Source organism: Rhinopithecus roxellana, chromosome 6 (genome assembly GCF_007565055.1).
Source record: "Rhinopithecus roxellana isolate Shanxi Qingling chromosome 6, ASM756505v1, whole genome shotgun sequence".
NCBI lineage: Eukaryota > Metazoa > Chordata > Mammalia > Primates > Cercopithecidae > Rhinopithecus > Rhinopithecus roxellana.
Genome location: NC_044554.1, coordinates 88,614,394 through 88,758,572, shown reverse-complemented (window position 1 = coordinate 88,758,572; position 144,179 = coordinate 88,614,394). Strand labels below are relative to the sequence as shown.

General features: G+C 41.5%; 1 long non-coding RNA gene across 1 annotated transcript; it reads right to left on the bottom strand.

The window, feature by feature from the left end:
* Positions 1-65,048: 65,048 nt before the first annotated feature.
* On the bottom strand, positions 65,049-132,281 carry LOC104660680. Its single transcript, XR_747738.2, has 3 exons — positions 132,196-132,281; positions 91,409-91,509; positions 65,049-68,477 (listed from the first exon to the last, which is right to left on the bottom strand). It is a non-coding gene; the product is annotated as an uncharacterized LOC104660680 (long non-coding RNA).
* Positions 132,282-144,179: the final 11,898 nt, after the last annotated feature.

Below are 144,179 nucleotides of genomic sequence, written 5' to 3'. Positions count from 1 at the left end.
ATGTGAACATATGATTCACACATGTTCCTGAAATAATAAACATAGGAGAATAAATGATAATTTTTAGCAAAATGAGAGCAAAATGAGGAGAGAATTGCCTATCCTGATATCAAAACAATTTTTAAAACAGCATGGTACTGGTGTAGAGAGACAAACCTGATGAAAAAATGGAAAGTTTAGAAAGACATTCAAGTTTAGATAAGGACAAGGCATGTCACTTCAGTGACAATGGTAGTTCGATTTGACTGAGAAAGGGCACGTAATTCAACAAATACTTTTGAGACAAATTGCTTACTCTATGGAAAAATGAAACACTCTATTTTGCACTCTGAAGAGAGCAAAATAAGGCCTACATGATTTAAAAACAAAAAGCAAAATAGAAAAAAATGTGTACACTCACACACACACACACAGAGTCTTGGTATATATAATGTCACTAATCCTGATGCAAGCAGAGAGAAAACATGAAGGAAAACATTAGTTTGATTTTTAAAATATTCTATGTAGCAGAGAACACAATAAGTAAAACTGAAGGGCACATGATAAACTAAAAAAAGTAAAACTCATCTAAATGTTATTTCCTTGGATAAAGAAGTCTTACAAGTGTTGGACATCATCCATCTAGTAACTATTGAGCACTTATTTTTGCCAGGCACAGTTCGAGGTGCCCCAGAGACCTAAATGAACAAACAGACATACATCCTTCCATCATGGGGCTTACCTCATCAGGCAACTTATTTAAACAAATTTAAATAAAAATGAAAAACAAGAAAAAGACCTTCATTAGCAATCAAAGGAATGTGAATGAAAAAGTTTTAGTTTTTCACTATTTTAATCAGTAGAGATTTTAAAAAGTTGATTATACTCCACATCATCAAGGATATGGGAAACATGTTTTCATATATTTCTGGGAGAAATATAAATTGGAAGAACTTTCTGGAAGGCTGTTTGGCAATCTTAAGAAGGTTGACTAGCAATTCCCCTTCTAAGAATTTATACCAAGTAAATAAAAAGATAATTGCAGCAACAATTTAACTACAAGAATATTTATTGTTTATAAGACCAAAATGTTGGAAACAGTCTAAATTTGATATACACACACAATGAGTAACACATAAAAATTGTATCATGGAAGAGTAATGATACAGATATATTGTTAAATGAAAATATAGATTATAGTATATACTGGATTGATTCCATTTTAAATAGAAAATATACTGCTTAAAACTAGAAAGATAGACAATAAAATGTTAATGAAGATTCTGTCTTAATGTGCAATTTTGGATGCTTTTAATTTTCTTTTTTGTATTTTATATGGTACAGGTTTTGTAATTTTAAAATAGTGTTGTTTCTTTAAAGTTAATGTACAGATTAAAGATATCTACGTGCCTTAGAGATTTTATATTTTATTGGGTCTGATATAATTATTGCAGACGCAGTTCCTTCAAAACTGTGTTAATTCTCTCAGGCTAGAGAAAAGGCTGCCAGAAAGAAGGGATAGGAAGGGCCAGGTGAAGGGAATGAGGTGAATTGTGCAAGACAGAGTCAGATACTGCCTTTACTTACAATTATGATAATTTGCTCATCATCGTTATTTTTCCTTTATTTATTTATTTATTTATTTATTTATTTATTTATTTATTTATTTAGAGATGGAGTCTTGCTCTGTCCCGCAGGCCGTAGTGCAGTGGCGCAATCTTTACTCACTGCAAACTCCGCTTCCCGGGTTCACGCCATTCTCCTGCCTCAGCCTCCCGAGTAGCTGGGACTACAGGCGCCCGCCACCACGCCACGCCCAGCTAATTTTTTGTATTTTTAGTAGAGACGGGATTTCACCATGTTAGCAAGGATGGTCTCGATCTCCTGACCTCATGATCCACCTGCCTCAGCCCCCCAAAGTGCTGGGATTACAGACATGAGCCACTGCGCCCAGCCTCATTTTGATTTTCAAAATATTGCATTAATATTTTTTCTTGAATACTGAGTTTTTTGGCATCCCTTGCACTTTGCACCTGAGATGTGTACCTCATTCACCTCACCCTAGCCTCAGCCCTGCTTACCAGCAGCCCTCTGCACCCTCCATGCTCCCCAAACAGCATCTCTTCATGTCCTACATCTGCCTCCTGTCCAGCAGCTGCAGTGCCCTCCTGGCAATACAGAACCAAGCCTGGATGCTCTGGGTAGAAGAGGGATGGCAGCAATCCCAGCCATTCATGGAACATTTCCTTTGGCCTGGGTTCTGTGCAAAGTACTTTACCAACATTATCTTATTCAGTCCTCACAATAGCTGGATATGTTGGGTAGCAGAGACTGATGTGCATCTCCTTATATCATTGTTTCCTCTCCATAGTAGTCTTTCCCAATTGCATCTGGGTATGTGGACATCCAAAATAAAGACGTCATGTCTCTTGCAGCCACATGTGGTCATGTGATTAAGCTCCAGTGAAAGAAGATAAAGAAAAGTTTTGTGCAGTTTGCAGACATGTCTATAAAGGGGAAGACCATTCCCTTCTTCCCCGTTTTCCTAATTCCTCTGTGTGGAATGTGAGTGTGAAGACTGGAGCTGGAGTTCCATCTGCAACCAGAAGATGAGAGCCACAAACTGAAGATGGTGAAGCAAATAGGTGAAAGAAGACAGAGTCCTTCCTGATATGGGGTTGCCATACCCCACCTGGACTGCTATGTTTACATGAGCTAGAAATAAACTTCTATTTTGTTAAAACTACTGTTGTCTTAAATTACCTGCCATTTGCAAACCAACCTAGTCCTAATTCATTCACATATTACAATGATGTCCATTTTGTAGATGAGAAAACTGGGATTCAGAGAAGTTAAGCACCCTTCACAAGATTACACAACTGTTTTTTTTTTTTTTTTTTTTTTTTGAGACGGAGTCTCGCTCTGTCGCCCAGGCTGGAGTGCAGTGGCGTGATCTCAGCTCACTGCAAGTCCGCCTGCCGGATTTACGCCGTTCTCCTGCCTCAGCCTCCCGAGTAGCTGGGACTACAGGCGCCCACCACCTCGCCCGGCTAGTTTTTTGTATTTTTTAGTAGAGACGGGGTTTCACCGTGTTAGCCAGAATGGTCTTGATCTCCTGACTTCGTGATCCGCCTGTCTCGGCCTCCCAAAGTGCTGGGATTACAGGCTTGAGCCACCGCGCCCGGCGATTACACAACTATTAAGTGGCAGATCAGAATCTGAAATCAGGATGTCTGACTCCAATGTCCCACCTCTTAATCCTGTGCTGTTAAACTTCTGTGGCCCAGGAAAATTTCCAAATCTGAGTAAAGGGTTTGCCGGCCTAGAGTTTGGATACTCATCCCTCTATTTTTCTCCAGCCAAATTCCTAAACCCTTTGGTAGCTTCAGGGATTGGATCACGTGCCATTTTCAGAGCCTATTGAAAGACTAGGAATCCCCTGGAAATGTCTTAGTTACTACCCATATGTATTTTTCTCAAGCCAGTGTGTGGTCCCAGCACTGTTGGTTTGCATCAGGACTTGAGGATCATTCATCATTGTTATCCAGGACAAAAGTTACTCTGCTCTTCCTACAATGAGTCGTGGGAGTGGCATACTGGGGAGGTCTGCATCTTTGCAGACAGTTCAATCAGAAATCCCACTGCTTTAAAAGTCTCATGGAAAACCCAGTTTCAGCCTTACAACACCGGGTAGCCCTGTGGCATTTTGACATTGGGTGTCTCTGCATTGTTGAAGTAACTCAGCACATTGCCATGCATTTATCCTCTTAGGTCAATGCTAGGGGAAGTTCCTCACTTCTGCTTCTTCAGTAACTGATGTCTGGTGCATCAGCTGAATACATTTCAGGCTTATAAGCAGTTCCGCCGGATCTACAGGCAAAAAAGCTTTTCACCATCCCCACCTCCCCCATGAATGACCAATGTCTCAGCATTAATGCATCTGATGGCACTGAGCCTTAGTGGCCTGAGGGAGGACAGTCGCCAAGCAGAGATTGAAATCACATTTTTATTTACATTATTACTTTTCCACAGCTTGGTTTCTTGCAGGGTTTTGATCTATTAGGCCACACTATTTAGTCTGGACTGAATCCTTGAATTACTTTACTTGGTCTTCCAAGACTCTCAAAGAACTTGATAAACTTGTTCTAATTAATCAACATATTCATCCATAGTGTCCATATACCAGATCTAAAAATGAAACACTGCTTAATGCACATAGCATGAAAGACAATCTGGACATTTTCAAGTGTAGACTTTGCTTGTGACTCTTTTGTGATGAATAATCATTATTTTAGGAAGACACTGGTTTATCCAACTCTTGTTAGAATTGGGTAAGTGTGAATCTCTACAATAGAATGGAAATGTGAGATCCAAGCTTATAAAATAAACTCATATTATCATTTATACATGTATGGTCATTGTGTTAATAAAATCAGTTTGTCTTGGAAGAAACACATGGTTGGACTTTATAATAGATGTGAAAATGGGATTATAGATCCTTGCTCTTTTTATTCTGAACATTAGGTTGTATTTATTGCCAAACTCTTGACAGCTCCTAAGGAGTAAATTTTTAAGTGCATTTTTGTTGTTCTCTAAGAACAAGCTGCCACTTCAGTTTCACCACATCTCTCTTCCACACACTGATGAAGGGATATGGAGACAGCAGGAACTGAAGTAGAACCACAGGGATTTGTTAGGACAGACATTTGCATTCATTCATTCTGATTCTCACTATGGTCAGACAGTGAGCAAAAGTTCACTGAATTTTTCTTTTGATAAATAAAATGGATAATTTTCTCAGCCTTAGTTTTAGAAGAGCAACCTTAAATGTACTACTGATTAGTAAACTCTAAACTACTTTCTGTGTATTTAAAAAAAATTTCAACTTTTATTTTAGATTGAGGGGTAGATGTGCAGGTTTGTTACAAGGTATATTGTGTGATGCTGAGTTTGGGGGTAGGATTGAACCCATCACTAAGGTAGTGAGCATAGTACCCAACAAATAGCTTTTCCACCTTTTCCTCCCTCCCACCCCCTTCTTGCAGTCCCCAGTGTCTACCGTTCCAGTCTTTATGTCCATGTGTACCCAATGTTTAGCTCCTACTTATAAGTGAGAACATGTGGCATTTGGTTTTCTGTTTCTGCACTCATTTGCTTAGGATAATGGCTTCCAGCTGCATCCATGTTGCTGCAAAGGACATGATTTCATTCTTTTTTATGGCTGCATAGTATTCATATATATATAAAATATGTATATATATTATATATGTATGCCACATTTTCTTTATCCAATCCATCATTGATAGGCACCTAGGTTGATACCACATATGCAATTGTAAATAGTATTGTAATGAACACATGAGTGCATGTGTCTTTTTGTTAGAATGCTTTATTTTCTTTGGGAATATACCAAGTTATGAGATTGCTGGATCAAATGGTAGTTCTATTTTTAGTTCTTTAAGAAATCTCCAAACTGCTCTCCATAGTGACCGAGCTAATTTATTTTCCCACCAACAGTGTATAAACATCCTCCTTTCTCTGCAGCCTTGCCAGCATCTGTTGCTTTTTGACTTTTTAGTAATAGCCATTCCAACTGGTGTGAGATGGTATCTCATCGTGGTTTTGATTTGCATTTCTCTGATGATTAGTGATGAGGAACATTTTTTCATATGTTGGTTGGCTCCTTGTATGTCTTCTTTTGAGAAATGTCTATTCCTGTCCTTTAGCTTCTTTTTAACGGGGTTGTTTTTTCTTGTTGGTTTATTTAAGTTCCTTATAGATTATGGATAGTAAACCTTTGTCAGATGCATAGTTTGTGAAATTTTCTCCCATCCTATAGGTTGTCTGTTTACTCTGTTGATAGTTTCTTTTGCTGTGCAGAAGCTCTTTAATTTAACCAGGTCTCTCACTTGTCAAATTTGGTTTTATTGCAATTGCTTTTGAGGACTTAGCCATAAATTATTTGCCATGAATGATGTCCAGAATGGTATTTCCTAGGTATTTTTCTAGAACTTTTATAGTTTTTGGTCTTATATTTAAGTCTTTTATCTATCTTGAGTTTATTTTTGTATATGGTGTTAGCTAGGGGTCCAGTTTCATACTTCTGCATATGGATATAAGTCAGTTATCCCATGACTATTTATTATATAGGAAGTCCTTTCGCCATTTCTTATTTTTGTTGAGTTTGTTGAAGATCAGTTGGTTGTAGATATTTGACTTTATTTCTGGGTTCTCTATTCTGTTCCATTGGTTTATGTGTCTGGTTTTGTACCAGTACCATGCAGTTTTGGTTACTGTAGCCTTGCAGTATAGTTGGAAGTCAGGTAGCATGGTGGTTCCAACTCTGCTCTTTTTGCTTAGAATTGCTTTAGCTGTTTGGGCTCATTTTTTGTTCCATATAAATTTCATAATATTTTTTAAAAATTCTGTGGAAAATGGCATTGGTAAAGTTTGATAGGAATAGTGTTAAATCTGTAGATTGCTTTGGCAGTATGGATATTTTAAAAATACTGATTCTTCCAATCATATGAGCATGGAATGTTTTTCCATTTGTTTGTGTGATCTATGAATTATTTGACAACGTTTTGAAGTTCTCCCTCTAGAGATCTTTCACCACCTTGGTTAAATGCATTCCTGGGTTGTTTTATTTTATTTTCTTGTGGCTATGGTAAATAGGATTTTGTTATTGACTTGGCTCTCAACTTGAATGTTATTGGCATCTAGAAATGCTACTGATTTTTGTACACTGATTTTGTGTCTTGAAATTATAAACTTTCTTCTTAACACTGCTTTTGCTGCTTCCCAGAGATTTCGGTGTGTTGTGTCTGTTTTCATTTATTTCAAATAATTTTAAAAATTTCTGCCTTAATTTCATTGTTTACCTGAAAGTCATTCAGGAGCAAGTTGTGTAGTCCCCATGTAATTGTGTGGTTTGAGAGATTCTCTTGGTATTCATATTTTTATTTCATTGTGGTCTGAGAATATGTTTGCTATGATTTTGATTTTTTAAAATTTATTGAGATTTGTTTTATGACCGAGCATGTGGCCAATCTTGTTCCATGGTCAAGCAGAACATGGTCAACTGAGCATGGTTGAGCATGTTCCATGTGCAGATGAGAATGTATATTCTGTGGTCGTTGGATGGAGTATTCTGTAGATGTGTTTTAGGTCCAGTTGGTCTTGTTTTAAGTTTAAGATCAGAATTTCTTTGTTCATTTTCTGCCTTGATCTGTTTTAATGCTGTTAGTGGAGTGTTGAATTTCCCCACTGTTGTGTGACTGTCTAAGATGTTTTGTAGGTCTAGAAGTACTTGTTCTATGAATCTGGGTGCTCCAATGTTGGGTGTGCATATATTTAGGATAGTTTTGTCTTCTTTTTGAATTGAGCCCTTTATCATTATGTAATGGCTTTTTTGTTCTTTTTTACTGTTGTTAGTTTAAAGTCTGTTTTACCTCATACAAGAATAGCAACCCCTGCTCTTAATTGTTTTCTGTTTATGTGATAAATCTTTCCCCATTCCTTTACTTTGAGCCTATGGATGTCATTACGAGTAAGGTGGGTCTCTTGCAGACAACAGAAGGTTTGGTTTTGGTTTTATATCCAACTTGCCACTCTATGCCTTTTGAATGGAGCATTTAGACCATTTACATTAAAGATTAATATTGATATGTGAGATTTGGATCCTGTTTTGGTGTTATTTGCTGGTTGCTTTGTAGCCTCAATTGTATACTTGCTTTATGGAGTCTGTGGGCTATGTACTTATGTGTGTTTTTAGGGTGGCAGGTATCGTTCTTTCCTTTCTAGGTTTAGAACTCTCTTAAAGATATCTTGTAAAGCTTGTCTAGTGGTAATGAATTACCTTAGCAATTGCTTGTTTGGAAAGGATTTTATTTTTCCTTTGCTTATGAAGCTTAGGTTGGCAGAAAATGAAATCCTTCATTGGAATTTCTTTTCTTTAAGGATGCTCACTCTCTTCTGGTTTGTATGGTTTCTGTTGAGAAGTCCACTGTTAGCCTGATAGGGTTCCCTTAGTGATACGATCCTTTTCTCTAAATGCCTTTAAGATTTTTTCTTTTACGTTGACCTTGGAAAGTCTGATGATTATGTGTCTTGGGAATGGTCACCTTATATAGTTTCTTGCAGGGATTCTCTGAATATCTTGATATTGCATGGTGACCTCTCTATTGTGGTTGGGAAAATTTTCATGGGTTATTTCCCCAAATATGTTTTCCAAGTTGCTTACTCTCTCTCCTTCTCTCTTAGGAAGGTTACTAAATTGTATGTTTGGTCCTTTACATAATCCCATATTTGTTGGAGGCTTTGTTCTTTTTTTAAACATTTTTTTTTCTTTATTTTTGTTTGACTGGGTTGACTCAAAGGACGAGTCTCTGAGCTTTGAAATTCTTTCTTCAGCTTCATCTAGTCTGTTGTTAAGGCATCCAACTGTATTTTGAAATTCCTGTAGTGGATTTTTCAATTCTAGAGGTTCAATTTGATTCTTTCTTAAAATGGTTAGGTAATCTTTAAAATCTTCGATCATTTTCCTGGCTTCTTTGAATTGGATTTTAACTTTCTCTTGAATGGTTTTGAACTACCTTGCCATTCAGACTCTGAATTCTATGTCTGTCACTTCAGACATTTCAATTTGATTAGGATCCATCGTGGGGGGCTAGTGCAGTCCTTTAGAGGTAAGAAAACACTGACTTTTTGAATTGCTGGAGTCCTGGTGCTGATTCTTTCTCATCTGAGGGCTAGTGTTTATTTTTCTTTTTGAAATTGCTGTCACTTGGATAAAGCTTTTTGTTTTTACATATTTTTCCCTTGAGAGTTTGACTATGGTGTATGTTGTGTATAGCAATTGGCTTCATTTCTTGGTGGTTTCAGAGGACCAAGGCTTTGTAGAGGACCTTTGTGTCAGAGGACCTGAGTTTTTTTTTTTTTTTGAGACGGAGTCTCACTTTGTCGCCGGGGCTGGAGTGCAGTGGCCGGATCTCAGCTCACTGCAAGCTCCGCCTCCCGGGTTCACGCCATTCTCCTGCCTCAGCCTCCCGAGTAGCTGGGACTACAGGTGCCCGCCACCTCGCCCGGCTAGTTTTTTTTGTATTTTTTAGTAGAGACGGGGTTTCACCGTGTTAGCCAGGATGGTCTCGATCTCCTGACCTCGTGATCGGACCTGAGTTTTGAAAGGGTTTCATGGCTGCTGCATGCTGAAGATGTTTTTGTTTGGTGGTGTAATGCAGGCTACGATGCAGTAGATGGCGCTTAAGAGTAAGGGCCAGACGATAGGCCCTTACTGAGCTGCAGGCCTCTTGTATTTTAGTGCATATGCGGCAGTGTTCTGGGGAGAGGTGAAGGAGGTGGCAAGAGATAACTCCATCACCAAGTCTGTTCCTGGACCTTGATGGAACCCTCTTCAATTACTGGATCCGAGTTTGTATTTCCTTAACCTCAAGCGGGCTTTGGCAGGCTGTGTTCCCTCCTCCCACAGGAACAGTCCAAGTCAAAAGTTAGGTCACCAGGAGACCCATAACTCCCTGGGGTCCTGCTGGTCCTCTGGACTTGTCAGAGTCAGAGTTGGTTGTGGGATATGTCTGTGGGTGGACTGGTGATGCAGTGGGTCAGGAGTGGAGGATCCCCAGGCAAGATGGTGGTACCATGGGTGTGTAACTGGTGTGCCACCCATGGCCTGAGGTTTTTAGCCCAGCAGACTGTTGTGGGACCCACCCAACTCACACTCCCCTGATCAGGTCTCTCTCCAGCATCTGCCTCAAGTGCAGACTCAACCAAGTAGACTTGTTCCAGCCTTCTGTGCCCAGATCACTGGACTCTTCCACGGGTTCTAGGCTGTGAGGCTTTTTTGGGACAGAAGCTGTGGTTGGCTAACAGGCTACACCTTTCCTAGACTGGGCTTACAAATGGAGGGATGCCCAGCTTCTACAGTGGCACATGAACCCACGCCACAATCTTCATAGTGTTCTGAGAGAGGGGGGCTCCTCCTCCACTTAAGCTCAGGCCACATATCTCAGCTCAGTACCCCTGGGTGATGTGCTCACATCCTTGGGTGGGTGGAACCAGGCCTGCATTTTTTTTCCCCACTGGCCCCTCAGGGTTAAGGGTCAACCATGCTTGGGGGACTGAACTACTCCCAGGCTGCTGGCAAAACACTCCAGTGGGGGAGTGGAGGCTGTGCTGTGGGAATGGTCAGGGAGGTGGTCTTGGGAAGGGTCGGTGGATGAAGGGGCATGCAGATCAGATGCACTCTGGTCATGCAGGAAAGGTAGCCCTTCTCTTTCCCAGCCTGGAGGTAAGCAGGAGCTACATCACTCAGAGAAAGATAGTGTCTTGGGGGATAAGCACTTATGGTCACATTTTACTGCAGCTGCACTGCAGGCTCTGAAACCTTCTGGGCTTCACTCAGGTTTGAGCTCTGCTTCTACCTGCTCTCTGGGCAGTTTCTTCTGGCAATTCAAATGTCTATGGAGGTCGTGGGATCTCTTGAAGCTAGGATCTCAGAGGTTTGCAGTGGGAGTGTGGTCCCCTGGAGTTCCTTCACCCACCCCTTCCTTAGGACCTCTTCAAGACTTGGAGACAGCCCTGGTGCTCAGTGACTTCATGCAGGCTTCCCAGCTTCCTCCCTCTTCAAACATGGTGTCGATTTTTTCTCAAAAGATTTGTTCAAAGTATGATGGTTTACTTGCTATTTTGGTTTTTCTTGGTTGGAGAGGCATTTCCTGGCTGCATCTAGTTGGTCATCTTTGGTCACATTCCCCGAACACTGGTGCTGAACCCAGCCCAGTATTGTCAGTCACCAGACAGGCTCTGGCTAAATCTGTTTTCTATGTACTTCAAGAGTGAAGGATGAGAGAAGGACAAAGGGTGCAGCCAAGCTGTATCCATTGGAATTGAGGAGGGGCCCAAGGAGAGCAGAAGTAAAAGTTGGCATTGTCCCTTTCTGGGCCTTCTGAGATGGTTGGTATTGTATAGGATTGCCCAGAATTTCCTTCCCTGTGTGCTTTTGAGTTAGGGTGGACCCAGGAAACATTCATGGCAGTGACACAGCAACCACTGTACTCCAAAGACAGCCCATGTACCTTGTCAGTGATCTGTTGCCTTACCTTGTTAAAGTAGGGTGGCAGCCAAGACTGCAGCTCTTGCTGGATCTCCCCATCAGCTTCTCTGAGCCTTGAGCTAGGTGCATGTGCAGTGCTGAGGCAAAGGGCACTGTCTTTTTATGCAGGTTACCCACATCATCAAGGTTGAAGGTGCTGAGAGGCGAACATGGGTCATCATCTCTTCTTGTGGTTTCCAGTTTGTCCTCCCTCTCCTCCACTTCACAGCTTCTCTTTCCTACTGTTGGCCATGAGCAGTCTAGACTTCTTCACCAGCCTTGTGATTGGATAAGACCTAATCTTGTGCTGTCCAGTACAGCAGCCACTAGCCATGTGTGACTATTAAAAATGAATTAGAATGGAATAAAATGCAACGTTTTCTCAATTGTACTAGCCACATTTCACATATGTGTCTAGTGCCTGTGTTATCGCACAGTGCAGATGTATAACACTTCCATAATTGCAGAAAGCTCTATGGAATAGTACTGGTGTAATTCCTTTAATACATTCCTTATTTCATAGCATTTATCGGGATTCTGCTTCCCTAATCACACCCTATCAGATACCCTTGCATTTCATAAAGACTGGTCTAGGCCAGTGATTCTCATTTTTTTGTCCTTCTGAGCCTCTTTTACCAATAACATTGTGAAAGATGTGTGACACATTTCAGTGGTCCTACTCAGATTGTGACAAAATCCCTCAAAAATTTTCCAAGGAGGAAAAGCAAATAGGTGAAATAAATACAGCATTAGTTAACCATTACCTCTGCCCCCCACTTTCTTTTCTTTTTTTAACCACTTTAGAAAATATACCAAAATGTGTATGAGATGACATTTTATTGATTTTAGACGTTTCTTCTTTTTTATTATAGGCATTTATGCGGTAAATTTCCCTGTAAACACTGCTTTCATTGCATCCCATAAGCTTTGGTGTGTAGCATGTTCATTTTGATTAATCTCAAAATATTTTCTAATTTCCCCTGTGATTTCTTTGACTCATTGGTTTTTTAGAAATATGTTATTTAAGTGCCACATATCTGTAAATTTCCTTCTGTTATTAGTATGTTGTCTTTTTGTTGTTATTATTGTTTGTTTGTTTAGTGACTTCTCTGGACTAATTCTGTAAAGTCTGTATTTTTGTCATATGTGGCTGCTGAAGTCCAGCTGATTATTGGGCAATTATTTTCTTAACTCTCTGGAACAAATAAGCCTCCCAATTTTTGCCAATGATTTGCATGTTAGGGCACACATTCAATTCTCAGCAAAGTGGTTGGAAACTCTGCCTTAGCCTTCATTTCCTGCTTGTGTAGAGCCTCCAGGTCAGCCAGAGGTGAGAACTTAGGACCCTCTCTGGTGTTTCCTGAACATGTGTACAGCCTGGCATGTGCGTGTGGTCTTCTAGATTCCCTTTAACATGTTGGAGTTTTTCAAATCCCCTATGACCATCTGATTTCCTGTTTTTCCTTTAAAGTTTTTGGTTTGTCTATTGTTTTTTCCAGCTGCTATTCTCTGCCTCAGGCAGCCATGAAGTTAAACAACTACCTGCAACCAATGCCCCTTGGAGAAAAGGATTTTTGTTTGTGGGGGATAGGAGTCTGGAGGCTTTTTGCAGTGGTTGAGTTCCAAAACAGATTAAATAAAGACAACTTTGTCGTGGAGGTCTTCCAGGGAACTACCAGACAGGTCAAATTATGGTAATTCTTGAGAAAAGATGCTTTGAAAGAGTTCCAGCCTCCATTTGGTGACTGCTAGCCTGCTGATTTTCACAATGATTGTGGGTAGTTATTTTTCAAGGCTACTCCAGGGCAGGGAGAGATGAGACTAGGACAAGATAAAATGCCACAAAGCTTGCTGTTCTTACCAAGATTCAGACATTTTTTTTCTTGAATGTATACTCCACTGCTTGTTGTAAACTTTTAATTTTTAGAGCTCTGAAAAAGTTGATTTTGATCATTTTTGTCAGATTCCTTTGATGCAGGAAAGAATTTTCAGAGGTCCTAACTTCACCATTTTTTTTTAAGACATCACCCAAGGTTGACATTTTATACAGGTAATCACAAATTATACTTTTCCAACAGACAAAACAAGACCAAGATAGAAAAGAAAATCACTCAGTCATCCAACCTAAGTACTCCAGCCTTAGTCCATAGTAAAATAAGAAATATTACATGGATACTACCTGAACATGAAGGAAGGCTATGTGTTTTCTTAATTATTTGAATTTCATGAGGGCTACTTGCCTAGGATCAATGTGAATGGCTATTGAGAAAATATTAAAAGCACTGAGATGAGCAAAGAGGGTGAGTCCTCTCTTTGGAAAGAGATGGGAACCTCACATAATTTGTCAGGCCCTCTCCAGTGTTCACTCTTCCTATCAGGTGCATACTTCCCTGGGATCAATCAAAGCCTCAGGGGGTAGGGGGAGGTAGCGGAACACTGTTCTCTCCTCCTCCAGTTTCTCCCCTGCTCTGTGTCATCCCCTCCTCACTCTGTCACCCAAGGACCTAATACCCCTTCACCCTTCAACTGAACAAACCTAATCTCTAGAAAGGTACTTCTTCTGTATCCCACGTTTCAGCCTTAGAAAACAAGCCCCACCTTGTCCTATTGCGATCAAGTTAGCTTTTATAAACCTCAGCAGTTCCTGAGTAATCTACTGAATGTCTCTTGTCCTGACAAAGGATTTCTCAGACATAGCTGAGAGGTGTGTCTTCTTTTATTGGCAAGAAAACGTACTTATTTTTTTCTCTGATGCTCTTTGATTTATTTCCATTGAACACTTATAAACAATTCACCACCTCAATGCTAAACACATTTATAGACTAATTCAGTATTTCTGAGTTCTTTTGTAGGCATCTTGTATCTGCTCCTTGAGTAACAGAGGCAGCTGGGGCAGATTAAATGCAGTAATTCCTGTGAAATAAATTAGAATTTCTTGGATTCCCTGTGAGTACAAATTATTTTGCTCTATCTTGTTATTTTAAAGGAAATAGTAAATGTCCTATTTGTGTGGCACCTGTGGAATTTTTTCTCAAAGGACAAGATGCAGATACACCTGAGTGCTGCCTTCTCTGCTTTACTACTAAAAGCATAAACATTGAAGACTTTTTAAAGACAGTCAGTAGAGAACAGTAGTTTAGTGTGCTGACATATGTTTTTTGTTTGTTTGTTTTGAGACAGGATCTTGCTCTGTCATCAAGACTGGAGTGCAGTGGTGAGATCTCAGCTCACTGCAACCTCCGTCTCCCAGACTCAAGTAATTCTTGTGCCTCCACCACCTAAGTAGCTGAGACTACAGGTGTGCACCACCATGCCTGGCTAATTTGTTTGATGTTTTTTGTTGAGACAGGGTCTTACTATGGTCCTAGACTGGTCTTGGCTTCCTGGGCTCAAGCGATCCATCTGCCTTGGCCTCCCAAAGGCTGAAATTACAGGTGTGAGCGTGCCCAGCTGTAAACTGATATATGTTATTAGAATCTGCACCATATCCAAATGAACTTTAATTTTCTTCCACTCTTCAAGTTTAGAGGAAGAAACACATCATTTTTATTGCTGGTGTTAATTAAAAAAAAAAAAAAATTCACTTTAACAAAACCAGGCTTTTAAGATGAAAACAAAGTAAAATCAAACAAAAAGAAACAACAATTGCCCCCGCCCCCCACCACCCCCCCAGCTCTCCGCTCAAGGAAAAACACCTGTACCATTGCTCAAAGGATAGGTCCAGGCCTCCTGTGGCCACTAGATGCAGTGGTTGGTTGTGTGCACTGCACTGCCCTCTGCTGGGTGGGCCAGCTCACATCTTATTATTATTTTTTTTAATTGTGGTAAGAGTGCTTCACAAGAGATCCACCCTCTTGACAGATTTTTAATTGCACAATACAGTATTGTTAACTATGGGCACAAAATTGTGCGGCAGATCTCTAGAAGAAATTCATCTCATATAACTGAAACTTTATACCAGTTGAACAGCAACTCCTTGTTTCCCCCTTCTCCCACCCACTGACAACCACCATTCTACTTACTGTCTGTTTCTATTAATCTGACTAATTTAGACACCTAATATGAATGGAGTCATGCAGTTTTTACCCTTCTGTGGCAGGCTTATTTCACTTGGCATAATGTCCTACTGATTCATCCATGTTGTTGCATATGGCAGAGTTTCCTTCTTTTTTAAAGCTGAATAATATTTCATTGTATGGATATACCACATTGTCTTTGTCCATTTATCTGTCAATGAACATTTAGTTTGTTTCCACATCTTGGCTATTGTGAACAGTACTACAATGAGCACAAAGGCTCACATCTTAATTCCATTTCCTCTGAGGCTTTTATCTGGAGTGGCCCATTTGCTCTCTGCATTTTCCACTGTACAGCCTGGGGCTTTGTAGTGGGACTAGGAGCTCCCTCATACCCTATATCCATAAAAATATGCTGCCTTGCCTGTCAGGGCAAGGACCCTCCCTCTACTCTCCACCCAAGGATGAGACAAAAAGGGAGAAGACTTCAGCAATATTCATTATTGCTGATGAAGGTCACTGGGGTTGTAAAAGAAGGAGAAAGACTAAGACCGAGAAAATCTGATAAGGGTTATGCTGGAGGTATTTGGGAGTGAAAAAAAGGGAATCACAGTTTCAGAGGCCTGTCCATAAAGCACTGGAGAAAGGATATTTGGAAAATAACATTGGAAAGGGGCCCTTCACACCAAGCCCCGATAACAGGGCAGTGGATATACCCTGCTACCTCCTTGCTGGGCATGTAGGTACCACAGATGAATCAGACAAGTCCTTAATGAACATCTAATCTACAGGGAAGATGAAACATGTGGACAGAAAACTCTATTCCAAGGTAGAAGTTTGTGTTGCCAGGGAGCCATGATTAATGTGTTCTCAGAGTTCAGAAGAGGAGAAAGCCCATCTGGCTGGGGGAGGATAGGAGAGGCCTCGTGGTGGAAGTAGGATTTTAGTGGAGACTTGATGAGCAAGGAAGACTGGATATGGAGAAGACCAGTCTATAAAAGCTGTTTAGTTCTCATTTTAGTTCCTTAAAAAGCAAACTTTGAAAGGTAGATAGAGGATGTGGGGAGAGTTCTAACCTCACTTTCTGAAATGGAATTTTTATGTAATAACCAATAGATCCTTTCACTATAAAGATTTATGTCAAAATAAACATATGTAGTGGTAACTTTTGAAAATAGCTTCTCCAAAGCAGCCCTAGATTTAAACAATTTAGAGGAACACAGATGTTATGGGCTGATGGGTGTCCCTTACCCCAAATTCCTGTGTTGAAGTCCTAACCTCCACTACCTCAGAAGATGGCTGTATTTCAAGATAGGGTCTTTAAAGAGGTTATTAAAGTAGAATGAGGTTTTATGGATGGGCTCTAATCTGATATGACAAGTGTCCTCATAAGAACAGGAGATTAGGACACAGACTGAGGGGCAACGATGTTAGGACAGCAAACTGGGGAGAGAAGCTGCAGAAGCTATCAACCCTGCCATCACCTTGGTTTTGGACTTCCAGCCTCCAGAACCGTGAGAAAATAGATTTCTGTTATTGAAGCCACCTAGTCAGTGGTACTTTGTTATGGCGGCCCTGGCAAACCAATACAATAGGCATTATGGATTCATAAAATACAAAAACTTACCCCTACGTTAAAGCTGAGCAACAATAGGCTCAGCCCTAGGAACAATCACTTCGATATTCCAAATGAGTATTTTCTTAAATAACAGGGCAGTCTGGATTATCTCCCAAGCTGTTTGATTAAACACAGTACTATGTCCAACCAGAAAACCCCTAGCCATGTTACAACAAACTATTTGCTAGGATTTCTGTGTGATTGAAACTGTTTGACTTTTCAATGGAGAATATGTCTCCATCGTTACTGCACATGGAGACATATTCAGCGATCACCCTAGACTGCCAGATAATGTATGAGTGTCAAGACTATTTTTACTATTGAATGTCACCTTTTGTAACAGTCCATGTTTCTGGTTGCAAAGCAACCAGAATCCACTCTGACCAGTTTAAGCAGGAAACGAATTTGTTAACGAATATGAAGGAACTCACAGAATTGGGGGAAGGGATAGAGAGAGGGACCTGAAGCTCAGCTCCTAGGAGCAACGCCCAAACTCTGCAGAGAAAATGGCCTGGCAAGAAAATCATTGTCTCGGACACTGCCAAATACCTAGCTCCAGAGATTCAGCTTTACTGCACCAGCTTTTCCGTTCATTTTGAGGTCATTTCTGCAATAGGATCTTCCATGTGGAAGTCTTTCCCAGGTACAACTGACTGATGAACACACAGGTCAAATGTTGTGTCCTGGGTATAAGGGAGGCAAGTAACTTCAGTTCCAACTTCTACATTGGGAGACATGGATATTTCAGCTAATAAAGGGAGGTTATTTTAAATATGATGCACACTAGAACTACCATTTGATTCTGCAATCCAACTACTGGGTATCTACCAAAAGTAAAAAATTATTTCTAAAAGATATCTGCACTTTATTGCAGCACTTCTCACAATAGCAAAGATACAGAGTCAACCTAAGTGTGCCTCAACAGATGAATGGAAAAAGAAAATGTGGTATATATACACAATGGAGTACTATCAAGCCATTAAAAAGAATGAAATCATGTATTTTGCAGCAACATGGATGGGACTGGAGGCCATTATCCTAAGTAAAATAACTGAGACACAGAAAACCAAATACTGCATGCTCTCTGTTATAAGTAGGATCTAACTAATGTGTACACATGGACATAGAGTGTGGAATGATAGACAATGGAGAATGGAGGGGGTAGGTACTGGGGGGGTTATGATAAGAAATTACTTAATGAGTACAACATACCTTATTCAGGTGATGATTATCCTAAAAGCCCAGACTTCACCAGTACTCAATTACAAGTGTAATAAAATTACACATGTACCTCATCAATTTACACAAATAAAAATAAATAAAAGTTGATGAGCAGGCAAGACTATCACAACTGCCCACTTGAGGTTTGGGGTTCTTCATTACTACTACGATGCTATGTTTGTTTTGATGTTTAAGCCTTGAAAATAACAAAATTAATGTTGGACAAATTGAATGAGGATCCAGGCTGAAAAGTCAAATATTGTCAATCAAATCCTCATCAAAATTTTATACAGGATTTCCTGCAGTCGATACATGTTCAGTATTCTCTGAAAATTCAAAAAGCGTTTGTCGAGGAGTGAATAAATATTATGTAAAGTGTTCCTTCCCTTAATGAGAACATCAAAAGCTATTAGACCCCAAATGATTGGGCTGCAGTTCAAGCTCCTTATTCGCATGCCCCCTAACAGTGTCTACTTTCTTACCCAAGAATATAGCTTCTCTTTTGCAATGGTGGTCTTGTTTCCCAATAGGACAGTTGGGACACATGATTCTGATAAAGAATCTTAGTAATTGGTTTTGGGCACAAGAAGCTGCTAGCTGGAAGCTCAAATATTAAAATGGCCATCTTGATGGTTGATGGGGACAAGGAAACAGACTGTTTGAAGCTGGGATTATTCCAGAAAAGTATGATACAGTCATAGTGCAGACCCCCAGTATAATGGATATAAGATTTGCTTTCAAGAGATGTTTTACAGGCATTTGTTTATTCATTCATGCCTTCATTTTTTATTTTACCAAATATATGTTGAGCACCTACTGTGTGCCAGACACTGAACTAAGCCCTTGTAGCATGTTCCACAAAGATTTTGCAGTCCAATAGCATCAGGCAGACAGCTAAGCAAAACAATGCAACAAAAGTAGCTCTAGGAAGTGAATCTACAAGTCTGATTACCCACACACTGCATTATAATTTTACAACAAAAAGTGAATTATAATTCTTTCTTAATTTGATACAGAATGTAACTACAAAAAGTCATGTATCAGTATCTCAGTCCCAGTACATACCAGAGCTCCATTAAGAGTGTTTGGAAGTCCACTGCCTCTGCTCTTCTGTTTGAAGACTTTGTTAATTTCACTTTGCAAGCAGTAAAATGTCAGTGCATAGCTAGAGCCCCGGATAGAAGATTCCACATAAATACAAAGGAAAGTAGCATGATTTCATTAGCTTGTATACAGAGCAGACTTTTAATGAGAATTTCTCTTAGCTCAGTCCTTTCCCCCTTCTCTTTCAGGCATCTAATCGTTTTCAAGGACTTTTTCAAAACAAAACAACTTATACCTTAAAACCTCTGTGAAATCTTTAAGAAAGGTCCCTTTCCAATATTCCCACTGCATTTTGTTCATCTCTCTATGGGAGCAGGCACCATCTTACTTGATGGGTATAGTATTTGCTTTATTTTTGCCTGTCTTCCACTGTACACCATGCATTCTTTTTCTATCCTTGGCACATAGGACCTGTACGGTGAGCAATCTTTTCAGTATGAATGAGAAGATAATGGAATAAATGAATGAACCCCTTATCAATCAGCAGAAGAATGAAAAACAGTATTCTAGTTAGGACTACAAATTTAGGAGCAGCCTTGGGTTTATTAATTTGGGGACCTCAGGCAAATCATATAATCTCTCTGGTCTCAGTGGTTTAATCTGCAGTATGGGAACAGTGAGTACAACACATCTCACAGGCTTGCTTGTGAAGATGAAGAAGGCTGATGTGTATAATGTTTGGAAGGCAGCGCTGCTGCACTGTGTCAAACCTGGGGCAGATCTTTGTAAAGAGTGTCAATAGGTATCATGGTTGTTACCCAATGACTGAAGAAGAGCTTGATTGCAGGAAGCACCTAGGATGCAGGGGCACTGATTTTCTGGGTAGAACAGTTGTACATCTGGCCCTTGGCTGCTATGTCCTTTTTTTCACACCCCTTCCCAGTGTGGAAGCAACACGTCTGCTTGTCCCGAATCTCAGTGAGTTTTTGACCCCTTGGGAAGGTAGCGTTTTTTTCTTACTGCTACAGCTCAAATTTTTTTTTCTCTGCATCCCACTTCCCTGGAAAGGTATTTGATAGGCAAATGTCCCCAGCCTCATTGGAAAGCCCTACCTACTAATTCATCATAAAACAGAAACCTAATAGGCTGGCTTCATTATTAAACTGGGAGCCCAACATCACTGCACCACAAAGCTTAGGGAGTGGAGGACACTGGCAGAATATCCCCTTTTCCCTGCCCCAAACAAAAACACACACACTGTCTTAAAAATAGCCAGAATTCTTTTTTTCTGTTTCTCTTCAACAGGAGGCTCATTCTGAAATTGAACCAAGTGGAAAAACACAAAGCCCTTCAGATGTGTCCAGCTTTGTAGCATTAAATTGGGATGGAGCGTGTGACAGGGGTGGGGGTGGTTTCATAATATAGTGAATGGAACCTTTTAGCTTCAGTAAGTGAGTCTGACTCAGGAATGCAGGCGATTGTATCTCCAAAAAAATCAATATTAAGATGCACAATTACTCCCCTGGTATCAAAAGAATTAGTTGATCTACATGCTAAATGACAAGCCTCTTGATAACAGGGATTATGTGACCTGCCTTTCCAGCCAGGGCTGCTAGAGAGGGTCCTTTAGGTCCCTAAGGCAGAGATAATCTAATTAGAACAACAAAGACCAGGTCCATTTGAGGAGAAGGCAACCGTGGGGGTGGGTGGGGGTTGGGAGGTGATAGTGGGTGTGGAGGGAGCCCTGCAAGGCTTGTGATGGCTGGGAGGGGCTTGTGCAGGGCAACAGCAAGTAGGTGGGGAGTTGCTGGGGGGTGAGGCTGGAGGGGAAGGGACGCCTGCAGAAAGGGGTGGACAGAGGTCACCTCTAAAACATGACTTAATCTCCACTTTGGCTCCACAAACACTGCCCAGCTGGCTCCCAGACTGCGGACAGACTTGACAGGATGAGTGAGCGGGGTTCCAGACACTCAGGCACGCAGAGGTCTTCTAGCTGGCCACTGCCACCACCGCCACCACCGCCACCACCACTACCACCACTGCCACTAGAGAGAAACAAGAGGCCTGGGAGACACACGTGGGCCACTCCAACCCTGATCTTCACACTCCTCTGAGAATTTCCCACCATCTAAAGACCAAAAGATCAGAGTCTGATAGAAGTTCCACCTGTCCATAGCAAGAGAAGAAAGATGCAGCCATGGGTGACATTTTCACAAAACTCAATGTCTTTTATTAAAAGATCGGTCCTGACTTCTGATATTATGTCCTTCTCATGTTTTTGGTGGTTAAGATTCCCTTTTAAAAGATGGATAGTGGGGATTTTTCTTCTGATTGTTTTGGTGTTTTTTTTTTTTTTTTTTTTTTTTTTTTTTTTTTGTAATGTTCTTACCTGATACGATAAAAAGCTTCTGTTGATTCCGAAAACATTTGTTTCTTAAACTTCGTATGACTTTAACAAACAAAAATCTATGAAACTATCTTGTTAGACTTCTCAGCAAATGATTTTAAATTTGATACTCACATTTTTCTTCTTCTTAGGGAAAAAAAATCAGACTAAATAAGCTTTGCTTTTAGTTCCTGTATCCTCCACAACTTTTCATTCCCAGGGTATTTTGAGCAAACGCGTTTTGAAAAAGCTGTTTTCGGTACCATGGAATTCTAAGGCAATGGGGCATTTATCAAGTCAGTAGTTTTTCCATTTTTTAAAAGCAAAGAGGCTTTATCATGAAATCATTTCACTAAAACCTCACTGTGTACACAGTGTGATCTAAAGCAGAGAGGCTCTGACTTTGGGAAGGCATTGAGGGGAGCTCAGAGCCCTGCGCTGGTCACCTCAGGAGTACCTGGGGCCTTCAAATATCGTCTGAAAATGATTGCCAGAGATGGTCCTCCATGTTTTCCTGAACTCTAGGTGGTAGGTGTGCTAGAGACAAGTTCTCCATCACCCTGCCCAGCCCTGGCGAGGTGGGAGACCACCCCCTTTCCTCTCTAGCTTTTCATGGTGTTGAGAGACTGGATCCTGAAAAACCAAGTGTGCACGAGGAAAACCTTCCCAAACTCAGGGCAGGGGAGATGACTTGTTTGTCTATGAATGTACAGGTGCTAACCATGGAAAGAACTCAAAAACTCAATTTTTTGTTCAAATTTTTGACAATTCCAAGTGGGAAATGAAGAAACTTTGATGGGATAGGGGGTGAGAGAGAGAACAGGGCTTCGGTTATCCACCAGGCTGGTCCATTAGGCTAGTGGCAAACACACACTAATAATCTTATCTATGAATAAAAAGCAGTTGGAAAAATATGTGAGGAGGCCTTAATGATAGTAAAAGATCCTGAATTTTTATTCTTCCTTCCCTCACCCGCTAATACAAATTCTCAGCTTCCTTAGAGACAGCCTCTGGGTAAATAATTAATTACTTTGGCATTATTTTTACTCATAATAATACCAGTGATAATAATTATATTTTCTTTCTTTATAAGAAAAGACTTGCAGGGTTTTTGCTGAGGGGAAGAAACTGCAAAAATTTTTGCATGATTGTTTTTTCTATTTAAAGAACTAAATGAAATCTTTAAGGATGTTATCTGTATTTGACTTCCTTCCTAAGTTCTGAGGACCAAATCCTAGAAGAAATGACAGTTAACATCTGCTTAGCTTAAGATGACACTTGGAAGGCTTAACAATCTCTCTCAACTTATTGGGGTGCAATAATTTATATTAAATTGATTTGCTTAGGCTTAAACTTGAGTTTGATTCTTAGAAAATGCTGTCTTCATGTCAATCTCACTATGATGGATTTTGAAAGGCAGTCATGGTTCAACAAACGAGAAGGGAGGAGGTAAAAGGGAAGAAATCTCTAAGCCCTCCTTCTCTTCTAACTGTAACAAAATATACATGTGTATTTTAAAAAATTAATTTTAAATTCACTGTTCACATTGACTCTAATGTCAACTATTGAAAACTTATTGTGTCCCTACTATTCTTGAAGATATCAAAAAACCATTCTTCACTGGGGAGAAAAGACTAGCAGAAACGAACTCACCCAGTCCCTGAGCAAGGCTGTGCCATTAGATGGCACATTGTTCAGTTCAGTCACAGCTCAGCGGACATCCATGTGGGCTGAAGGTTGGGTGGAGACACAGGCCTTGAGGCTTGACTTGAGAGATAGAGAGAGTAATGCACAACACCCCAGGCAGGAAGACACACGGAAGAAGAAAGTGCGGAAGCAGAAGAAAGACACCCTTGTGGCTCACTGAGAAGGCTGAGTCAGGTTCAGGCTCCTATACAGGACCCTTGTTCGGGGAGACAGAAAATGAGGCAAGGTGAGTCAGATGAGGCCGAGTATGGTGGCATTAACATCCAGGCCTGGAATGGCTGTTGCACGTCACCATTCCTTTGTCCACAAAGACATCTACAATGGATCATGACACTCCATGTCCTCTGTAGCTCTTCAGGTAGCCACTGCCAGTCAATTGAGCAGATTTGGCCTTCAAGATGAAATCTATTCTCTAATCCCATCCCAGGCCAACGTAATTAGGAAGTGGAGAGATGTCAAGTGAAGAATAGATGAATGAAGAAGACATGGGTCCCTAAACTTCCCATTTACTGTTGACTTCAACCTTACCTAACACAATTATGTTTTAAGCAGGAGCTGGACACGATGGAAGATCACTGGACTGGAGATCCTAGGGCTTACATTAAAGCTCCATTTCTGCCACTAACTTCCCTCATTCTGTGCCTCATTTTCATCATCTGTAAAACGAAAAGATTGAAACAGATGATGGATAAGATCTGTCCTGACATTGCCTTTGGAGAGTCCTACCAGTGCCAACAGGAAACAAGCCAGACTGAGCTTTGCAAGGGTCTCCTCCAGGAAGAGATGGAGGCTGGTACAAGCACAGCCAAGCCATGGAGGGGAAGAGGAAGCCAAGGTTCTGGCTGACCCACACCCTAAGTTAACAGCTCCTGGATAACTGAGAGCGGGCGGCATCAGTCACTGTTTGTGTTGGATGATCCATATGGCACGGAACATGTGGTTTAGGCGCCTCAAGGTCTCTTGGTAGGAAGTCGATGAAAGGCCTCATCTAGAAACAGCTTCTCTAAGGATCAAGGCAAGTGGGAAAAGTTTGTGTATCCTTGTTTTCCTCCCTCTGGATTACCCTGGCCCTGTCCTCAGCTTCACGTGGCCAGTTTGGCAGATGTCTCCACCCAAAGGCACTTCACAACAAAGCAGCCTTTCTCACCAATGACGTCTCCTACCTCCAGCTTGCCTGCTTCATTGGCCTCTAAGGGATGCATTTTGGAGACATGAGATGAGGCAGGATGAGGTCATGGCTCCATGCAAGAGGACAGGAAGACTGTGCCTTCCTTCATGCATGGAGCTGCACACCCTTATCCATGGAGGTTATTACCCCATTTGCCGACAGCAAAAGATCAGCTCTGGCAGCTAGCTTGCCAGCGGCTCTGTTGAAACTTCAAGAATGCAGATAAGGCTGAGCAGCTTGGAGCCATGGTATTTGAGTGTCTAGCTAGGCATTTTGCAGGCCTGGCTTGGCTTAATTTATTAATTTATTTGTATTTCCACCAGGACGTGACAAGACTCTGTGCTTCCCTCTTGAAATGTGCCTTTTCTCAAGCTCCCTGCATGCAAGGTCCCAGATGAAGAGGTCCACATGGCAGGAATAATGTCTGTCTTTCAATTTGTTGCTTTTTAGAAAGCTCTTTGCGTGGAAGCTAAACAAAATACTTGTCTATTGTATTTATGTTAAAGTACTTCTTGGAAACACATGGCTAAAGACAATGAAGGGGAAAACCAAGTATTCTTTACTGATATTTTGCATCTCTTAGTTCTAGGATACACAGAAGTCCATGACTAGAAATGAGGAGTTGGGACTCAAATGAGCTGAACTTGTTTCTGTCCCTCTCTTGAGTTGGGCTTTGTCACATCCATGCACCCATTAATTGATTCTTCCATCCTTCTGTCCATCTGTCTGTCTAGCCATACATCTGTCCATCCATCCACTTTCTCATTCAACTGTCTAATACGTATCACCTCCTCTGTGCCCAGAACTGAGGTTGCCGTGGTGAATGAGATAACCTTCACCTCCACAAGCCCATGGCTGAAGGGGGCAGGTGTTTGTGGGGAGCTCTGTTGGTGGAGATTATCTGGAGTTGTTGAGCTGCAGGCACAGCTGGTTTTCTGCAGGCAGGATGGACTCTGCCTGGGTGTGCACTGCTTGCTGCTCAGAGCTTCTGATCTTTTAACAAATGAGGAAATGTTTCTTGTGGCCATGGAGCTTTCTGTTCTACCTTCTGGATTTTTATATCTGATTTGGGAAAGAGACTAAAAGAGTAGGGAACATAGCTGAAGTCTTACTGACCCCTCTGTCTCTCACTATGGTGGAGAGAGGCATTGGTTTGGAGCTGTCCAGCTGGGCCCTTGCCCTGATATCTGAGCCTTAGTTTCTCTTTCCCTAAATGCCAAGTGATAACATTCATTCTTCTGTGTCTTTGTTGTGAGGACTGCATGAGATGAAGTACACGGAGTCCGTAGCATGAGGCCTGCAATGTTATAAGCCTTCAGCAGATGGGAGTGCATATTCTTATTAAACCTGAGAGTGGGTTAGAACAGAGCTCTCTCACTTTCACAAGGGCTGTTAGTGGCTGTCAGTAACTAAGATTTGGACTTTATTTTACATTTTTTTGACAAAATGGAGGTCCTCACCATGCTGTCACACAATCACAAACAATCAGGCAGGGTTTCAAGCAAAGTAATGATTCTTTTCCCTAATAACTTTCAGATAGGAGCTATTACTCTGTAATGAACATTAGTGTTCTTTGTCCCTGTCTGTGTGTCTCTGTGTAGAGGTGTGTGTGTGTGTGTGTGTGTGTGTGTGTGTGTGTGTGTAGGTGGATATGTATTTGTGGGATGTAGATATGGCTAGGCTTCCTCTAAAATTTTACCTAAAATAGTACTGAATTGTACGTGAATTGTTGAAAGTAGTATCATTCCTGAGTACAAAGAAGGAAAAAAAAGAGGGAAAGAATGGAAAGGTTTTATTTCCTACTAGATACATGGAAGAGAATGGGAGGAAGTCCTGGGACCAGAGGAGACGAGGCAAAGACATAAGCATGGGCTGCCATGGGCACTAGTTTTCCGCTCTGCAGTGGAGAAGCATTTCCCTTTGAGGGGCAGACACTCCACCCCCACAGGGCAGTTGCCAGCATAGGTGGCCCCCTTTCCATCTGCATGATTTTTAGGGAGCTTATGAGATAGTCTTTCATTTTGTGACAAGCCCCCAAGGTACCCCTGAGAGAAAGTGTGTGGAAAGTGAGTGTATGTGGCTTCCTCTGGGCTGGGAGCTGGGCGGCATGTGGAGCCAGACTTCCTCCATTGTGACAGCAGGGGCCACCTTGACCTGCTGCTTTTTTTCTTCCTTTCCTCCTAGTCCTCGAAACCCCTGAGGGTCATTGTGGTTTTCCTCTGCTGTATCTCAGCAGATGATTGTATTCGTTTCCTATTGCTGCTGTAATAAGTTGCCACAAACTTAGTGGCTTAAAACAAAACACATGTATTATCTCATAGTTTCTCAGGAATCTGAGTATGGCTTTGTTAGTCAAGGAGTCCACTAGGTTGCATTCTCTTCTCATGAGGAGGCTCAGTGGGAGAAGAATCCACTTCCAAGCTCATTCAGATTGTTGGTAAAGTTCATTTCCTTGCAGCAGCAGGACTGAGGGTCTGGCTATTGCTGGCTGTCAGCTGGAGGCCACTTTCAGCTCTGCAGTCTGTCTGCAATGTCCCCACACAGGAGCATCCTCATCACAGTGCTTACCTCATCAATCCAGCAAGGAGATTCTCTAGCGTAGGTCCACAGGCAAGATGGAGTCTTTAAAGTATAACATAATTATGGGAGTGACATCCTTTTATCTTTGCTATATTCTATTGGTTGGAAGCAAGTCACAGACCAGGCCTACCCACAGGTGCTCCTCAAGGGGAGGAGGTTACACAGCTATGAACACCAGGGGTGGAGGTCCTGGGGCCACCTCACATCCTGTCCACCACTGTGACCTACATATTTCAAATTTTCCAACAGGAGTTCTAGTGGCAAAGAACAGTCAGAAGCTCCCACCCCAGAGTGTCTGCTGCAAAGCTAGCCCCTTCTACTTGGAGTCCTCACCTGTTCCCAGCCCTTTTCTCCCACACCTGAACCCTGGCCTCACTGCTCATGTCTCATCCTCCGTGGACAGTAGTTGCAGATGCTTTGGCACCCTCTATGTAGTCACCAGGCAGGCACACAAGACTTCTGACATCACCCTCGAGTCTTCCTTTCTCCCTGGCTCATGCAAGCATTTTCCAAATCCCATCAATTTTAGCTTCTAATTGTCCTTCAAATCTGTTCTTGCTTCTCATCAGCACAGACACCAGCTCAGTCTAACATTTCCTTATCTTTTGCTTAGTAGTCCCCAACCAACTTCTCTGCTTCCAAGTTTTACCTCCTCAAATCCATTCCCGTGTCTCATCTCTCCCGGCACCATTCCCTTTCCCACTCTTTCCTCCAGCAAACCAAAACCATTCTTTGTCTTCCTTTGGCACCACGCTATTTCAGATCTCTGTGGATTTGCACATCCTGTGTTATTTCTCTACAGTTGTCTTCTTCGGTGCAATCTCTACCATCTGACTGTCTAGAAAACATCCTTTGGAATCTGACTGAGGTCTTGGGAAGATTTTCTTGACTATAGACAAAATAATTCACTTCCTTAACTCCTTCTTTGAACTTATTTCTGCTTTTTTTTGTTTTTAATTTTGTTTTCGTTTTGCATATTCATAACTAAAATGCACCATCCCTGGTATTTTTTTTGGTTTGTTGGTCATTCTCTGTCCTACTTGCTTAAGAAAAGAACGTGTAACTTACTTGTCTTCGTCTTCCCAGCACCAAGCACAGCACTCCAATTCATAGTAATCAATAAATGTTGCTGAACTCAACTAGCAAATATTAGAAACTATTTGGCCAGTTTCAGGAAATTTGTCAAATCCTATGTGATACCAGGATTATTTTTAAATCTGATTTTACACTCATACTTACCTTCAGCAGTTTAGGGTTCAGTAACCTATTTGATGCAGTTTTTAATACCATGCCCCTAATCTTTCCTCAGTTAGTTTTCAACGATTACCAGCTCTCTTTGGTAGAGCTCAACAGCAATGAAGAAAGGAGCTGTATGTTTTTCAGTAAGGAGCTTTTACTGTTTCTTTTTCCAAGTGTTATCTCGATACTGTGACCACAGAGAGCATTCCACAACAACATCACACTTTTCAAACAAGCAGTCAGCCTGGAGTAAGAATTCAATGATCTCCACATCCTGATATTTTTTTTTCCTTCTCCGAACAACTGAGGCCCAGCAGAAAGAAGAAAGTCTTTGCTTCATTTGCTTTCCTATGATGCCATTGACTCTTGCTTCTTCACAGCAATGTGGCAGCGAAAGCCAGATGCACCATCTTTGCGGGGGGCTGCGTGGCTCAGTGGAACCATGGGCACCCAGGGCAGTGGCAGAGGGCACACCTTGAGTCACTGTATGTGGTAGCCTGGATCCTCACTTCAAATCCTAGCACCACTGTTTACAGCTCATGCGAACTAGAGCAAGTTATTCGGCCTCTCTGTGCCTCAGTTTCCTCATCTGTAAAACAGGGCTCATACAGGACTATCCTCATGGAGTTACTGTGGGAATGAAAGAAGATGAAGCACATACACATACAACACTTAGAGGAGAGTCTTTCACATTCTAACATTATAAGCATTCGCCAGCCACTAGCCAGGCAATTCTCATTACCCCAGAACTTAGTTTCCACTTTTCTGAAAGGACATCAGATGAGGAACTATATTTTCTGGAACTGGTCCTCCTCATTTTCAAGATATAAATTTTCAGGAAAGGCATCAAGATGAAAAAAATGATCAGCTTCTCTAACATCACCTTTTCTAAAGGAACCTTTATCTAATCCACTTCATTTTTCTTATCTAACAGTATGAGTAGTATCTCCTGCTTCTGGTATTTCTTGTTTTTTTTTTTTTTTTTTTTTTTTTTTTTTTTTTTTTTTTAATTCGCTTTCCCAGAATTCTAAAGGTTTATCTGAATTGAAAGATCCTCTCTATCTTTCTTCTGTTAGATTGTTTCTTGGTTTAAATTAATATCTGCAAACATAGACTGAATGCTTCCATCTGTGTGGGAGGCTTGGGGTTTGTTTTTACTTTGTTCTTCTCTGGACAGTGTTAAGAAGGGCTTGAGGGGATGATTTGGGATTCTTCTTCTGCAGAGACCCTTGTAGAGACATCCCTGGGAAGAGGTCAGGGTTGTGGATGTGTGTGTGCGCCTGAGCTAAGGTGTGGGAGTGAAGACACCGTGACAGAGTGCTGTGTCGCAGGAGGATGGATGGAGGAAGATGAAAGGAAACTATCGGGAAAGAGCCCCTCAAGATAGAGCCATTGAACAGCACTGACAGGTTCATGATTGAGCATGCCTGGCCATTGCTCACTCCTTCCCAGGAGAAAGGAGAAGTGTGAAGAGACTCAGTGCTCATGGAGGACCAATCACGTGCCAGGTGAGGGGTAGGACATACTCATGAACCTTATCTCTCTTTTTAAAGCAACCTGTGAGGTTGGTGGTGGTCCCTATTTCACCCATGAGAGAGTTATTTCTTCTCAAAAGTCACACTGTATTAGAGGGCAGAAATAGGTTTAAAAACAGATATCTCAGATAGCTGAGTGTGTTTTCCTTTGTAACGGATTCATTGTAGCTGAAATTTAAAAGTTTAAGGATCCCATGGTGTTCAGTGCAGGAGATGATCAAGCGTGGGAACATACAGACATCACTGTCTTCTTTCTGCGAGTCTTGGACTGTCACTCTCACAGGCCACCAAGATAGCTCCCTAAGTACTTGGTAGTTGTTAGAGGAGTTTAAAAAAAAATCTGTTACACAACTTTTTCAAGGATATGCCTATCAGCTAAAATGATTCAAGATAAGGGTAAGCAGATATGAAAATAGACCACCAAGGAGCTGAGAAGACTGAGGAAATTTAGAAGAATTGTGACAGGTGATAGAGGGGTACAGGGACACATGGACTCAGATTTAGGAAGCCACAAGCAGTACCAACACCTGTCAGAGAGACATCATTGTTAATGCTTCTATTCCATTTATTTAAAGCCTGAGATGCTCAAGATGTTGCATGGAAAACAATTGCTGTGAAACAAAGGAGAGAGGGCATTCTTTCACCATAGATTTGCATTGTGCTTCACTTTCACATAACGGAAAGGAGAAACTGGGGAGGGGCAGATGGGGACAGGCTGACTTCACTTTTCATGGCATGTGCTGCTTGGTCCAGCAGCATGGCCGGTGTGATGACATGGTAGAGGGTGTGTGGACAAGTCCCCTGCTTTACCTGCCAGTGGATCCACACAGCAGCCTCTGGAGTAAGCGACCCTCCAGCTGCCCCTCAGTTGTCGGCATGGAACAGAAAGCCTCAAAGTCCAGAATTTTCTGGCAACTCTCAATCTTTTATTTTAAAAAGCCTGTTATAGCAATTTTAGCAACTAGCTAATAATTTCTATTTTACATGGCAGCTTTGAATCATGTATATTTTTCACTGGAGTCTAATTATTGAATATTCGATGACACTGTGTATCCATTGTGACGAAGAAGTGAATACCTTATAGAAGTGTTGATATTTCTGCTCTCAAACTAACGATTGAGTTACTTCATTGCTTTCTTCAGGGCTCTGAGAAAAATGACAGGGTGTTAAAAAGAATCCATCAATTTGTCTCAGGAAAAAATTATCAACAAACATAATTTTTTTTTTTTTTGAGACAGAGTTTCACTCTTGTTGCCCAGGCTGGAGTGCAATGGCATGATCATGGCTCACTGCAGCCTCCGCCTCTTGGGTTCAAGCAATTCTCCTGCCTTAGGCTCCACAGCTGGGATTACAGACACCTTTCATCATTCCCAGCTAATTTTTTGTATTTTTAGTAGAGATGGGGTTTAACCATGTTGGTCAGGCAGGTCTGAACTCCTGACTCAGGTGATCCACCCGCCTTGGCCTCCCAAAGTGCTAGGATTACAGGCGTCATCCACCACGCCCGGCCAACAAACGTAATTTTGAAAGACTAACTATCCACAAATCAGATGATAATCATAAGCTAAACTTCAGTAGCATTGTTAATAGAGGTGTCTACAGTCTATGCTTTAAACAGCTTTGGTCAACTAATGAACATTAACTGCAACAGACATTCATTCCTTTAACACACATTTATTGAAATATTTAAAATGTTTAACAATTTAAAAATCTTAGAAAATACCTTCTCCTAAATTGCATGAGCATTGCAACCTAGCATGAATTATTGCCTTAGATTTAAAATAGATTTTCAATTTAATTTATTGGAAAACTGGAATAATTTCATGGCTAATATTTTGGCATCTAGCACATCTTGGATATTCAATAAATGTGTTAAATTAAACTGTATTACTAAATAATAGGAGATCTTGAAACAGAAGCATACTTTTTGAGTTCATTCCAATTTAAGCAGTATTCATTATATGTATAAATTTATGTGCACAGGACTGAAAATAGAGCCAATAATCTAAAACCTTCAAACTTTGTGTAAATGTCTGAAAAAGCCACATTTAATTTCCAATTAATATTATGGGAGAGGAGAAACAATTAACCTAATGAAACTCAGAAGGCCACAGCTTGTCTTTGGTTGATTAGTAGATTGTGACTTTTATCAAATTTTCTCTGCTGTATCATCCTGGAAAAGCCTATTATTTTATAACTTACACAGACTAGACTATTACAGGCATGTGTTGGAGATATCATGGGTTTGATTCCAGATCACTGCAATAAAGTGATTATCACAATAAAGGGAGTCACCCAAGCTTTTTGGTTTTTCAGCGCATATAAGTTATGTTTATACTATTCGGTAGTCTAAGTGTGCAATAACATTATTTCTTTTTTAAAAAAAACTAATGTACATACCTTAATTTAAAAATACTTATTTTCTTGCTAAAAAATGCTAATGATCATCTGAGCCTTTAGCACATTATAATCTTATTGCTGGTGGAAGATCTTGCCTAAGTATTGCTAGCTACTGGCTGATCACAGTGGTGGTTGCTAAAGGCTGTGGTCAGTGGGAGACATTGCTTAAATGAGACAACAACGAAGTTGGCCCCAGGGATTGACTTCTCCTTTTAGAAAATATTTTTCATAGTATGGGATACCATTTGATAGCATTTTACCCACAATAGAACTTCTTTCAAAATTGTAGTCAATCTTCTCAAACATTGTTGCTGTTTTATCAACTCAGTTTTGGGAATATTCCAAGTCTTTGTTGTAATTTCAACAGTGTTCACAGCATCTTCACCAGGAATAGATTCCATCTCAAGAAACTACTTTGTTTCTACATATGCTCATCCATATGAAGCAACTCCTTGTCTATTCAAGTTTTATCCTGAGACTGCAGCAATTCCGTCACATCTTCAAGCTCCTTTTTGTCTTTAGTTCTCTTATTATTTCCATTACATCAGCAGTTCCTTCCTCCATTGGTGCCTTAAACCCCTCAAAATCATCCATGAGGGTTGGAAGCAGCTTCCCCCAAACTTCTGTTAATGTTTATATTTCAACCTCCTCCCATAAATCACGAATGTTCTTGATGGCATTAGAATGGTGATTCCTTTCCAGAAGGTTTACGATTTGCTTTGCCCAGACCCATCAAAGGAATCACAATCTAAGGTAGCTATAGCCTTAAAACATGTATGTCTTATATGCTATGAGTTGTAAATCAAAATGAATCTTTGATTCATGGTCTACAGAATGGGTACAATATTAGCAGACATGAAAACAACTTTCATCTCCTTGTACATGTCCATCAGAGTTCTTGGTGACCAGGTGCATTGTCAATGAGCTCTAATGTTTTCAAAGCAATCTTTTTTTGTGAGCAGTAGGTCTCAACAGCAGCTTAAACAGCCTGTTATCCAGGCTACATTGTTCCACTTACAGAGGACAGGCAGAGTAGATTTAGCACACTCTTAAGGTCCCTAGGATTTTCAGAATGATAAATGAATGCTGGCTTTAACTTATAGTCACCAGCCACATTTGACCCTAATAAGAGTCAGCCTGTCCTTTGAAGCTTTGAAGCCAGGCATTGACTTCTATCTAGCTAGGAAAGTCCTAGATAGCATGTTCTTCCAATATAGAAGATATTTTATCTACATTGAAAATCAGCCTGTAATCCCAGCACTTTGGGAGGCCGAGACAGGTGGATCATGAGGTCAGGAGATCGAGACCATCCTGGCTAACACGGCGAAACCCCATCTCTACTAAAAAATACAAAAAAAAAAAAAAAAACCAAAAAACAAAAAACAAAAAACTAGCCGGGCGAGGTGGCGGGCGCCTGTAGTCTTAGCTACTCGGGAGGCTGAGGCAGGAGAATGGCGTAAACCCGGGAGGCGGAGCTTGCAGTGAGCTGAGATTCGGCCACTGCACTCCAGCCTGGGCGACAGAGCGAGACTCCGTCTCAAAAAAAAAAAAAAAAAAAAAAAAAAAGAAAAAGAAAAATCTGTCGTTTAGTGTATCTACCTTCATCAATAGTGTTAGCTAGATTTTCTGGATAACTTATTGCAGCTTCTCTGTCAGCACTTGCTACTTCACCCGGCACTCTTATGTTATGGAGATGGTGTCTTTCCTTAAATCTATGAACCAACATCTGTTAGTTTCCAACTTTTCTTCTGCAGCTTCTTCACTTCTCCCAGCCTTCAGAGAATTGAAGAGAGTTAGAGCCTTGTTCTGGATTAGACTTTGGCTTAAGGGAATGTTGTGGCTGGTTTGATCTTCTATCCAGACCACTGAAACTTTCTCCATATCACCAGTAAGGCTGTTTTGCTTTCTTATCATTCACGCGTTCACTGGAGGAGCACTTTTAATTCTCTTCAATAACTTTTTCTTTGCATTCACAACTTGACTGTCTGGCACAAGAGGCCTAGCTTCGGGCCTATCTTGGTTTTCAATATGCCTTCCTCATTGTCAGCTTTTGATTCAAAGTGAGAGACCATGCGATTCTTCCTTTCATTTGAGTGCTTAGAGGCCTTTGTAGGGTTATGAATTGGCCTAATTTCAATATTGTTGTGTCTCAGGAAATAGGGAGGCCCCAGGAGAGAGAGAGAGAGAAGGGGGAAGCAGTCAGAACACACACAGCATTTATCAGGTTTGCCTTCTGAAATGGGTGTGGTTTGTGGTGCCCCAAAATAATGATAATAGTAACATCAAGGATCACTGGTCACAATCATAACAGATATAATAATGATTAACATTTCAATATTGAAGAATTATCAAAATGTGACAGAGACAGGAAGTGAACAATTCTGTTAGAAAGGAGTGCTGATAGACTTACTCAACACAGGGTTGCCACAGACCTTCAATTTGTAAAAAACTCAGTATCTGTGAAGTGCAATAAAATGAGGTGTGTCTATGCTAGACTAAGGGGTTGGGTGGTGTGGAAAGAGCTGATAGAGACCAAGTAAAATATTTAACCTCGAATACATTTTTTCAATGTGATGACATTGATAGTCCTTTCTGTTAAGTTTTGGCCCCACATCTTTTCTTTATTTATTTTATAAAATGTATTAATTTTGAAGACAGGAATAGCCAAGTGATGATGACTCTTCATCAAAAATGCAGATTCTGCTGGCATCACACTTGTAGATTGCATTGTGAGCACTTCATCTGGTTCCAAATAACATACATTAAGCGGTTTGTTGTAAGGCTTCCAAAGGAAGGGAGATGGGAGGATGTGCGTGTGTTTTAATTTGATTGATTTGTGACCTACATTCTAAATGGCATACCTCTCAAAATGCAGAAAATCATACTTCTCAGGTTAGAGATTACATAAAATAGCTATGTTAGAGGAACGTGAATAATTACAGCTGGTATTAGTTGGGCTCTTACCACACTCAGCCCCTCACCAAACACACCAGGCATGCGTCTCAAGAGGTCCTCCCAGCCATGCTCTGAGGTGGGCATGGTTCTGTTATATTTTCTGGTAACAAGTTACCCTCAACTTAATGGCTTCAGAGAATGCCCCTGTCACTTTTGGTTTGTTTTAAGGCCATTTAAAATGAGTTTTCATTGACCTGTCACTGAAAAAATCATGGGTAGAGACATGAACACACCCTGGGCTCTGTGTAGCCTCCTTTATTCCTCTTGAATGCGTTCACTGAGTGATTTCCAGAGTAGGGGTGGTTTGAAAGGCCCCAGTGCCACAGGATCCACATGGAGGATGATCACGCAGCTCAGGACTCAAGCCAGAGCGTGCAGTCAGCTCCTGGTAGAAACCATGTCCTCTCCTCCCTTGGGAAGCTTTGCCCCAAGGAGTGAACCAGAACTGTGGGCTGCAACTGTTCTCAGGAGACCTGGTTTGTGCCTCATCATCCAAGGCCTCCAGCTGCCCTTGACCTCTTCATGTGAGGCACAGTCATGGATAGGAGGCGTAGCATGGTAAAGGTTAGGGTTGGTGGCCTATGGGGATCAATAGGGCTTCCCATTACAAATATAGATTTGTTATCCCCAGAACTAAAGGAATACAATCCCTTCTCTTAAATACTAAAATACACATTGTCCAGTTCATGTTAATGTTCATGTCTTCCTTTGTGGCATGGGAAAATAAAATTCTTTTTCTTTCTTGCTTCTTTCTCCCTCCCCCAATCCCTCATCTTTCTCTCTCTTCCCCTCTTCTTCTCTCTTCCTCCTCCTCTACCTCTTTCTCTGTCTCTTTCATTCTCTTCTATCGAGGAGACTGGATTTTGTTATCTGATTTCTCCCCTCTAAAAAAAAAAGTAAATAACCATAATGGAAGGGAAAAGAATGTGACCCTTTTCGCTGTGTCTTCTGCTCCCCACTCCCACCTCCTGGATCTGCAGCTGCAGATCATCCTCACATGCTTCACCGTGACCCACCTGTGTCACTGGCCGCCACTTGCAAAGAGGCCTGAAAGATTTGACAAACAGATAGAGCCTCCACTGGGCTACAAGTCTGCACAAGTAATCCAAGCTCTGTCTCTGAGTGACTTCTCCCTGAAAGTGAAGTGACTTGGAAAATGGAAGCAAATCCTGTCACCTTCCGATTCTTTTAAAACACTTATTCCGGATATTTACCATCATTCTTAGCAAACTATCACAAGAACAGAAAACCAAACACCGCATGTTCTCACTCATAGGTGGGAACTGAACAATGAGATCACTTGGACTCGGGAAGGGGAACATCACGCACTGGGGCCTATCATGGGGAGGGGGGAGGGGGGAGGAGGGAGGGATTGCATTGGGGAGTTATACATGATACAAATGATGAATTGATGGGTGCTGACGAGTTGATGGGTGCAGCACACCAACATGGCATAAGTATACATATGTAACAAACCTGCACGTTATGCACATGTACCCTAGAACTTAAAGTATAAAAAAAAAAAAAAAAAAAAAACACTTATTCCAAGTCTCAACAGGCAAGTGAAATGGGGTGGTTTCAGTTCAAAGTCATTCACTACCACCCTGTGCTTCATTGCTGCTTCAGCGTGGAATTGATGCTTTTCTCACTCAGGGAAGGTCCCTGGGTGTCTCAATGCATTTGGGCTGTTCTAACCAAGCACCATAGACTGGGTGGCTTAGAAACAGCAGAAACCTGTTTCTTACAGTTCTGGGCACTGGAAGTTAGACATTAGGGTGCCAGCCGGATTGAGTTCTGGCGAGGGCCCTCTTTGGGTTGCAGACCACCTACTTCTCTATGTAACCTCATATGGGGGGGAAAAATGAGCAAGAGAGCTCTCCGGGATCCCTTTTTTAAAATACGTAAGTTTTGGGGTACATGTGCAGCACATGCAGTTTTGTTACATAGGTATACACGTGTTATGGTGATTTGCTGAACCCATCAACCTGTCACCTACATTAGGTATTTTTCCTAATGCTGTCCCTCCCCTAGCCCCTTACCCCCCAACAGGCCTTGGTGTGTGATATTCCCCTCCCTGTGTCCGTGTGTTCTCATTCAGTTCCCACTTATGAGTGAGAATATGTGGTGTTGGGTTTTCTGTTCTTGTGTTAGTTTGCTGAGAATGATGATTTCCATCTTCATCCATGTCCCTGCAAAAGACATGAACCCATCCTTTTTTATGACTGCATAGTATTCCATGGTGTATATGTGCCACATTTTCTTTATCCAGTCTATCGTTGATGAACATTTGGGTTCATTCCAAGTCTTTACTATTGTGAATAGTGCCACATAAACATACGTGTGCATGTGTCTTTATAGTAGAATGATTTGTAATCCTTTGGGTATATACCCAGTAATGAGATTGCTGGGTCAAATTATATTTCTAGTTCTAGATCCTTAAGGAATCACCACACTGTCTTCCATAATGGTTGAACTAATTTACACTCCCATCAACAGTGTAAAAGTGTTCCTATTTCTCCACATCCTCTCCAGCATCTGTTGTTAACTGACTTTTTAATGATTGCCATTCTAACTGGTGTGAGATGGTATCTCCTTGTGGTTTTGGTTTGCATTTCTCTAATGACCAGTGATGACGAGTTTTTTTTTTTTTTATATGTCTGTTGGCTGCATAAATGTCTTCTTTTGAGAAGTGTCTGTTCATATCCTTCACCCAATTTTTGATGGAATTGTTTGTTTTCTTCTCATAAATTTCTTTAAGTTCTTTGTAGGTTCTGGATATTAGCCTTTTGTCAGATAGATAGATTGCAAAAATTTTCTCCCATTCTGTAGGTTACCTATTCACTCTGATGATAATTTCTTTTGCTGTGCAGAAGTTCTTTAGTTTAATTAGATTCTGGGATCCCTTTTATTCATGAGGGCTCCACACTCCCAAAGGCCCCACCTCCTAATACCATCACATTCGGGGTTAGGGTTTCAATGTGTGAATATGGAATAGGGGCACTAACGTTCATCCCATGGCCCTGGTGTTGTTTGAATCCTCTTGGAGATTTTGTTCTGACACATACTCTGTTCTCCACATTCATGTGGCAGCTGTGCCATGAATCCAGTGAGGTGCAGAGAGGGGAAAGCCCTGCGCTCAAATCCCAGGCACAGCTTAGAGCAAGCCTTTCCTTTCTCCGCTACCTGGTTCTCCAGCTTTGTAAACGTCTTCCTGGCTTTAGACAGAGAGGCAAACCTGAGTGCCTCTGGCTCACAAAGTGGCCCTGTCACTTCCTACTGTGTGATCACTGGTAGGGCACTTTAACCTCTCCGGGCCTCAGCTTTCTCATCTGGACAATGGGGATATTGGACTGAATCAGTGGTTTTCAAATTCTTTTCTGTGACCATAGGAATCTCTACCTTGAGGAGGGAGAGGAGAAAGAGCTGGAGGTGGGGATGAGGGTGTAGCCCGTTCCTGCTTTACCTGGTGCAGCCTCGCGTTCTGCAAATGTTTCCTTCTTGGAAAAGTTCCACGGCTAAAAAGAATTCTGAAAGTCACTGTCCTTGGTCAGGATCTCCCAAGCTTCCCTGGTCATAAAAGGCTTCCTTGGTTGATGTAGGGTGGCATCCCCTCCCAGATTCTAAGAAGTTGTCGTTCTGCCCAAAAGCCTACCATAGCCTCAGGCATCTACACACTCAGGCCCAGGAAACAAAGGCCAGAGGACACTGCAGCTACCTGAGGACATGCTGCATGGTGACGTGGTTGCCCGGCCCTGACCTCTCTGCCTGGCTGCCAGGGCTGGCATTGGTCCCCACCTCCCTTGCCTGGACTGTGACTCAGCTCATGACACAGGCCCCTGCCTGGGTAACCTCAATCAGTGTCTGCAGGGTTCTCTCCTGCTCACATCTGTTCAGGGTCTCAGGACAGGTTCTCATTCCCTGCCCTCGAGTGCTCCTCTCTCATTGTCGGGGAGTCTCCAGGTCCAATATTCAATGCTATGGAACCAAAGTACACGCGACCAGCTCAGGTCAAGCTGGAGTCAGCACAACCATGCACAATTGGCCAGGCTGTGTCACCCTGCCACAAGGTTTCCATCCAAATGAGGCACCTTTTTCCAATTAGGGCACAGAGGATAATCTACTGAAGCGAAATCGCCAACTTCCATATTATGTGGAGATTTTCTCTTATTTTTCAAGTTTATAACTAGTTCTTTTAGGCAGAAAGCGAGGCTGGATTGCAAAAACAGCCCACAGACCTGATCAAAAGCAGGGACACTCTTCAGAAAACCAATGAGGGCGTATAAGCCGGGAAAGAAAGTTGTGTGTCTCAGAGAGATAGACTGTGAGCCAACGGTCCTTCCTTATATTATTTGGAAGAGATTTCATGACAATATTAGTTCTGGTAAAATATGAAAAACATTTTCAAAAATAGATGCTTCCTATTTTCAAATGATCTTTCAAAATTGTATCCCATGACTGTACAGATGTGATTGGAAGTGAGGGGTGGAAGGTGGGGAATGTCCTTATTTTAAAACATGAGTGAGGGCAAGTACTTTGGCCACAGCCTGCTGGATGGAACAGTCAGTTCTGCAATAGCACATGTTTTAAAAATGCAAATGTGTTCCAATGCAATTGATATATTAAAGAATAATTTGAGTATCATATGCATGATGTTGTCCAGGAGAAACACTAGGCAAATGCAGAAAAGTGCACCTAGCTGAAGTGAGCTGTGTGGGACTATGCAACTGCACATACATCTCAAATATCTACCAACTACTTTGGTTCACCATGTAAATTATGAGCTAACACATCAACATCTCATATTACAGCTCTGCCTGTTTCCAGAATGGTGAATGGGAACTACGGATGCCATGACTCCATTTCCTCCTCTGGAGCACCCTCTTGGATGTTCTCTGGTGTAGGCTGACTGGCTTTTTCATCATTTGAGGTGTCCTGGCCCCCTCCCTGCTGCCACACCAGCCTTCTGTGACATTCTGTACCATCACAGTAAGGAAGAAAGAAAGGAAGGGAAGAAAGAAAAAGATTTTAATCCCTCCTTTCCCCAGGGTTTTCCCTTGGAGAAAAGGAAGACAAAGCATCCTGATCATGCTCATTCTTCTCCACTAACATCTTTTCTCTCCTTTGACAGGGACTTCTTGTCCCTGGGTCAAGTGGTTTGCGTGTATCTCTGTAGTTTCCTTGTCATGCAAAGGGTCCCATTGGGTCTCTCCATCAGCCCTTGACAACTGCCTGAACTTTTCCAAGCTGCAGGGTGAGCACATTCAGGCCTCTATGTGGGACTCCACCGCAATGAGCAGAGTGCGAGTTGTCCTTATTGCAAACTCCAGCATCTGCTTTCAGACTAGCAGCCCAATCTTTCCCTAAAAGGAGAGTGGCTGCATGCTGATACTATTTGCACCACTTCACAGTAACCTCACAAACTGTAACCCTTCCCATTCCCTCGAGCAGATTTTTAAGTTCTTTTCAAGGTAAAACACCCTATTTATTATGATATTTCTATATACTTTTTACCCTTCATGATGTGTAATCATTTATCATAATTTTTACCCAGTTCCTGTTCTTTTTTTTTTTTTCTAAATGTGTCACTAGTGAAGTTTTGGATTGCTGTGCCCTAACTTTGTTTTTCCCATGAGCCCTGTTTTTCTTGTGTGATTCTGCATAGCCTGGTGAATTTTAAAAACACTTATGTCATGTTGCAGCAGAATTGACTACATCAAAATGTTAAATCCCATGATGATAGTTTAAATGTTCACAAACAGCATTAGATACACATTCATAAATAAGATCCCACCACAGCTATAAAAACCATGTACGATTTCATCCCAGCTCTGCCTCCAGTGTGGGTCCACTCTTTCCTTTTGGGGAAGATTGGGCTGCTGGTCTGAAAGCAGATGCTGGAGCTTGCAGTAAGGAAAACCCATACTGTGCTCATTGTGGTGGGGATCCCACATAGAGGCCTGGATGTGCTCAGCCTGCAGCTTGGACACGTCCAGGTAGTTGTCAAGGGCTCGTGGAGAGACCTGATGGAACTGTTTGAGAAGTTGAGAGCCTCATGAGAAAGAAACTATTGGAGGTATACACAAACTTGGCCCAGGGAAAAGAAGTTCCTGTCAGAGGGGTGAAAAGATGTTAGTAGAGAAGAATGGATGTATTCAGAATATATTGTCTTCCTTTGTCTCCAAGGGAACATCCTGGTGAGAGGAAGGATGAAAACGTTTCTTCATTCCCTCCCTTTTTTTTCTTCCTTACTGTGGTCCCTGGTGCAGAATGTCACAGAAGGCTGGTATGGCAGCGGGGGGGGGGGGGGGGGGGGGGGGGGGGCGGCAGGACATCTCATACGGCCAGAAAACCAGATCAGCCTACACCAGAGAACATCCGAGAGGGTGCTCCAGAGGAAGAAGCAGAGTTATGGTATCCATAGTTTCCATTTGCAAGTCAATTCTCCCTTAGACAGTGAGACAGATGTCCAAGCAAAATCTGTAAGAGGCATGCCCCCAGTCCCATGGAAGGGCAGAAGAGAATGGGACTAACTCCTCCCAGGTGAGTCAAGAAGGGGACAATATTAAACTGTGCTTCAAAGTGTAAATAACAGTTCACCAAATTCCAGGAAGAAGGACTCAAATATGCAAAGGCACAGAGGGCAGAAAGAAAATCTGGGGCTACTGAGGTAAACGGTGGGAAGAAGGGCTGCAAAGTACACCAGGGTTACCCATGCCAGAACTGTCATGCCAGACATCAGTGATGTCTGGAAAAAATGGAGGAGCTCCGGCAATGGTTTGATGGAGAGGGAAGGTGGAAAGGAGGCTTTGAGGAAAGGGATTTTTCTTGTGCCCAAGGTAGGAAGTCTGATAAGAAGCAGTGCTTAAAGTCCAGGAGATGGCAGGGGTATGTGAGGGGAAGGGTCTTGAATAAGGGGATGTAGGGTCCAGGTGGGAGGGACAGTGCTTTAAGAATGAAAGCTGAGCCCTGGGTGGAAGGGGCCACCTGCAGAGGTGGGAGGCATCTGGACTGTGATGATGGACTAGGTGTGACAAGAATAACCAGCTGGCTCAGTACTAAGCTTGGACTTGAAGACAAATAAGGCAGGGACCCTGCAGAGGAAGCTCACAGGTAGATTTTTCTCTAAGTTTCAGAATCTAAGAAAACTGTAACTAGCATATTTAAAATAATCCTTATCTAGAAAGTCAGCCGACCAGATTTTACCTTGCCTTTGGTAAGTTAGTTAGCAATAGATTCTGGAAGTGTGACTTTTTTACTGCTCACCAAGCCAGGTATTGTGCTAGGCCCTCTGTGTGTGTAATTTCTGATCCTCACAGCAAGTTCTGAAAGAGACATTACCATTTCTGTTTACAGGTCAGTAGACTGAGGCTCCTAGGGACAAAATGACAAGCCCAGGGGCATATAGCAATTAAGATGTGGAGGTGGGAGTCAGACTACCCTGGCCTGTCTCCAGTGTCCACACGTTTTCTCCCTTAGAGTGCACTAAGAAAAAGCTGGTTTGGGTCAGTTTCCTTTTGGTCTTCCCTGATTGGCTACTGGCTTATAAATACAACTTCCTTATAGTAGGGTTTCCTCCAGTGTCTGATGCACTAAGTTTCTGGGCTCCTTTTCTTCTATTTACTAACCTCAAAACATTTGGCATGTCGTCTCATTTATCTTCATCTGTAAAATACACAAAGCCAGCCCATCTACAAGAGGAAACCATTGCAAAGCTCCAGTGAGAACACAGAATTTCTTTGTACATTGTGAACTACTGTGTATGTGTTAAAGAAAACAAACAAAAACATCTTCCTGAGTATTCTCCCATAAAGCAGCACTAACACCAAGTTAGTGGGGAAGGACAGAGCTTGTTCCTAACCCACACACATGTGCACACACACAGGCACACATGCATACCCCAAGATGAGTGTTTCCCTTTTGAGTTGCATTTTGTTCCTTTCAAAGTCATTCCTGATGCTTGTTAAAGTCTGACCTTGCCCATAGGGAATGCTAGCGAGAAAACCGTATGTAAAATAAGAGCCATGAAAATGAATAAAACAGGGTGAGGGGACAGAGGATGGTGGGGACAGTGCTAGTTCATGTAGGATGGTCCCAGAAGCCTTTCTGATGAGTTGCTGTTTGAGCCCAAACTGTCAGGAAGTGAAGGAGTCTCCTGTGTGATTTTCTGGGGAAAGTGTTAGGCAGGGGGAAGAGCAAGCTCTGGGTGTCAAGAGGATTAAACAGGGTTGTGCATACACAGCTTGACACATAGCAAACTCTCACTAAGAAGAGATTTACGCAACTAGAAGTCTATACCAACATAGGCCAGTGATATAGTTTTGAATAAGAATTTATGTATGGAGGCCGGGCGCGGTGGCTCATGTCTGTAATCCCAGCACTTTGGGAGGCCAAGTCGGGCAGATCACGAGGTCAGGAGATCGAGACCATCCTGGCTAACATGGTGAAACCCCGTCTGTACTAAAAATACAAAAAAAATTAGCCAGACGTGGTGGCGGATGCCTGTGGTCCCAGCTACTTGGGAGGCTGAGGCAGGAGAGTGGCATGAACCTGGGAGGTGGAGCTTGCAGTGAGCCGAGATCGTGCCACTGCACTCCAACCTGGGTGACAGAGTGAGACTCCGTCTCAAAAAAAAAAAAAAAAAAAAAAAAAACGATTTATCTATGGGGTTCATTAATGTGGAATAAGAGACAGGTTAGATTTTGTCATTGTGATTTCCTCCTCAGATACCATGTCTCATTATCTATATAGCTGGTCCAGTGTCACAATTTTATTCATGTCTCTGGACTGCTAATGAGTTTACCTAGTTCTTCCAGAATGTACCAACCATTTTTAGGTATGATCAGAACATCTTTGAAACATCTGGGGCCACGTTTTTTTCCTGGCCTTCAACCCTTGGCTATGAGAGTAATGCTGTCAACTAAAGTTCCCTGCCTGACCATGATCTATATATTTATTTTTTTAACCCCGCCTATCCCTTGGTTCTATGTTGCCATTCTATTGAGAATCCCAAATTGAATTTGTATGGATCGTTCATACAAAAAGCCTTTTAGAGAGAGTGGTGGGCAGACTTGTGGGGGTGGAAGGGAGGTTTGGCCCACGACAGGTCTGACTTTGAACACTCTCTCTCTCTCTCATTCTCCCACTCTCTCTCCCTTCTCTTCACCCCATTCCGTGAATGCTAGAGGTGAAATGAAAGTAGATTCTTTCTGAAGAAGCAGGATAGATAATCAAGGACTTAAAGTCAAAGACTCTAAAGGACACAACCCTTTGCTTCTAGTTGGCAAAGACAACAGATAGCGGAAAAGTACCGGGAAACTCTACACCTCTTACTTCTGTGCCCACTGACACACACTTGAGATCATCTCAGTTTGCTCCCTTACAGAGCTCTCTCACCAAGCATCCATGGTTTAGGCACATTTGTCCTCATTTTCTTGTGACTGCTGGTGGCTCTGGAGCAGAAGGGCAGTGGAGTAGAAGAGTGAGGCCTCGAGTTGAGTGCCCCACAGGATGGACTCCTGGGAAGTGAGGGAGGATGAAACTCCATGGGGAGATGTTAACAGCTTCAACCCAGCCCAGGAAGGTGGAAGTTTCATTTAATTAGATTGGTCCCCAAAGGGAAACTCTAGTGCCTGGGACAAGATCACATTTGTCATCTTGACACCTTTCCATTGCTTGTCACATCTTAACAGCCCTCCTGGGCCTCTTCACATGTCCTCCGACTTCAGGGTCTCTTTGTCTCTGGTGCAAGTCTCATTGCTGGAAGTTGTTAAGAAATACTGTAAAAGCAGCTAAGGTCCAATTTCTGGAAAATGCACATTTACTCATTTTGGAGCTTAATGGCAAAGAGCGCAGTGTGATCTGCATGAGTTTAATCCCCAGCACTCACACTTGATCTGTTTGGGCCTCAGTTTCACGGGCTGTATGATGGAGAAGGTCACAGCTGACCCTCAGGCACTGTTATGAGGGTTAAGGAGGATGGATGTATCTGTAAAGCTCAAGTCAGCATTTGCGCATGGCAGCTGACAGTCTCATTGACATTTGTTCCTCTGCTTTTTGGGTTGCCTGCCTGCTTTATCAGATTGGAACACTCCTTTAAAGAAGGCAGCAAACTTCAGATTACATGAATCAACGCAGCTCCCAAAACCACTTTCTTGGGAGAAATTGACACTTTGGCTCCAAAAAAGTGCATGACAAGGGCCCTAGGCACATAATTTATTTTTTATTTTATTTTATTTTATTTTATTTTATTTTATTTTACTTATTTTTTTGAGACAGAGTCTCGCTCTGTCGCCCAGGCTGGAGTGCAGTGATGCAATCTCGGCTCACTGCAAGTTCCGCCTCCTGGGTTCACGCCATTCTCCTGCCTCAGCCTCCCCAGCAGCTGGGACTACAGGTGCATGACGCCACATCCGGCTAATTTTTGTATTTTTAGTAGAGACGGGGTTTCACCGTGTTAGCCAGGATGGTCTCGATCTCCTGACCTTGTGATCCGCCCACCTCAGCCTCCCAAAGTGCTGGGATTACAGGCATGAGCCATCGTGCCTGGCATAAGGGCCCTAGGCACACAATTTATACCAGTGGATCCCAGAAAGCTTTGCCAAATTGCCAAATTTAACCACAACAATAACAACCACTCAAACCAGAAAATAAAGCAAAAGCTAAAGAAATAAAGAAAAGGGCAATATTATTTGGGACATATCTGGAATTCAAATGTAACTAGACTTCCTGTGACCTGGTGTTTTATTTGGTGGCCTTAACAGGTGCTGTTCTATCCTCACATTTGGCCTTTTACGGTCTGTACATTAGTACATTTGTCTTCTGCTCCATCATATGCAACACTAAGAAAAATCTATTCCTGAAAATCCTCACTACATGGTATGACTTGGTGCCAAGTCTGGCTGTGTCACTCACCAGCTTTGGGTTTGCAGGCACAGTACCTAACCTCTCTGAATGTCAGTTTCCTCATCTGCAGAGCATCTGCTCCATCTGTTTAACAGAGTTAGACAATCAGATGAGATGTAAGTATTGACGCTTTTCATGGTGTGTGTTGACGCATTCATTAAGCACAGATGTTCTCTGTGCACAAGCACACGTAGTATGTCTTCACTTATTGAGGACTATAACATGTGAGACACACTAGAATACTTTCAAAGTAAAGAGAGATTGTGGCGATGAATTCGAACCCAACTTTCCAGGCTGTCATATGAAGGTTAATTCGACTGATCTGATAGAAAGCTTATTTGTTTGACCCTATGTTGGTTGTCATCGCATTTTGGACAGTGTCTTGCACACAGCAGGTTCTCAACAAATGTTCGTTGAATGAATAAATATATGAATAAATAAATGTTACTCCATTCCCTGGTTCTTTCTAAATGTTGCCAAAGTGGTTTAGCATTATATCTTTCCTTGGCAGGAGTTTTCTGGCATAGGGACTGAGTTTAAAGAGGTTTATCTCAAATTACTCCACTAACTCATCAGGGTTAGCTCTGCTTCCCACCTGGCTAGTCCCTGAGCAATTCCCTTGGTAGCCTGGATCACACGTCCTCAGATTGTGCAAGTCAAACTCTGCCTCATGACTCAAACAGATGTAAGCATCCAATCTGCTGGTCCTTTCTATTTCCTTTGCTTTCCCCTCCTTCCAGATCTTTCCATTGACTTTCAAGATGACACAAGCGTGCTCCAAAAAGTGTAAAACATGGTATATTTTTAAGGAAAGCTCACTCTTATTTTTCATTTTCAGTTTACATTCACAGGCTAAATAAGCCTTCCTTACCCCTCTAGAGATAGGGTAGTGTTATCTGTGATTCCTTCTCTCCTCCACATACTAAAGGGACAGCATTTCCCTTTACTCTCCTCTTGTGCCCTTGAAAAATTATATCTTGTCTCCTGCTTCAGATTTCCTGAATTCCTTTGAACACTTTTTTTCTTATTTTTCTCTCATCTTCCTTGGGAATGAGTCAGTCTCACAATTTTATGGCCACTTTGATGTGTGTCCCTGTTCCTGTGGAGCCGTGGTTTGCTCACTGGATGGCCTTTCAGCGCCTGCATCCTTTTTGGGGGAATGGTAACAATACAAGAGTTTTGTGAAGTTTTTCTACAAGAGCACCTGGCTGTCTTGGGACCGCTATTTGACCCTTGATCTCCTTTCTCTGCAGGCTTTTCAATGAATCCCTTAAGACTGTTGAAATTTCCTTTCTTAAAAGCCATTTACTTAAATTGACCACTTTTCTCTCTTCTCTGATAGTTCTAACCCTGGTACCAAGACACCTTTTCAATTTTATATTTCTTGTTGCCCAAGCCCCAGTGCCCCGCATGAAAGTCTCAGAATAAGAGAAACAGAGCTTTAAATGTTGTGTTTAGACTTGAAAATGTCATCACCTTTACTGCCTGTTAAGGGACTAGGAATGGAAAGTCCGCATGCTTTCTGGTCAGATCGCACCTCTCACGTGTTGGGGCCAGACATTTGGGTTCAAGGAAACCCATAGCATCATTTCCTAAATGACTTAATTTTATTCCTAAAAGTCACAAGTAGCCCAAGAGATGTTGCTCCTGTGTTTTAGACTTTTGGATTTCCGTAAAGAGGACATGCTTGAAACAGATTGCCTTCTTCCTTGAAGAAAAGAAGACATGAGTAACAACCCAAGCAGCCCCAGTTTGGTGCAAAATAGCAAATTCATCCTTCATCATCAGTTCCTGCCCTGCCAGTGAGCTCCCTTTCTCTCCCTGTTACCTTTTCCACACACTCACCGCCATAGGTTCCCATGAGATGCCCATAGAGTGAAGCTGACACTGGGGAGCAGAAGCTCACACACTGAGCTGCTCTTCCTGCACCCAACACTTGACTTTCTTGGGACATGTCACCTGGCTTAAAACTCGTGCCTCTGGGACGCCAGGAGACTATTCAAATAAAAGTCTCATTCTGAAAGCTGTGCAGATGTCATATACAGCAATACCTAGGAAGTTTATCGGAGACTTGTCCTCACCAGAAGCAACCAATGTCTATAGTGTGCAGCAAAGTCCCATCTTGAGAAGCAAGTCCCACCTACAATCGCACAATGCTCTATCACTTTTGACCCCCAGTGGCTGATTGCCAGGATGGCAAGTGGAAGGCACGTTAGTTAAGCTGGGGCATTCATCCAATGCTTCATTAATACCTACAGGAATTCAGGAACTTTTGCTTATTGAGTTTTTCCCATTTGGATAAAACAATCGCACTGGAATTTGAGGGAAGGGATAGTAAGAACATGTTAAAATTTTCTGCAAGTGGTTAGAAATGAAGCATGCTGTCGGTGTCTTCATTATTTTCTACTCTTCAGTTAGGGACATCGTGGCTACAGCGACTAAGTCTTCTCCCTGCTCCCCATCTGCCCCTCCTCCAGTCTCTCCTCATGCCCTTCCCTGCAATAAATTACTATTGCTTCATGAGGTAAGTTAGGTATTGTGGCTCACTTTATCACCTTCAGGACTCAGGAGTACTATTTAGTTCTTGGTCCACTAGTACATTGTGGATAGTTTCATAGTGCGATAGCACCCACCACTCTACATGTGCATGTACAACTCCTCTCTGCCTGAGGGCTCAGTGTGCTTCTTTATTTATATTTTTATCTTATTCTTCCCAACTATACCCAGAGGTGGTAGGACAGTTATTTCTCTTGATTTTCCAGGTCAGGAAACAGAATGCAAAGAAATGAGGTATTTTATCTAAAATCACCTGGGAAGTCAATGCACAAATGCTTGTTTTATGCTTGGTAAGAGCTTGTAATTGTGTCTTTTTCTTTACCACATTTGCCTTAAGTGAGTATCCTGGACTACGCACACAGAGGAATAAATGACAAGAGCCCGTGAGCCCTGGGTGGGAATGAACTGTCCTGGCTTCTAGCCTGACTTTGGTACCACCAAGCTGCATGGTTTTGGGCAAAGCCTTTTAAGCTATCTGACCTAAGTATCTTCAGTAAAGTAAGAGAGTTAAAGAAAATGACTTTAAAGTTGTTTCCACGTGAGCCATTTACTTTCCTACGATTAATGTGTGACAGCCTCAGATTACATGGGTTCTGAGGCAGATGGCTAAATATCCCACCTCTCAGGGACAATGCCTATTTACCTGTCACCTCAGTGTCATTATTAATAGAATCCCCTTTCACTCTCAAAGGTGTCTTAGTTTGAATGATAGTTATAAGTAAACCAAAATACAGCAGGTGGACCCAAGCTTTCTGTTAGTCTAATATCAGCAGAACTGCTGATCCCATCATCCAGGGCAGTAGACTTTCCACAGCAGTATGTTTCGGGACCCACCTTTCTGAGAAGTTAAAAGCCCTGTGATTACTCCTCCTCCAAAGGGCTGAAATCTGTTGTGTCAGTCAGTACTATAGCTGAGAGAGAAATCTATGTCATTCCCTCCATGGTGTTTATTGAGCATCTATTACATGAATATCTATATTGAAATACACATCAGTAGAATATTGGTACCATGAATCAGGAATTTATTTTGTTAAAAAAAAACAAAACTGGAGAGAAGGTTCTGTCATCTCCAAAAAGTCAATGAGGGGGCAGCCCAGCGCTGTAGCTGATTGTTCTCCTGTCACTGCTCTCCTGTCACAGCTTTGCACAGACCCTTTCCTTTCCGACTGCAGCTTCCTACCTGCAGAACCAGATTGTTTTGATTTTTCATAAATGAGAAGGTGGGCATTATATGAGTGAGGCAGTGATCTTGCTGCAGCGTTACGCAAGGACTGCAGCATATGGGAATGACATCTAGTCCAATCCTACATGGAGGGGTTTATTATGTCTTTGTTTTTAACCTGAGGCATTAGAACAAACCCAGCAAATGACTGCATAGGTGGCCTGCAGCAACCACATTACCTTCCCATTCCCTACAGTGGCTCCTTGGCAAATGTGTGTGAAACTGGGTTGCTCACCTCGTGCAGAAACTCCCTCTTTACAATCTCTGCTGTCTCTGCCACACCCTTCCAGTGACAGGAAGCTCAGTCCCTCAAAAGGCAACCCAGTCCCCTTTTGAACGTCTCTAATTGTTGGGCTAGATAACGCTAGGGCCTAGGCCCCAAGGCCTGAGAAAGTCACCTTGCAAACACCGAAGACTGTGTGGCTCTCCAGAATGGCATGAGGAGTCAGGACTCCCCCCCGGCTTCTTCGGTCCCCACAGCGCAACAGGGTGTGGGGGTCTCTGTTCTGTGAAGACACAGTCATCCATGTTCTCAAAAGGAAAAAAATAAAAATGCCCTGTTCATAAATCCAAAGCTAGAACAGATGAGTTTCCAAACAAGCTGATATTTCTCAAACTGATATTTGAGGCTTTAAGTTTAAGAGTGGGGACTCAACCAGGACTCCTGAGGGAAGTTCTGGCAGTAGCAATTTCTTTTATTTTAAACCTGTTTTCTTCCAGATGAATGTGTCCTCTTCAGGCGCTCTAGGTCCTGAGCGGCCTTGCCTTGCAGGGTGTCATCCTCAGATGTTGCCATGGATTGGCTCACAAGGTGGTTTGTGTCCTGAAAGCACCTGTCACTGTCCCCGGTTCTAACCCACACTCCCAGGTTGTTTGGAAAGTTCTTCAGGAAACATTTAACTGTGACTAATGTGCTGATTTACAAGTTGTAAGCAACCCCTAACCAAGGAGAAAGGCTGGCGGGAGTCTCTGTGGAGTGGCAGTGCGCTGTGCTGTGCCTCAGGATGCCCGAAAGCCATTAACAAGCCGAGGTGACAGACACATGGTTAAAAGGTGAAAAGAGAACCTTGGGGGAGATGAGCCATTAACATCAGAGAGGAGAGAAAGCAAAAGTGTGAAGTGTCATAGTCAGCAGGGTTCAGTGGCTCAGCCTCTTTCTGAGTTATCTTGTTGAGCCTCCAGGTCTAGGCAAGTGGGGTCCACTGTGATGGCCCACTCAACTTCTTGGCACATTAAGTTTCTTGGGTATGATGGCCAATGAGATTGAGAAGCCTAGAAATTCTTAATTAAGTCATAACTTGGCCAATGGGTTTAGAACTTTATAGATTTTAAAATATTAACTTCTAGAAAGTATCATCAAAATCCACAGTTGCCATCCACCACAGACAAGCGGGATGGGTCACCTGAGATCCGCCTAAAGTCACCCCACAAGGCCCCTCCTTATTTTCCAATGTGCAACATCACTGGCTCTTGGGGAATTCCTTCTTATGTGAACCCTAAATCACCCCAATGCAGTCTCAGTCTGATTCATTTTATTAGAGAAACTGTGAGGGGTGTGGAGAAAGAGCAGTCAACCTGGATAGACTTCTATTCCTAGGATTTCCAGTTGTGCAGTTTGGGGCAAAATAATTAACTTTCCTGGGCCCCAGTTTCCTCATCTAAAAAATGTGGGTAACAATGACCATCCCTCTGGGACATGGTAGAATTAAATAAGATAAAGTCCTGGGGAATCGCCAGTGCCATGACTGACACAGAGAAGGCACTCAATAAGTAGCAGAATCTCCTTTTCATTATCCTTCTTCTTCTTCTCCTCCTTCTTCTCCTCCTCCTCCTCCTCCTCCTCCTCCTCCTTCTTCTTCTTTTGGAGACAGAGTTTCACTGTTGTCACCTAGGCTGGATGGAGTGTAGTGGTGTGATCTTGGCTCACTGCAACCTCTACCTCCCTGGTTGAAGCTATTCTCCTGCCTCAGCCTCCCGAATAGTTTGGATTAAAGCTTCCTGCTGCCACGCCCAGCTAACTTTTGTATTTTTAATAGAGACGGAGTTTCACCATGTTGGCCTGGGTGGTCTCGAACCCCTGACCTCAAGTGATCTGCCTGCCTCAGCCTCCCAAAGTGCTCGGATTACAGGTTGAGCCACCTTGCCCGGCCATCGTTTTGACTCCTCAATATGAATATGTACTATTTAGGCATGAGATGTGCTGGATGGTGGGAGGAGGAGGTGATGTTCTTGGAGTGTGTGGCTGAGACAAGGTAAGGGGACTCAGGGCATACTGCCCCCAGTGCTTGCTAGACGGACCTCTCATTCGCCCACTCACTTCCCTATGACTCTCAGAGATGGGAGTGCCCAGGGCTCCCAGCTCCACCTTTCTGTGGTGACCCTGTTATCCTTGGTGTCGCCACCCTGTCGGTCAAAGGGGAGGTATCTGTGTGTCTTTGAGTGTCATCATGTTTCATACCTCCATTTTCTTCAGGCTGATCCTGAGCCGAAAAAAGATACTTGGTGTCAATATTAGGCCACCACATCTGTGGAAACAGAGCACATAACTCGGGTTTGGGGCAAGTGTCAGTTATGAGCCATAACAGAATTTTTACATTTCACCCCAGGAAATGAAATGGGCAAACTACTTATCTCCCTGCCTTTTCTTAGGCCTCCTATACTCTAGCACATAGAAAATATATGCATATTATTTTCTCTGAAACTTCCTGCTGCATTGAAATGAATAATCCCACAGTGTTCTCATTAGAATTTTTTTTAATAAAAAGAAGTTCTAAGAATTCTCCCCTGATGTTACTTCAATGGTATGTAAGAAGTTGAATTTGAAAGTAACCTTCCTGAGCAATATTACTGTGTGAAGGTAGAAGTCAATAAATAAATAAATAAATAAATAAGCATGAAAAACTCAGTCCTTATGAGTTTTTGTCAATAAAAGAGCAAAGGAGGTGAGCAACTGGTCACAGAGGCTCTAACATAAAATTTGGGGTTCATGGTAAAGAGGAGTCCTCAATGCTGAACATTCCTACCACAAACATCAGTTTCATAAATTATGATTTTATTTTTACAGCCGTATCTTTCCTCCTGAAGCAACCAGGTCTCTGAAAACGCAATTTCTATTTGCACAGGACATTATATCACGTCTTGTCATGATATCGTGTATCTTCAAGGACATGATGTCATACTTCAGAATCAATTTTTCTTAATGGGCATTTCAACAGCTCTTCCATGGGGCTGGGATATCTTCTGATGGGCAGTGCACAGCAGAGGAATTAGAAGGGATCTGCACCTCATGTGCATAAATGTCTGCTTCTCTTTGGGTTCAGTCACGTTGAGAACATTCTTTAAATCCCATTCCCTCTCAGATTTCCAGTTCATCCATCTGTGGAAGCATATGAAAAAATAGATTTGTAAAAAAAAAAAAAAAAGACTTATGAATATGACCCAGCCATCCCATTACTGGGTATATACCCAAAGGATGATAAATCATGCTGCTAAAAAGACACATGCACACGTATGTTTATTGCGGCATTATTCACTATAGCAAAGACTTGGAATCAACCCAAACGTCCATCTGTGACAGACTGGATTAAGAAAATGTGGCACATATACACCATGGAATACTATGCAGCCATAAAAAAGGATGAGTTTGCATCCTTTGTAGGGACACGGATGCAGCTGGAAACCATCATTCTTAGCAAACTATCACAAGAACAGAAAACCAAACACCGCATGTTCTCACTCATAGGTGGGAACTGAACAATGAGATCACTTGGACTCGGGAAGGGGAACATCACACACCGGGCCTATCATGGGGAGGCGGGAGGGGGGAGGGATTGCATTGGGAGTTATACCTGATATAAATGATGAATTGATGGGTGCTGACGAGATGATGGGTGCAGCACACCAACATGGCACAAGTATACATATGTAACAAACCTGCACGTTATGCACATGTACCCTAGAACTTAAAGTATAATTTAAAAAAAAATTAAAAAAAAAAAAAAAAAGAAAATCAGCAGACATTTCCTGTAAAGGTCCAGGTAGTAGATATTTTTTGCTTACAGGCTCAACCCCACCTTTGTAGCATGAAAAACAGTCACCGATGATGAATAAATCAATGAGGAAGGCTGTGTTCCAATAAAACTTTATTTATGAACACTGAAATTTGAATCCCATATAATTTTCCTGTGTCGGGAAGTATTCTACCTTTGATTTTTGCAACCATTTAAAAATGGGAATGTAAATTTGTAGCTAACACAGGTCATACAAAAACAGGCTATGGGCCAGATTTGGCCGGTAGTCTGTAGTTTGCTGACGGCTGCTCTAAGAAAAGAAATCTTTGTGTATTGAAAAATGCATAAGCTATTTTTACTTCAGCTTAATTCTTGTGCAGTATGAATCATTGAAACTTTGATTTCTCTTTCATGATGTCACTAACAACCCAGTGAGGGAATCATAAAATGAGAGTGGAATTAGAGGCACAGACACTCTCCCAAAGAAGTCCAATTTGCACGTATGCACACACGTTGGTAGACACATGAGCTCAACATATGTATAAACCACAGTGCAACATGAGAAGAAGTTAGATTCAGGTAAGAGAGAGGGTTTTTAAAAAAAATGACCAGAAGCAGCAGGATTACCCTCCCTATTTAATAATCACAAAATGGGACTTACAACGCTTATCAAGCCATTTCAGCGGGGTCTGCATCATTTCACCAATTTCAGCAAACTGTCCCAGCCAGGAGAAAGATTAGACTGTGTATGTTTATCCTCTGTAGAGTTATGGCTGTGTTCTCTTCAAGAGAATGAGATATGGAAATAAAAGTTTACTTAGTTCGGTCTCCGATGGATTCTCATGACAAGGAAAAGTCATGTCATTTGTGCCCATGTGCTCAGGTGATTGGAGGTGGAGCTCTGCACAGCGTCCTTCTCTCTGGAGATGCAGATTCTTAAGTGGGGCGGGAGTGAGGATGCGAGGAAGGGCCCCATGCTCTCTGGTCCAGTTATAACTGGGGCTGGAGAGAGGCCTAGGGCAGTGTCCTGCAAAACAAGGAGAGACCGGGAGATTAGCACCACAAGAATCCCATGAGGTTGGAACTGGAAGAGATCCTTACAATAATTCCTTCCTACCTAGAAGGAAACAGTCAGTACCCCTGAGGGAGAAGGGTGAATGCCAAAGGCCTCCCAGGATTGGGAGACCCTGCAAGATCAGATGGAAAAGCTGAAACAAGGCAGACCAGCCCAGGGCCCCTCTGCACTTTACAAGGGGTGGGGGATGGTGGGGGATCAGAAACCAGCATGGTCTCCCTTGGCCACCAACGGTGATGGAGGTGGCCCCTGACCCCACCCAGTGACCGGGCACCGTGGTGGTGAAGGTATGGGATATGGCTGTTGAATCCATTCATCAGCCAGGACCCAAAGCCAGCCAGTGTGCAGCCACCCAGACACAAGTCAAAGGGCATGAGGGCTTCTTTCAGACCCACAGCATCTTTCCACAGAGGGCTATTTTAGCAAAAATCTTAGGGTTAGCACTCCAGTGGAGGCTAAACCTTGATGAGAACAGGAAACTAGGGAAATATGGAGAAATTATTTTGAGTCATCAAGAGGCCACATCTGACTGCTCTAGAGCCTAGGCTGGATAGGGACTGGTTTGACACTGTGGCGTCCCCCTCATGGAGGAGAACTGAGAGCAGGCCCGTGCCCAGTTACCCAACTCCACCAACATGGGGTGCAGCCAGGGATACATAGCAAATGATGAGGTTTGGGGCCAAGACTCTGAGGATCCAGTTGTACCCTCACTGTCCCTCTATAGGCCTCAAGCTCCTCACCTATGAGAGACCTATTGCTGGGTGAGATGACACTGGGCACCATTTGCATTGCTTTGGATTTCAGACAGCTCTGCTAATAACCACACACTTTTCTGTGGAATGGGAAGATAATGCCAACGAAGGGGGAAAACTGGCCATCTAGACATATATATCTATACATCTTCATGCACATTGGTTTTTTTTTTAGAAAGCTTGCACTTACTGAGAACTTACTGCAGACCGGGGATTTATGTAGGTTTTCTTATTGGATCCTTCCAAGGGCCACATGAGAAAATAGAAGCTGACAGAAACAAATTTGCCCTAAGTTATAAAGCCAGCAGCGGCAGAACCAGTGTTTGAAGCTGGGTCTATTTGTCCAAATTCCCCATTATGCTGTAAGACAAAGATAAGATAAATCAACCTTTCATTTATTAAGAAAAAGGCCCACAGACAGCAAACTCCTGTGTTCTCTCGCCTACTGATTATGTGTCTTTCCTCTAATCTCAGGGGCTAGGGACCAATTTGGTAGCAAAAATTTCCTTTGCAATCGTATTGCAGGGCATGCCAAGGACACTCAACACCCGTTGGGTGGGTCAGTGAGCACTGGACGAGGCAGGAGCTGGGCTTGCTTAGAGCTTCATTTTAGGCTCTTTCCTGCCATCTGGGCTCTTCCTGTGCATCTGTCTGCACCTTGGCCTGAGCTGGCCATCGGTGGCCAGGGTCCTTGTTTTCCTGGGTTCACAGGCCATCTCCAAGCACTGTTATTGAAATATCACAAGGAGCCTATTGCCAGGAAAGACCAGATGGCCAATTTCAATGTTGATGTACAGTTTTGTAGGGGGAGTCACAGGAAAAGAGAGAGGGAGGGATGATCCCAGCCTCAGCGGTTCATGTGTGCGCATCCATTGACACCAAATGCCTGGTTCTTCCAATCTGTTTCCCGCTGTCACAGGGAGCTGGTGAAGAGCTACAGCTGCACTGCTGTCAACCTCAGCAAGGCCTGAGGAGCAGCCACATGGCTGAAATCAAGCACTCTGGGGACTGAGGAGGTGGGAGTTGGTGGGAGAATGCGGCTGTGGGGACCCTAGGGGAATGCTTCTAGCCCCAGATTCCAGTTTATCTTGGGTGGAAAAGGAGTTCCCCTCCAATGGCTCAGCCAGAAATGTTGATGTCACAGGGAAAGGGAATGATTGTGTGTCACACAGAACTGGGAACAGGCTGCTTAGAAGGACACCCTTATCAATTAGGTAATGTCTGCTAATGATTGAGAAACTGTTATATGCTGTGCTCCAGCTGTTGATGTGTTAGCAAATATCTGTGAAGGGCAAGATACCTTGTGGGAAAATGTTTTCTTAGACAGGATCTTACTGGCTGGAGCCCTAAAACACTGTTGTATCCAACAGCATTACCAGGCATTCAAAACAGAGCAACATGGCAGACATGTGGACTGGGCATAAGACACTGCTGTGGTTGGGATTTTGGTTTCAATTCCAGGAAATAAAAATGTATTTGTGCAGAAATGATGCCTATAACCAAATTTTCTTCCCCCCTCACCTTTCTTCCTTTTCCCTTTATTTACGCTTCTTTTCTCTCTCCCTTCCTCTTTTCCTCTTTCTTCTCTCTTTCTCCATCCCTCCATCTTTCTCTATTCCTCTCTTCCTCCTTTTCTTCCTCCCTCCTTTCCTTCCTTTCCTCTTCCTCCCTTCCACTCTTTCTCCCCTTCATTTTTGTCTCCCCTTTCCTCCCTCCCTGCCTTCTTTTTTTTTCCTCTTAAAATACCAACATTTAATGATGCTTACAATGTATAAAACACTAGATGAAGTGCTAAGCATACAAAGACGGTAACAGCGCTTGTCCTCAAGGGAATTATGGCTAGAGAGACAAAAGGAACATGTTAATTGATACCGGTAAAACATGCGTAATAGAATACAATCACAGAAGTATGTAGCTGTACCATAGCCCAATGCCTATATTTTAAAAAATGTTGTAATAGGTTTTATTTAATGTTTTCTCTCTTCTCTCTTATAAAAAATAATACATCATATTTCAGCATGGAAAACTTAAAAGACCAAGTAGCTTCCAATCTCACCAATCAGTAAGGGAAATGTCTGAAAGAAAAGACATATGTACATGTCTACACATGTATAGATATATACATATTTTTCAAAAATGACTTACTGCTGTTTAGAGTATAGTGTGCTCTTTTAACTGAACATATTGTTGGCATCTTTCAAGGTTAACAAATATAGATGTACCACATAAGTTTTATTGATTATATAGTAGTCCATCAAATAGAGGATTCACAATTAAGTCTACCAATCTCCTGTTGCCAAAAATTGGTATTCTGTTCCCAATTTGGGGATATCATTTTTACAAAACCATAGCAAGCATCTTTGTAACTAAATATTTACATGTTTCTCAGATTATTTCCTTAGGATAATTCCTAGAAGTGTAATTCTAGTAGAATTATGTATATGTATTATGACTTTTTGATACATAATCCCACTACAATCCAGACAGTTTATATTAAAAAGTGATGTTACTCTTTTAATGTTTTCCAGTTCAACAGTTGAAATAGTTATATTTGAATGGATATATCTGTCACGACTAAAAAGCCCCAAATATTTCAAATTTTTGCATTTGAATTTTGAGATGCCAATTTTATTAATTGTATTTCTATTTATTGTTTTAGTCATGCATTTTATATATTAGTCATTAATATTTTATCACATATATTAGAAATATTTTCTTAATTTGTCATTTACCTTTTAGGGTTTTTCCCCCTATATAGAAGTTTTAATGTGAGGCAGTTGATCAATTATTTTCTTTATGGCTGCTGCCTTTGATACCAGATTTGTAGACTATCTTCTACCATAAGGTAATATACATATTTACTTATGCTTTATTCTTATATTTTATCTGGAATGAATTTGGAATTTGTTATGACTAAAGAGGTAGCATTGGTCTTTCCAAATCATTAACCAGTTGTGAGGTATTATGATCAAGTCAATACTTAAAATTTGAAAAAAATTATATTATGTTTCCCATGTTTAATGTTATTTATTTAATTTTTTAAAAAATTAGCTTGTTAGATACCTGTTGGTCTTTTCAAATAATCAGCTCAGAATTATTTCTTAACTTTATCACTTTAAAATGATTAATTTCTGCTTTGATCTTTATTAAATTTTCCTTTCTTTTATCCTATTTTTAAATTTTTATAGCTTAATTATTTGAATTCACTATTGTTTTATTTCAATTGTTTGTTTAATAATTTAAACATTTCAGCTAAGAATATTCCTCTCATGTAGCTTTGGCCAAATTCCACATATTTCATATGGCATATTTTTATAGACATTACTTTCTGAATAATTTGTATTACCCGTTTTTTTGCTCTTTGAAGAATTTTAGAAAAAAAGGTTTATCCTTTATAAGTAGTTTGAGATTTAATTTAAATAGTTGTTTTTAATTTCTGGTTTACTACATTGTGGCCAAGTGTGTCGCTATAGATTTTTTTTTAATTTTTGGAAAACCATGAGGTTCTTTGAGAAAGTCTAGTTCCTAATTGGTGCTTCATTTAAAAAAAGAAAGTTTGCAATTCTAATTTTTGCTTGTTTCTCTCTCAAATATTTAAAGGAGACATTGGAATCTATTTTTTAGAATTCCCAGATAGTCATTCTCCTATTTTAAAAGAACTCTCTTAGCAACACTGTCCTGTTTCTTTTATCTTTTTAATTAAAAATGTTAATTAAAAAATTAACATATATCCTAGAGTACTTTGAGGAAGCATATATTTAATAAAGATGTAAGAAGATATTGTGACATCACAAAGTGTCAAATGGTTAACAACAGCAAAATCTTTAGATTCTAGGGAGATTCCAATTCCAAGTTCTAGAACAAAGATTCTGGTTATGCCCCAGAGGATTACTGCAACTTACACTATGAGGTGAACTGGGAGGCTCTGAGCCATTCTAAAGTGGTGATATGTGCACCAACAGACAATTTTATTTCCATGTGTTTCTGTAGTTTTCAAACACAAGTACCCTCTTGTCATTGATTTCTTTTTCTTTTTTTTTTCTTTTCTTTTTTTTTGGAGACAGAGTCTCATTCTGTCGCCCGGGTTGGAGTGCAGTGGCACGATCTAGGCTCACTGCAACCTCTGCCTTCTAGGTTCAAGCAATTCTTCCTTGGCCTGCCGAGTAGCTGGGATTACAGGCACCTGCCACCACATCTGGCCAATTTTTGTATTTTTAGTAGAGACAGGGTTTTGCCATGTTAGCCAGGCTGGTCTCAAACCCCTGACCTCAGGTGATCCGCCTGCCTTGGCCTCCCAAGGTGCAGGAATAACTGGCATGATTTCTAATTTTATTCCATTGTGGTCAGAAAAGATATTTGATCTGATTCCTACTTTTTTTGAATTTATCGAGACTTATTTTGTGCCCTAAGCTATGCTAAGCTATGGTCTATTCTGGAGAATGTTCGTTCTGTGTACCGAAGAAAAAAGTGTGTATTCTGCCGCAGTTGGGTGAAACGTTCTGTAAATGCCAGTTAGGCCTATTCCTTTTATCTTGTTGCCTTCTCCTTCTTCTTTCTTTTTTTATGGTGGTAAAAAATAACATAAAATTTACCTTCTTAAACATTTTTTTTTGAGATGGAGTTTCGCTCTTGTCGCCCAGGCTGGAGTGCCATGGAAAGATCTAGGCTCACCGCAACCTCCGCCTTCCGGGTTCAAGCCTTCCGGGTTCAAGCGATTCTCCTGCCTCAGCCTCCCGAGTAGCTGGGATTACAGGCATGCACCACCACACCCAGCTAATTTGGTATTTTTAGTAGAGACAGGGGTTTCTCCATGTTGGTCAGGTTGGTCTGGAACTCCCGACCTCAGGTGATCTGCCCGCTTCGGCCTCCCAAAGTGTTGGGATTACAGGTATGAGCCACCGCACCCGGCCTCTGAAACATTTTTAAGTGTTCAGTTGAGTAGTGTTAAGTACATTCACATTGTTGTGCAACAAATCTCTAGAATAGATCTTTTTATCTTGCAACACTGAAACTCCAGACCTACTAAATACTAAATCCCCCCACCCCTTGGTAACCACCTTTCTACTTTCTGTTTCTATAATTCTCACTGATTTCGATACTTTATATGAATAGAATCATAGGGTGTTCGTACTTTTGTGACTAGCTTGTTTCTCAGCATAATGTCCTCGAGGTTCAACCATGTTGTTGCAAGAATTTCCTTCTTTTTTTTAAGGTTGCATAATATTGTCTGTACTTCCCACAGTTTCTTCCAACCTTTATTCTTCTTGTCTCATATAATGTGGTGACATGTCATGTCTTACCATGTTCCAACCCTACGACCCCACATTCCCACTATGTAGAATATAGTGCTTTTTCGTCCTCAACTCTGTCCTTGAAGCTGATCTCCATCTTCAGAAGGTGAAGGGAAAAGAAACAAAGTGGATAAAAGAGGAAGAGAAAGACTTCCTACCTCATCCACTGGTAATTTTTGACACCTCACATTAAAATCAGGACTGCCATTTTCTGTTTGTTGGTAATTGTATGATATACTTTTGATTAAATTTTTACTTTAATGTATTTATGTGTCTGTGTCTGAGGTTGAAATTGTTTTTTCCATGCTGTATGAAACTCTTATCAGATAAATTTAATCTACTTATATTTGTTGTTACAATTTATATATTTTAATCTGAAATCTGCTTTATTCTTTTGCGGTTTCTAATTGTCATACTTCCTTGATTTTCCTTTTTTAAATTTTTAAATGAAGAATATACTTTTTCTTTTATTGTTCTTGGTATATATTCCATTTTAAATTCCAATTATCTAGTACCATTAAATTGTTCAGAAGCATTGCTCATTTTCAAAAAGGTGAATGCAGTTTAAGCCTAGTGTTATCAACACATAGCTTATGTGGATTGCCCCTGGCTATATGCTTTATTTACCAGTGATAGTCGATTCCTGTTCTCAGTTCTATGGCTGAAATGTACATTAATATTCACAGCTTTAAATCCAGTTTCCAGTAATTTCCACGTTTTCACCAATGTATTATTGCCTGGTTGAGGGAGCATTCTTTCCTATTTGGTTCTATAATACTCTGAAACAGTGGAATATGAAAAAGTCACAACCTCATGAATGCACTGTCTTCAAGATTCTTGCCACCATCACCCCAGCTCTCCCTGTTTCTGGAGATTGTCACCTTCCAGAATATCATAAGTACTCTTTTTTTGCTTTCTGCTATCTTCTTTCTAAGAGTTGGTGGAGGAAGGGACATTGGTTGAGAACACAACTCTGGCTGCTTTCCAGGTCAACAGTCAAATGGAAAGAGGAAGGTGCAGCCAAGGTGGGTTTGCGAATGTGGGAACTCAGAAGCTAGGATGGTCCTTCAGAGTCATCCAGAGTGGGGCACAGGGTGAAATGACATTGGATGTGGACTGCCCTGGGAAGGGGCCATGACCCTGGATGAGGCAGCCGTCTTCAGCTGAGGCAGTCCCCAAGAGGGTCCAGCAGAGTCTGTGTTCTGGTGGAACTCTCAGCAGCTGCAGAATAAGTTCTCCTGTGCTGAGTGGGGATCTAGGTGGCACACCACAGCATCACCTCTTAATTACATTCTCATTCATGTAAGTTGACATATTTTCTGTCTCCTCACTAGACTGTGAGCTTCTTAAGAGCTAAAACCATGTCTGTCTTGTTCAGTGTACATCCCCAGTTACTAGCATGAGTTGTAATAGGCTCTTACTGAACATTCATTGAATAAAGAAATGAATGAACGACACACATCTTTAGGTGTGGGAAGGGGCTGAGGCTGAGAGTAGAGAAAGAGCTGTAAAGAGAGAATCCCCTGTCTCACATAATAAAGATGTTATAAGATTCAGGAAAACTATTAAGTGATCTTCAAAACCACAGAAAAAGACAGGTTAAAGAGCATAGAGTAATTCTCTACATCACATTTGCGAAATACAGGTGGAAATTGTGGGAAGAATATTTATGGCCTTCAAGTCCAAAGAGGGACATAAAATAGTTGTCTGGTGTAATGATTTCCACCTCTCTGGGGTTGCAGCACACTCTCATGATTTTCTGACAGACCCTGCATCCAAATAAACCCTACAGCTTAGCATGTGTGAGTGTGTTTATTATTATGAATCAAAGTAAATTTTGTATGTATTGAACTCTGTCTCAGTATATCCCAATGTTTTGTGCTATTGAAATATTTGGAAACACCTTGGGGCATCTAGAAAATCAGCCTTTGGGAGACTGTCCTAGAATTTTAATCAGACGAGCCTGTTTGATTAAGGTCCAAAGGGACTGTGTTCGGCTTTACTGTCTTTTATTCCATAAGCAGGGCTGCTCTCTCTGCTGCGAGGTTCTGTGGTATGCTCAGTTGCTGTTGGAACCTTGGTCCAAACACATTTGCTTCTTGCTTTCTCTGCTCCCAAACCTAGTCCTTTCTCCTCAAAGACAAATTCAATAAGCAAAACAAAAAGAGGCCATAAAACTGATAAAGATGGCAAAAGCCCAAGGAGATTCCCACCTCTCAGGGTGAGCTCTGGGCAGATTGCCCCTGTCTCACCAGCTGGGGACCTGAGCTGTGAAATGCAGCACACACTCCATCTGAGCCTCCCACAGAGGGAGGATTGCACTGTGCCCTCCCCACAGCGGGCCAAGGGTGGAATGGTTTTTCCTCACTAGAAGTGTCCTCATCACAGACTTTTGCTCAGGCACCATTCTTCCTGGCTCCATGGCAAAGTGCAAAGTCCACAGATGCTCATCCTAAAGAGAAAGTCCCTTGCTTGCACTTCCCTGGGTTCCCTGCCACTTCTGAGAGGAAAGCTACCATTGTGCATTGAGTCTCTGGCCTGGTTTAACATCTAGTCCCCTTGCAGACCTGTGGTAGTTATGATTATCTCCATTTTATGCAGCAGGGAGTTAAGGTAAAGGAAGGGTATGGACTTACCCAGGGTTATTAGCCAGTAAGTCGCTGAGCTGGGATTTATTGTTATATTTTGGTCATTTGTTCAGCAACTCTTTATTGGGCAGGCACTCTGTAGCAGGCCAGGGAACTTTAGCATTGCTACATAGTCTCTCTGGAGGAGCAGCCATCAGGGACTCCATCACTACCTGCATCCATGTGTTGAAATAATAGCAGCAGCTGGGACCGTCCAGCCTGAGGCCTTTAATGTGAGCCTGTAGAATCCCCTGAAACCTCTTCTGGGGGAGGGAGAGAGGGTAAAAGCTGGCATTCTCAGTGGTCTTCGCAGTATCCTAAGCTAGGACTCTGAAGAAAATCCCATTCACCCACAGGGCACCTCTGTGAGCTGGCCTTCTGCAGACCCAGGAGAGACCCGGCACTGGCACATCTCACAGTTTGTACCGTGGCATCTTGGTATCTAGGCCAGGCATCCGTTGGATGATAGCTAAGCCAAGTAAAGTCTGTCATCTCCCATGGAACCTTGATTGGAGATTCTACCCTAGACTGTTCCTGAAGTTATGCACGTATGTACATGTGTATGCATATGGCGGCATGGTTCAGTTTGTGTGTGCACGTGTGTGTATTCCTGTGTGTGTTTGGTACTTTTATGTGTGTGTTATGTGTGCCTACCATGCCTACTCTGCCTTAGGAGTTCCCTAACATGGCAACTGAGCATCAGATTTGGAAGGCCATTTGGAAAGCAGTAAAGGTTTCTGGGGTTCTACCACCCATTGACTGTCAAGCCATTTGGAAATAATAATCATAAGAATAGTTAACCGAATAATAGCTAAGCTAATCAACCACTTAGTCCTTTAAGTACTACTCTAAGCAACTTCACAAGTGTTAATCCTTAATTTTCAGGACAACCCTATGAGGCTTGAACTATTGTTACTACCCTCTCTTTAAAAATGAGGAAACTGAGGCCAGCAGATCCCATGCTCAGGGGCCCGCTGTGTGTAAGCTGCAGAGCTGCGTTGGAATTCAAGCCATCTGGACTCGGAACTTGCCCTCCTCATCAAGACTGCAGCCCCAAGCTTTACTGAGTTACCAAAGCCGTCTTCCTTTATTTGTCATGACTCCAAGATGTAAGTTGAATGTTTGAGCTCAGGGATATTTTCCAGGTAAAGGAAAGGTGCCAGAGTAACCGTGGAAGACAATGCATGACAACGGGTCTACCCAGAGCCTCCAAGGCCACTGCTGTCTGCTTTGCTGCTGTCACCGGAGGAAGCAGGCAGCATTGGCTGCAGTGGTGGAGCTGAAGCATCTGCAGGAGGTAGGAAACCACAGAGGTGAGATGCAACCTGATCAAGAATGGTGGCATGGGAAGGCTGGAGAAGTGAAGACTCCATGGAGGCCTGGACACCTGCTGGTGCAAACCAAGTCAGGTGTCAGGCAGGCTAGGAGGCAGCACCGAGGTCTCTGCAGAGTCAGGGCCTCTGGAGCCGCCATCTTCCCTCATGGCCACACCTTCCTTCCTCTTGTAGTGGATAGTTGCTTCTGGAAGCTTCCCTTGGTCAGTTTGCAAGGAAAATCAGATCCCAAGAGAGGACCTCGGCTGCTGAGGGAAATGAAAAGGGGAAACTGCATAAACATTTTTGTACTTTAGTTTTAGAGAAAATCATACTGAGACTGAAAAAAATTCTGGAATTTTTATTTCAATAAACAGGAACACTTTTTCCGTGAGCTCTGCTCAGTTCCCCTCACACTAGTAAAATGTAAATCGCTAAAAAGCACACACACATAGCCGCTAGCTCTAATGAAATATGCAAAAGGGCTTTTTGCTCAGAATGAACAGTGACTCCTTCTTCTGTCCCTCTCTGAGCCAGGGGGATGGGACATCTTTTCCAGGCCCCTCCACCAGGCACTTTTGTACAGGCCACAGCCTGTGCAGCTGTTCACAGCAGCTCCTCCTGATGCTCACTCTCTCAGGCAGTCTGCAAGTGGAAAACACACGTCCTGTCCGTGTGGATTTATTCATGTTTCCCGTATCAGTAAGGAGATGGAGCTATAACACATTAAATATTTACAATTATCAGAGAAAAGACAGTACACAGCACTGAACTGAGATAAGAATACAGTTTCAAAATATTTACAATGAGCACGTCTTGCTTTTTCTGGTTCTTCTCTTTGGTCTGGCACTTTAGGTCTCTGATCTCTTTATTGTATTTTCTTTCCAGGTTCCCTGTAGTTTTGAAAATGTCTGACAAAACCTCCTAAGTCTGAAGAGGATTGCTGTATAAGTGAGAGACATTTGGGGAGTCTGGTTCCTGTGTCTCCAAGCAAGAGGGCCTTTTTTGGAGCCTCATTTATGCTGATGTGTGTCTCCTGCTTATGCCTGAATCAAGTTTGTAGCTGGTTCTATCTATGGCTCTACCAAAGAGAGCACCAACGAGAGGAAAGTGGCAGGCCCCTGAGCCTGTGCTAAGCAAAAGAACTGATTTACACTGGTCTCCTGAATATCTCAAGGTCTTTTAGACAGCCGGAGTCTAAAAAGCTGGAGTCTTAACATGGAGCCAGGAATGGATTGGTTTATGTTTCCTTTAATTAATTCGACTTCAAAGTGTTCCACATTATTACATTCAGAAGTAGCTCCTTCATTGTGTTCGATTTTAATCTCCACTCTTCGAAAGATCTCACTCTTTTCTTTTAGGTTTTGAAACAGTCAATGACCAAAAACAACAGAGATTCGAACTGAATGTGTTACATTAGCAACACCAGGGAGAGAAAGACAAACACAGGAAAGGTATTAAAAATTTGGCACTTTGTTTAATTATAAAGAATGCAAAAGAAGCATCAACTGTGAAATATTTGGCTATTCAGAGAGATTAAAGACCTCCAGCTTTTGGAATGGGGTGCCAGAGAATTAACAGGATCACAGGCGTTTTATTTGATGGGTGCCACATTCGACCTTGAAGCGTTTGAGGCTGGCACTCCTTTGTGTCCTGGGGATCTCCTGATGTCCTTGGTCCCTGGCGGTATCTGCCCTGGGGCCTCTGGAGGCCTCGCCGTGGAGTATGAGGTTGCGCACGTTTCTGGTGTATATTTATATCGAGGTGGCTGCGTTGCCAAGGAGCTCTGAGAGAAAGCAGAGCGGAGATAACTTCTAATCCACCTTTCTGTGATAATGTGGCGCAAAGTGAAGAGACCCAGGGCTCCATCCTCTGGTCTGGCATCGCCCTGGGAGGGGCGGGCCCTCGGGGTGTTTTTAGCAGCCCCAGTGCACTGGCGAAACTCTGTGCATTGCTGAACTCTGCAACAAGTAGGGAAGACTGGGACGGAAGAGGAGAATGAAAGCAAACTGTAATTTGTAGGTAACAAGAAATGTGTTTGAGTGTCCATTCACAAGATTTGGACAGCTGGAGAATTAGAATCTGGGAGCATTGGAACTGGCAAAGAGCCAACAGGGAATCGGGAGTAGAAAGAGAAAGTCCCTTGCCCAAGATCACAGGGGGAGCTGGAAACAGGGGGGCTGTGGAGACTAACTGTATTAGTTCGTTTTCATGCGGCTGATAAAGATATACTGAGACTGGGTAATTTATAAAGGAGAGAGGTTTAATGGACTCACAGTTCCACGTGGTTGGGGAGATCTCACAATCATGGCAGGAGGCAAAAGGCACTTCTTACATGGCAGCAAGCAAAGAGAGAATGAGAACCAAGTGAAAGGGGTTTCCCCTTATAAAACCATCAGATATCATGAGACTTATTCATCACCATGAGACAAATATGGGGGAAGTCGCCCCCATGATTGAATTATCTCCCACAGGGTCTCTCCCACAACATGTGGGAATCACGGGAGCCACAATTTAAGATGAGATTCGGGTGGAGACACAACCAAATAGTATCACCAGCCTGGGGTTCTTTGTACCACATTCCACATTTTTAGGGGGCTCCTAAACAGGAGTGAGGTTCGTTCTCTGACACTTTGAAGCTGACTCACAAGGAACCACTCCCTGAGGATCCTTTCCTGATGGGCCATGAGTTCTACCATTTTAGATGGGTAGAAGGGTCTGGAACTCTGCATGGGGTGAAGTCAGAGGAGAAGGAAGAGGGCTTCAGTCCATCCTATGCACATAGGTTATGTACTAAGATGAAATGTAGCAGAGTGCATAAAGCCGTGTTTCTGGTGTCAGACAGACTTGGCCTTGCATGCTAGGCTCACCCATGCTTGAACTTGGGTGACTCATTTAAGTTTGCAGTACCTCTGCTTCCTCATGTTTAACATGCGAATTAGGATACTGTTGTGATTTGAATGTTGTGTGCCCCTGAAATTCACACGTTGAAGCCTAATCAACAATGTGGTGATATTAGGAGGTGGGGCCTTTGGGAGGTGATTAGGTCATGAGGGTGGACTAGTGGCTTTATAAAAAGAGGTCCCAGAAAGCTGCCTTGTCTCTTCTGCCATGTGAAGGCACAGAAAGAAGATGCCTTATTTGAACCAGAAGTGGGTCTTCACCAGACACCAAATCTGGTAGTGCCCTGACCTTGAACTTCCCAACCTCCAGAACTGTGAAAAATAAATGTCCGCTGTTTATAAGCTGCCAGTTTCTGGTATTTTATTATAGCACAGTTCTATGTTACAACAAAGCTAAGACAGTCACCTTCTTCACATACTTGTGTAAACTCATGTAAGAAAATAGACATGAATATCCCTTGTGATAAAAATGTGCTTTATAACTGATTCCTGAGGAATTGGTCTTCCATTAATAAGCATCGTGCAGTGATCCCTGGTCATTTTGTATCCTTGCCATTCTTATTATTTTTGGCTTCTTCCAGATCATTTCTCCACTCCAGAATTTGCTTGAGATGTGAACAATGGACATGGGCTGGGGTTTATTAACGTAGAATCAACTGGTGAGACTGGATGATCCTGTGTGGTTTTCCACAATGGATGCTGCCTCATGCATTCATACGAAGTGCCCTGAGACAGCACATTCCAGGGACAGGCCTTCCTTTTTGGGACCTAAACAGTTGCCCTTCGAGGTAGAGTGGAGAAGAGCCAATGAGGCCCCAGGCCTTTGGCTTGAATTTCTGGTGTCTCCATCTCTCCATGGCACAAAAATCCCCTGAAACAGAATATCTTTTCACAAGGAATTTTAATCAAAGTTGGTGGAATAAGAAAAAAGGATACAGGAATTATTCACAACATAAAAGTAGCCACACCACCAAATCAGTCCTGACTGGCACTGTCTCTTTCTACAGCATTGGGCCTATAAGGACCTGTGGGAATTGGATTGATAACCCAGTTTAGTCCAGGCCCAACAATTCAACAGGATCTTCACAGTTCCTGAAGGGGTTTTGTGTTTTGTATGGAGAATATACTCTGAGAGTTCCAGCCATGACATGCCCCTATACTTAATCTGACTGATGGCCAAGGTCAGACTGTGGTGCCAGCAGAATAACCCTCTTGATATGTGGACATCAGCAGTATCTTCCCGTGAGCAGGCAAACTACAGGGTCTATCACCAGGCCCTTCTGAGTGATCAAGGGCCTCCTGGGGGACCAAGGGCCCTGATGAGCTGATCTGTAGACTGTTGGGCAATGGGGGTCTAAACTTGGCCATCAAGAGTGAAAGGAGAGAAACTGTTGTTCTTAGAACATAAGCAACAAGACCCTGACTCTGAGCTTTCCCCTTTAGGGATAATTCCTTCCCACTCCTAGTCACTTGTCTAAAAGCTCCCACACTCAAGCCCCAATCAAGTATTTCCTCCTCCATGGACCCAATTCAGCCAATACATATTTAATGAGTGCCTATTAGGTGCCCAGAAGGGTTTTAACTTAAGTTGACCTGCTCTGAAGCTGAGTAAAAGCCCTGGTTTGGGTGGATTCCCATATGACAGGGAAGTACTGGAAGGGCAGCAATGTCGTGATCCCTGGTTATTGGTCCATTCTGAACAAGGCTTCAGACAGTGACTGGGGGAAAAACAGACAAAGTATGTGAGCCCCAACTCCTGCTATCTAGAGAAGAACTTGGGTATCTAGGCAACTCAATATGTCAGGGCCACAGCCAAGCTCTAGTGCAGGATTTTCACACCAATGGAGGATGCAATGGTGGGACCAGAAGCTGGGCAGGAGTTCTGCTGTGCATATGGACCATCTCTGAGGAGCTCTAAGAAGGCACAGTGAACAAATCAGTACTCAGAGGACAAGATTCAGGCCTGGGGTCCAGGACCATTGTAGTCTCCACCAGGAATGACCCTGGATCAAGGTAGAGCTGGGCTTATAAGTAGAAGCACTGAGACTTTCAGCTACAAAGCCAATGTCTGGGTCTCTTCTCTTGGCCTTCCTAGATACCACCCTGGTCCAAGATACAGTTCAAGGCCACCTCCTAAAAACAAAGTTTTCTTGGTGTCTCCCAATCACAGAGACCTCTTCCCCTCTTGATTCCCTAAGGAGATTTCCCTCTATCACACTCACATTGACACAGAAGAATATTCGACTCAATTTCCTCTATCTCTGCATCTGAGCTGAAGCTACTCAGGGAGGAGTCAGTATTTACTCCCAGCTATGGTGCCAAACACAGGCAGGTGCTAACTAGAACACCCATGAAAAATGCCTGCACATCACACCTCACCCTAAAGTTACTCCACATCAAGTGAAATACTTTCCAGCTCCTCATCATCACCTGCAACACAGTACATGCATCGGAGGTCCTGGCTGGTCCAGATTCCAGCTCATGGGAGCTACCCTGGTGGGAGATCCACAGGCCTGCTTGGCCAAGAGATGTGCTGGACTGAGCTGCTCCAGGCTAAAGAGCAATGGAAATCTTGCTCTTTTATTAGAGAAATTCTTGTGAGTTGGCCTACTTTAAGAAATGTAGTTTGTTTAATGACTTTTCAAAAGTCAGTTAAAAGGGATGGAAAAGAATTCAGAAGCATTAAAAAAAAGAGAGATTCTACTGGGAATATTGCTTATGATTGGCACTTGCCTTTCTTGCAGATTCGTCTTGACTTTGCATCCTGTCCTCAGAGTGATACTCTGCCAACCAGACATTGTCACCTACTAGGCGACTTACTCAGGGCTCCTTGGCTCTGTCTGGAAAATCTCTCCTTCTTTTGCCCATCCTTGCTTCCCATCCCCCTCTCCCAGCTCAGAGCCTTTGTTGACGTTGACAGCTCATCCCTGGGCCATCATTCATCCTGCCCATGGCAAACTTTGGAGAAAATAAAAAACCCTGCTCCCCTAATCTCATTAGAAGGGCTGCAAATTGAATTTAGCCCCTCTCAGTGTCCCCTCAGCTGGCTGTCATTAGGAGCAGAGGCTGGGCCTTGGCTGATACCCAAAGACCAGCTAACTGAATTTGAGATGCTGTGGTCTTGACAGGCCAAGAGATGTAATTGAAGAGCCGTGGGGCTCCTGGTAACATTTCAGGCTGGGATTACACTGGGGATCCAAAACCCCCATCTGCATTGGTGTCGGGGGCACTAAAAAGTCACCCATTGGGCTTCCAGGGTCGGATTATTGATAAAGAGATCATTCCCAGTGGAAGGTAGGGGGGTGGGGTGGGGGAGACTGCATTGGTTACCATGCAAAATGGGTGTCAGAGGTGGAGGGAAAGGGACAATGTATCTAGCGAGAGTCAGCAAATCACTCAAAGTTAGGAAAAATTTGCAGGAAGTTTTGTCTAATGAAAAGAAAAAGCAGTTATGGGAGAGTAGGTGATGAACCTACAAAATACAAGGAAAAGAAATACTGGGTTTTAATCTGTGGGCATTACTGGTCTGTTTGTATAAATCTTAACTTTTAAATTCTTGAATCATCATAGCTTTATTTTTCATGTCAACACTAAACCCCAAGCAGAGAGGGGCTTTTTGTGATCAAAAATTGTATTTTTATTTTTGAAAAATGTACCAAAAAACTGCATCTAACATATGTACAAATAAGAAAGTATTCATATCCATATAACGAAAGTATATCCGTATAACAAAATATTTGACAGAGGTTCATGTGGAAGACATGTCTCCACTGATTTGGATTTCTGAGGTTTCTTTAGTTCCCAGACCTATCGTAAGTATCTCAGTGAGGCTGAAAATTCCATGAAATCATGTTTTAAAGAGGAGGAAATGAGCAATAATTAACCACCTACTATGTGCAAGGCACAGTTCTAAGCCTATTATGCACATCGTGTAACTCAGCGTTCACGGCAACGGAACAAGACAGGCATTACTCCAGTAGGGATCCCCACGTTACTGACGAGGAGAGTGATTCTCACAAAGGTTAGTCAGTCTCTTGCTTAGCGTCATAAGGATAGGAAGGGCTGGGGCTGGGATTGGAACCTAGGACTGCCTGGTTCCATCACTCCCTAGGCCTTCCTGGCTTATGAGGGTGGTAGGTTTCCTACGCCATGTTGTTTCCCTAAAAAAGCCAAAATGACAGAGTCTGTCACTCAGATATAGTATAGTTGGGAACACAGGCTGTGGGGCCAGACAAGCTCAATTCCACCGCCTACTAGTTGTGTGATGTTGGACAGTTCCAAATCAGTCTATGCCCTCCTGGAAAATGGTGATCCTAGTAGGACTTGCTCCATCAGTTCACTGTGAGGATTAAAGAAATCAATGCACATCCAGAGTGCATGCATTGCACAGTGCCTGGCACATTGTAAGCACTCACTATGTAATACTGGATTATAATCAGTGTCGTAGTGGTGCAATGAAGAATGTCCATCCATTTGCATATTTGATGGTCTAAACTTGAGAGGTCACCATCCAAATATGAGGCCACAACATCGTCAGACTCTGGTATTTTGCCTGACACTGCCAGATTTATGGTTAGAACGCCTCACATTTACATTCATAGAACTTACTCATAGATACAATTTCTGCTGAAGAGTAAAAGATGGACTTAAGGTTTTTCCTATGTTGATTCTATTCATGGATTTTTTTCTCCAGCTTATATTCTTTGATCTAAGGTGAGGGAAGGGTGATGTGACTGCAGCTGCCCGCCACAAAGGCCCTTAATGACCAAGTCCTCACTATATGCTAGGTGTTTTACAAATTTCACCTCATTGAATGTCCACTTTTACGCCTCTTCTTGTGGGCAGGTATTATTCTCATCTTTTCAGATGAGAAAAGTGTATTTATTTTATGTTTTCCATATGCTATCATGCCAACAGCGTTCACTACAACCTTAAAGTTTCTCTAAAATGGCACAGACTATTAAAACATGGACTCTGCTACCTTCAGCAGGAATTAGTTACATACCTAAAGGCCTTTCTGCCTGGCATTATGTATCCCAGTGGAATGTAGGTTTCAGATTTAATGAACATTGTTGATCTTTACTGAGTGCCTGGCTCTGGGTTGACAGGCTTGTTCATGTCATCTCATTTATCACCTATCAATTCTATGAAGAAAAGCCTTATGATTTTTACTTTGCAGATAAAAAGGTTATAAGTGGAGTTTCAAAGATCACAAAATTACTGAGTAGAGTTTGAACCCAGGTGCTTCTCCCTAACTCCATCTCCGGGGAGCTTCCTATCACATTGCATAGTTTCAGCACAGTCTGAAGACCCTGTGCACAGGCCTCTGGGAAGCCACTTGCAATCAGTTAAAGTTGGCACCAATGATGAAGTCCAGTTTTCCTCCCATAGTTAGTCAAATTCTTTTACTTGAGGGTGAAGAAATTAGGCCTCAGGGAGGTTAAATGGCTTGCCTGAGGTCACATAGGCACTTTGTGCTGTGTGAGTCAGACTGTGTTTCAATTTCTTGTCCTAGTCCCATCCATACGACTACCAGCCCCCACAACCTCATTCCCCAGGAGCCTGATCCACTTGGGATTTTTGGCAGCCTAAAGCTGTCAAGACAGTTTCTCCTTCGCAGAAAGGTTCCCTTTTGTGCTGGTTCCTTCTCTTAATCAGATGCTGAAAAAGTCCATGGGTAGAGTCCCACTTTGGAGAAGTTTCAAGGTTGTAACTAAAGGCCTGACAGAGGCTGGGGAGCAGCCCCTGGCAGTGCGTTCACTGCCCCTGAATTTATTCCAAAGGTTCTGACGTCCCCTTACCATTGACTGCGGTTCTTACAAACTGCCTTCCTCTAGATTTGACTTTTCTGAGGAATCTCTGGACACTTAAAAGGGACTTTTGAGAGAATATGGCCCAACCCCTTCACTTTATAGGAGCCAAAGCCTAAGGAGAGGAGTCTGTGGCAATTAAGGGCTCAAGAGACAGACTGCCGGGAACCAAATCCTGGTACCACTTAGCTGGGTGACCTTGGACAAGTTAGTTACTCTCTCCCTGGGCCTTGGTTTCCTAGTCTGTATTTGGAAATGCTGATAGTATTTATGGAGAATTAGAAATGGCCTCAAATTCTTTAATATCTCTCCATTCAAGAGGTGTCATCTTTTCCCACTCTCCTTAAATCTGAGCTGGCTGGTGATTGTGCTGATTCCAGGCCTAGTCTTTAAAAGAATTGTCAGCTTCACCTTGGTCTCATGGAGTCCTGAATTGTCACAGAAGAGATACAACTACCCTGAGGCCAGCATGTGTGAGGAAGTCCAAGCTAGCCATTTGAAGAAGCTGTGTGTTTAGGGAGAGAGAGAGACAGGCCCAGGCAGCCTCCAACTATACCAACCTCCAGTCCTTCAAGTCATCCTGAGGCCTCAGACATAATGGAGCAGAGATAAGCCTCATCCAAATTCCTAGCCCATGGAATAATGAGACAAAATAACAATAAGTTGTTTTCAGACAGTAAGAGTAGTTAGTTGTACACAGTAGATAACCAGAACAATACCTCTCAGAAGTTGTGAGAATTAAATGAGTTGATACAGTTGTGATATGGAGCAGTGTCTGGCACAGTGTTCAATAAAAAAAAGTGAGTTATTACTCATTCAACAAATATTTATTAACACCAAGTTGTTCTATACCTTGAACTAGCTGGGAGGGTCACAGTGGAAAGAGTTACTCAAAGAATCTGGCCCTTGTGGAAATTAGGAGAACTGTAACCTAGTCGTACACTTCCTATTGAGTGAAGAACGTATTTTCCCCCACTTGGGCCCCCCACATCATATCTGTCCCTGGCAGAGGTAGAAGTTATAGCCTCTCCTTCTAATGGGATGCCCAAGACTGGGTGGGTCTGGAGGGGTTAAGCCCAGGGACGTTGTCCCAGGGCTGCTAATGAAAACTCAGCTGGTATTGATTCCAGCAAGCACTCCCTTTCCCGGGTCAGAGAAACGCAAACCATTGTTGAGTAAATACGGTATTCTGCTCACTACGTCAATTAGCCTGACCCCAGGGGCTCTAGGAGCCCCCTGGCTCCCCTATTTGCAATGACAGCTGCCATGCTAATGAATTCACATTGACATGATAATTAAACCATTACGCAAAGTGGGGCTTTCCTAGACACAGCAAATTCAGCAGAGGAGCCCGGGTGTCCGTGGCCTGGACGAGGCAATGGGGACTGTTCCAGGCCCAGGAGCTAACATGCAGTGCCTGGGTCATTCCCAGTCTTGTCCACAGGGGCAGCTGGACTGGAGCACTGCAGCTGCTGCCTCTGGCGTTGAAGGCAGGGATGAGGCAGGCAGGCCAGGAGAAGGATGTCACCTGAATGCTGCTCCTGCTCTCTCTTCAGAAATCCTTAACTGGGTGAAGCCTGAAAGGAAGGAATCCCTTGCCCCTTTATGGAAGAGGCAGGGCACCCTGTCAACTCTGGCCTAGCCCTTCCCCTCTGGAAGGCTTAGCCACATCCAAGGGAGAGTTGGACAATGGGGACTGCGAAGGCCAAGGAACCTTGCATTCCTGGCATCATCAGGAAGAGCCACGTGACCATCTTTCTCACTATCTTTGGAGAAAATGACTCTTTCTGCAAGCAGATGATTACAAACTGCAGAAACATCTGACTACTTGGTACAACCTTACCAATAACTCATTTTTGAGACTCCAACCAACGACAGTCCTCTTTGCAAGAGCACAGACTCGGGAGTCAAGGGGACTGGGCTTATATCTCAGCTCTGCAACTTATTAATTGCGTGATCTCAGGAAATCACATGGTATGCTGAGCCTCTATTTCTTCAACTGTAAAATGGACTTAGAAAAACTGCTTGGCCTCCCTGTGCTTGGGATTAAACAAGACAGTTTATGTAAAAGGTTTAAGACAGAATTTTACTTAAATAGATGACAGAACCTTACTGGCCACGATAACACTCTCCATAAAGATGAGTTCCATTGACAGAAATAATCGTTGTGATTGACTGGGTGGGAGGATAGAAGGAACAGATTAAGACACTCCTAGAAGAACCTCCAGACAAAGTGAATGTGTTTTCCTCTGGACAACTCCATGCAGGTAAAGCTGCATATACAGTGTGCTCAGTATAAATACGGGGAAAAAGAGGGACAGAAAATGACATGCTTGTGGCAGAGAAAGAGGCTAAAGGGGAGGGCTGTCCTGGTTCAGGACTATTAGGCATCACCCCATAAGAGGTGACTAATGAATTATTTTGCCACCCATCCATCCATCTCCATTATTCATACAAGCACAAACACATATATTAGGGGCTTATGATATAGAATTAAACAAAGGCCAAACCAGTGCCTGTTTCATATAAAAATCTGGTCAATAAATGAATGAATGAATAAGATGCAATCCCTGCTCTCATAATACCCTGTAAAATGGAGTGTACTGTTCATCTTACACTTGTGTGTGCTGCCTCTTTTTCCCTTAACATAAGGTAATTCTAGCTGAGCTATGATTTATGGGCAGCAAAGAAAACACAGGTATGCAGTTTTACAAGACAACTACAAGCAGTTGATAACCTGGCAAGCATATACTCAGACAAATTATGCTCAGAAATATAGGAGTTCAGCAGTGGGCAGGTGAAGAAATAACCAATGTTGGATTCAAAACTGAGGATTTTGAGATTATATCCATATTTAGCTGGGAAAGTACCGTGATTGATTAGTAATGTCTGCCATAGGCATGGGAATGGAGAGAGATGGGTCTTTCTTCATGCCAGGTGTTTGTCATCTCAGGTCTAGGCAAGATCTAAGATACCTACCATTATGTGTGTGTGTGTGTGTATCATATGGGATAAGCCAATTCTCTTCTCCTCATACTATGAGCAATTAGTATTACAGTTTGCTACACGAACCAGTTTTAGTTCTTTTCTTCTTCCTGCCTCCCTGCCAGTTGCCTTAAGTAAATCCATTCAAGCTCTCAAAACCTGTGCTGTCATACAAAAGATATTTGGCTGCCTTAAAAGAATCTAATTCAATTTGTCGAAGGTGCCAAAAATGGTCAAACTTTTTGTTAACTAATTCAACAAACATTTACCAAACATCTACGTCAAAAGCCTTGGGAATAAATAAATAAAGAACCCACAGTTTTCTCAGGTGCTCAATGTCTAGTGTTCATGTGCTGGGGGCTGGGGTGGGAAGAAAGAGGCAGAAATACCTGCAGACACACTCTTGCATCCCTTGTTTAGAAGGCATAATAGCCAGTGAAATTTAATTTGATGTGGCTTAAGCGTTCTTTGGAGGGAAGCCACCCCCATTTATGCTGTGGGAGCTGATGCAGCTCTGGGGAGCAAGTGAGGTTTGAAATTGAGGTCTTTGGATTTCCAACCCCCTTCAGTTTGGGCTTCCTGGAGGAGGCTGCCCTGTGCCTGGGAGAGTCCAGGCAGAGGGTGGAAGGTGAGAGGAGGGCATGTGGGACCAGAGGACCCCTCTGAACCCTGGGATGTTCAGAGTCCTTACATTATTGTCAGGATGACCCGTTCACATCTTTTAAAAGATGAGATAGAACATGAGCAGAAGCTTTTTTGGTGCTTTCTCCACTAAACCTTTGCTACCCAAAGTGGGTTTCCCAACCAGAAGCATCAGCATCCCCTGGGAACTTATTAGAAAATACAACATCTTAGGCCCTTTCCCAGACCCACCAAAACAGAATGCAAATTGAAACAAGAACCCCAGGTGATTCCTGTGCACATTGCAGTTTGAGAAGCCCTGGTTTATGTTATAGAAATGCCATTCACGCCCCCTTCCTCATTGGGTAGTCACAGTGGACTCTACAATAATATCCTTTTTCTGTATGACTTATTTTTTTTTTTTTTAATTTTAACTTTCCTAAACGCTCTTGTGAGTAGGCTCTACCCTTCACCTCCAGGCTCACATCAGACGTGCGCCCTCCTATGCCACTCAGCTTCTCTGTTCCTTTGGCATTAAGGAGGGTCTTCCATTGCCGCGACCCAGGCTCGGCGATGTGAGGGCACTACATTTACCCGGTGTAGTTACCCATGACCAGTGGGCTCCATTCCCTTTCCCTTCTCTTTGTAGACTTTCTAAGAGAAAAGAGATAAAGAAAAATCCATGCTATCATGGAAGGGTGGGAGATGGAGTGGGGGATAGCAAAGGGATGTGATGGGCAAAGTGTGAGTGTGGAAGGAGGACTGGTTGGGGAGCCAGGAAAGCTACAAAAAGGAGAGAAGGTGTTGTGAATGGAGATCCTGAAGAGTAAGCAGCAGTTACAGTTGACTGTGGGGTTATAATTTTTTTTCCCTCCACTGGTTCTTTGTTTTCTGCCATTCATTCTTTCGATCAATCACTCATTCAGCAGATTTTAATTGAGATGCAGGTTTGTGCCCCACTCTGTTCTGGGTGCTGAGGATACTGACAGAAGACAAACCCAAGGCATGAAGTGGGCGGGGAAGACATCAACTGAGAAGCCAGGCTGAGCAGAGGCCTTGGCCCTACACCGGCATGGCTGCCAGGCACCATAACTGGACTGGGCCTTCCTCTCCTCATGACTATGGCATCAAAGGATTCTACAGCTACCTGAGGCATGAGAACACATTAAGTAAAGCAGATAAAATGACTCCAGGGTCTTCTGCCTTGCCAGATCTTTTCCTTAGGATGAGTTTAATGAGGCACACACAGTCCTGGATGTTTTATATGCACCATCTGATTGATCCATCACAATCAGAATCCTGTGAAACTGGTAGCAGAATGAGGGGAAGACTGGGGTGACACAGTGTGTGAGTGACCTGAACCCAGATCTTTCCTGGCAAAGCTTGTGATCCTGACCACTTAAAGAACAGAAGACAAAAGAGCAGCAGGTGGTCAGAGGGGAACCAGTTTGAATTTATTTGAAACAGAAATACTTTGCTGGCCACTGAAGAGGAAATCTGCCCTGATGCCATCCCTTCCACAAGGCATATTCAACAAACACTGGCTGGAATGAATGGAGAGAGCCTGGAGACAGGCAGGATATTGAGAGGCTCAACCAAGTCCTGGGGCCCCAACAACAGCAAACTCCACACTTGAGGCTACTGGGAACACTCTGCTGGAGTTTGGCTTTATTTGTCCCTCCCACTCTGTGAAATCCTGGGGACTGTCAAATAAATGACAAGACTCATTTTACAAGTAGACCAGAAGTCTGCAGTGGCGAGTCGGAGCTGATTGCCTATCTTATCTTGAGTCATCAGTCTCTCATTCCGCCTTCCACAAACAACTCTCAGTTGTGAGATCTGTGCATGGACCTGATGCAGTGGGCATTTCCCAGGGCCTTGGTCCCTTGTGAGCCTTAGGGAATGAGAAACACACTTAGCCCCCTGCTGAGGGGACCTTGACCAGCTGGACCAGAGCAGCAGGAAGACTGAAGCCTTGAGGTGCTGGGGGTGGTGTCTAGGCGCTACAGTATGATGGTGACAGTGACCATGACACACAGCACTTTGGGAGGCTGAGGTGGGTGGACTCAAAAGGGATTCAAAACCAGCCTGGCCAACATGGTGAAAACCCATCTCTGCTAAAAGTACAAAATTAGCTGTGCGTGGTGGCACATGCCTGTAATCTCAGCTACTTGGGAGGCTAAGGCAGGAGAATTGCTTGAACCCCAGGAGGGGGAGGTTATGGTGAACCAAGTTTGTGCCACTGCACTCCAGCCTGGGCAACAGAGCAAGACCCCATCTTAAAAAAAAATCAATGACCATGACAATGATGACGATAGGTAACTTATAACTCAGGCTTATCACCTGCTAAATTCTTTTATGCACTATTTATGCATTGCCTCATGTAACCTTGACAACCTTTTTTTGGATAAAAAAACTGAGGTCCAGGGGGGCTGAATAACTTTCCTAAGTTCATACACCTACTAAGTGGGAGAGCTGAGATTTGAACCTCGGTGTGTTGGAGTCTAGAGTTTCTTACCCCCCTTGTTTGGGGCAGAATATCACCTGTCTACCAAAACCAAATCACAGGCCAGGCACAATGGTTCATGCCTGTAATCCTAGCACTGAGAAAGGCTCAGGCGGGAGGATCACTTGAGCCCAGGAGGTTGAAACCAGCCTGGACAACATAGTGAGACCCTGTCTGGATAATAAATTTGAAAATTAGCTGGGCATAGTGGTGTGAGCCTGTGGTCCCAGCTACTCAGGAGTCTGAAGCAGGAGGATCTCTTGAGCCTAGGAAGCGAAGGTTGCAGTGAGCCATGATGGCCCCACTGCACTCCAGCATGGGCAGCAGAGCAAGATCCTGTCCTTCCCCACGAAAAAAATCCCACAAAACCCCAAAATCAAACTAACAAATTACAGAGCCTTCAAGGATTTTCTCCAGTAGCAGATTTTCCCGGTCAAGCATGGAGCACCCTCACTTTTTTTGCCCCACACATATCTTCCCTCTTGGGGTCGTCTCACCTTGTTGCTGCCACCCCTGTGTTGCTTAACTCCAAAGACACAGAATGGATCTTTAAAATTAGGTGAAAGCAGAACAGTAGGTAGAACAGAATGTAAGAAACATTGAACTAGTGAAGTTTATATTCGGCCGTATCTCCAGGACCTCATCTCACTGGTTTTGTAGCACAGCAAAGATCCTTGGTTCTGGGGCCAGGCATTCCTGTGTTAAAATCTGACTCCATGGCTTCCTAATTCTCTGCTTCTGAACAGAGTTCTCAGCCTTCCATGGTGTTCTCATATGCAAAGCAGGAATGATGGTAATCCCTGCTTTGCTGGGTTATTGGAAGATTAAATGAGACAATGTGCGTGAAGTACTTTGCTGGATGTCTGGCATAAGTAAGTGCTTGATAAATGGAGTCTGTTATCCGTCAGCACAGCAAATATTAGCATCTATTCTATATATTGGGCTTTAGCATAAGATTTCATTTTAACTATCCTCTTTTAAGCTCTTCAGTAAGTGTTCTGGTTTTCTTCATAGAGTTCTTACACATTTCTTATAAAGGTTATCTCTTGGTCTTTGAAGTCTCTGCTTGCTATTTCAAATTTAAGTTTTTCTGTTATAACTTCTTTAAAAGTTTAGCAATTGTAAAATATTTCAAATGTATTGAAAAAACTAAAAATCAGCATTTTAGCCCCAACTAAATTGGTTAAGTCTACCTCTTTCTCCATGCAAAGCACGTCTACTAGGTAAGTGAGCTCCTCTGTGCCAAACCAAGGGAATCATTCTCCCTGCACAGTTGATTGAGGTGTAGCCCACCCATTTCATTGACTTGGAGAGGTAGGTAACCCCTTCCCAGTGGAGGAAAGGTTGTTGTGGTTGATAGGAGCTGAGTCATCATGGTTGACACCCTAAAATTCCTCATCCTGCAATCCTATACCCACACAAACAAAGGCGCCACCATAAATACACAAATTTGCAATAGATTGATTATTGCCTTGTATGCTTTCTTTTAAAAAATACAAATAAACTTATTGATGTCAACAAATATCAGTACTGAATAGTTTCCCATTTTAGGATGCACCGGTACCTCTTTGGATAAAAATATACTGACACCTTTGTTTCTGATGTGTTTGCCATTAAAAATTGCACAGTGGGCTGGGCGTGGTGGCTCATGCCTGTAATTCCAGCACTTTGGGAGGCAGAAGTGGATGGATCACCAGATCAGGAGTTCAGGAGCAGCCTGGCCAAGATGGTGAAACCCCGTCTCTACTAAAAATACAAAAATTAGCCAGGCCTGATGGCGGGTGACTGTAATTCCAGCAACTCGGGAGGCTGAGGCAGAGAATTGCTTGAACCTGGGAGGCAGAGGTTGCAGTGAGCCGATACTGTACCACTGCACTCTAGCCTGGGGGACAGAAGAAGACTTCGTCTCAAAACAAAACAAAACAAAAAAAATCCACAGTGATTATGAACATGCTTGGTGTGCATCTTTATTTTCTAATTATTTTAAAGATATATTCATATTGCAGGACCTAAACATTTGCACATTGTAAAGGTTTTCAATACAGACAAATTGTCCTTAAAATAAGCCGAGTGAATTTATACTTCTACATCTCCACCAGTACTGATTAATGTCTAATCTTTGCGAAATCAAGATTTAAAAAAATGGTTTTGGATGTGCACAATCTCAGTTCACTTTTCTTTCCTAGTGACAATGAATATTCTTCCCCATGTTTATCAGTTATTCGCATTTCTTCTTCAAAAGTGTATTTTGTCTTGTTCCTTTTGTAGTTATCTTTTTCTTTCCTTTTTTTTTTTTTAGATAGAGTCTTGCTCTTCTTGCCCAGGCTGGAGTGCAATGGCACAATCTCAGCTCACCACAACCTCTGCCTCCCTGCCTCATCTTCCCGAGTAGCTGGGATTACAGGCATGTGCCACCACAACAGGTTCATTTTGTATTTTTAGTAGAGACAGGGTTTCTCCATGTTGGTCAGGTTGGTCTCAAATTCCCGACCTCAGGTGATCTGCCCACCTCGGCTTCCCAAAGTGCTGAGATTACAGGTGTGAGCCACCATGCCCAGCCATCTTTTTCTTATTGTTTTATAAGGGCTTTTTATATTAATAGAAAAACTAATAAAAACCCCTTTCCTATCATATTTTGCAAATATTTTTTCTCAGCCACATGTGTCTTAATTTTGTTTTTAAATGTTTTTAAATTTTGTTTAAAAATACTTTTGCCACCCTGGGCAACATAATGAAACCCTGTCTTCACCAAAAATACAAAAAAAGTTAGCGGGGTGTGGTAGTACAAGCCTGTGGTCCCAGCTACTCGGGAGGCACGGGTGGCAGGATCGCCTGACCCTGGGAGGTAGAGGTTACAGTGAGCTGGGATCATGCCACTGCACTTCAGCCTGGGTGACAGAGTGAGACCCCATCTCTATATACATGGGCAGAAAATCACCTAATACAATTAAATCACAGGCCAGGTGCAATGGTTCATGCCTGTAATCTCAACACTTAGGAAGGCTGAGGTGCGAGGATCACTTGAGCCTAGGAGTTCAAAATCAACCTGGACAGTATAGGACCCTGTCTCTACAAAAAATTTAAAAATTAGCTGGGCATGGTGGTGCATGCCTGTGGTCCCAGTTACTTGGGAGGCTGAGATATACATATACAATGTGAAAGATTTTTTAATTTTACTTTTTAAAATCCTTACTGATTTGAGATGCTAGCAGTTCATCATTTTTCTGCCATGTTCATTATTTTCCATTGTGTTAATATACTTTATTTGTTCATCTTCTTATTGAAAAATATGGATGAATGCCCACTATTTCATTATGACAACATTTCACTGAACATACATAACTTCTGGTGCTGTCCTGCAAGAGTTTCTCCAGGTATAGACCTACAAGGAGCATTGCTGAGTCAAGGTGAATTTGTTTTCTAGGGTTGCCATAACAAAGTACAAAAAACTGGGTGGTTTAAACAACAGGTATTTGTTTTCTCATTGTTCTGGAGGCTGGAAGTACAAAATCAAAGTGTTAGCAGCGTTGGTTTATTCTGACATTGGTCAGGGAAGCATCTGTTCCAGGCCTTTCTCCTTGCATTATAGGGGGCTGTCTTCTCCCTGTGTCTTCTCATATCGTCTTCCCATTATGCAAGTCTGTCTCTGTGTCCAAGTTTTTATTTTATTGGATTGGAGCCCAATCTAACCACCTCATTTTGACTTACGACATCTGCCATGAGCGTCTTTCCAAGTGAGGTCACATTCTGAGGTATTAGGGGTTAGAACTTCAACATAAGAATTTTGGGGAGAAGCACAATTCAACCCGTATTATTCATCTATCTATCTATCTATCTATCTATCTATCTATCTATCTATCTATCTATCTATCTATCAATCATCTATCTATGGAGATATTGCCAAATTGCTGTAGGTACAACAACCTACAGCCCACCTGCAGTACCTGTAACCGTAGCTTTCTTTATTTAAATAATAATATACAAGCAGACCTTTACGTGGTTTCTGATTTTTTTGTTTTGTTTCGTTATTGATTCTATTAAAAACTGCAGCATTTCTATGAACAAGCCCATAATATTAATATAAACTCAGTATTGTGGGACTTTTTTTTTTTTTGCCAAGCTGATGAGAACAAAATATCATCTCATTTCCATTTCCCTTTGCATTTTCCTTATTACTCTTGAAGTTGAGCATTTTATTTGCCATTCAAGTTTCATTTCTGTGAATTTCTTTGTCCTGCCTGTGTTAGTAGGGCTATAAGTAAAATTGGTATAACAAAGACCTTCAATTCCAGGGACTCGAACAGCACAGAAGTTTCTTGTTCACTTGCATAACAGTGCAGAGGTGAGTGGGACAACTGGGGAAGGTAGGCAGCTCTGCTGCAGCAAGTAACCCAGGATCCAAATTCCTTCCACCTTGTTACCATCCCATTCCTAGGGTACGTTCTCAGTTCACCAGATGACTCCTAGCCTTCAATAAAGTCTGAATGACACAATGGACTTTGGGGACTTAGGGGAAAAGGTGGGAAGGGAGTGAAGGATAAGAGACTACAAATTGGGTACAGTGTATACTGCTCAGGTGATGGGTGCACCAAAATCTCACAGATAACCACTGAAGAACTTACTCATATAACCAAACACCACCTGTTTCCCCAAAAACCTATGGAAATAAAAATAAAATAATAAAATAAACAAAAAGAAATTATGCATGCTTCTAACCTTCTAACATTATTATACAACTCAAAATGTATGTTATACAAATTCAATAAGCTTGTTTTAATGCCAAAAAAAAAAAAAAAGGTCTCCACTGCAGCCTACAAGAAGAGGGTGGGAAGAGTCCAAGTGCTATGCAAATAATGCCTTTTTCAAAATACCTGACTAGGAAATGCCCACATTACTTCCGCTAACATCTGATTGGCCCAGGTGTAGTCCCGTGGACACATCTAGCTACAAGGAAGCTGGAAAACGCAGTATTTGGCAGGGCAGCCATTTGTAAGCAAAAACTCCAGGTGTTCTATAATCACATGGAATAACAGGAGAAGGATGCTAGAAGAAAGTTCACCATCTCTGCCACAATATTTTTTTGCCTACTTTTCTATAGAGTTTTTGTCTTGCATTTGTTAATAAATTCTTTATATGATTTACATACTAATGTTTTGAAGGTTGTATGCATACAAATATCACATTTCTATTTCCCGATATAAATAAAATATTCATTATATTCATGGTATCATCCTCCATAACAACATTTTACTTTAACATATCTTAAAGATTTATCAAACTTTTTATAGTTTCTGCTAACTGTATTTTATTTAAGAAATTCTTTTCTGTACCTGTGTTAAATTTTTTTTCTTCATTTTCTCCTCAATGTTTTACTTTTCATGTTTAGATCTCTAATTCACTTGGAATTATTTTCGTGTATTTTTTAAGGTCGAAATCCAAGTTCTACTGGTACAGATAACCAACTGGCCTGGCACATTCAATAAACAGAATACCCTTTCCCCAGTGACTGGTGATGCCGTATCTCCCACAGACAATGCTTCCATGCGTTCGTGGGGGTCTGTCTACAGCTCTGTAGTGTCATCCCTACCAATGCCACATTGTCTTTATTATGAGAGTTTTATAATAAGCCTTGATCACTCTTTAGGGAACATTTCCACACTTTCTTCTTCAAAAATGCCTGGCTATTCTAGGCTGTTCTTTTTTCCATGTTACTTTTAGGATCAACTGTCATGTCATGGGAAAAATGTGTGGGTTCTTTACTTGGGATTTCATTGAATTCATAGATGAACTTGAGGGGAATTTACATCTGCATGAGATTTATTAATATTCTCTCTGTCCATGAAAATGGTATACCTCTTTATTTATCTTCCACATCATCCAGTGCCATTTTATATTTTCTTCATAGATGATTTTCATATCTTTTGTTAGATTTACTTCTAGTCAACTTATAGTTTTGTGGGTATAAAGCCTACTTCTAGTCTATTTTCTAATTTGTTGTTTCATGTAAACATGGATACTGCTGATCGTTGTATATTGATCTTGCATCAATTGATCTTGTTAAAATCTTAAAAGTTCTAATAGTTTATAATCCTCTTGGATTTTCTATTTAATCTATGAATAGTAGTAATTTACCTCTTCCTACTCTTTTTTATATCTTAAGTTTTTCCTTTGTTCTATTGCATTGGTGAGAAAATCAGTATAATGTGGAACAGAAGAGGTAATAACAGGCCTCCTTGTTTTTGCTGACTTGTTTTTGCTGTCTACAGTTTCACCATCAAGTATAATACTTGCCCTGGATTTTTGTGACAGGTTAAGGAAGTTCTCTTGAATTTATGATTCTTAAGGATTTCATATCATAAATAGCTGTGAAATTTTATTACATACTTTTTCTGTATTTATAGGGGAAATTATATGGTTTTCTTCCATTACTCCATGACTTTTTTGTTAAACCATATTTACATTCCTGAGATATTTTAAATTCATTACTCAGTTTAATTTACTAATATTTTATGTAAAATTTTTTTCATATATGTTCATTGTGATATTAATCTAAAATTATTTCTTGGTATTTTCTTTGTTCAGTGTTGTTAAGAAGACTACAAAATTAGTTGTCTATTTCTCCCTTTGCTTTCAATTATCAGTTTGTATACCAGTCCCACCATCTGATGTTCTTTTTGCCAAGGGGACTTTTATCTATTAATTATTCATGATGCATCCATTATGAATATTTCTTTGTCAATTTCATTTCTATTTTTCTAGAAAACTGAGTACTTCATTTCATTTTCTCTTAAGATTTTTAAAGTCTCTACTCTCTGTAGTTATGGCCTCTTTTTCATTTTTATATCTACATAGTTGTCCACTTATTGTTTAAGCCTATTCGTGTTGGGTATTCTACTACTCAACATTAAAGGCATTCTAATTGACAGAGACAAAGACATAGGGAAACGTGGTGTACGTTCATACCATAGCAGTGGTACTCAGGACCTCAGGAACTCAGGACCTGTCTTCCACACCACCATGACGTCTTCATGCTCTCCTCTGCTTCTCATCTCTTGTCCTTCAGGACTCGACCAAGCTGATGCCTCCTCCAAGAAGTCTTGCCCAACCATCCCCAACCCAGTGAGCCTGGATGTTTTTATTTTGCTTCCCTCCATAACACCACTTATCAGTCTGAATGGAAATGATCTCCTATTAATTTGGGCACTCATCCAGAGCAAGGAAACCATATTCATCGTTCATCCCCAGAGGCAGGCAAGTGCCTTGCACATAACAAGTGCTCAACAAATACTTTCTCAACAGAACTGTAAATGCAGCAGTGTGGTGCATGTCAGGAAGAGTAGACCAAGGCCAGGTCTGGAGAGAGCAATTTGCCCAGAACATATCATTCTCAAGCTATAAAAAGATAGCAGCCATAAAAATACATGCACAGGGGGCTGCATGTGTAAAACCAAAGAGCTCACCCCCTTGGGTAGGCAGCTTGCCCTCTGCCTGTCTGTTGCCTCTTCCTCTGTGTCAGCCTTATTTATACTGGGGACATGGCAGAGTGCCTCCTGGCCAGGAGCCCCTGACTGGCAAGCTGGGGCAGCCCCTGCTTACTCCAGTTTCTGTCTTCATCCACTCCCCTCCACTTCTCCACCCACCCTCACCCCTGCCATGAAGCAGAGAAATCAAGGCAACCATGGAGGATGCTGGGCTTTGGAGCCAAATAGTCTTGAGTGAAGTCTTGCTTCTCCCCCTCCAGGCCACGCCCTCCTGGGCAATTCGCTTCTCCTCTCTGCACCTCAGCTTCTCTCTTCTCCATCCTCCGTCCCAAGATTCCAACTTTTGAACACACAGGAAGCTGCATGAACTCATTTCTGAGTCCCACTGCAGTCAGCAACTGTATATTCGGTGGTGGGATATGGGCCTCTGCCATTCAGGGCCAATTATCCTTTCTGCTCCTCACATCTCCCTCCACAATCTTATCTGCTGTTCGATCTCCCCCTCTCCCCATTTTTTCTTAAATTCTCTTTTTACTAGGTGGAGGAGGCCCCTGGTTAGGAAAAGCCTAGAAGCAATTTAATGGTACACTTAATCCTTTTGTTGTTGTCTAGCCCTTGGAGGGCAGAAAGCCAGGTGCTCCCATTGCTCCTCCTGGGTAACTCAATTAAAGGAATTAAAAGGCTTCGGTTACATTATTAATTTTGAAGCTGTGTGCTTCTCACTCAGTAAGGACCCAGGACAGCTTCCAATGCAGATGGTCTGCAGACACTCTACCCCAGACAGTCACATGGTAGATCATCCCTAGAAACCCTTGCCTGTTTGCTTAGCATGGAGCAAGACTCTCACACAACTGTCCCTCTCATGTGGCATTCACAACAACCCTGTGACTTGGGAAGGACAGATTTCTTTATGTTTCAGGTGCTTTCCCAAGGCACTGAGGACACAGAAGCTCAGTCACTTAAGAGACTTGCCCAAGGCCACTGCCAGGTAGTTTTGTGGTATAACAGAAACTAGAACACAGCTCCGTAGACATTTAGGCTGGGTCTTTTTTTCTCTCTTAGATTTTGCAGCACTTAAGGTGATTATTTGTATAGATCAGAGTATCTTTATTTTTGCAATGAGCACAGACTTGGGTTGATACTATACTCTAGGGGCATGCTTTCCAAAGACGGCCACAACAACATTCTAACCCATGTGCTCTTCTCCAGTATAGCCTTGCCACTCCCCCCTAGCAAGAGACTAAGTCTAATTTTCCTACCCTTGAATCTGAGCTGCCCTTAGTGGTTGGCTTACAATCAATAGAATTTGGCAAAGTCATACTTTGTGACTTTTGAGGCTAGTGATACAAGGTCATGCAATTCCTCTCTGGTTTCTTTGGTTCAAATGTTCCCCACATGAGTGCTCTTGGAATGTTGCTCTTATATGCAGCTGCTGTGATGTGAGAATCCCAACCACAGAAAGTATTTTTCCACACTCTGTTCAGTGGACAGTCCCAGCTGAGCACAGCTTCAAGTTGGCCCAGCATTAGATGTGTGCACCTGCTCTTAAATGCCTCCACCAGGAAGAAGCACATAACCTCTCATTTCACTGGCCAAAGCAAGTCAAACAGCCATGTGTTATATCAAAGGGTGGAGGCCAGAGTGTAATCCTCTCATATGCCTGAAAGGAAGGGCAGGCTGGATATATTGTTCTTAACTGCTACCATAGTACTACTTGGATGAGCTTGGGCCACCTTGCTGGAAGATCCCTTTTGAATGGGACAAAGATGGTACACTCATTGCAAGCCCTCTTTATAAGTTTGACATGCAGCCCACCTGATGGGGCCTGGCCACAGCTACAGGTACCTCTGCCCACACAGAACTCTTTAAGCTTTTGGGGGCCAGCCCTCTGCCATGCTGTTTTAGTCTTGTGTGGGAGAAAGAGGTGAGAAACAAGCCATGCGACATTTCCCCCAACCTGTGATCCCGCGCAAGGCATTTCCTGTTCTGTTCTCTTTCAATACTTCTGATTATTTCCAGGAGGAAAATTGTAGACTGGGGCCACGAGGTCTCCTGTGTCTTTCTAACACTTGTTAGTTAGTAGTACTTGTTAACCTCTCTTGGTAACAAGGAAGAAACAGATCTGTATCTTAGATCCAGGTAATTGTATTTTTTTTTTTTGTAATATTCATTTTCATAAACACCATCTATTTGAAACAAGAGATACTAGTTTTCAATCTATTTTTTGATGGGTTTCTTTTGAAATATAGTTATTTAAATTTTCAAAAACAGAGTTAGCTCACAAAAAGCTTTAAGAAAATCATAGTACTTATTGAACGAGGGTTGGCCCAAGAATGTGAAGGTGTTAAGAAATGACTGAGGTTTGGCAGAGAGGCATCTAATAACACCTCGTTTTTCCAGTGAGAAAACCACAGCAGAGCAGGATTTGAACTCAGGCAGTCTGGGTCCCGAGTCTGTCTTCTGGATGTTCAACCAGTACCTGCCAGCAGTGTAACCTTAAGCACAAATGATGTGAAGTATATAGGCCTCAGTTTTATCGTCTGGAAAATGGGGATGATAACAGTGCTTATCTCAGAAGGTTTATGTGAAGATTAAATGGGTTCAAATATGCACAACTGTTAGAATAGCACTGATAACTTGATACTGGTTATTTCTGTTATCACTGTTTACACTATCAGTGTCCATCTCGAGTGCGCTTCTCTCCAGCTGCTTTCCTTTTGCAGATCAGGCCTGGGACTGAAGCTCACTAAAAGGAGACATTTAAGTCTTGTGGTTTATTCTGTTTTTATTTATTGGAGCAAATGTTTTCCTTGAAAATTAAGTAATTGAGTTAGTGATCACCAAACTAGGCCAAACTGGGCCTGGCCTTCTCTGCAATCAGTGACTTCAAAAGCAGTTGTTGGTTAAAAACAGGTGATGTAGCTGTTGGCCCCCTCCTTCCTCCCCAATTCTCTCTATTCATTTCTTTGTTCTGTGATCTATTTCACGTTCAGGTGGGAGTGGCTGACTGCCTGGCTGCAGCAGCTCCTCTCTATTAATCTGGGCTGGGGGGAAGCGGGGGCTGGAGGCAAGCGGGAGGATGAAGTACAGCAAGCTAATTGCTGTGTCAGACATGTGATGACCCAGACCCTAGAGCAGCCCACGCAGGAGGAGAGACAGATACCAGCGCTGGTGCCGAGGAGCGTGTCAATCACAGGGGGATTGACAATCCGCAAGAACAGCTCACAGAGTGCCTGGCCTCCGACATCCTCTCCTAGGACTCCAGGCTGAGATCAGACACAGTCTTTCAGGGGCTCAAGCTTCCACTGTTTTCTGCAGAAAATCATGTAATGGCTAAAGCGCCTGGACTCCTGAGTCACCAAGTGTGGGGTTGAGTTCTGGCTCATTAGCTGCACAATTCTTAATAAATGACTGAATCTTCCTGAATCCCTGTTTCTTCATCTGTAAAATGAGGATACTAATATCTACCTTAAAGGTTTGCTGTAGAAATAAAATGAGATCACTAATATAAACTAGTCAGTAGAAAATAGCCTCTGACCCCATTTTATGCTGCTTTGTGTTCATGAGTGGAAGGCTATAAGAAATTGCAATAGGTTAATGAAACAACTACTCTTTCATCCACTTTTCTCTTGGTCAAATGCTCCTGCCCAAACCAAATTATGACCTTCTTTTTTCCCTCACAGATTGCTTTTGTTTTCCCTTTCTGAGTGCTTTTTTTTTTTCATTTTATAATATTGGTGCCCTTAAAGTGGCAGTGCTGCTATCTCCTTAAGGGAACGATAAAGAATTGACTACTAGATCAATCCTTGGTGCATTTTCTTTCCATTATTTTTAGTGCACACATAAGCAGGGGTTCATCTGGTTAGTCTGTGGCCACATGTGAAACTTTTTTTGTGAAACAGTAAATCCGTGGGATATGAATAAATGCTATTCATACAGAATCCAGAATCTATGTACAAGCAAATTTAGAAAACACCCAGTCGAGCAAAGTTTTAAAAATTTACTTTAGGGCCCTTCCAAGACTTTACTTTGCTGATGTGTAAAAGAACAGGATAGGATTCAGTGTTTCCTAAACTTGTTTGCCTATAGAACCCTTTCTGCTAGGTTGGACCACTTGGAAGGGCTGGTGCCTTGTCAAGCTTCTCAAACTTGGATCCTAGGGGGTCTTGTTTAATTGCAGATGCAGTTTGGGAGCTCTGGGATTGAGCTGGACACTGCATTTGTGCCAAGCACTCATGGGATGCTGATGCTACTAATCTGAAGACCACACTTGGAGAGTCAAGACCCTAAAGGACTATCACATGGCACAGATGTTTGGGGAAATTCTCTTTACTGGGAAACAGCAGAAGAATCTAGTCTCAAATCAAACTATGTTTGGGGCAGTGGAAAGAACACTCACCAGGAGTTGGAACATCCAATTCTAGGTGAAACAGGAGAACTGACTGCAGCTGGTTGAACTTGGATAGGACATTTCTCTTCTTCAGATCTCGGTTCCCTCATCTGTAAACATGAGTAGGAGACGCTGCATTAGTAATAATAGCTAGCCCTATAGAGTTGCTGTGAAGATGAAATGAAATTTTGTGAACCAGCACTTAGCAAAATCTCCAGCACTAAGCCAACACTGGTTAGAACGTTAAGTCACCTTCACATTGAAGCTAAAATTTTGTGTTGGAATCACACTTATGGTTGTCACAACCCTCTTAGTTTTCCACAAAATATATGGCTCAGCCGTGTTGGCCCAGACTCACCTGCCTCCTCTGCCAGCCATTGCCTAGATGGGGTTGAGCAGATGCATGTTGTCCCATGTACTGACCGACTGTCAGAGGCTGCCCAGAGCCCTGTGCTGAGAAGGATGCTCTCAGGGCTCTATGGGAAATAGCTCCTTGGCCAATTAACCATGTCTGCTATGGGTGTTGAGAGGAACAGCATATGCCATCCACTCTTGCTCCCCTGGGTCCCGCTCCCCACTTTGCTTATAATCACACAACTTTTATAAAATGATGGCAGCTTCCCTCCTCATGCTCAGCCCACACTTAAAATCTCCTCTTTCTTCAGGACACAAAGCCAACAGGTAGCCATGCAAGTAGCTATTGACCCCACTCTGCCCTGCCTTCCCCACATTTGAGTCTGGTCTGGGGGCTCAGGCCTATGTTCTAGGACCAAAAGAGGTGACTCTCCTGTAGGGAGGCTTTAAGAGGTCCCCTGAGCCTTAGGTTTTTCCTAATCTCACAGATATCTGATTGTTCCCCAACTGGCCGTATCACCATTCTCTATTTTACTGGGGTTGAAAGGATCCTCAGGCCACTTCAAACATGAGTAAAGCCATCGATGCTGTGCTCAGTGACCTCAGTCTTCAACTGCTTCTGTCCTAGCCCATATTGCTCTAGCTCCAAAGGCTCCCACTTCAGTCCAGGCATCTTACCCCTGCATCCAGAGAAGTGATGCTACATCCTGTTCCTCAGACCAGAAGCCTCTGCATCATCATGGATGCTTTCCTCTCCCTTGCTAACTCATGCCTGGCCAATCCACATCCCGTTTGCACCAATGTGGGAAATGACAGGCGCCCGCGAGGCTAACGTACCTTACATCACCATTCTCAGATTCATAGAGGTGAGCCTGGTGCCTGCAAACTGCCCCCATCCCTCCTCCTGGGACCTGATTGATTGGCTCAGGGGGTCAGCCTGAACCCCAGTTGGACCATGCAGTGTCCCTTCCATGGAAGGGAGAGAGAAGGCTACACAAACTCAAGAGCTGTCATGGCCTTGCTTCCACCCCCCACCTCTCCACTCCCCACACCCCACCTTCCCCGCCCCCTAGGCACCTGGGGAGGCAGAGGAAGCCAATCTGTAGATACAAAGGAGAATGCAGAAGGTGAAGGAAAGAAAGGAAAGAGGAGAGACAGACAGCCCTGGCAGTAATGCTCCTCTGCCCAGGGTTCTGTCAAACACCACTCTGCCTTAGTAATAAAGCCCCATTCTGCTTAAATCAGCATTTGGGTATCTCTGATTTAAGCAACTACAAAAATTCTAACCACAAGGTCCCCCAATTCTACAAGAGCGATATGGCTCAATCTGAGAGTTTGTTTCCTTCTGAACTGGCCCCATCCAGGATACCACCCTTCACACTTAAATGGTTGCAGTAGTCATCAGTTATCTGGTTTGTCACTTTTATAAGATTATTGTTTTTCTAAAATTAATACCCAGGAAATAAACATGAAACATGAATGTAATTTTTCTACTCAAAGACAGTCCCAATTCCCCATACTTACATTCTTAACTCATTTGCTCACTATTCGAAGTTCTTGTGGATTTAAAAACATGACCAATAGTCACTACTCTTAAAGTAACAAAGAAGGTGATACGATACAGCAGATGCTGCAAACTGGCTCATTCAATGTTCATTCCAGCCCCTTCTAGTACCTTCCAATCCTGAAGAGGCTGGAAAGTCAAAGACTGCATTTCCCAGATTCCCTGCTTCTGGGGTTCTGGGTGCATTTAGTTTCCACCAATCAGTACATATATGAGGATGATATGGAACTGAGTCAGATAGAGAGAGAGAGGTAAGGAATATGTTTCCTCTCCTGCATTCAGAGAAAAAAAGAATGATAGTTCTGGAAGTTCTCTCAGAGAAGTAAGGAAACCCTTTGTCCATATAGTCTCCCTTCTCATTGGCCCAAATTAGACCATGTAACCATAACTACATCCATTGCTGTGGTGAGTGGATGACATATCGATTAGTGTAAGCCTGAGGCAGAGGTGTCCCCACTCCTAGAGCCAAGAGTGGGGACATTTCCCTCACCACACATGTAAGCCGTATGGAAGAGGTGAACACTGAGATATAATCCCAGATGATGACAAATAAAAGAAAGATGTTGGAATGGGAAATACCATGACTGCTTCTTCTCAGCTATAGTCTAGGCCCCTCCAGGGCAAGAATCTAGTCCAGTAGTTCTTCCAAAATGCCTTCAGTAATCATTAATTTCTGTTTCCACTGGGCTTAAAGTGACATTGACTAGCAAGTATCTGTCACTTTGTTTTCCTCTTTAGTTCAAATTGCCTCTCATCTGTGAGGGCTATGAAAAGTGGACAGGAGCGATCTATGAAAGTGTCAGTTAGAACCCAAGTTTGTGAATTCCCTTTGGTGAATAAAGCATCATCCGTATTTTCTAAGTTAGTGACAGTCTAGGAGTTGCTGTCTTCAGTGGAGTTAATGTTCCCAGCATATCTCATCATGATGCCAGCTGTGTGCCCTCACTAGAAAATAGAAGTGAATAGGCTCCAGTAGCCCCTACCCTGGGTAAGCTTATACTTTGATGAGGAAGAGAGTCATTTACCAAATAAACACATGTCATTACTTATATGCTAATTACAAGTGCTCTGAGTGCCAGGAAGGAAAAGCGTGGTCACTAGAAACACCTTATGCCTCAGTCCTTCCATGTGAATATCGTACTTCACTTCCTTGGCCCAGCCGCCCCCAACACATATCTATCTTGGGCATCATTTCTGAGGCTGCATGGCCAAGGCCATAAATCTGTACCCTTGTTTAGCGTGGCATGTCCTCTCCCTCTAATCCAATCTTCCCTCTGTGTGTTCTTGGTGCTCGCTCATTCGGTTTGACAGCTATTTAATAAACCGATCTGCTTGCCTTTGACATGAGGCAGAAGTGGTGGGTGTTGAAGAGCTGCGAGGCCCTCGTGGACAAGGAAGCCCTTTCCCACTCAACACTCTTCCAGCTCAGTACAGATAAATTGTGGAGAACTGGAAATTAACCCAAGCTATCTTCTTTTCTTAAGAAAAAAAAAATCACTGGAGACCCAAGAAGCAGAGCAAGTACCATAAGTGAAAGAGATGGCAGAAGAAATCACATTTCCTGGCTCCCAGGGCAGGGGTGAACCCAGATCAGGAGCCTGGGAGCCTTCCTTCAATCTAGCTTTTATCACTTCAAAGCAGAAAGTCTTAAAGGAATGCCCTTTATGATGGATTCTGTCTTCAAAAACATGAAAGAAAGGGCATATTTTCTTAAGCCCAGTTGCTGGAAGCCAAGCAATTTCTCCGAGGTGCTTGGGTTGCAAATCTCCGTAATCAGAACGCAGCTTAGTGTGGCAGAAAAAGCACTAGTTCCACAGTCAGCAAACCATGCCGGGATTCTGGCTGCCTCTCACAAGCTTTATGACTTTGGGCCATTTTTCTCAGCTCTCTGACCCTCAGTTTCCTTCTTTATAAAATGGGCATGCCATTCACCTCACAGGGTAGTCATTAGGATTAGATAAGAAGGCATACGGGAACACTCATGGTACATAATAGTTGCTCAAAGAATGGTAGCTAATTTTATTGTTTACTGATAGTACTGAGAAAAAAAAAAAAGCAAATCTGCTACCCATTCCATCTCCAAGTAACTATGTATTCCTGTTTGTTATTGGTGTATCATATAGAATATGTTTACTTGCATTGCACTTGCATTGGTGGAGCCCATGATCTATTTCCTCTATGTTTTCAACCTTGATCTTAGGGTGCAATATCATTTCTCACATTCTAATATCTCTTTAAACAAAAAATGGAAGATGTACAAGCCAGGTCTGGGTTATTTTTGAACAGGAAGTTTAGACCATTGGCTTAAGAGTATGCAATCTCCCCCGAGAGTGGATGTGTCTCTCTGGCTGGGCCAGTCAGAGCAGATGTGGTTTCAAGACTAAATCTAGGTGGGTTCAACAGCTAAAACTGAGAAGAGCCAAGGGTTTTGAGTCCAAGCTGTTCTTCATGGACCAACAGTGGTTCAAGATAGAAAGTGAAGTTTGGGTGGCAAAATCCAGGAGCAATGGTTATGCCAACTTCCAAGTATGACAATTCAGGATTGGGAAAATGATACTGGGTGGTTCCAGGAGCCCAGAGAGTCTGCAGCAAGCTGGACTAGGTTCAGGGCTCCAATTATTGTCTGTTGCTTATACACTCTAATTCTAACAGGTAGGCCATGGTTGCTTTGGAGGCTCCTGGACATCAATGTCAACTCCGTAAGTCAAGACCTTATGTTATCCGACAATTTCTGAAATATCTATATATTATTCTTTCCTCATTGCATGGTTATCTGAATAAGTAGCCAAAAGGAAGGACTGGAAAAACTGAGTGACTGGGAGAATTAATACCGAGTGACTGGGAAAATTGCTGCTGAATATGAATGCTGTGGCTTTGCAGAATTGTTCTTTCAAGGGACTTGACCTATATTTCAGTCAATTGTTTCCATGTCTTAGAACAGTCAGGAATCTTGAATTTTCACTGGGGCTGCTGTCCACAGGCATCTGACCATTCATCCTTGACTTCTTTTTGTTGCACATATTAAGTAATGCTTTTGTTTGTTGTCCAACTCTGTCAGCCCTAGGAGCACAATATTCTGTCAGCCACCTCCATCTCTCCGTTGGTCTGTCCTCAAGGCCACCACTCTGCTTTTGCTGCTTATTGCAATAGTTGTGCCCAGCTTACTTCTGAGGGTTAAGAGCTGCCACCTGCCCTCTATGATTCTGGGACCTGGCCATCCCCGTTGCTCTCAGGAGCTCAGTTTCATATTCACATCTCCTGTTGGAAGCCCTGGTCCATGAAGACAGTCACCATTGAGCTGCATGACAATTCTAGCACATTCTCTGGGCCCTCCTCCAAACTTGGTCAGTTGGTAAGGTTCCTGGCCTTATGAAATATACCTGTTCCAGCATACCCAATTCTTCCAGGCTTTTGGTTCTTTCCTCCCTATCTGTCCCGGCAGTTCTGCAGGTGCTCCTTCACTTAATGGAGGCCATCACTTTTCTCAAGCTTCCAATAGCCATTCTAGCAACCCATTAGCCCTGACTTCAGGATCCGTGCCCAGGTGTTAAATCCTAGATACTGAAGAGTTCCCCATACCAATACACTCTTCTGTATCCAACTTTATTTCCTCCTCTTTTGATCCTGCACACACAGGGCCCATGCACACTTCCCAGGACCCACCAGTACATACTAGCTAGATCCAAGCTTTGACACTTGTTATTGGTCTTATTGCCAGTAAGGGGGACGGTGTGAGAGGCAGTGGGATCCTGAGTGAAGACAAACATTGTTTTGTAATTATTTTACTTGTGCTTTTTGCATGATCTTCAAGCGAGGGGAGGGGTGCTATTTTCTAACAAGTAACAGTGAGCCACTTACACCAAGTGGGTTCGAGGTTATTTAGGCACTCAAGATTTTCATAGCAGATATTTCACACCCAATTATCAGGGTCTCTTTCCTTCTGAACCAGAGTTCTGGCCTTTGGGAGGGAGACTTGCTAGGCTGAGAAGTCAAACTTCTCTTAAACCCACTTCTTATGAACTGGTGGTTAATCATCCTGAGCTGGTTATAATCTTCAAAGAATCCATGCATGCAGCAACAGCCACTGGGTGCCACAGTCTTTGTGGTTACAACTTTTCTCATTCCACTCAAGTTCACCAACTAATGAGTCCCCATCCACTGATGTCCTAACCACATTCACCACCAGTACAAGTTGTAATCATCACACCATGCAGCCTGCTAAGGACCGTTCATGCTCCACATCCCACTAAAAACAGGATCTCATTGACAGCCCTGGCTGTTTATCCAGCTTTAAAATCCCATTTTAAATTCCATGTTCTAGGACCAATTGTAGTTCCATCTTCCAGAAACAAATGCTGAAGTGAAAAATTATGTGCAGAAAGTTTACTGGTATATACTCTCAACAATAAACCTGTAAATAAATGAAGAAGGCTGGATTGGAAAGAGGGAGAAGCTAATCCACAATGATGCTGCAGCTGAGGCTTTAGCTAATTCTATAAGGAGCTTTGAAGAAGGAATGGCTCTTCATAGTGTCTTAAAGTGAGGCAAGCAGGGCAGGTCTTGGAATCTGCACTGGACAGTTATTTGTTATGGCCCAGCCCTTGCGAGGGAAATATTTGGGCAAGGCAGTTCCCTGTGGCCAAGGGCAATGCTCAGTCAGAAATGCAGGTGTGGGTTATCCTAGCAGCTAGGGAATGGGCATGTCAGCCTTGAAGAGGGCAGCCGAGCAGAGCACCACAGTATCCACTTCATCATGTAACCAATATCTCACTTAAGATATAACACATTTCTGTCACCCTAGAAAATTTCTCAGACCATTTGTCATCAACCTCCAGCCACCCAACCTCCCACCTCCCTACCACCAAGAGAAAACCACTGTTCTGATTCTATCACCATAGGTGAGTTTTGCAAGTTCTTCAACTTTATATAAATGAAATCACAAAGAAAGTAATCTTTTGTATTTGGGATATATCTTTTTTAGATTTAATCAGACTTCTGTGAATGTCAGTTTTTGAAATTGTTAGTCATATTCCATTATATGATTGCACCACAAATTGTTTATCTGTTTACCTGTTGATTGACATGTTAGTTATTTTCAGTTTCTTGCTAGTAAGAATAAAACTGTCATAAACCTTCTTGAACAAATCTTTGTATGAACAAATGTCTTCATTTCTTTCAGATAAATATCTAGGAATGAATTGGTGGCTCATAGAGAACATGTGTTCTCATTTTTGTTGTTGTTTTATTTCAAGTCACTTTAAACAAAGTGACTTTTTAAAAAAAATATTGAATGTGGCCGGGCACGGTGGCTCACGCCTGTAATCCCAGCACTTTGGGATGCCCAAGTGGGCGGATCACAAGGTCAGGAGATCAAGACCATCCTGGCTAACATGATGAAACCCTATCTCTACCAAAAATACCAAAAAATTAGCAAGGCGCGGTGGTGGGCGCCTGTAGTCCCAGCTACTCAGGAGGCTGAGGCAGGAGAATGGTGTGAACCCAGGAGATGGAGCTTGCAGTGAGCCGAGATCATGCCACTGCACTCCAGCCTGGGCAACAGAGCGAGACTGTCTCAAAAAAAAAAAAAAAAATTGAATGCATTACATACACTCTATATAATACACCAATAAACCATTTTATTGAGGTATAGTTGACATGCAAAAAATGGCTCATATTTAAAATGAGCATTTTTGTCATCCTCTCCAAGTTCCCTGTATTCTTTGTAATCATTCCCTTCTATATCCCCATCCCCATCCCCCAAGCAACCACTGATCTGTTTTCCCTTACTATAGTTTGTATTTTCTAGAGTCTTAAATAAATGGAATCATATAATATGTACTCTTTTGGGAGGATGTTTTTCTTTTTCACTCAACATAATTGTTCTGAGCTTCATCGATGTTGTATGTATCAATAGTTCATTCCTTGGGAATGTGGTGTTTTTTGTTTGTTTTTTGATGGAGTTTTGCTCTTTTGCCCAGGCTGCAGTGCAGTGGCGTGATCTGGGCTCACTGTGATCTCCACCTCCCAGGTTCAAGCAATTCTCCTGCTTCAGCCTCCCAAGTAGCTGGGATTATAGGCACCCACCACCATGCTCAGCTAATTTTTGTATTTTTAGTAGAGACAGGGTTTCGCCATGCTGGGCAGGCTGGTCTCGAACTCCTGACCTCAGGGGATCCACCCATCTCAGCCTCCCAGGGAATGTGTATTCTTAACAGTTAAAGAACTGATCAACAGTCATCCAAAGTAATTGTCCCCTTTTGCACTCCCACCAGCAATATATGAGAGCTCAATTTTTCTACATCCAGTTGACACACTTTTGGTATTGTCAGTCTTTGTAATTACAGCCATCTTAGTGATTGTAAAGTGATAACACACTGTAGTTTCTCATTTGTATTTTCCTGATGAATAATGAATAGTTTGCATGTGTTCCTAGACCATTTGTGTGTTTGGAAAATGTCTACTCAAGTCTTTAGCATTCTTATTGTATTGTTTGTCTTTTTATTATGATTTGTAGGTAGTTCTTAATACACAAGCATACCTCAGAGATAGTGGTTTTAGTTCCAGATCACCACAATAACACAAATATCATAATAAAGCAAGTCACACATATTTCTTGGTTTTCCAGTGCATATAAAAGTTATGTTTACATTGTAGTCTACTAAGTGTGCAACAGCATTCTCTAACAAAACAATTTACATACCTTAATTTAAAAATACTTTATTGCTAAGAAATGCTAACAATTATCTGAGGCTTCAGTTAGTTGTAATCTCTTTTATTTTTGCTTTTATTATTTTAAATTGACATGAAACAATCGTACAATTTATAGGGTATAGTGTAATATTTTAATACATATATACAATGTATTATGATCAACCAGAGTAATTAGTTTACCAACCACCTCAAACATTTGAGTCATAATCTTTCTGTTGGTGGAGGGTCTTGCCTCAATATTGATAGCTCCTGACTGATCAAGTGATGTGGCAACTTCTAAAAATAAGACGGTAAAGTTTGCTGCATTGATTGACTGATTTCCCATTCATGAAAAATTTCTCTGTAACATGAGATGCTGTTTGGTAGCACTTCACCCACAGTAGAACTTCCATCTAAACTGCAGTTAATCCTTTCAAAGTCTACCACTGCCTTACCAACTTAGTTTTGCATTTTAAATTCTTTGTTGTCATTTTAACAGTGTTCACAGAATCCTCATCAGGAGTGGATTCCACATCAAGAAACTACTTTCTTTGCTCATCCATAAGAAGCAACTCTCCTCATCTGTTCAAGTTTTATCCTGAGACTGCAGCAATTCAGTCACATCTTCAGGCGCCATTTCTTGCTCTAGTTCTCTTGCTAGTTCCACCACATCTGCAGTTCCTTCCTCCATTTAAGTCTTGATACCCTCAAAATCATCCATGAGGGCTGGAATCAACTTCTTCTAAACTCCTGTTAATATTTGTTATGGTTAATATTAGGTGTCAACTTGATTGGATTGAAGGATGCCTAGATAGCTGGTAAGGTATTGTTTCCGGGCATGTCTATCAGGGTGTTGACAGAGGAGACTGACATTTGAGTCAGTGGACTGTGAATGGAAGACCCATCCTCAATGTGAGTGGGCCCCATCCAATCAGCTGCCATTGCAGCTAGAACAAAACAGGCAGAAGAAGGTGGGATGAGCTGGCTTGTTGAGTTCTGGCTTTCATCTTTCTCCCATGCCGGATGCCTCCTCTCGTTACTCCTATCTTTGGACATCAGACTCCAGGTTTTTTGGCCTTTGGACTCTTGGATTTAAACTAGTGGTTTGCTGGGGGCTCTCAAACCTTCAGCCACAGACTGAAGGCTGCACTGTTGACTTCCCTGCTTTTGAGGCTTTTGGACTCAGACTGAGACACTATTGGCTTCTCTCTTCCCCAGCTTGCGGATGACCTATCGTGGGACTTCAGCTTGTGATCGTGTGACCCAACTCTCCTTAATAAGCTCATATATATATATATATATATATATATATATATATATATATACACACACACACATATCCTATCAGTTCTATCCCTCTGGAGAACTCTAATACAATGTTGATATTTTGACCTCTTCCCCATAAATCACAAATATTCATGAATCACAAATATTCTTAATGGTATCTAGAATGGTCAATCTTTTCCAGAAGGTTTTCAATTTACTTTGCCAGATCCATCAGAAGAAATCATTCTCTATGGCAACTAGAGCCTTACAAAATGTATTTCTTAAATAATAAAACTTGAAAGTCAAAATATCTCCTTGGTCCATGGGTTCATTAGTTGCAGATGGATGTTGTGTTAGCAGGCGTGAAAACAACCTTAAAGTCCTTGTACATCATCATCAGAACTCTTGGGTGGCCAAGTACATTGTCAATGAGCAGTAAGATTTTGAAAGGAATCTTTTTTTCTGAACCATGGATCTCAACAGTGGGCCTAAAATTCAATTATCTATGAACAAATGTGCTATGAACAGATGTGCTGTCATCCAGACTTTGCTATGCCATTTCTGGAGCCCAGGCACAACAGATTTAGCATCATTCTTAAGGGCTCTAGGATTTTCAGCGTGATAAACGAGCATTGGCTTGAACTTAAAATCAACAGCTGCATTAGCTTCTAACAAGAGAGTCAGCCTGTCCTTTGCAGCTTTGAAGCCAGGTATTGACTTATCTTCTCTAGCTGTGAAAGTCCTAGCTGGCATCTTCTTCTAATATAAAGCTGCTTTGTCTATATCAAGAACCTGTTGTTTAGTGTATTTACCTTCATCAATGATCTTAGCTAGATCTTCTGGATAACTTGTTACAAATTCTACATTAGTACTTGCTACTTCACCTTGCACTTTTATGTTACAGAGATGGCTTCTTTCCTTAAACCTCATAAACTGATCAACTTCTGTTAGCTTCCAACTTCTGCAGGTTCCTCACCTCTCTCAGCCTTCATAGAAATGATGAGAGTTAGGGCCTTGCTCTGGGTCAGGCTTTGGCTAAATGGAATGTTGTGGCTGGTTTGATCTGCTATCCAAATCACTCAAACGTTCTCTATGTCAACAATAAGGCTGTTTCACTTCCTTTTCATGTGATCACTAGAGTAGCCCTTTTAATTTACTTCAATAGCTTTTCCTTTGTATTCAGAACTTGGCTAACTGTTTGGCACAAGAGGTCTATACTTTTGAGCCTATCTTGGCTTTTGAGATGCCTTCCTCCCTAAGTTTAACCATTTCTAGCTTTTGATTGAAAGTGAGAGATGTGCAACTCTTGACTTGAACACTTAGAGGCCATTGTAGAGTTATTAACTGACCTAATTTCAAAATTTTGTGTCTCAGGGAATAGAGAGGCCAGAAGAGAGAGGGGGGAGGGAGAGAGAGAGAGAGAAAGAGAGAGAGAGAGAGATGGGGAAACATCTGGTTGGTGGAGAAGTCAGAACATACACAACATTTATCAATTAAGTTTGCCATCTTATTTGGGCACAGTTTGTGGCATCCCAAAGCAATTAGAATGGTAACATCAAACATCATTGATCACATAGCACCAGACAGGTATAATAACAATGAAGAAGTGTGAGATACTGCAGGAATTACCAAAATATGACAGAGACACAAAATGAGCTCATACTATTGGAAGCATGGTGCCAATAGACTTGCTCGATTCAGGGTTGCCACCAACTTTCAATATGTAAAAATCACAATATGTATGAAATGCAATAGAGCAAAGTGCACTGAAACAAGGGATGCCTGTATTCTGGATGCAAGTCCTTTATTATGCATACACATTGGGATATTCCTCTCAGTCTTTAGCTTTCATTTCATGTTTTCAATGGTGTCTTTTAATGAGCAAAATCTTTTAATTTTGATGAAGTCCAATTTATTATTTTTATTCTTTTATGGTTAGTGTTTTAGTGTCCTGTCTGTGGAATCTCTGCTCATCCCCAGGTCGTGCAAGTATTCTTTATTTTCTTCCAGAAGTTTTATTGAATTAGCTTTTAAGTCAAGTCACTCTTAATGCCACATACGGCTATTCAAACGTAAGAAGTCTTTGGTAAAAGTGACCAAGCAGTGGAGTACAGAAAATGCGAAGGAGGTGGCATTGGGAAGGGGCCTTGAGGACCACAATAGCAATGTGGTACCCAGCCCGGACAATCAAAGTCTCCCAAGTGCCAGGGAAACGTCCTCCTCTGCAGCTGTAAACTTGAAGCTTCTCTTCTCCATTAGAGCCAGGAAGGCCAGCTTTGCCTTTTAAAAAGGGGACCTGTAAATGGAATTCACACAGTGCCATGACCCTTGATGTGCAGTGTGGCAGGCTGTGGCTCGATTCGCTTCCACAAGCACAACGCACATTCACAGCTGAGAGCTTTCCTCTCCTGCCCTTTCACACCTGCCGCTTCCAGCAACGCCTCAGCCTCCTCTTCCTGACAATGTTTTCATGTGTTGGGCTGAGCCTCTACAAGGGCTCCAGCTCATTTTTGGCTTCTGAACACACTTCTTCGGTCTTGTTTTCAAGGAGGTCAGCTTTAATTCTCTGTGACTCTGGCTTCACTCATTCTCACTTTTCAAGACTGAATCCAGGAGGCTGGCTGTACTTACTCTGTAGCTCCGTGTCCTGTGGCCTCCAACCCCCTGAAGCTCCTCACTTGACTTTTATATCTAGATCCCTTTCAGGGTAAGATGAGGAAAGCCTGTACCCTGGAAATTGCCAGCCCCGTCTAAATTCTCTTCACAAAAAATAGGCCCAGCCCTCAGTCCTTTCCTGCCTGGGCCATGATTTGTACCTGTGATTCCTGAGTCACAGATGATTGGGTCCATGAAAGTCACGTGACCAAAGATCACATGATCTGGGAGCACCAATAAGAGGCTAGACAGCAATCATCCATTGGCCCAATGAAAAGGTAAGGTCCTCATATGATCAAATTCTTTCCCTTGAGAATTTGAACTAAAATACCTGGAAAGAATTTGCCAAAATGCAGTTGGAGGGGAGGCAACATATAGCAAGAAACAGGTTAGGTGGCTGGAAAGTGCCACGTGTAAGTCTAAGCAACAGAGGAGCAGAGACACTGAGCAAACAGAGGAAACTGCAAGGTAGAAAGAACAGAGCAGGGAGCAGATAGAGTCAGAGGTATGAAGAGAAGATGCTGGTCTTACGTATGACTCTGACCCCAGATCCCACAAGCAGCCTCCTGCCCTGTTGTGTTCCTACTATCAGCCTTCACAGCTATTAGGTATCTTGTGAGGATCTCTGTTTTCATCACCAAACAAGTCTGACAGAAACAGGAAGAGAAGAGGGGTGAGGCAGTGAAGAAAAACAAAATGAATCTAACTAAAGTGAAGATAGTGGTTACTGATCACTCCCCAGCATAAACATTTGGGGACATGTTTAACATGACCTCACTCCATTTCCAGCAACACCCTTCCATTCCAACTTGCCTGTGAAGGTCAGTGAGGAGATGCCCGCTAGACCTGTGAGGAAGGTAAATGCATTTTCGATGAGCTGGAAAATCTGTGTCATTGATGAGTGGCTCCTGCCTTATCCGTTTTTTGGATATTTTAAAACCAAATCTTTTAAGTGCTTACTTCAAGGAGTGGAGTCTGGCTGGGCAATAAGAATTCAGAGGAACTGAATTGTGGCTTTTGAAAATGGCTGTCCGGCTGCGATTATTGGACACTCTGTAGCATCTTTGCAAAATTCTACAGTGTCAATCCTGAGAGTAAAGTGCTTTTTGTAAAAACCACGTATTAAGGGAGTGACATTCTGATAAAGGCAGTGGTCACTTTATGCCCCCAGAGCAACACCCACAGAAGATGGGTATTTTCTGGATTGTGCTAAAGGAACACAGATCACAGCTACATGGTTTGGATGTAGTCAGCATTCTCACTCAGTTATGTGCACAAGCCAACCACAGGGATGAAGTCAGTGAAGTTTATCACACACACACACACACACACACACACACATACACACACACACACCCTCTCCTTGAAAATAGAGGACAGATCAGAAAGGCTCAGCAACAACTAGTTCATGGGAATTAGTTATTCAGCAAAAAGCTTACCACTCACTATGGCTACCTCAGCTGACAGTAAGAAAAATCACAGCAGCAATGAGCAAGGAATATTCTATCCCGTTTAGGATACTTTATTTCCTTAGTATAGGAGTAAATGAGGAGAAAGGCTTCAAGGTTAAAGTAAAGGATGGCGTTTGAAAGCACAGGTAGATAACTGAGACTCACAGAATCTTCTTCCTGGGCGTGAGAAGTATCCCATACTCAAAGAAAGTTTGAGCTGGAAGAAACTTAAGCAAACCTAGTCCAAGTCCCTTGTTTAACAGGTAAGGAAGATGAGACACAGAGACCTTTGTGCAAAAGTAATCATTGGTTCTAAGTTTTGGGGCAGAGATTATAGATAATGGCATTCTATATAGCACTGAACACATCAAGACAACTACTGTGATAAAAATCACAAAACATAGGTAAAGAGCACAGAGGCCCAAGTCAAGATTGAATGTTAGCCAGTGGCTCCCAGCTGAACATAATTAAAATGTTTATTTATTGTGCTTCTGTTTGAAAGTCGATATCCCAAACTAGTTTTTGTGTGTTCAAAGTGTGTGGAACAGTCAGCAACATTTGTATCATGGGAAATGTCTCAGCAATGTAGAATCTTGGACCCCAGCCTTGACCTACTGTCTCACAGGCAGGTCCCCAGGTGATGTATGCCCAGGAGAATTTGAGCATTCCTGTGTATCCAGTTTTTAGAGCTGCTCTAACAAATTACCACAAACTTCAGTGGCTTAAAACAACAGAAATTTATTCCTTTAGTCTGAAATCAGGGTGTCAGCTTTGTCACACTCACTCTGAAGGCTCTAGGGTAAGGATCCCCAACCCCCAAGCCACAGACTAGTCTGTGGCCTGTTAGAAACTGGGCCACACAGTAGGAGTTGAGCAGCGGGTGAGGGAGCATTACTGCCCAAGGTCCGCTTCCTGTCAGATCAGCAGGGGCATTAGATTCTCACAGGAGCACCAACCCTATTGTGAACTGCACATGCAAAGGATCTAGGCTGCGTGCTCCTTATGAGAATCTAATGCCTGATGATCTGTCACTGTCTCCCATCCCCCACAGAGATGAGACTGTCTAGTTGCAGAAAAACAAGCTCAGGACTCCCACTGATTCTACATTATGGTGAGTTGTATAATTGTATCATTATTTCATTATATATCACAATTTAATAGTAGAAATAAAGTTCACAATAAATGTATTACATTTGAATCATCCCAAAACCATCCTCCCACAACTCCCAGGTCTGTGGAAAAATTATCTTCCCTGAAAGCAGTCAATGGTGCCAAAATGTTTGGGGACCACTGCTCTAAGCAACTATTCTTCCTTACCTCTTCCAGCTTCTGGTGGCTCCAGCAGTTCCTCAGTTTGGGCTGCATTTTTCCAGTCTCTGTATCCATTCTCACTTGGCCTTCTCTGTGTCTCAAATCTCCCTCTGCCTTTCTTTTATATGGACTCTTGTCATTGGATTTAAGGCCTGCCTGGATTATCCAGGATGATCTTCTTTTGGTATCCTTAATCACATCTGCAAAGACCCTTTTCGCAAATTAGGGGACATGCATAGGTTCTAGGTGGACATATGTTTTGGGGGGCCACCATTGAATTTACTGTGGCATTATAGGGGTCAGTGAGGTACAGAGTCTCTAAGATTCAAGGGCCTGTCACAGGGAAAGAGAAAGGGCTAGATGTCACATTGTGGGAGATGAAGTTCTGCTCTTAAGCTTGCCCTGCTTGTTTGAACTCATTCAGCAAAGTCTTCATGGGCTTTAATTGTGGGAGAGAAAGAGTGGAGACGGAAAAGGCCAGAGAAATTCTTTTGCAGAAGCCTCCCTGGGTCCTCATTGGAAGAAGAGCACAGAAGACAGTAAATTAATTCAGCTTATCCTGAAAAGCACTGTTCTCTGGCCACGAGATTAAAACCACACAAGCATTAGAAGTTGGTCTAAAACATATCTCTTTTCTGTCAGCAAAACATTCTCCTCTTGCCCTCTCTATCTAGGGTCCCCCTCTTCCTTCCAGCCCTTGCCTCCCCACTGCTGGGTGCTCAGCCACTCCTAGCTGGGGTCAGCTTCAGCCTGGGAGCATATCCTGCAGAAGAGCCTCCTCTGGCTTCCTCCCCATCCCCACATCTAAGGACCAGGCCTGTCAGGCTGTCTGGACGCAGGTCTCTGTGCTAATTAGGAGCGTTATCACTTTGCCAAGAACACAGACCTAGGAAAAAGCCTCTGTGAAATGTCCTGGACATCAGTGATCCCGACTGCAGGTGGCTGAACTCTGGCATCTGCCTGACAGCACGCCGCCTTGGTGCTAGCAAGACCTGAAAGCTACGGAGTTGTCCCAGTGCTGGGGAAAGGACTGCATCTCCCTTCAGAATTGCATGAACCAGTCAAAGGATGATAAAACCCATATAGCATAGGTATACATATTTTTAATTGTGGTAACATATACATAAAATAAAATTCACCATCTTAACTATTTTTTCTTTCTTTCTTTCTTTCTGTTTTGAGATGGAGTTTCATTCTTCTTGCCCAGGCTGGAGTGCAATGGTGCAATCTCGGCTCACTGCAACAATCATCTCCCAGGTACAAGTGATTCTCCTGCCTCAGCCTCCCAAGTAGCTGGGATATAGGCTCCTGCCACCATGCCCAGCTGATTTTTTTGTATTTTTAGTAGAGCTGGGGTTTCGCCATGTTGGCCAGGCTGGCCTCAAACTCCTGACCTCAGGTGATCCGCTTGCCTCTGCTTCCCAAAGTGCTGGGATTACAGGCATGAGCCACTGTGCCCGGTCCCATCTTAACCATTTTTAAGTGTGCAGTGGCATGAAGTATATACCTACATTCTGTTGTGCAACCACCACCAGCATCCATTGCCAGAACTTTGTCACCTTCCCTAATGGACACGCCATACCTACTAAACATAACTTCCCATTCCCTTCTCCCCCCAGCCCCTGGCAACCACCGTTCAATGTTCCATCTCTACGGGTTTGACTAAGTAACTCATGTAAGTGCAATCATGTAGTATTTGTCTCTTTTGTGTCTGGCTTGTTTTACTTAGCATGATGTCCTCGAGGTTTACGTTCTAGCATGTGTCAGAATTACTCTCTATTTTTAAGGCTGAATAATACTCAGTTATATGTATGGGCCATATTTTGTTTATCCGTTCATCCATTGATGGACACTTAGATTGCTTAGGGCAAGGATTCTGTAAAATAAATATTCACTTTAAATTCTGAAGTCCCTTTAGCAGGAGGAAGGAAAAGTCTAAAAGGCCTAAAACTGAGCATTGAACAAAAATAAGCCCATCTTTGACATCCACTGAGAACAACTTGCCAAATTTGGAAAAGGAAAAAAGAAATCACCTTCCTTTTTAACCCTTGCAGAAAACCCCTGGCTTTTCTAGAATGAAAGGAAATCTGGGCACTCTGGGAAACTCAGTAGTTTGGTTGGCTGAGTTATGCCATTTGTCCAAAGAGTTAAATGATTCTCAGAGTTAAAAGGCAATAAACTGCATTTGCCATTCAAATGAGACTGGATTATTTGGATGGAGTTTTGAGAATTTTGAAGTGTGCCTCAAAGTCTTGGTACAGTTCTGTAGAGATGACGGGGCAGGGTAGGGCAGGGGTTTTCTTGAGTTACTGATTCCCTGAAGTTGGGTCCTCCGCGAAGGGACCTCTGATGCCTGGTCGTCCCAGGCACATAATTTTGCAAACACTGATTTGAGTATGAAGTGGAAAGTATACTGCCCCTACTATTGGATACCTTGAAAGTGGCTCTAAAATTATTTTCTTAATAAAGTCTTATTTACTTCATTATTTTTCTTGCTTTTGTTAAAACTATCAATATGTTTTGAAAATATTGGGCTACTGAAATAAGGAAAAAGAAAATTATACATTGTATTTATTTTTCCAATAGATACTTTCTATTGCTCAATTTTATTATTAAAAAAAATGTGAAAAGGAAGGCTCATAAATGCTAGGACAAATAGTAACTCAAGTAATGGGGATTCCCCAGGGGGCGATTGGCTGCATTCCATCTTGGTGAGAGAGAGACCTGTGGGATAATGTACCATAAGCAAGGGAGGCGTGACTTCCGAGTGGCCAGTGTGAGTGGTCAGGAGGGTATTGAGTCTCAGACTGATGGGCCCTGGGAATGCTAAACCAGTGCCTTAGCATGCCCATGAGCCTAACTACCCACAGTGGAGCACAAAGCTGGGAAATACAGCCTCCCCACCCCGTCGATCATGCTGTGCTAAATGCACAACCAGACAAACTTAGGCAGTGTAGTTTGCAGGATCCAGAACCTTCTAGGATTTAGATTCCTACAGCTCCATGTAACCTCCCTTCTTCTATTTCCTCACCTATAAAATAGATATACATATGCTTACCACCCACCCTGGTAAATGAACCCAGATTTGCCAAGGGCTTGGCACTTTCTACAAACACCAAAGTACCTAATGACTCCGCCAGCTCTGCACTGAAAAGAAAAATCATTGATGTTATGAAATGATTACTGAGGCACTTTTAGTGGCAGTCTGTCTGCAAAGATCAAAGGGCACATGGGGCCTCCAAACAACATTATGACCATTTCAGCTGGGCCCCAATTGTCTCTTTTAAAGTGAGCTGCCTGGGACCCAGTAGTATCCAGTGGCTAACAGCACTGACGCCAGGAGCTGAGGCTGTTAGCACCTATTTTCCGCCTTCAAAATAAACCAGAAAACTCACGTTCCAGCATGGAATTTTACATAGAGGGTGAATAGTTGGTGGTCTTGCTGGTGGTCGCCTTGAGTTATCAAGTTCCAAAATAAAGGAAGCAGGACAGGAAGGTAAATATTAATCTTGGGAACCTAATCTGAGGACTGCTGATTCTTTCTTCCAAGGGGAATGGAAAGGCATTTCTACCTATGTCTGTCTCCCCAGGGTTCGGGTTTCTCAAGAAAAATAAAAACCAGAAAGAAGAGTGTCCAAGCTTCAGCAATGGAGGAATGGAACTGCTGTCCTGCAATTGTATTTATACCGTGGGCTCACTGGCTACCAGTGTTTTTCTCTCTGTGACGGTAGAGAGGCTTAAATAAGGTCCTATCGTTTGTATTTGTAATTTTTGCTTTGCTTATGTATTCCTTTCATAATAACGGCCCCAGTCCATTCTCACATCATTGCTACTTGCTAGAAATAATAATGATAATAATGACATTTATGGCTACCACTTATAGCCCTATTCCTGTCACCTTCCTACAGGCAGTACAAGCATCATCTTGCCAAAGTACATAAGCTAGACCCAGACTACCTGCTCCACACTGTGGAATCTGAACCACCTTAGCAAGATTATCATGTGAGTCAACATTGGAAAAAACATGCCAGCGTGTTTAACAGCATTGATAATAGTCTGAGTGTTAACTCTTGGAAAACTTCAATCCACAAAGGGAGTGGCCTTTTGGATGGCATATTACAAAAGAACTCCACACTAGAGTAGCCAATCTGACACTGCTGCCAGCCTCTGTCACCCACCACCAACACACACACCATTGTATTCTCGCCAAATCTCATGCTTTACTCTCAAATTTCCCCTAGCAGGCTACATTCTGTATCTGCTCTTAGGGGTAATGACCAAAACGAAACTAAAAGTTAAAAAACTGAAAGCAAAATGGGCCAGGTGCATTGGCTCACACCTGTAATCCCAACATTTTGGGAGGCCAAGGTGGGCGGATTGCTTGAGTCCAGGAGTTTGAGACCAGGCTGGGCAAATAGCAAAACCCTGTCTCTACAAAATATACAAAAATGTGCCAGGCATGGTGGTGCACGCCTGTAGTCCCAGCTACTTGGGAGGCTGAGGTGGGAGGATGGCATAAGCCCAGGAGTTTGAGGCTGCAGTGAGCTATAATTTGCACCACTGCACTCCAGCCTGGGAGACAGAGCAAGACCTTATTTCAAAAAAACAAAAAAAAAGATGTCCAAAAAAAAAGAGAGTCCTAGAAATAGGACGCTGTCTCGTGTTTTCCAGTCAAGCACCTGACCCATCTCTCTGTGTTACTCTCTGCTCTTGCCCCACATAGCTGGCAGGAAGGCTCCGTCAAAGGGTCAGTCTATGGTAGATTCTATAAACCATAGCCTGATGGGTCTGAGTGACTGGGCTTTACACTGGAATTTTCTGTGGCAGCCCCTTTGCCCCTATCACCACAGCCTTCCTGCCTGGCAGCTGCAGACAGAATATTCCCAATAGTCAAAGCCCAATAAGACTCAGTTCTCTGAGGCTCTGGGCCTGTCCTGTCTGATTGCTTTAGAGCCAACAAGGAAGGGTTTACTTGGCCGGCTAGGGAGGAATTTTTACAATTAAAAAAAAAAAAAAAAAGTTGTCAGTGACAAAGCCTTTAGAATTCTGGAGGATTCCTAAGGGTAGCTAATTGGAAAAACCATTTGCCCCCTTTAATGACTCCCTCCCTCCCCTTTCCCAGCCCCCAGCCTTATCCGAGAGCAGCCACCCTATCTGTAAATGGCGACCATGGAAAATGTGCCCTGGCGACTTGGTGTGAAAGATAGGCAAGGCTCCTAAAAAATCTTCTAGGAGGCTTATCACCTTCTTCTGGCTCCACAGCGGGCTCGGGCTCCGGGGCTGGAGGAAACTGCCTGTCTGTGAGCCTAGACAGGGTCTCATCAACAACTGATAAGGCCCACTGTGAACAAGCAGGCTCTGTGGGGCTTACTCTCCTCTCGAATGCCAGAGACATTTGTAGGAAAATCTACAGGGTCCAGCGACCTCCGAGAAGGAGGCCAGGCAAGCCTGCAGTGTCAGACGTGATGCAGGGCCGCCCTGCCCCCACCTGGAAAGGGAAGAATACCTGGAGGTCATGCCACAGGCCAGGGCACAAATGTCTGATGGCCAGCTGGACCATCCAGGCACTGACAATGCTGGTTTGCCAGATGAATTAATCCCAAAATAAACTCCAATCTACTCAGACAGAAAATAATCAAAAGCTCCTATCATCAGAATTTCTACAATGACAATGGATATTAAAATGATGCCCCGCATACTACAAGATCTTGAGGCTCCTTCTAAATCAAACCAGTTACTTCAACAAAAGGCACAGCACTGGGAAGGAAGAAATCAGATTTCATACTTCAGTTCTGCCCTCTGAATATCCATGTAGCATTAGATAAATCAGTTTACCAGGAAACTGCAAATAAAAATATTTGCCCAGTCTGGCTCTCATTATGTAAGAGATCTATAAATAAGTGGTAGAATGCTATATAAATAAAATATTCTTCTGTTAAAAAAATACAATTATTTAGACCATTTTGTGGCCAGTGCACATATACACTCTCATTCTTTGAAAATTGCTAATTCCATACTATGCAGCCATAAAATGAGTTCATGTCCTTTGTAGGGACATTGATGAAGCTGGAAACCATCATTCTGAGCAAACTATCACAAGGACAGAAAACCAAACACTGCATGTTCTCACTCATAAGTGGGAACTGAACAATGAGATCACTTGGACACAGAGTGGGGAACATCACACACCGGGGCCTGTCGTGGGGTGTGGGGAGGGGAATAACATTAGGAGATATACCTAATGTAAATGACAAGTTAATGGGTTTAGCACACCAACATGGCACTTGTATACATATGTAACAAACCTGCACGTTGTGCACATGTGCCCTAGAACTTAAAGTAAAATAATAATAATAAAAATAAATAAGTAAATGCAAAGAAAACTGCTAATTCCAATTTAGCATGGTGAATTCAGTGGGGAAAATGTGCACTGAGTTCCTGTGCACTGTGAGGACACAAAAAAAAGATATAGCTCTCATACAAAGAACTGTGATGTCAGGCAGAGACATGTGCCATAATACAGGTTCAAACATATGCTAATGGGGAAACCTGGCAGGAAGACTGCTGAAAAAGTCTTGTGGAAAAAGTATGGTCTGAGCAGATGTGAATGAAGGGATGGCTTTGACCAGGCATGAGCAAAACCACAGCACAGGGAAGGCCAGTGAGGCAGGCCGTGGTTGGGTTGGGCTGCGCTGAAAGATGTAGGGAAGATAATGAAGGGTGGTAGGCAGGGACCAGGCGGATGGGCTCTGAATGCCAGGCTGAAGATCTTGGATTGTATTAGGTAGCGTGGAGAGCATGAGACATAGGACAGACTGGAGGTGGGAAAACCAGCCTCAGGGAACCAGGTGGAAAGTGGCAGTGCGAGTAGACAGAGGGGATGCTCAGAAGCAGCTTGGACTGTGAGTTAAATCTCTGATAACCCAAATAGGCACCATTCTCCTTCCTTTCTAATAAATAGGAGGTTACTCTACCCAGCATGCATTTCTTTGCCTGGAAACTTCCTCAGCCTCATTGTCTGCCTTGGGCCACTTTACTATTTCAGGTGAAGCTGATTTCCTATTCTGGTTCTACATCAAGATATCACACTGGGAGAGAGGGGGAAATGGTTAAACAATGTAAAAAGAAAAGCAGAGTAAAACAGGCAAATGATTTTTTAAAAATAAGATTTGTATTCCTACAGAAGGAAATAAGTTTACTGTACAAAATTTAGAAACCATAATTAAAGTGCAAGAAATGAAAATCACATGTATCCAGAGATATCTACTATTAATACTTTAGTGGATAGCCTTCCAGTATTTTTTCTGTGTGTATGTGTCATAATATATATTTCTGTGTGCATATAGTTAAAAAAAATAGGTCAGGGACTGTTATAGTACTACTTATGTGATCACTGCCTGGTGCACGGTACATACTGAAACTTAACAAATATTTATTAAAGTAATTGATTACATGAATAACTGAAGACATTGTTTTATAAACTCATTTTTCACTTAATTAAATTGTATATTGTGGACACCTTTCCCTTTTTAAAATGGTCTTTTAATGGCTACATGATACTCCATGTCTGCATTTACCATGTTTTAATTACCCATCCATATGGTTGGGCACTTATTTTAAACAACACTGTGTTAAAAATTCTTATAGTTAAAGATGAACATTTATAATAATTTTCTTTGAAAAAAATAATAGGGGGAGATTTGCTATAGCAACGGGTGTGCACATTTTCAAGACTTTTGATATTTGGTGCTGGCTTTTGGTATTTTACCCTTGCTGATTTGCCCATTAAACACATGTGTCATGTTGCTTCCCATGTGCAGTAGATGTAGACTTCTTTCTCTGACATAACAGACTGACAGACGGCAGATGTTATTTTTCCCTTCATCTTTGCCCATTTGATGGGTTACAAAATGTGTATCATTTTAATTTTCACTTATTTGGTTACTATGATCTTGAATTTATTTTATTTCTTTTTTTTTCCTGGTCTTTAGTTATACTTTGGAGAGGGGTAGATTTGTTTGCTGTCTTATTCAGTTCAAGCTGCTATAACAAATATACCATAGACTAGGTGGTTTGAACAACAGACATTTATTTCTCACAGTTCTGGGAACTGGGAAGTCCAAGATCAAGGTGCCAGCAGACCTGAAGTCTCGTAAGGACCATTTCCTGTCTGCAGGTGGCTATTTCCTTGCTGTGTCTTCACGTGGTAGAGGGCAGAGAGAGAAGGGCAAGCTCTTTCATGTCCCTTCTTACAAGAGCACTAATCCCAGATGAGGGCTCCACCCTCAGGACCTAATTACCTCCAAAAGGCCTCATCTCCAAATGCCATTACATTGGGGATTAGGATGTCAACATACGAATTTTGGGGACACAAATATTCAGTCCATAGCATTTGCTTGTATCTTTTAATTATCTTTCTATGTTCTTATTTATTTGTAAAGAATTATGTACATTAAGAATATTAACTCTTCTTCAAAAATACCGTAAATGCTTTTTTTCCAGTTTGTCATTTTGTTTGTAGGTTGTTGTTTCTTTGCTATAGAGTTTTAAATTTTTACATTCGTGCATTGAATTCATCGATCTTTCCTTTATGATTTCTGCCTGTGACATCATGCTTTAAAAGGCCTTCCCCACCCTAAGATTCTGTGTGTGCAGGAACTTCACAGGGTATAACCGTGGCAAATAAAGAGAATTGACAATACAATGCAAAAAACTTAAGACTAGATATCAAACAATTCAGATATTAAAAGTATCTCCATCGTACCCACCATGGGGAACTTCTGGGAGACTGCTTTCTCTTCTGCTTTCAACCTCCAGCCACTCTTCTGGGCTGTCTCCCTCCACTCTGCCATCCTAGTCCTCTCTTTTCTATTCCAGGACCAGCTCTCTTCCTTCTAGGGATTGCCCTGGGAACCCAAGCTTCAGCTTGTGAGGCAGAGCAGTTCATGACTCTCTGCTTTACTCGGCCTTTGGACCACGCTCTTTGGGACCTTTCTTCACTAAGGTGATCTGATAAGTCACTGCACAAGACAATGAGAGATATCCCCCCACAAATTCTTCTGCCAATTTTGAAATTAACCTTTGTTTCCCAAACGCACAGCCAGATGTATTTTCTGGTGCTTATTTGATGAGCCAACAGATGGTCCTGTGGGCACAACTGTGCCTTGGGTTTAACTTGGAAATAAACTTTTCAGAAACACATTTGGCCAACGTTGTACTTTTTCCAGTGAGGGTAGTAAGAACTAAAGAGTATTGATTTGTACATCAACACCTATTTCCAAAGGAGGCAGAGGAAGGCTATGGAGGTGATTCAGATATTTCTGCAAGTGGAGGAGGTGGGGAGTAGAGAGCTGATTGTATCATTTTTTGTTTGTTTGTTTGTTTTTCTCAACTGGTCTTGTCACCTCAGCAAAAGTTGACAGTTTCCTCTCAGGGGCCCTTTATGTCATCACCAACCCACCCCTGCCTCCATTAGAAAAACGTTAGCGGGACTCCAAAATGCTGTGCAGACATGACCTCACAGGCTCTCAGATATAGGGCCTCATTTTTCGTTCGATGATTTTTTTTTCTTTCCTTTCTTGTCTTGCCACATGAGAAAGCTGCTTTTAGAATGCATGGGACAGAACTGTCTGCTACTTCTTATTAGTGTAGCTTCTAAGAGACCTGAGAAAACATGATTACAGCCCATTGTTCAAACAAAGAAAAACAGGGATCTAAAAACAATAAAAACAGTGGTTTGGACCATGTTAACTGCCTTTTAAAAAACACATGCCAATAGAGAGTGAAGAAAATCAATCAGTAGGATGGCTGCTAAAAATGTTTTAAATGAAAAATGCCTAACTATATACAGCCCGTGTCTTCCTAGCTTTCTAAATTGAGCATTTTCCTGCCTTTGGTTCCATAGTTAATGCCATTCCCCAGCTATGCGTTTGCAATTAAGAAGGAAAGAAGTGTGGGATTAGTTGAGGCCGATGTGGAAAGCAGGATTATTGTAGATGATAAATCAGAGGTCTATGAGTTTTTCCTACATTTTGCAGTAATCTTTCTTGGGAGAAAAACACACATTTTTCTGCAATTTGTTTATCGTTTTTCTTTTGAAAATAAATGATTTGACATTTAAGAATTGCAAAAGAATTCCTATGGGAAGAACCACAGACTAGAAATAGATAATGTTGGATGTGGAACTTTGTAAGACGCTATAAAAAATAGTGTGATGGGATACATAAGGATTTGCTAATTGGACTGGGAATTTGTGAGAGAGAAGAGTTGATAACTCTGAAGTGATTTGGAAAAGAATATCATGTCAGCATTATAATAGAATGAAAAAAATGGGCCAACATAAAATGATTTTGAAGACCTTCAGTTTTGCATATACTCTAGTGGATGCTATTTTTGACAACAATTGCTATTATTTTACTTTAATAAATATTTATAAATTACCTCAAAAGTCCTTTATCAAGTGTCTGGAGTGAGTGTACAATGTGAGTATTTGATTTTGGCATATTTACATATAAGAGTGTGTAGGAGGAGGTGTATATGATAAGGCAAATAGCAGTGTGTCTTCATTCAAAATAAATGCCTTAGATTTTGGCTGGATTTTACAACAAAACCTAATACTTTAAAGATATACTAGAAGTGGACTTCTGGCACAAAATGATGTTGGCTCATAGCACTGCATTTTGTATCTTCTAACTTCACAATAAATGGGCATACAAAAAAAGAGATAAAACATAGGATGATACTGTATTTACTTTATTTTGTACCACCACTGACTCAGAGATTCCAGTTTCACCACCCAGAACACTGGGCATAAGTCTTTCCTTCAATGACCAAACACAACTGAACTACTGTTCCCATCTGCCTATAAACTTCTCTGATCTAATGACATCTTCTTAAGTCAAAGAGCAAATGCCAGGTAGAAAACTTTCATTTTAGCATTGTACATGGGATTAGTAACTACCAAGAGAAACTTACTTTAGCTATGTGCAGACATAGGTTGATAGCCATGGGAATTATGCTTGTTCATGGATTCCATCACTATCAGACAGGTGGACATCAGATGTAGGAATAGATGCCATCTTAATAGAAAGACACATTAGTTGAAAGCCTGGGTATTAGATTGGAAACTGTGCAAATCAGTTAGCCTGCAGCTACAGATCTGAAAAGTGAGTTCGACCATTACATAAGTGGAGTCAAAGAAGGGTCAAAGGTAATTCATATACCCAATATCTGGAAAGATTTCACCTTTCTTACCCCTCTCATTCATTAAACAAATGTCCACTGAACGTCTACTGCCTGCAAGACCTTGATCTAAACAATGACTGAGTAAAGAGAAGAAAATGAAATTAAGTTAATTTTAGGTAATTAGAAAAAAGGAAAAATAACAATGTAACAAAGACTCAGAAGAAAAGTATAAGGTTAGGAAATATTTACTGCAAGATTTAGAAAACAATTTCAGAAAACTAACTGGTATATTAAGAAGAGTGTAAATAGAAATAACCTCAATGAATAGGGGCAAATTATTCTGGAAATAAGAGAAGATGAGATTAAAAGGTAACAAAATGAGAACTGACTACAGAGAAAAAACATACAATGAAAATTGAAAATTATTCTGAAAATAAGAGAATAAGGTGAGATTAAAAGTTAACAAAATAAGAACTGACTACCGAGAAAAAACATACAATGAAAATTGAAAGTCAGTAGACATGCAGAATAGGAATTGGCAAATCATTATGATTTACAAAGGAGACACCTGAATTGTACATAACCAGAAATGCTACACAAAGCAATAATCAAATATATCATCTAATACAACTTTTCTGAGCAGAAGAAAGACCTGGAGATTTGATGAACTCACTACATTCCAGATAAAAATTATTGAAAATTGGCCCACACTTGTAAACCTCTTGGCAAAACACTTGAATTGCAAAAATAAAGAAAATATTCTCGTTTGCAGGAGGGAAAATCAGTTTCCTATGATGGAACAAGAACCAGGGTAGCCTCAGACATCTCTGTATGTTGAATTTGCATCTCTATATGCTAGATGTCAGTGAAGCTACATCTACATTTTTAAAAAGGTGTTGTCTTTGACACCGTGGTTCAAAGTTGTTTTTTTCAGAAAACAGAGGCATGTATTCAAACTGTCATGAGAATAAGATGTGGCCAAAATTAAATGTGGTTCTATCTCTCATAACAAGTCTTAGAATGATGCATCACATCAACTGTCTGTGAACAAATGTATTTTGTTGGCATGGGAACAAAAGAATTAGTCTGAATTTTGTAAATAAACTTTGGTTATTAAAATTACTCAAAACAAACCAGAATCATAACCGTTAAACATGAAAAGTCAATAGAAGTTTTTGAATTAGAAAAAAATGTGTTATAACCTAAGAATTTTATACCTAGCTAAGTTGGCTTTCATGTATGACCAACAAAGATAAATTTTCAGAGTCAAGTGTTCAAAATATTATATGACATATATTTTTAAAGAATAATTGGTTGAAGACATACTACAACCATTTAAGAGTTGAAAGAAAATTAGGTGATTAAGCATTTAAATGTGATAGCATAACAATTAATATAGAGATGCCCAAGCAGAGGAAATAAAACAATAAAGACAAGAGCTGAAATCAATGAAATTGAAAAGAAGAAAACAATAGAGAATATTAATAAAGCCAAAAGTTGGTTCTTTGAAATATTGATTATATTGGAAAATCTATAGACAAACTGACAAAGAAAAAAATAGAAATGATGTTAATTACCACCATCAGAAATGAAAGAGGGAGTAACAATACAAACATCATAGACGTTAAAGAAATAATATGGGAATACTGCAACAACCCTATGAATAAAAATTCAGCAACTTAGATAAAATGGCCTAATTCCTTGAAAGCCACAAACTGCCAAAACTCACCCACAAAGAGATAGATAATATGACTAGTACTATATGTAGCAATGAAATTGGGTAGTTTAAACCCTTCCTCAAATGAAAGCTCCAGGCTTACATAATTTCACTGGTAAATTCTAACATGTAAAGAAGTAATAGTAGCAATTCTACACATTTTTTTCCACAAAATAGAAGAGAATAAAAACCTTCCCAAGTCACTTCATGCAGCCAGCAGTAACCTGATACCAAACCAGACAAAGATAATATAAAAACATAAAAAAAGAAAACTAAGAACAAGTATCCCTAATGAATATAGGCAAAAAAAGCCTTCAACAAAGCACTCTCGAATCAATTCCAGCAACTTATTAAGGGACTGATACATTACCAGTAGGATTTTTTTCTTGTATGTTCCTCCAATGAAACAAGTGAGTTTTAGTTTTATTTTAGAAATACAAAGCTAGTTTAACATTCAAAAATCAATCAATGTACTCTACCATACAAACCTACTAAAGAATGAAAATTATATGATCATACATAAACTGCTGTGGAAAAGGCATTTGATAAAATTAAACACAAAAAAAATCCTAAGACTAATAAAGTTTAGTAAGATCACAGGATAAAAGGTTAACATACACAAATCAGTTGTATTTCCATATATTAGCAATCAACAATTGGGAACTGAAAAAAAAATTAAATGTCATTTAAATAGCTCAAATAAAAGAGAAATACTTAGGTATAAAACTAACAAAACATGTGCAGGATCTGTATATTGAAAACTACCAAATCCTTCTGAAATATCGAGGAAGACCTATATAAATGGAGACACCATATTCATGAATTGGAACACTCAACACAGTCAAGATGCCCATTCTCTCCAAATTGATCTGTAAGTTTAGCTCCATTGCAATCAAAACCTCTGGGAGATTTTTGTAGGTATAGATGGGCTGACTCTAAAACTCATACAGAAATGCAAATAAACTAGAAAAACCCAAACAATTTTGAAAAAGAAGAAGAAAGTTGGAGGACTCACACAGAAAATAGACCCATATAAATATGATCAATGTATTTATTTTTCTTTTTTGAGATGGGGTCTCACTCTGTCACCCAGACTGGAGTGCAGCGGCACAATCTTGACTCACTGCAACCTCCACCTCCTGGGTTCAAGCAATTCTCCCACAATTTACACAGATTTGTACATATGTTAAAATTTATAGATTGCCTCCAAAAAAAGTTAATTTTACAGTACTATTAATTTTATTAAATGTTAAAAATTAAAACACTAGCAGGTACTATACAAATGAATTAATAAAATTTATACATAGTGTTCTAAGTTTAGAATGCAGGCATGTTTCAATGTTAGGATATCTCTAAGTGTGATCTATTTACATTAATTAAAAAATAAAACATGCTTAAAATATATGATAAAATGTAAAACCCATTCTTCATAAAATTCTTAATAAATATTATCAGTCTTAAAAATAGTAATAAACTTATTTAAAGAGACAAGGAATATCCACTTAAAATCAACAACAAACATTTTATATAGCAATGAACAAGAGTCATGTCTCTCCAAGTTAGAAATAAGATGATAGAGCCTGCATGACAGAGTGAGACCCTGTCTCAAAAAAGAAAAAAAGAAAGAGAAAGAAAGAAAGAAAGAAAGAAAGAAAGAAAGAAAGAAAGAAAGAAAGAAAGAAAGAAGGAAAGAAAGAAAGAAAGAAGAAAGAAAGAAAGAAAGAAAGAAAGAAAGAAAGAAAGAAAGAAAGAAAGAAAGAAAGAAAGAAAGAAAGAAAGAAAGAAAGAAAGAAGAGAAGGAAGGAAGGAAGGAAGGAAGGAAAGAAAGAAAGAAAGAAAGAAAGAAAGAAAGAAAGAAAGAAAGAAAGAAAGAAAGAAAGAAAGAAAGAAAGAAAGAAAGAAAGAAAGAGAAAGAAAGACCGGGAGGGAGGGAGGGAGGGAGATAGGTTTGTTGTTATCAGGATTATTAATATTGTACTCAAAAGCACAGTCTGCCAAAGGTTGGGTTTTCTGAAAGCAGGTGTCACGGCAGGGCTTGGGGTAGAAGATGTTCATTATGGATCAAAATCTGTGAAGGGCAGGAGTGGGAAGCAGGACTTCTTAAAGAAAGAGAATAGACTGTGATTCAGCCCAGCAAAGCCTTGGCCAAGCTAGTGGTAGCTCTGGAACAAGTGTTCCTCACCTGGCCTTTCTACCCCATCTTACTTAGAGAGCCATACAAGCTGCCTAGGAAGGTTTGCTCTGAGTGAGCTGGCCTACCTGGAGGAGTCCTCACCAGCTGGAGACACTTTACTGACCGCACTCTCTGCAACTGCACAGCATGGGGGTTCTGGGTGGTACCTTTCTTAGTCTGCAACAGGAACCATCCAACTTTTTTTAGTATGGAGCCATGTAGCAATTATTTTAGGCTTTGCTGGCCAAGAGACAACATGAAAGATATAAAGAAAGTTCTTCATAAAAACCATTTTGAAATGTGAAAATGATTCATGGGTCATACAAAAAGAGTAGACAGATGGATTTGGACTGTGGCTCATAGTTTACCAATCCCTGATCTACTTATTACACAGCCATTGCAATAAGAAGAAATAACAATCATAGAAACTGAAAAGAGGAGGAAAAATGATTACTTCTGATGATATATCTGTCTTTCAGAAAAATCCAAGGAATTTATTCAACTATTAAAATTCAGAAATATGGATAACTATAGAATACTGCAATACCACTAAACCTGAACCTTAATTCATTTAAAGCTAGTGGTTCTCAAATTTTTAATTTTAAATCAAATTTTAAAGTACATCTTCTGGGAAGATTTTCAAATGCAGATTCTGGGATCCCACCTCAGATTTTCTTTTTCTTTTCTTTTCTTTTTTTTTTTTTAAATTATACTTTAGGTTCTAGGGTACACGTGCACAACGTGCAGGTTTGTTACACATGTATACATGTGCCATGTTGGTGTGCTGCACCCATTAACTCGTCATTTACATTAGGTGTATCTCCTAATGCTATCCCTCCCCCATCCCTCCACCCCACGACAGGCCCCAGTGTGTGATGTTCCTCACTCTGTGTCCAAGTGTTCTCATTGTTAAATTCCCACCTATGAGTGAGAACATGCGGTGCTTGGTTTTCTGTCCTTGTGATAGTTTGCTCAGAATGATGGTTTCCAGCTTCGTCCATGTCCATACAAAGGACATGACCTCATCCTTTTTTATGGCTGCATAGTATTCCATGGTGTATATGTGCCACATTTTCTTAATCCACTCTGTCATTGATGGACATTTGGGTTGGTTCCAAGTCTTTGCTATTGTGAATAGTGCCGCAATAAACATACATGTGCGTGTGTCTTTATAGCAGCATGAATTATAATCCTTTGGGTATATACCCAGTAATGGGATGGCTGGGTCAAACGGTATTTCTAGTTCTAGATCCTTGAGGAATCGCCACACTGTCTTCCACAATGGTTGAACTAGTTTACAGTCCCACCAACAGTGTAAAAGTGTTCCTATTTCTCCACATCCTCTCCAGCACCTGTTGTTTCCTGACTTTTTAATGATCACCATTCTAACTGGTGTGAGTTGGTATCTCATTGTGGTTTTGATTTGCATTTCTCTGATAGCCAGTGATGATGAGTGTTTTTTCATGTGTCTGTTGGCTGCATAAATGTCTTCTTTTGAGAAGCGTCTGTTCATATCCTTTGCCTACTTTTCATTGGGGTTGTTTGATTTTTTCTTGTAAATTTGTTTAAGTTATTTGTAGATTCTGGATATTAGCACTTTTTCAGATGGGTAGATTGTAAAAATTTTCTCCTATTCTGTAGGTTGCCTGTTCACTCTGATGGTAGTTTCTTTTGCTGTGCAGAAGCTCTTTAGTTTAATTAGATCCCATTTGTGAATTTTGGCTTTTGTTGCCGTTGCTTTTGGTGTTTTAGTCATTAAGTCCTTGTCCATGCCTATGTCCTGAATGGTATTACCTAAATTTTCTTCTAGGGTTTTTATGGTTTTAGGTCTAACATTTAAGTCTTTAATCCATCTTGAATTAATTTTTGCATAAGGTGTAAGGAAGGGATCCAGTTTCAGCTTTCTACATATGGCTAGCCAGTTTAAATAGGGAATCCTTTCCCCATTTCTTGTTTTAGTCAGGTTTGTCAAAGATCATATGGTTAAACAAATGGAAGAGCATTCCATGCTTATGGGTAGGAAGAATCCAGATCGTGAAAATGGCCATACTGCCCAAGGTAATTTATGGATTCAGTGCCATCCCCATCAAGCTACCAATGACTTTCTTCACGGAATTGGAAAAAATGACTTTAAAGTTCATATGGAACCAAAAAGAGTCCACATTGCCAAGACAATCCTACGCCAAAAGAACAAAGCTGGAGGCATAATGCTACCTGACTTCAAACTATACTAAAGGCTACAGTAACCAAAACAGCATGGTACTGGTACCAAAACAGAGATATAGACCAATGGAACAGAAGAGAGCCCTCAGAAATAATACCACACATCCACCCCAGATTTTCTAATTCAAGAGTTGTGTGCTAGAGGTCCCAAGAATCTGCATTTCAAAACAAGCCCCAGTTGATCCTAACATCAGTGGTCCATAATTTAAGAAGTTCTGTTTTAATTCTTTATAGTAATCTTCTCTAAATGGGTGTTTCTTAAACTTTGGGAATTTTAAATACCTGTGAGAATTATATAAAAGTTATGAATCTTCCCAAATTTACCCATTTATCAAAGGACACAAATCTTCTTACTGCAATGTAATCTTTAGAGGATAGGTATTAGCATAGCTTCACTTGAATAGAGGACTTAGGCTAAATAGAAATACTGAATTATATTTGCTCAAATTTTGAAAATCAGTTGGGAGAAACTGGGGTGGAAACAGTAAAATAAAATAGAGAATTAATGCCCAGTGGTTGAGTTCAAGTCTTTTTGTGTAGACAAGTTTGGGTTTTCTGGAGGCAGCTTCCCTGATCTTTTCTCCTCAACACCACCGCCATGCCACCATAATTCATAACCACATTCATATCTCCATCCCATCTTATGCCTTGCAAATACTTTCCCGGGATTATTTGCATTTTAAAAGCTGGAAAAAGCTAATGAACTACTGAAAAGGATTAAATTCCAATGGTAGAGCTTGGAAGAGAGAGATGGGTGCATATCTCACAGGCAAGGGCACCATGTCAATGCTTTTTAAATTCCAGCATACAGGTGGGTCTACATTCTCCCTGTTCTACCTATTTTTAAGGCCAAGCATGATCCAGTTTGCAAAATTTTTTTCCTTGAACTAAATGGAATCTCATTTGAAACTGCAATGATCCAGCTCATGGATGTTGACTTCCAATGAGATAATGCATGTAGAGCAGAAAATGTGATTTTAAGTAGTTAGGACAGATTCAATAAATGTTAGGTGCTATTATTGTGGATGTTGTTGATTCAACTGAACATCAGTTCAGCAGCCTACATTTAGATGTAGATCATATTCTTGGTGGTTACCCAATGTTGATGTAGATAGGTATTCTGGTGTTAGGGCACAGAATTCATACTCCAATGGACTCGTGGTCTAGAAGGGGAGAGGGCCAGTAAACACATAGGAGCTGGGCAGTGACAGGTGCTTTACTGGGGGATTATTCTACTGACAGGATGGCCCAAGGAGAGAATGGACAACTCAGCCTGCAAGGAGTCATGGGGGAATTTGTCATCAGAATAATAGAGCTGGTTTTCTGACATAATACAGAGTTACATTTAATTGTCAAATAAATTATACAATAATTTAGTACTTTTAAGGAGCAAAGAGGTAAAGATCAATTTGAAATTGTACAGTCAAAGAAGGCCTTGGTGAAACACACAAGCACTGTGTTTTCCAAGTTTGGAGATTTTATAAAGGACTGACACTTCAAATAAAATCAAGGCATAACCATCAGCTTGACAAATTTTAATCATGCCAAGTAAGGGTTAAAAAGAAAAAAAAAGCAACCATAACTCACTTCCACTACTTTAGTAAAAATAAATTACATTTTAATTCTAAAAGTATAATGTTAGAATAAAAGGGAGTCTAGTAAATTGACTAGATTAAGCTTTTTGAAGAATTCATCATGTTTTTCTCACATTTCCCCAGACAGGAAAACCTCCTTGGGAGTTGGCACAGGCTTTGAGCCACCACCTGGGAAGGCTGGTCAGTGATGCGACAAGAGGGGCAAGGGCTGCATTCTGAGTTCTGGGCTCCAGTCCTGGCTCTTCACTTTGTGTCTGTGTGGCTTTGGACAATGACACTGAATTCTTTCTTGGTCTCGGTGCACTTATCTTTCCCCACAGCTACCTCTTAAAGCTGTAGAAAGGTGCAGAAGAGATTATACAAGTGAAATTGTGTTGCTGACTATTATTTTAATTCAACAGATGATTAAGAAGAAGTAGCATGTTGCTAAGTCTGAATAGGTAGCTCATATTTGGACAGCCCAAGGGGAGGCTGGAGTATAGTTCAGCTTGAACTCCATGTACCTGGGGTCATGTTTGACCCGTGGGCAGGTGCTCCAGGGCAAGGAGTAAGTGACAAATACAACTGGAAATTTTCATTGGGGGCAGAAAGTCGGGAGAAAGGCTTTGGACTTTATCCTAAAAATAATGGGAAACATTGAAATGATGGGAAGATTGGGGAGAGTAAAATGACAAAAAGAGAGTTTTAATGTCAGTATAATGTATTTTTAAATATGTAAAGGGACATTTGGATTTTTTACGATTATTACTTGGGACTGTGTTCACATAATCTCACAGTTGACTGAACACTCCCCTTTGACCTCTCCCTCCTTGGGGACCAACTCAGGTTTAATTGAAGCTTTTGTCTCTATCTCTGCCTTTGACAGCTGGGAGAGTAGCAGGGGTTTGGCTAATTAGCATTTAACTGTTCACTAATGTTCCCGTGGTTTTGTCAATCACAATCTAGTTTAAAATGGATTCAGACTTTTCAAAATCTTGAAAAAGGATGCTGTGTTAGAGCTGATTCCATTTTTTGAAAGGATTAAGGCAAGAATCAAATCCACCTTTATAATCTTTTCAGTCACATCTTCCAACAAAATGATATTTTGAATTGGAAATATGCTGCAATCATCTTTAGATGCAGGGGCTATGGAAGGAGAGTTAAAAATGAGCTGAAAAGTCTCCATCCATGGAGACCTGAGATCTTAGATCTTCATTTAAAGTAACCCACCAGGGACGTGCTCCTCTTTGCTTCCCAAGTGGCTTTAGAGACATGAGGAGATAAACCTCAATATGCTAGGGTAAGCCCCTGAAGTTTGCTATTAATAAAAGATACCATTGAACATGATTGCCTGCTTTTATTCATTCAAGCAGTCAGTCATTCAATGAATATTTACTTTTTTGGTGTCAAGCAGTGAACTAACGCTGAGAATAGAAATGGAAAGATCTTGCCTCTAAGGAAGCTGATGTTTTATTACCTACTGGGCACAATGTCCAATATTTGGGTGATAGGTACATGAAACCCAGTCCCCACCATTATGCATGTGATACCCATGTAACGAGAAAGCACATGTATCCCCTGAATCTAAAATTTTTAAAAAGAAGAAGCTGGCCAGGCATGGTGGCTAATGCCTGTAATCCTAACACTTTGGGAGGCCAAGGTGGGGGGGATCACTTGAGGTCAGGAGTTCGAGGCCAGCCTGGTCAACATGGTGAAACCCCGTCTCTACTAAAAATACAAAAATTAGCTGGGCATGGTTGCGGGTGCCTGTAATCCCAGCTACTTGGGACGCTGAGGCGGGAGAATTGCTTGAACCTGGGAGGCGGAGTTTGCAGTGAGCTGAGATCAAGCCACTGCACTCCAGCCTGGGTGACAGAGCAAGACTCCATCTCAAAACAAAACAAAACAAAACAAAAAAACAAAAGAAGAAGCTGACGTTTTAGAGGGGAGACAGGCATCTAAACAATTACCATACTATGCAACATAATGTACGTGTCTTATGCAACACAACGCCTTAATAAGGTTCAACATGGGGCAACAGGAGCGCAAAAGAAAGATGTGTCCTGAGACAGCTGTTTAGCAAAGACTGCAAAAAGGAGGTAGTACTTTGACTGGGTCATGAAGGATGACTGGGAGTTTCCCAGATGAAAAGTAGAGGCAGAGAATTCTAGGCAGAGGGAACAGCATTTTCAAAAGCCTAAAACAAAATGGAAGCCCACACGTATTTTATACGTCATGTTCAGGAATTTGGATTTGTACTATACTAGAGCAATGTGTCAAATCATGCCACTTAACTAGATGTGTGATATTAAGTTAATTACCTGAGCTTTCTGAAACTTAGGATTCTCATCTGAAATAGAGGCAACCAAACATCAAAGTGCTAGCATGCTGTCTGACATAGAGAAGGTGCTTGAGTCCTGTTGCTTATAAAAGTAGCTTAAACAAAATAGGCATTTATAGCTCTTCCACATAAAACAGTACAGAAGCAGGAAGGCCAGAGCTGATATGGCACCACTGAAGACCTCAGGGACCCTGTCTCCATTATTCTAGACTATGGATGCTCTCTTCAGGATATCCTCATATCCAAAGTGGTTATTAGAGCTCTCTAGCAGCAAGAAGAAAGGGCACAGGAGAGAACTTATCAACTAGAGGAACTATAAGCTCTTAGCAGCTTTTCTGGAACCTCCCTCCCACCACCACCATGCTTTAACCCTTCCATCTCATCATATCAGCTTTTGCATGGGCATACTTTGCTTCAGGAAGCCTGGGGTATAGAGTCTTTTAGGGGGGCACATTTCCATACCAAAACAAACCAGGGCTTTGCTGTTAAGAAAAAAGGAGAGCATGAACATTGGGGGACCACTTAAAGTTACTGCCATAGTGCTCAACAAATGTTGGTTTTATTTAATTCCTTGGCAAGTCAGCACAGTTTAAAAGCAAAAGATGAGTTTTGAAGTCAAATCCACCTGGGTTCATACCCCAGATCTGGCACTCATTCACTATATAAACTTAGGCAAGTCACTTTTAGCTCTCTGAGCTTCAGGTTTATCAACTATAAAATGAAGGCAAGAATGCTGATCTCCCAAGTCATAGAACATCTGGTACATGGATGGTATGTAGTAGAAAAGGGTTCTTTCTAGCTTTCCACCCCTCTCTCCCAACCCAGCAGAAACCTAGGGCATCAGGCCCAAGTCCAGCTCATCCATCAGTTGTCCTTCATTGTCTGTGGGAGAGCAACACCAGAGTCAGGATCTTATGAATGAACCAAACCAAAGTCAGATGGAGAGTTCCAGTTAAGCATCTGAAGGAGGCAGGCAGAGAAGGATCAAGGTGTAAGTCACGAGGATGCAAACCAGAGAAACAAGATCATAGCAAGAGGGTGTGGGAGACACAATCTAGAGACATTCCCACAACTAGAGGAGCAGGATGTGATGTCCCATGGGGGAGGGAACTCTGATTTGGAAATACTAATGGGGAATTATTAAGTACTAGATTATGTTAAGTAAAGCTTGGATCTTGTGAGAAATGGACTTGGTCTTAAATAAAATTCTTAGGTATGTGGTCTGTCTGGGAGAGGGCTGAAGGACGCAAGCACAAATGCATCTAATAGTGGTATCTAGGGTCTAGTGACCTTTGAAGAAGTCTGCAAAAAGCATGGAAAATGAGCAATTTACTTCATGAATATCTTAGTCCCTCGTATTTCACTTTGAGAAACAGAAACTCATACATACTAAGTAATTCAAATAAAATGGAAGTTTATGGAGTAGATACAACTGGCAAGCTTATGGGCATACAAGATCAGAGCAGACATGGATGGGTCTCTGGGAACACAAGGGGCCTGGACATTGTCAGGCGGGATGAAGGCTGCTTCTTACTCATTCTGCTTCTCTCTACCCACCTGCTTCCTCTGCTGTTTCTCTTGGCACATTGGCCTTTTCTGGTTACTCATAGCTTGCGAGCTATTTCTTAACCCCAACTCTATGCAGCATTCCATTGCCATGGTGATGACTGAAGCTCTGACTCCACAAGTCTCTTAAGTTTAAATGTTCACATCTTACAACATAATTTCCAAGGCTTTAGCTAAATCTTAGAGGTTGAAAATCTTAATTTGGCTGGGCGTGGTGGCTCACACCTATAGTCCTAGCACTTTGGGAGGCTGAGGTGGGCGGATCACCTGAGGTCAGGAGTTCGAGGCCAGCCTGACCAACATGGAGAAACCCCGCCTCTACTAAAAATACAAAAGTAGCTGGGCGTGGTGGTGCATGCCTGTAATCCCAGCTACTTGGGAGACTGAGGAAGGAGAATCTCTTGAACCCAGGAGGTGGAGGTTGTGGTGAGCTGAGATTGCACCATTGCACTCCAGCCTGGGCAACAAGAGTGAAACTCCATCTTAAAAAAAAAAAAAAGTAAAGAAAAATTGACTGAGGCTGGGTGCAGTGGCTCATGACTGTAATCCCAGCATTTTGGGAGGCCTTGTCTCTAAAAAAAATAAAAATAAAAAAATAAAGGAAATCTTCTTAACTCAGATTAAAGATTGGCTCCCCTGAGTCAGCTTTCCACTCCTCATCTAATCACCTGGGGCTAGAGAATAGAGCAGGGTCTCATAGTTCTGTGGAGAGCCACATTCCTATTTCTCCTAAAGTCCTTGTATGTATAAAGAGTAAGATCCTATTCCCTTTTCTCCTAAAGTCCTTATATGTAGAAAGAGTAAGATCAAGACTTAAAGTTACAGTTGCATAGCTAAGATGTGCCCAATAGCAGCACCACACCCAACCACAATCACAAGGACTATTACCATCACCACCACCCATGGAGTCACTAGTGTGACTCCCTCCATCTCTACAACACTCACAGCACAATCACTATTACAGCAACCACTACTACCATCACCACCACCTCCATCATCATTACCACCATTATCAACATCACCACTTATAATCACCACAATCACTCTCACTACTACCCTGCTCACCACCATCCCCACAACAATCATCTGTCACTATTATCACCAGCACCATTACCACTACTAATACTACTTCCTCCATTTCTGAAATCATCCACACCTCTACCATTGCCACCAACACCCCTACCAACACCATTACCACCACCACCTCCATCATCATCATCACTACCGCCATCCAACTATCTCTCCTACCATCACCATTATCGCTATTACCAAGATCATCTCCATCACCACTATCATCACCATCAGCACCTTCCTCATAACCATCACAAGCCCCCTTTATAATTACCATCATTATCACCACCACCACTATCAGTCTCAATTACCTCCATTAGTACCATCACCTCCACTATTTCACCTCACATCCCTCATAATTATCCCCACTCTCACCATTACTACCACCACTAACACCATCTTGAACATTATCATCGTTACTATTAACACCACCTTTGCCATCACTATCGCTATATCTACCACCACCTCCATTATCACTACCTCCATCATCACTGCTATCTCCACCATCATCACTACCACCAGGCATCTCTGCTACCACTAACTATGAAAATGTAGACTGGAAAACAAGATTTCTACTATGGGTAAACTAATCTTGAAGAGAGAGGAGGTGGAAGTCAGATGGGTGACTGTGAATTTTCTAAGTACATCAGTGTCAATAATTATTTGTAGTTATCTAGTACTGAAAACTTAGCATCATTTTGTCCTCCATATCCAATGAGTCACTGAGTACCATACATAGTCATTTCTGATTTGCCTACATCACTTCCTACTTCTCTATTTCTGCTGCCACCATCCCTCATTTCACAAACGGATGATCACAATTTTTTCCTAGCTGGCTCTCTGCCTCCAGTCTACCTATTCTCAAAGCATTTTTCATGTCCTGCCAAATTAATCTTTCTAAAATCTTGATTTCATTACTTTTTTGCTTTGCTCAAAATCTATTGACCAAATTTTCCCATCTAGAACGAGAAGCTCTAGATCCAGATTCCTTTGCCAGCCCTATTTCCTGTGACTCTCCTGGAACTTTGGGCTCCTGCTAGGCTGGTGTCCTCATTAGTCTTTCAAACCTAGCATGGTCTCCACACCATGACTCAAACATGTCCTCTATTTGGTCTGTCTTCTACAATCCTCTGTTTCCATACACATTCTACTTCTCAAAGCTTGACTTAAAATGGGGAGATATATGTTAAAGAATCCAAAGCAGCAGATTCATAGGATGAACAACTCAAGAGATCTAATATACAGCATGAAGATTATGGTTAATAAAATTGTATTGTATTTGGGACTTTTGTTAAGTAGATTTTAGCTGCTCTTGTCACAGATGTACACATATACGAGTAACTATGTGAGATGATAAGTATATTAATTTGCTTCACTGTAAGTGAACATTTTACTATCTAAATGTATTCAATACCATCACGTAAACCTCAAATATACACAATAAAATGTATTTAAAAACAAACAAACAAACAAACCTGAGCTTAAATCATACACGTATGAAATTTAAGAGATTCCTCTTAAGCATATTAGGGAACTCAGCTTCAAGATTACAGACAAAGTCCCCACCTTAGACTCTGTATCTCTTGAGTCCTAAGATGATTAAAAATCAATAAAGACATAAACCTGTAGCAGCCAAGAGAATGGGAGGGTACTCACCAACATACAAGAAGTTTTAATGAATTTTCAGAAGACGAGAAGTAAATGGAGAAGCATTAGTGGCTTGCAGCAGAACAGAAGAAAGAGCAGCCTTGAGAAAGCTGCAGGAATTTGAAAGCAGCAGAACCATGTAACCCCTGGACACAGAGTCAATGCACTCAAGAATGGAAACAAGGAGCAGGGCCAAAACCCAGGGAGACTGAGAGAACTATCAACGAAATAGTAAACATCTCCACTCTTGCACAAAGCTCAGGCCAACAGGCATTTATCCCCAGTCAAAACACAAGAGCATTTTTCTAAAAAAAAAAAAAAAAAAAAAAAAAAAAAAAAAAAAAAAAAAAAACAAACAAAACAAAAAGAAAAGAAAAGAAAAAGAAAAAGAGAATAACCACAGGGTACCTGCTGTGGCTTGAATGTGGTCCTCAAAGTTTATGTGTTGAAAGCTTCATCCCCAATGCATCAATATTAAGAGGTGATTCGGTTAGGAGGTCTTCACCCTCATGAATAGAGTTAAATGGTTACTGTGGGAGTGGTTAGTTATCATGAAGTGGGCTCCCAATAAAAGGATGAGTTCAGCCTCATTTCCTGTTTCTCTTTCCTCTGGGTGCCTCCTTGCCATAAGATGCCTCCAGCCCCGTTAAGATGCAACGAGAAGGACTTCATCAGATGTGGCCCCTCTATCTTGAACTTCTCTACCTCCAGATTCATGAGCCAAATAAACTTCTGTGGTATTCTGTTATAGCAGCAAAAATATTCTAAGACAATACCTAAGGTGAACTAAGGCAGCTTCTGTAGGTGTTAGCACATGAAAGTAATACAGTCCTCATTCTGACTTTAGGGAGGCCATCAGCATGGTGATTAGCTCCTCATCTGCTCACCTTAAAAAGATGCATACCAGTTCAACAGGCCAAACCCAGAGAATTCCTCATTAGCCCTCCCATTTCCCATACTTAAATACCAATAAACCCTCAAAGGCATACCGACAGTTTAGGAAAAATAGCAGTTTGAAAGAGAAAGCCCAAGAGAAACTGAATAGGAGCATTATTCAAGTTCAGTTATTTGTTTTTAAGAAAAAAATCTAATTAGTAGGCACACTGGGATTTAAAGAGCTATTTATTTCATAGATCAAGAATAGGAAACAATCAGAGAAATGACTAGGGTATATAAGACATTAGTTTTGGAAATTAAAACTATGATTGCTCAAATAAATATTTTAATAAAAGAGTTGGGGAGCAGAGATCTAGAAAACCTCTCAGAGCATAAAAGGAAAAGGTGAAGAGATAAAAAACTATGAGCAATAAAAATAAGAGCTAATAGAAGCATCAAACCAGGAGGTCCAACACCCAACCAATAGAAGTGCAAAATGAAAGATACCAAATGAATTCAGAGGAGACAATTGCCAAAGAAACAACCAAAGACATTAACCAGAGCTAAAGGGAGAAGTGAATTTCAAATTGGAAACACAAAATGGATGGAATAACAACAACGTGCACCTAGACGTATTATTGCTAAAAATGATTCTTTTCATTTATAAAGTCTTTATAAAACACATTAAAATAAAACTGAAGTTTACGGGAAAAGAAGTGGAAGTTTAAACATAACATAGTTACGTATGTATGTATAAATTTGATATATAATGAATAGATTATATATTACATAAAATATATAATATATAATATATGCATTATGTCTATTACATATCAAATTTATACATACATAATTATATATAATATATAATTATATATAACATATTATATAATAATATGTAATAAATTTATATATAATATATGGTAATGTATTTATATCCTTCATATATTTTATTTACATATTTTTATATATTTATTTAATATTATATGTTATATATGTAAACATATATATTATACATATAAACATATATGTATTTTTTTATATGTAGAATATATAATCTATATTATTTATACATAATATATTTATATTTATTATTAGATAGTTACTTTATATATAATATATTTATATTTATATATTATGTATATATAAAATATATAGTATAATTTGTATATATATTATCTATAATTATAATATAAATATATTTCATATAACTATATATAATTATAATAATATTATGTTCATAAATAACATAATGCATATAATATATACTATCTTATATTATAAAAATCTAATGTATATCATATATCATATATACAATATATTATATTCTATACACAATAATATAATACATATTATGTATTAGAAATATATAATATATTATATATAATACAACATATTATATAAATATATAATAAATATATTTTATATATAATAAAATGTCATAGGCATATTATTTGTAAAATGACATAGGCATATTATTTGTAAAAAAACCTGCTTGAGCATTCTAACTGGATGTAATTAACAGCGATCGCCTCCAGGGAGTGAGGTCTGGGTGTGGGAGGCATGGGGTGGTTAAGACATTTATGAGGATTGAGTCAAAATGATTATACCAGTGTAACCATCTCTCAGGTCAAGGAATGCATATCGCCAGTAGCCCAGAAGTTCTGTTCATGCCTATATCCAGTCAGGACTCCCTGTCTTCTCCTCTAATCTGACTTCCAAATTTTAAAGAATTTGCTTCCTGGCCGGGCGCGGTGGCTCAAGCCTGTAATCCCAGCACTTTGGGAGGCCGAGACGGGTGGATCACGAGGTCAGGAGATCGAGACCATCCTGGCTAACACGGTGAAACCCCGTCTCTACTAAAAAATTAAAAAAAAAAAAGTAGCCGGGCGAAGTGGCGGGCGCCTATAGTCCCAGCTACTCAGGAGGCTGAGGCAGGAGAATGGCGTAAACCCGGGAGGCGGAGCTTGCAGTGAGCTGAGATCTGGCCACTGCGCTCCAGCCTGGGCGACAGAGGGAGACTCTGTCTCAAAAAAAAAGAAAAAGAATTTGCTTCCAAATTTTCAATTTTCACAAAGGAAAAAAAAGCTTCTGAAATTTTGTTTGGTACTGCATTGGATCTATAGATTAGTTGCATGGTCTAACACTTTAACATTTTAATAATATTTAATTTTATAATCCATGAACATGATATAGTTCCATTTATTTATGTCTTAATTTCTTTCAATATTTTATAGTTTTCTGGGTAATAACCCTACACATTCTGCATTAGACATAATTCTAGGTATTTGGTGTTATTTTATTCTGTTACAAATGACATTTTTAATTTTATTTTTTGACAATCTATGCAATTGAATTTTAGAATATTGACATTGTGTCCAGTCACCTTATTAAACTACTGTTTAATTTAAACATTTTATCCATAGATTGTTTTGCATTTTCTACACACATTAACACAGCATCTGCAAATAAAGGCAGTTGTAAACCGTTTTACCTTTTATTTTATTTTCTTGCTTGTTACACTGACTAGAACACCTTGAACAATGTTGAATAGAGGTAAGATTAGTAGCATTTTTATTTCCTTTTCAAGCTAAAGGGAAAAAAATTCAGCATTTCACTGGTAGGTATGATTTTTGCTGCAGTTTTATGTAGATATCATTTATCAGATTAAGGAAGTTTCTTTTTGTCCTTAGCTTGCTGTATGAGTTCGTTCTCACATTGCTATGAAGAAATATCGGAGACTGGGTAATTTATAAAGAAAAGAAGTTTAATTGACTCACAGTTCCACGTGGCTGGGGAGGCCTCAGGAAACTTACAATCATGGCGAAAGGCACATCTTCACAGGGTGGCAGGAGAGATAATGAGAGCTGACCAAACGGAAAGCCCCTTATAAAACCATCACCCCCATGATTCAATTACCTGTCACTGGGTTCCTCCCATGACATAGGGGGATTATGGGAACTATGACTCAAGATGAGATTTGAATGGAGACACAGCCAAACCATATCACTTGCTAAAAGATTTTGTGTGCTGTTGTTTATCATAAAATGGTGGTGAACTTGTAACTTTTTTTCTATGTTTGTTGAAATGATTGTATGGGTTTTCTCCTTTATTTCATGAATTGATTTTGGAGTGTTCATTAATCTTGTATTCCTAGAACAAACCTAATTTGGTTGGAATGTATGATCCTTTTTTTTTAACACCAGGTCCAGTGTGCTAATATTTGGTTACCATCTATTTTTCATTTTTGTACTTATTTTCAAGGATGAGATTAGCCTATAGTTTTCTCTTTTTTTGTACCAATTTTGTCTAGTTTTGCTATGAAAATAATGCTGGCCTCATAAAATGACTTGGGAGGTGTCCACTCTTTTTCTCTTCTCTGGAAATGTCTGGGTACATTGGTCTCACATCTTCCTGAAATGTGTGGGTAGAAGTCTTCAGTAAAGCCATGATGAAGTTGAAGTTTTATTTGTGGAAAAATTTAAAGTATGGTTTCTATTTCTTTAATATTTATCTGGCCATTCAACAGCTAAGCTAAGACTATTTCACTTGTCTGCTAACATTTTAAATCTTGTCTTTAATATATCAACTGAATTATCTTAAAGTCTGTATCTAATAACCCTATTATCTGGATATCCTGTGGGTTTGTCTCTATTGTTGTTATTTCTCTTAGTTGTTGTTTGTATTCAGATGTGCTGCACCTGGTTGGTTGTAATTGCATGCTAGACATTATAAGTGGAGAACTGTAAAGATAAAGTCTAAAATGATGCTATTGTCATCCAGAAAGGTGTTTTGATTTGCCTTTAGTACACAGCTGTGCTAAGGGAAATCCTACTCCTCTCGCTTTACCCCCACCACTTAATGAAGTTGTTTGCACCCGGCAGTCAGTGTTCTGCTTTCTGATGGACATTCCCACAGGTACCCACTCCAGGTCTCATCGCAAAGCTTTTTGGTGGGATGTAAACTTCAACTTAATCCTCTGGCCACATGGCTGTCTCAAAAGTTCTACTAAGTTTGACAAATTTTAACTGCCTCTTCTGAATCTGCAAATACCTCCAGGGAAAATGTGGCCCTAACTGCCGGGTCACCTCCCTGAGCTTCCTTCTTCTTCCATCATCTAGCTCCATAATTCTTCGCTGAGGACTTCAGACTATTTTTCTTTTACATTTTGTCTAGCTTTTCTAGTTGTTATCAGGGGGAGCATGGTTCTGAATCTAGACTGCTATCATTGCAAGCAGAACGCCGTCATACAGTATTATCTGATTTTTAACTATGCACATGTATTATTTTGATTTAAATCAAAACCAAACAAAATTAGGAGTAAGAATTAAAGAATCGGAATTCCTGTGGACAAAGGCTTAGAAATGTACCTTTTTAAAACAAACATCCTGAGTGCCCTTTGTATGCAATACAATTTGAAAAGCATGATCTTACACCATTACTATTCACCAATAACTACACACTGAATTTGTCTATCAGTTAAATGAGCTAGGAGTACAGCTCCAAAAATGTCTAGGCCACAAAAGAAAGTTAGTTGGGGGTGTAGGTGAGGTGAGGGGCCTGGACTCCTCTCAGGAAAAGTGGGGAGGAGTGAGAGGGGTCATGTAAAAGGCCCTAGTCAGGAGGAAGGGCCCAGTGCTTGGCAAGTGTGTGGATGTGTGGATGTGCATGTAGATGGATGGAAAGAACTGGATTTCTGTGGCAATGGCTGAAAGGATCAAGATCACAGAATCAGGTCTTGTCCCTAATGAAATGAAATTGACTCCTTGCTACACTAAATACAAAAGTCTGTAGGGAAGCAATTTGCATAGCAATCTATACTGAAAAGAGATTCCTCTCCGGTTAGATTGAATTCCAAAAGAAAACATGTCCATGATGGGTGAAAATAGAAAACATCACAGTCAAATGAGAGTGGCTCCTACCTCACAGATGGGGCCCTATAATAGTGATGTCTGGTATGGAATGGGAGCCACCAGAAACCAAAACAAAACAAAGAGCATGAATCCCAAGTTTCAGACACTCAATGAATGGAATCGAGTATTTATGCTGGTAGCACCCAGAGCAAAGCTGGTGGCTGCGGAGACGGGAGCGACTGTTCATTCACTGCTTCCTGGGCTCTGTGTTATATTTGGAGTTGGCACACCCATTTCTCTGCGTTTTATTTAAAAGAATTGAAACCATAAACAAAGAGTCCCGCTCTCCTGCGTGTTTGTTTTTGCTCTGACTCTGTGTTTGACTGATTGAGAGAGTCAGGCCATGGCTGGAGCGTCACTCGCAAGCACATGGTTTCTCTAATTCGGCTCCTTCCTTACTGGCTTGGGAACTGGGAGTAGGAGGGAAGTACTGGTTTAATGTCGGCACCAGTGGGTATTAGGTGCCATCGCATTTGCCTTTCTTTTGACTTTTTCTTTTTTTTCACCAGGGTTCTATAGGGGAGAGCTATGGGGATAGGATGAATATCATGTTGGGTGGTTTGACTTCTATTTTTCTCCATTTGCAAATACATTCTCTCCCCCAGTGACTGAGAGGGAAGGAGTTTACTCCACATGGCACATGGACATGGGCCATCTGGCAGCTCACCCTGAGAACGAAGGGATTTGCGTAGGCCTCAAGGGGTTATCTGAGAGTAATGGACCCAGGATGATGACTGATTTCACAATTGATCTATGGTGACAATCCTAAGGTAAGGGTTAAAACACTTGGGTGCAGCTTGGGGCAAGCCCCTTTACCTCTCCATTTTAATTAGCTACTATGCCTGTGTTGCCTCCCTAAACAGAATTGTGAGGGTAAAAATGATTACTATGCTGAAGCAGCGACTTAATCTCTATCAAAAGTCAGACTGAGAGGAGCAATGTTTCTGGAGTACAGTGTACTGCATGATGAATATACTCTTTTTCTTTTCCCAGACATTCTTTAGTTTATTCTTGAATTAAGTCATCTCATTAAAGAAGACACCTGGGCATTACAATGTTGCTCACCCACTTCCACCTAGCCTCTATAGAGTCATTCTTGCTGAAGGAGCCTTTGGCTTGGCACACAGTAAAGAAACAGTATCAAAAATGATACATAAAGCATGGTGTGGTCTCTACTCCAGTACTAAGTAACACTGCATTCTAGTTACATGGTGTTCAGAAGAGATTTTTTTTCTCTTAGTGTCAGGAATCGCTTATATTAAATCATTTTATTCTCCTGTTATTAACATTGACTCAAGGAAGTGATCTGGCTTTCACTTTCATGTTGGTTACTAGAAAGCTTAGAGCTAACTCTGGAGTAGTACGGCATAGAACATGCAAGCGGGGACATCCAAGCTGGATTGCAGAGTGAGGTCTGGGGCTCTACCACTTACCAGCTGCATGATTTGTGGCTGGTTACCTAACCTGTCTGTACTCTTTCTCCAACTGAAAATGGGGATTAGTATAGAACTAACCTCATGGGATTGCTAGGAAGTTTAAATAGCTTCACATAGAGCTTAGAACAGTGGCTGATATGTATTACAGCTTGTAAAGAAAATAAACTCTGCTATATGTATTTTTGTATCCAACCGACTTGGAGCTGCATTATATGTCCTTATCTTTGTTTTGTATTTTTTCTTTCTTCTCTATTTTACTATTTCCATGGCTACTATGCCATTGTAGATGTACACTGAGATTTTAAAAAATAATTCCTCTACTGTTAGATTGATAAGTCGTAATGCCTTCTTATTATATTCCATTGCAAATTATCATCTTTGCACATAATGCCTCTATATTCCTGGTAATTTCCTTGGAATAAATGCTCAGGATTAGAATGACTGCATCAAAGGGTATAAATACATTTGTATCATTATATGTATTATTCTTCTATAAGCAGTAAATAAAAGTACTGATTCTTCACAGTTGCATAAATATCAAGAATTATCTTTAGAAAATGACATAAAATCAGAGGCTATTTCAAAATGAGAGTTTCTTCTAGTGTGACCCTCAATTTTGGAAATTCCAAAGACTCAAGGGGTTCAGAACTTTTGTTTGCTCATTGAAGAAGATACATGTGATGAATGCAACAATATTTTCCAAGTGCTAGAAACTCAATGTTACCAATTGGCTCTTTAAATATACTGCTTATGTCACTTTTGTGTGCTGCTATTTTGTGATATTAGTATATTAGCATTTTCCCACATTATTAGAAGCATTTTGTAAAAACTTCATTGTCACTAATGGTATAATATTCCACAAGATGAATATATCATGTTTTACTTAGTCATTCCTATGTTGTCATTAAAGCCTATCCAATTTGTGGTTATTATATATAATGCTGCAATAAATATCTTTGTACATAAAGTCCTTCCTTGATCTAGTCCTCTTTCTTATACTAGATTTCAAAATAGAGTTACTGGGCTAAAGCATGAATATTATCAGAGTCTTGATTCATATTGTCAAATTGTATGAAGAACATTTGAAAGACAATGTTAGAAACATAAAGTAATGTGATTGGGGAGGAGGAAAGGGTGTTTCATTTATCTAAGAGAAAAGCATCCCTGCAGACACTGACTTACAGTGAAGCAGATGACGTATGAGCTGCAGGGCCCTCACTGGCTTGCCCCTGCCTGGGCCTTGGGCGGAACCCTAACAACATGCTCATCTGATCATACATTGTTAGTTTATTTAAGATGATGAGGTAAGACATTTTAACTCAAATTTCAAGGCGGTTGTCTCTTCCTACTCCATCTACTTCGACACCCCCCAATCAGGTCAAAGTTATAGAAAAATTCATGGGCATTTTGGGGATATGCATAAGAGGAAGTTGAGTACTTGATTTTGTTTTTATGATTTTTCTTAAAGAGAACCGCTAAAAATTATGTGAGCTTTCAGGCCCCACAAAACTTGCATCTGCATCTGCATTTCCATTTAAGATAGGCAAGTTGAAAAATGCCAGGATCTGTTTATCAAGCCCTATGAAGCACATATTTCCAGCCAAGTGGAATTGGTTTTAAGAAAATCCAAGAGTTATTCTCTGGGCCAACCCTTGCATATGAGAGCAGGATGAAACCTCTTGAAACCCTGTGCTGTTGAAAGCTGGCTTTCCTGGACAAATGAAGCAGAAGTCTGCCAGAGACTGGCCATTGAGAGGAGGGGAAAGCTTCCACCAGCATCCTTGCTCTGGATTCTAGAAACAGGACCCAAATTTCTTTCATCTGAGTAGCTGTGCCCACAGCTCTTGGCACCATCCCAATGATCACCCTAGGGGCAGGGCTGGCCAAGGCACCATGTCAGGGCCAGCATTCAGTGGCACCCATTGTGCCAAATGGAGATCAGAAATTAACTGGAAGTGGCCAGGTTGCTCAAAATCCAAGATCTGGTCTACTGGAGCCAGCCAACTCCACCTTTTAGGGCTTGGTTAGAAACAGAGAGTGCAGAAGAGACAAAAAAGCATTTGCATCATCACATACCACTCTATTTCCCCATCCAAAGTCTTTTGTTTTTTCTTTTCTTTTAAAGGAAAATGTGCACTGTGCATTGGGATAAAGATAGATTGAGGAAGAAAAAGAGATGGCGGTAGGGACATTCAAGGCCCATTGGACATGGAGGGTAAGGGAGAGACATGTAAAGCTGGCCAAAGGGCAAGCGTATGTCCTTGATGTGGGGGGAGCAGTCTCCATTCTTAACGTTCCTTCCTGTAGTCTTGATTTGGGATTCTGAATGAATGAGACAGATCTCTCTCCTTCACAGCCCCATCTTTGCCATTGTAAAGAAGGGCTATAAGGAGAGAAGACAAGAGCTGAGTTTGAGAGTGAAGCATGGTGAGGGAAATAAGAGGAGGCCAGGGGCTTGGGAAGAAGAGATCACAAGTTTCACTGAGTGCAGGGAGAAAGCCACAACTTTCATTTTTGAATTTCAATTACATGCAAAGTTTTGATACATTCAAACAAAAATAAGTTTCAAGTTTAAGTCAAAACTCTGCATACACAATAATAAAAAAGTAAACAATAAATAAACAAGCTAAAGCTTTCCAGGAATTGATTTTAAAACCCTATCAGAAAGCAGTGTCTCCCTCAACTCACCCCACCCCTGCCCTCCAGCACTGGGTTCCAAAGCTCCAATGTCACGTCAAAGGGAGTATCTAACCCCAGACTTGAAGGAGAGGGAAAAATCTCTCCTAGTCCTTGGAATGTAATTACCATTAAGGTTGAAAAACGAGGACGATGAACAGTAGTGGCAGGTTTTTTCAAGTTTATGTAAACACTGACTGCAGGGAGATGGCTGAGACATTGGAATCAAAGCATCCCTGTCACATCAGTGCTTTAAATCTCTAAGCAACTCCTTGAAGATCATCTGGCCTCTGTGAACATAAGCAGCTGATAAAAGGTGCCGCTAAGCTCACTTCTTATCTACTGTCACAGGCAGACTGCCCCAAAGCTGCATCTTAGGGAAACCAGCCACTGAATGGTGCTTGGAGATGCTTTCAAGCCACAGGATGGGGCAGGCTTCTGGGGTGCTTCCTGCAGGTGTACTGGTTTCAGGAAGGACCTTGTTCTCCCAGGGTGCATCACACTTTCTTCCTTAAATCTCCTCCAGGGCCACATTTGTTATCTTTGGTAAAATGAACTTCCAGGGTTACCAAACAAACAAACAAACAAACAAAAAAAGCAAGGGGGATACAAGCTACCTGTGGAGAGTGAATGGGTCTGCATCCTTTACTTAAAGATCAGGAATCTGTGACTTGCACACAAAGCAAAAGCTCTGCCCAAAAGGTCTTCCCCTGGCCTTGTCCACCAGAGAACACACTGAAGTGCTCTTTTATTTACTGAAGTGAGCTCAGTACCCCTTGTGGACCTGATTTGGTGGCTTAGTTTTCTGGCACTGTTCTTCACTATTAATATTAAATCATCAAGACAAATCTGAAAGGGGATGAACAGTCCCTTAGTCTCAAGTCAGCAAACAAGCAATGACCATTAACCATGCAGATTGTTCAACTGAATGATTTCAGCCAGTTAATCCAATTTCTCCTCAACTGGAGGAGATTTGAGACAAAAACAACCAATGTAAACTACCTAGCATAGTGCCAAGTCATCAATAGATGTTGGTTCTTACTTAACACCTGAGTTTCTTTCATATGAATGGCCTTGGATCACCTAAGCTCAAAGGAAAGCATGGCATGTAGAGCGGCTGGGGCGAGATGCAAGCTTTCACTTCAGCTAGTGAGATAGGTATTGTTAGAAAGTTACTAAAATTAACTTTGGAAAATTTTTTAAAATGAGTGCATTACTCCATTTTCACACTTCTGGAAAGAATACCGGAGACTGGGAAATTTATAAAGGAAAGAGGTTTAATTTCCTCATAGTTCTGCATGGCTTGGGAGGCCTCAAGAAACTTACAGTCATAGCAGAAGGTGAAGGGGAAGCAAGACACCTTCTTCACAAGACAGCAGGAGCAAGAGAGAGCACAGGAGAAACTGCCACTTTTAGAGCATCAGATCTCATGAGAATTCTCTCACTATCATGAGAACAGCATGGTGGAAAACCCCCCATGATCCAATCACCTCCCACCAGGTCTCTCCCTCTACACATGGGGATTACAATTTGAAATGAGATTTGGGTGGGGACACAGGACCAAACAATATCAATGAGGAGAAGTGAAAATCAGAAACAATTTCTTTACAGTGACATGGGATCTATTATTCCTAATTTAAATATATATTTAATATATATTTAATACATATAAAATATATATTTAATATATATTTAATACATATAAAATATATATTTAATATATATTTAATACATATAAAATATATATTTAATATATATTTAATACATATAAAATATATATTTAATATATATTTAATACATATATATATTTATATATATATAAAGTTTCTGATGACACTGGCAAAGCGAAACAGGCAACATTAGGTTTGGCCATGAGTCTGAGATTATGATCTGATAGATCATTCCATTCTTTCAGTATTATCTACCCTGGATGTTGAGTGTTAAACCTGGACTCATGTAAAGAGTCTCACATGGACCATCTTCTTATTTTCTTTAAACATGATGCCAAAACCATACCAACTGTGTAGACTATAAACACTCTTAGGCAAAGCAATCATTCTAATTTAACCTACCAAGTCAAAATGCAATGATC